General features: G+C 30.5%; 5 protein-coding genes and 2 long non-coding RNA genes across 10 annotated transcripts in view; 3 read left to right on the top strand and 4 right to left on the bottom strand.

Annotated features, from left to right (window-relative positions):
* Nucleotides 1–13,104: 13,104 nt before the first annotated feature.
* On the bottom strand, nt 13,105–84,465 carry LOC122636401 (bestrophin homolog 15-like). Its single transcript, XM_043827582.1, has 10 exons — nt 84,290–84,465; nt 54,472–54,582; nt 50,848–51,019; nt 43,524–43,653; nt 21,668–21,906; nt 18,263–18,394; nt 17,096–17,203; nt 16,763–17,023; nt 16,367–16,625; nt 13,105–15,413 (listed from the first exon to the last, which is right to left on the bottom strand). The coding sequence occupies exons 1-10, from the start codon at nt 84,358–84,360 to the stop codon at nt 14,356–14,358; spliced, it is 2,541 nt and encodes an 846-aa protein (XP_043683517.1). The 5' UTR covers nt 84,361–84,465; the 3' UTR covers nt 13,105–14,355.
* A 3,396-nt stretch (nt 84,466–87,861) lies between these two features.
* Nucleotides 87,862–91,131, bottom strand: LOC122636229 (L-lactate dehydrogenase B chain-like). The gene is made up of 8 exons (XM_043827223.1): nt 90,755–91,131; nt 90,506–90,632; nt 90,166–90,283; nt 88,994–89,167; nt 88,738–88,911; nt 88,443–88,560; nt 88,224–88,347; nt 87,862–88,145 (listed from the first exon to the last, which is right to left on the bottom strand). Exons 1-8 carry the CDS (start codon nt 90,979–90,981, stop codon nt 87,981–87,983), a joined length of 1,227 nt encoding a protein of 408 aa, XP_043683158.1. The 5' UTR covers nt 90,982–91,131; the 3' UTR covers nt 87,862–87,980.
* Nucleotides 88,696–110,018, top strand: LOC122636232. Its single transcript, XR_006328886.1, has 3 exons — nt 88,696–88,707; nt 94,996–95,002; nt 109,732–110,018. It is a non-coding gene; the product is annotated as an uncharacterized LOC122636232 (long non-coding RNA).
* Nucleotides 91,233–95,818, bottom strand: LOC122636230 (L-lactate dehydrogenase-like). Its single transcript, XM_043827226.1, has 5 exons — nt 95,684–95,818; nt 93,338–93,467; nt 92,649–93,114; nt 92,323–92,564; nt 91,233–92,139 (listed from the first exon to the last, which is right to left on the bottom strand). The coding sequence occupies exons 2-5, from the start codon at nt 93,461–93,463 to the stop codon at nt 91,975–91,977; spliced, it is 999 nt and encodes a 332-aa protein (XP_043683161.1). The 5' UTR covers nt 93,464–93,467; nt 95,684–95,818; the 3' UTR covers nt 91,233–91,974.
* LOC122636231 lies at nt 103,504–106,183 on the top strand. The gene is made up of 2 exons (XM_043827227.1): nt 103,504–104,166; nt 105,193–106,183. Exons 1-2 carry the CDS (start codon nt 103,804–103,806, stop codon nt 105,718–105,720), a joined length of 891 nt encoding a protein of 296 aa, XP_043683162.1. The 5' UTR covers nt 103,504–103,803; the 3' UTR covers nt 105,721–106,183.
* Nucleotides 110,019–112,217: 2,199 nt separating the features above from the next.
* On the bottom strand, nt 112,218–114,972 carry LOC122636257 (pyridoxine/pyridoxamine 5'-phosphate oxidase-like). Of its 2 annotated transcripts, XR_006328894.1 has the most exons (7): nt 114,482–114,972; nt 114,173–114,329; nt 114,004–114,103; nt 113,876–113,929; nt 113,600–113,799; nt 112,594–113,504; nt 112,218–112,504 (listed from the first exon to the last, which is right to left on the bottom strand). XR_006328894.1 is itself a non-coding variant. In XM_043827281.1 (6 exons), the coding sequence occupies exons 1-6, from the start codon at nt 114,522–114,524 to the stop codon at nt 113,339–113,341; spliced, it is 720 nt and encodes a 239-aa protein (XP_043683216.1). In that variant the 5' UTR covers nt 114,525–114,972; the 3' UTR covers nt 112,513–113,338. The 2 variants fall into 2 exon arrangements, 1 of the variants encoding a protein (XP_043683216.1); XM_043827281.1 differs by lacking the exon at nt 112,218–112,504 and having other exon boundaries at nt 112,513–113,504.
* Nucleotides 114,973–140,646: 25,674 nt separating this feature from the next.
* The window catches only part of LOC122636364, a 117,287-nt gene continuing 113,754 nt past the window's right edge, over nt 140,647–144,179 (top strand). For all 3 annotated transcript variants that reach the window (XR_006328926.1, XR_006328925.1, XR_006328924.1), the window contains exons 1-5: nt 140,647–140,741; nt 141,591–141,719; nt 141,781–141,920; nt 142,261–142,648; nt 142,740–142,921. This is a non-coding gene — a long non-coding RNA (uncharacterized LOC122636364). The remainder of the gene's footprint in view (nt 140,742–141,590; nt 141,720–141,780; nt 141,921–142,260; nt 142,649–142,739; nt 142,922–144,179) is intronic.

The raw sequence follows: 144,179 nt of genomic DNA on the forward strand, positions 1-144,179 counted from the left end.
ATATGCGAAACATTTCAGTGATTTTTATGTATTTTTATAGTTGTACGGGAAATACTTTGTATCGAAGTCAACTGTTGTTTTTGTTACAATTTGACATTGTAAGAATTGTTACAATATGACTGTGCTAATGCATGAAATTACTTCAATATCGCAAGAAAAACTTTGTTTTATATTTTGTTATTGTAATCAGATTATCGTAACTAATTTGAATGCTTCTGATACTTTATGTGTATACTTGAAATATAAAAAGAAAGAAATTTCTGAAATTGATCAAACATCTAACTATATGATGTTAATTAGTTATAACAATTATTAAGAACACCAAGAAATTGTTTTTTTTTTTTTTATTATATCTAAGTACTTAAAGTATAAATTTGTAGATAATAAAAGAAAAGGAGATAACAATGTAATTTCTAACTCTTACTTTAACTTGACTTGAATATTCTTCCAAGAACGTCACTACATCTCAAATACAAATAATAATTTTGAAATTATTTTGGCCTTCTGTTTATTACCGTGCTTTAGCAGTTCTTTTTTTCATCTCACTTATAACCAGTATTTTGCCCACAATGAACAAAAATAAAAAATTTCAAGTGTAAAATCTAAAAAGTTTTAAATTATGAAATATTAATAACTGATAGATCATCAATAATAATAATGCATTACGTGCATTATGTGATTGATTGATCGATTCGATCGATGATTAGACTGCATTAGTCGATGATCAGACTAACATGATATATCTCACATTCTTTCGATTATTCTTTTTTTTTTCTTTTTTCGAATTGGTCTTAGTGTTAATTTCTATTGTTCCTTTATCGCGTGAGTATCGAAGAGCTAATAAAATTCCGCCTATAAACGGAATATATAAACCATAGTTAACCTTCTTTATCATTATGTTTGTGTTGTAATAAATAAATAATTATTAAACCACTCTCTATTATCTAAATAGTAGATTATCTAAATAGAAAACCTAACAGTAACGAAATGTAATTTGTAATATTATTTATAATTTCTATTGAATATATCAATTTATGGATAAATTTAAGCGTGAGATTTAATGCAAAAATCAATGCATTTTTTCAAACATAGGCGAAAATATTTATTTCTGTAACTTGAAAATATAGTTGAATTTAATACTGAGGTACCTTTAAAATTGTTAAGTAATTTTAATAGAATAATAACAAATTTTTGTAATTGTTTATATAGAATTTGAAAATCTTCAAAGTGATTTTCAAGAACAAAGAAATATATAAAGACATAAAAACTTATTTAATACTAGACCAATCAGATTATACTTCTGTAATAGTCATGAATACAAACACATATTTTGTATTTGATTCAAATTTAATATAACAATTACATAATATGTAATTAATTATATACAAAGAAATAAACAAAAAAGTTTCTATTAATTCTAAAATATATAATAAGTTATGATTTTTGTCACGTATCAATGTCACATTTTAATCGGTATAAATAATTAGAGTTGCGTCTAAGTTACGACAGATTATTATATTAACAAACATTTAAATTAAAATATTGGACAATTTTTGTAATATTCTAATAACTCAAAATTACTTTTATTATTTTTAATAACTTTTAAAAATATTTTTTTATAAATTTATTCAAAATATTTATTAAAAATGTTTAAAATCCAAAGAATAACAAATAAAAAAGCAATTCCTTTCGCAATGAAATAGAAACAATTTACAGAACCGCAAAAGGGTTTCTGAAAAAATCGTTCGATTTTAAACCGTAATATAATGTGGTTACATTACATATTTTGTTAACTTCTATCTTCTTTATTACCACTCATTTGACTCAGTTCATTAAAAACTTTTTTTATAATAGAAGGTTTATTACAACGAAATTATGATATTTTTCATACAGCAAATGCATGTGCATCGTATTTCTTTCTTTCTAGTTTTTATAACCTACGTTGGCTCTCAAGAAATGAGTCATCGCGTATGAATATGCGATAAAGTAATATTTGAGATACTTTATATTTACAAAATAAAAACTACCGTTTATTTATTTTACTGATAGTTTCAGTATTCTCTGTACACGTTTATATTATTGTTTTATAAAACAGATTTTTGTTAAAATATAAAAAATTATTATTGCAAATAAGCTCCAACATATTTAAAACAATCGTTCTAGTGTATCTGTATGTATTACTATTATTGAAAATACAGGATGTTCCAAAAGTTTCTAGATTTTGTAGCATTATAATTTGAAAAAAATTCGTCTAAGAAGTCTCGAGAAAGAATTGGTTTTTAAAATCATCTAAGAACTTTTATCGCTAGGTGATCCCTATTTTATATTTTATCCTATATTACATTGTAAAATGGCACTTTAATTCACCCGATATATATTTTATTAATACTTGATTAATACATTTGATTTATATAACAATTGTAGAATTTCTATTAATTAAATTAATTAAATTATTTTACGTTATTTAGCTTTCAAATATGTATAGATATATTTCAACAATCGAAAAATTTCATGTAATAGTTTTCAGACGTAGTGTTTCTTTGAAACATATCAATCTTCATTATAGAAACAAAAATATTAAATAACAATTTTTGATTTATAATCTATTATCATCATCAAGATTTGTGAATATGTTTCAGTATGTGTTTTATAAAAATAATTATATTAAAGAAAGATCAGATCATGGTTTGATATTCTAGTAAGATCTATATGGTTTCATAAGACTAAACTTTAAACATTTTTATATCAAATCTCAGTTATATAAATTTTTAGAAATAATAATAACAACGTTCGTTACAACTGTAAGTGTAGTCGGAATTTTCGTAATAATTAATACTATATTTTAAAAATCATAAAAAAATAAATACTATATATGTATATTTGCATTATTAACAATATTATAATTTCGTTGTAGTGAAAATGTAATGAATCTGCATTAAAAAAAAAAATTTTTTTTATTTAAATACTTAATTTTAAAAAATTAAATCTAAAAATAAAATTAAAAAAAATTTAATTTGAATACTTTAATTTAAAAAAATTAAAATTAACATTAAAATTAAGATTTAAATTTAAACAAAACATTAAAATTAGGAATACCTAAAAAATGTTAATGCAGTTGTATTATTCTATTAATTCTATTTCCTCTTAAAATTAAACACAGTTTCGTCTAAATATTTTCTTAATAGATCGAATTGTTTGTATTTCACTGAGAAAAGAGAAATTGAATTTATGAAGTTTAACCATTTATTAATAAAAACAAAGAAACGCATATTTCATAATTTTTAACGCTTCACAAATTTATACCGGTTTAAAAGGAAAGAAAAAAACTTTTGCTCTGTGGATATACCCTTGTTAGTAATAACTACCTAGAATGATGAGCAAGGAAGGAGAAGAAGTCGAGCGAAAAGATCGAGGAAACGTTTTGCGCGAAACGAGCCGTGATCAAGCTTCGTGGGCGTCGATCACGAATAGAGGAAGAGAGAGAGAGAGAGAGAGAGAGAGAGAGAGAGAGAGAGAGAGAGAGAGAGAGAGAGAGAAAGAGAGAGATAAAGATAGAAAGAGAAAGAGGAAGAAAGAGAAAGAAGGATCGTCGATCTTATGGATCATGGTTTAAACGGGATCGGCTCGATCTATGACGGATACTTTTAGAGGGTGGGGAAGGTGGAAGAGTGTACCGACAGTTTCTATCATTCCCACGCCCACCATCTTGTCTCGGTAGTCACGAGACCACTCGAAAAGATCCCTCGGAAGAGGCTGCTCGTAGTCTCTAACCACCTTACATTACGATGGAAACGTTCCGATCATACATCGATCCTCCCGTTCTCTTCGATCCTCGGTTCTCCGTCCTCGAGAAATCTCGACAAAGGCAGATAAGCAAGCTGACTTGCTGGCAGGCAAGCAGGCAAACAAGCGAACGAACGAGCGAGCGAACGAGCGTTCGACAAACCTCTGACCTTTCGTTAAACAAATTTGAAAAACGACGTCTCCGTACGATAATTCCTTACCATACCTCGACGACGTATAAAGATAGAGCTCTTAAATGCTCTACGAGTAGGAAATATCGCGGAATTACTTGCGTTATGTAAACGTAATATACGAATCAGAGAAATATATCGCAGACTGTTACAACAAAACAGCAGGACATTGTATCTTGGTTATCTCACGACTTCCATGGTTATAAGAGATCTACTGGAAGGAGGCCGAGCGTAAATGTCCTCCTAATAAAGGTAACGTCTGGATTTTATCTTTCGGTAATCTGCGCAGTAATGCCGAGTGTCCGCTTTGATCTCTTGGCGCTTTGATGAGAGTCCATCGTAGCAGTGAGAAAGAAAGAGAGAGAGGGAGCGTGTGTGTGTGTGTAAAGCTCTTTCTACGTCGCATTTTTGCCTCTAAACATGCCGCAAAAGAACGCTTAAAATCTACCGATATTTCGCTTGCTATATTCTACGCCTACACTCTCCAAGTAGTGACATCCGTAAAGTCGTCAACGACGAGCTGTCTTAAAGAGAAACAAGCCCCGAACGAACAACCAAATGCGATTCTACGAGTTTCGTATTCCGTGCTGGAAATCGTTTAGTTTGCCAGGACGATCGAGTAGGAATCCAACCTACGCGTGGATCACGCTCCTCCTCCTCCTACTCCTCCTCCTACTCCTCCTCTTCCTTTTCCTTTTCCTCCTCCTTCTTATTGGACCACCTCTTCGAGATCGACGAGCTTCCTTCTAAACGATATTCTGGTTATCTCCTTAAAACGAGACTCGATGAAATCCTGATTAGTGATTACCGACGTAGATACCTACGTACATACCGCCCTCGGCACGCCGACGTTCATGTTCTAATATTTCAACATTTTATGAGACTCTCCTATCTTTATGCACCGTCTTGAGAATATGCTTATATTGTATTTGTATTCTTTTTAAAAACTTGTGGATCAACCGCATGCAATTCGAAAAATCGGAATTTTTCAAGAAAATTAACTTATCTAATTCCTTGAACGAAATATCTTATGTTTCTGTTTATTATTACATATTTATATACATTAATATTTACAATTCAATAGTATTTATGTCGCATCAAGCAAATTGTTGTGAATTATGTAGGTAAACAAGCTTGAACAAAATACTTTTATCGTTTTATTGTAAAGTAACAATATATATATATATATAATATATATATATATTATATAAATATTATGTAATATTATGTAATATTATATGAAGTATAATTATTTATTTCGTTAAATTAATATAAAAGATAAGAAGAAAAATTAAATTTAAAGAAATATTAGTTTATCATAAAAAAAATAATCAATAAAGAAAACTTGACATAATTGATATATCAGATCGATATATAATTCGATTTTTTATTCTATAAGAAAATCTAGCTCGAATGACCCTTTTACCCGATATATTGATATTGGATAAATTTTTACACATAATTTTTTCGAAGAGATGATCACGAAAAAACACAAAAATTAATAGATAAAATAAATAAAGTTATACGAATGTTCCTGTATAGTTATTAACTATAAATATTAATTTTATTCGGTCGATTACTCAAAAACATCGTATTATCTTGATATAATAGCATTCTTGCAAATATTTCACATAAAAGCAAAATTAAGACAGTAAAAAAGTTAATCTACAAAATGTATACTATTATTCTTTTTTCTCCCATCGATAAAATGCAATTATATTTATTATTGTATCTGCTATCTATCAATATTATCCTACAAAATATCTTATGTGTAGCATCGTTAAATAATATAATAAAAATAGTGAGATATTTCGTTAATGAATATGAACAAAGAATTAATATTCCATTGTATTTAGAAATATAACGAATACAATGTAAGAAGATTATCGAGATGAAGGAAATATCGAACATTCGCGTTTGATCTCATTGATATTAATATGTATCAATGTATCTTCATTTTTTTTTCTCAACGGTGGACGCTTAATTGCCTACGTGTAATGTGCCGACGAACGGAATATATTGAACTCTTTTTTCTTTCTTTCTTCCTTTCTTTTCTTTTCATTTCTTTTTTTTTTTCATTTGCTTCTTATTATTATACACATTTTCTTGCCTCGAAAAGCTTGTAACGTCTACGAAGCGATCGAATGTCCTCTTATGGGCCTGTCAAAAGTCAATCTTCATTAAAATTCCATACAATGTAAGCCTTCGTATATTAAACGATAAGGTTTCGCGTTTCTGCAGGAGCCCCTTCCTCTTACCCCTTGCATTAAGTTCGTCGACAAACCGGATTTGGAGAAGAGATCGAAAATAGTCGTTCAGAGAGGAGTATTCTCTGCTCGTGCGAGGAGAAACGCGACTTGACGTATATTCGCATGATCGATCGTACAGGCAGCTAGATCGCGGACGGATCGCGAACGAGAGAAGTAAGATAAAGAAAGAAAGAAAGAAAGAGAGAGAGAGGATAAGGAAGAAAATAAAAAGAAAAATAATAAAAAAAGAAAAAGAAAAAAACTCCGTCGTGAAGACGAGGGATAGGAAGAAAGATACGAGTGGAACACGAAGGTGTCAAGGATATTCAACGCGAGAAGGGGGTGGAGAGAGGAGGAGGGGTGGTTGTGGGCTGAGGTTGGTCCATAAAGATGGAGAGACTACTCGATATAGCTGAGTGCAAACGCATACTCACTACGATAAGGAAACGTCCGGCGAGCATCGCGTAAGCGGCCACGCTCTGCCCGATAATCCGCGAGACGCATGATTTATTATTACGCTGCAGCATTCTCAACGCCAAGACTTAGAGATCGTACTGCGATTCCGTTCTCTTTGCAAATACTCAAAAATCCAACGTGACTATTTTACCTCACCTTTCTTCTCTCTCTCTCTCTCTCTCTCTCTCTCTCTCTCTCTCTCTCTCTCTCTCTCATTCTATATTTGATCCTCCCTGTCTTTTTCGCTCTGTCTTTCCTCTCTCTCTCTTTCTCTTATTCTATATTTGATTCTTTTCACTCTTTCGCTCTGTCTCTTTCACTCTCTCTCTCTCTCTCTCTCTCTCTCTCTCTCTCTCTCTCTCTCTCTTATTTCATCTTTTTTTCTAATTCTTTCATTCATCTCTTTCTCTGCCTCTCTTCCATTTTTTCCTCTCTCAAATCCTCTGCCGTTCCTTTTAATTTTCTCTTCTTTTTTCTAAACTATACCATATTCTCGATGAATAATAGCATTCTACATTCAAGCTAAGAAAATCCGAATATATTGCACAGAATTTTTGGTCACCTAAGTAATTGAAACTATTGAAGGAAGTAAGACAATTCTCACATACGTACATTTTCTCCTTTTTCGTTTTCAAAAATATTTTTAAAAATACGCTCATTATTAAAATCTTAAACTGCAATTTATCAAAATTATCCGCACAATAATCAACGATCTAATGAAAATCTACATGAATTCACATTTTGTTCCAATGTCTACATATACATATGCAGGAAATTAATCTTTCTAAATTGTAGAAACTTTAAACAAATTAAATGCCGATATAACTAAGACATATCTATATAGATCTACTCATTGAGTAAAAAAGAAAATTATATCAATTTTGTTTTACTGCAGAAAAGAAAAATGTTATATTGAGTTTATAATCGATTATAATTTATTACTGTAAACTCTGTAACGCATCAAAATCAAATTCTGCAGTTGTTTAACTATGATTTATAAGATATTTCCAAAATCTACTTAAAATACTGTTATTTACATAAATACTGTTAAAATAATGTAAACACTATTATGTATATAAATACTGTTAAAATTTTGAATTATTTAACAATAAATTTACATCCGATTTTAGTTTTATTACAAAAGCATAAGAAAACTATTTTGTAGAAAAAACTTGATTTGCAAACAGATTTGATTTGTGAAAAAGTAAATTTAATTTGAAAATACGAATTCTAAGTGTAAAATCTGTGTTACATATATGCCATACCAGTAGGAACAGAAAATATGGTCATCACGTAATGAAAACAAAACACAAAACAAAAATAAATAAGAATTAAAAAAATCCTGATCAGCGACGTTTGAAAAACTTTCATAAAAACACGAAACGTCGCTAAATTCTCAAGGCAAAAAAACAATCGTTTAACGCAATAATTGGATTAAACTAAAAATAAAGAATTTTCTGACTCGGTATATTTCTGAATAAAAAAGTTAGGAAAACTGGATATGATTTATAGAATCTAGAAACAAAATTAGATGAAATAGGATGCCAATTTTAGGAGAAATGAAACAATAATTAACTATTTAACAAAAAAACTAAATCAATTATGAAGGAAGAAGAGAAACACAAGTATCAGTAATATTAAACAATAAAGTATCCAATTAATAATAATGTTGCATATGTCAGATGTAGCAACTGTATTTTTCTGTCTCTTTCTCTCTCTCTCTTTTTCTTTCACACATTCTCTCTCTCTCCCCCCCCCCTTTGACACATTCTCTCTCTCTCTCTCTCTTTCTCTTCCTCTCTCACATTCTTTCATTCTCTCCCTCTCTCTCCCTCTCTCTCTCTCTCTCTCTCTCTCTCTCTCTCTCTCTTTCACATTCTCTCCTTCTCTTTCTCTTTCTCTCTCACATTCTTTCATTCTCTCTTTCTTCATCTCTCTGTCTCTCTCTCTCTCTCTCTCTTTCTTTCTCCTTCTTTCTCTCTCACATTCTTTCATTCTCTCTTTTTTCCTCTCTCTGTCTCTCTCTCTCTTTCTTTCTCTTTCTTTCTCTTTCTTTCTCTCACACATTCTTTCATTCTCTCTCTCTTCCTCTCTTTCTCTCACAATCTTTCATTCTCTCTCTTCTCTCTCTCTCTCTCTCTCTCTCTCTCTCTCTCTCTCTCTCTCTTTCACACTCTCTCTTTATCTCTCTCTCAGACATTCTTTCACTTTCTCTCTCCCTCTCTTTCTCCCTCTTTCTCTCTGTTTTACATTCTCTATCTCTTTCACTTTCTCTCTCCCTCTCTCTTTCTTTCTCTCTCATTCTCTCACTTTCTCTCTTTCACTCTCTTTCTCACTCTCTAAATTGGAAATAAATTATGTAATCTGGATATTATTTATATCGTTATTATAAAATACGAAACCGTAATAAAATCATTTCATTAAGATACTACGAAAAATAACGGAAAGAAATATCTATGGTTTCTTATTTTAATTTTTTTTTTATTGATATTTTAATTTTTGTTCGGTAATATTACCCTTAATTTTATCGTCACTCTTAATTTTGTAGATTTTACTGAAAACATTTCTATAAATTGTTTTTTGCGATTTTAAAATAAGCTAAAAATATATATTCTAATAAAAGTATATATTCTATAAAGATATAAAAATAAAAAAACGACATAAAAATAAAAGCTCTTTAATATTAAAATGATCATAGTAAGAATCATAGTAAAAATTGTACTTTTCCTTCTATCTAAGAAAATTATGAAAAATGTATTTTAAATAAATGTATAGAGTGTCCCATTTAAAACCCCGCATCAAAATATTTCCTTCGGATTGAGTTGAAAAAATATTCTAATACGCATCATAAAAATTAACATAATTTAATAAAAATACAAATGGTATCAATATTTTTTTCTTACAAGATTATTTTTTTGAAATATCATAGTTGTGGGTGTTTTCTTAAATAAATCATTATATTTTTATTACCATGATATGATAGCTCATTAAAAAGAAATTCGTAGACTATTATTTCTTTGATCTTGAAATTACTTTAATATGATAAAAATCACGTTTAAATAAGAAAAATGTACAAATTTTGAATTTAACCATTTCTATCTAAATGAATAATTTTTTAAATCATGGCTGTCATTAATTGTTCCACAAAATATTTATGATTATTTGAAATATAATATCTTATCTATCAAAGATTTTTGAAAAATGAACAATTACATCGTATATTTTATATTTTAATTACAAGACGCTTTATTTATCAAAATACGAATATAATTGAGGACATTGATGGAAGAAAGAGCATATAGACCAAAACATTATTTCAAGAATATCATCTTCAACATTTTCGTTAGAGTATTATTTAATGAAAAGTAATGCAATTAAAATAAATATTTTTTGAAGATATATTTAATATTTAATATAAGATGACCTTCAAATGTTTCGAATACAGCTTATGATTCGGATATAATATCTATTTTTTTGTAATAAATTTAAAAACTTGATTCATGTTTTACTTTTTCAAAAATCTGATATAATCTTAAGAAAGTAACATTTTTTATTGTTTATTTAATTAAATATAATTACTTATTAAGTTTACAAATTTTTATATATATTGTTCAAATAAAACATATAAAATCAAATAGAAAAATAAACAAATCATTTCATTATTTTTAATAAGTCCTACAAGTTAAAATATATAATTTTATCATTTATAGTTTCTATAAGTTATATTCAATAAAGTATACATAATTTTTTTTACAAAAAGAACACAATATTGTACGAAAGCACAATCAATAAGCGAGTGACTGTCGGGCAAATCACTGCGTACTACCGCGCAAATCTTCAAGACCGCAGGGCAATACAATACCGTCTACGTAATGTAAACATTAAAGAAACAGTATGTCCTTTATATGTTATATATGTATATAACACATGCCTGAATCGATTTAGACGATTTATGGAAAAAGAAAAGACACATAAGCCTATATGTGCCCTTTTTCCATCAATGGTCGTCAATTTTCTAAAAATATGACGGTCCACGTAAATAAACTTTACAACTTGCACAATCTTCAAAGCCAGTTATGACAGTAAAACAGACTCATTGCTCGAATCGATATTACATTACCGTGCAATTTGAGTTGATTGCAACGACGACGAATAGATCGTTAGGGCGACGGGTGCACCTAATAAATATTTATAGTCTGATACATATTAGACAGTTCGGTGTGGATAATGACGATCGTGCGAGCCACTCCTATTTGTTCGAGAGACTTGAGACAACGAAGTCTCGTTGAAGCTGCAGACTTTGCTATCATATGTTCGGTTCTGTTATTTTAAAGTGTCATGTTGTGCCAGTTGAAAATTTCACATCGAGCAATTACCTGCCAGCGATTTGATAAATTGCCCGATCAATAATATCTGTCGCTATGAGGCTTTTCAAGACTTTCAATTAATAAATCCGTCAACTATGATTCTTTCTAATATGTACAAGTGTCCTCATAAAATCCCTAAGTAGGTCAACAATTTTTAGATAATTTTACAAATCAATTACTCGTTTTCGAAACTTTCTCGACTAATTCTTTTTTCAAATTCTAAAACTACAATTTTAACTTGTTAAATTACCATAAAAAACCTAACTAAAAGGCTAAAAAGTCTTCGAAAAGAGCAATCGATTTTTAAAATCACGTAGAAACTTTTTGACCACTCTATAGTTTTTTTTTTATATGAAATGCAATTGTTTCGAAGAAAAGAAACGAAAATCCACTCCAAAATTTTGATAACAGAACGTATGATCTTTTAGTCAATCGCATATCCTATCTATTAGAACTACTATCAAGCTGAACGAGTTGTAAGATGTTATCGATTGTTGGTAAAACAGTTAAAATATCATTATTATTATTATTACTCATTTTTTCTTTACATAATACAGAGAATAGTTTTTATTTAAAACAAAAAAAAACAAAAAATAAAAAACAATAAAAAGAAAACATGCATACTTTAAAAAAATTTATTTTATTCTTGATTACATATAATATAATAAGGAAAATATAATATGAAACATCTCTACTAACTCATTATATCGCACGAACATGATCGCGTACCAGCTGATATTTTCCGAAACAAACAACCGCACTTTCTTTCCTTCCTTGTTCTTTGAGACAATAATTAGGCATGTGCGATAATACAAAAAGGGTTTGTTTATACATATATATATATATATGTGTGTGTGTGTATATATATATATATATAGACACACACACACACACAAATATATATATGTATAAATAAACCCTTTTTATATATACATATATATATATATGTACATATATATGTATATATATGTATATGTAATATATATATGTACATATATATATACCTATATATAAAGAAATACTGCAAGATAAATATTTACAACGCGAAATATTCAATCTCGCCATCAGAATCTTCGTACGTGTAAAACATTCGGCTTCGCGACGAATCGTTCGTGAAACGCAATAAAACATTGTCGCGTCGTTAAAAAAAAAACATTTATTTAATCGTCGATCGCATTGTTCATTCGATATATGTAACGAAAATATCTTTTCTTCCTCTTCTGCTTTCACGGATTATCAAGCCAATCGACGAATTGGACGTAATATTTACAAAATTCTCAACGTTTGATCTTGCATGTATAAAAGCATGATCATGTAATTAATTTACCCCATTCGATTATCTTTAATTATCTAAATGTCTCACAAGTTGTACAGCAACAATAACAGCATCTACCATCGTTACTTGCAACAAATACACACACCCGAACGCGCACGCACACACATACGCATATACAATAAAGTTTCTTACTTCGCTAATATCGAGAACATCGATCGACACGTAAAACGATATTAACTTAATCAGTTACCTATGTACACGTAAGTACGTTCGTCGTAGGACAAATTTATTCTCATTCATCCGATTTCGTTATATTTTATTTTATCAGCGATCGAAGATTTTGTCTGTTTAGATTTTGACTCGCCGCTCTTTTCTAATACATTGTGAAACTAAAAGACAATTTAAGCTGTAAACAAGTGTGTTGTATATATATATATATATATATATATATATATATATATATATATATATATATGTTATGTTGGATCATTTGTCATCTTCTATATCTTATATTTCAGTTTTGGAGTACTCGTAAAGATCTTGTAGATCTCGATCTTTCTATCTATCTATTAGTTGAAAAAACAAATTTGCCATTCAACAAACCAACAGATTTCTAGAATGAATGAAAACATCGACAACTATGTAACAGCTTTATACAATATTTCGATATGGCAAAATCATTCGTGTATAATCATACGCGAAGAAGTGCATAGAAATTCATTGTTCTAGTATCACGTATACGAAACGTTCGAGCCGACCGTCATTGAATAAATATGGCGCCAAATTGTCTTCTTATCGTGAAAAAGACGTTTCTTCGGTTGGAAAAACGCATACCTATTTACAATGGCATACATAAAGTTTTGCATATGTTAATAGCCTGTAAACAGTAGAATATCGTTACATACTCTTAGATACAATCCCATCATAAATCGTATAATATAAATATGTATAAAACTTCATATCACACATGACGAAGTACGAAAATTTTATATATATATATATACATACATACATACATATATATATGTATATATACTTATTTATTTATTTATTTATTTATTTATATACCATAGAAGATGATGACTTCTATACTGCAACGTACTGATATTCACACTTTTACGGTTCATTCCAATCGATGATTTGGCCTATAATTTAACTGATAAAAACTCATTAAAAATTAGAGTAAACACCCTTTCTAATCTATACTTCATTGTCTACATTAATTATTTTAACAAAAAATTAAAATAATCCATTTCCAAACAACTACTGCGCGTTCGTTTTTTCGGTGATTTATACATCAGACGGCAAAGATAAGAATGCGTTCTATATTAACGCTACTACAATATTGCACGTGTGATAAAAAAATATACACTATCGTACGTTCCATCGAGTCCGAAGACGAAATTTATTTCGCTCTATTTTAAACACGATTATATTTATACGAGAGATTGCACTTTAGTAACGATCCAGCGATATACACATACACGCACGCACACACGTAACAACGTGTTTTTTCATTTTTATTTATATTATAAAAGTTCTCGTTCGATTTTAAACTATGCCGTTGAATGTTTCTAGAGTTTATATGCACAAATAGATAGTATTTACAGGATATCGACTTGATCTTCAAAGTCATTTTCAAAATCAACGCGTCATCTGCGAGACCACGTGTGAATGAAAGTGAAATTTCTTAAAAAACCATATTTGATGACTAAGAAAAAAAAAGATCAAAAAGAAAACAAGAAAAAAAAGAGAAAGAAAGTAATGATAATAAAAAAAGAATCCGTAAAAAGCAGTCTCGCGATCGACGCTTTTGTCCATGAAATAGTTTCGATGGTTTGACTCCTGCCACGTCATACTATGTACAAGAAAAAAAGCAAAAAAAAAACATCACAATAGTGGACGAATGGGAAAGAAGATCAAGATATAAAATATCTTGTATCTTCTCGTACGATCTCTAATTCGCGAAAGCGGGGTAGTCACGAAGACCCTAAAGAGGAAAGACGAAAGACCCTGATAAGAAAAAATTTCGGTCAAACATAGACCTCGCCCCTTTTGCTAGGAGAGCCTGTCGTCTGCGTTGGTACAATCGATGCCGTTGAAACCGCAGCATTGTTACAAGAAGCGCTGCTTATCTTCCTCGAAGTCTCCTGATTACGGGGCTGATTGTTCCTCATGAGTTCATGACCAAAACTATTGGTCCTAGGTCGTAAATCATGATTTGGAGAAATTATAGCAAGTCTGTCTAAGTTAGGATTATCGTGTCTACTTGAAACGGAAGCTGCTCGGGTTTCTCTCGGTTGGAGACCGGGAGAATGAGGCAAGGACATGCTTCTATCTTCCTTTAACTGGATAACGGGTGGTCCAGGTAAAGAAGCTGATCTTCTGCCACGTGGTTCTATCGCGGTTTGCAGATGGCTCTCTTGTGTAGTTGGTAAAGCTACGACATATCCTAGTTTCTCTGGATTCATCAGAATCGGAGAACGATCGTTGTAACTATCGAAGGTAGGTGAACTTCCGTTGCTAATTACGGGACTAGTATTATCGCCGATTAATGGAGTACTTCTTTCTTCTTGACCAGTGATACTTTCGCTTCTACTACTGGAACTTCCGCTTCCTGAACCTTCCTCCTCGCTAGTGTTGACCTCTGTCAAGGTAGCCTGAATCGTGTTGTTGCTCTGTATGTTTGTAGGTCTGTACGAAGAAGCCGACGTAGTCGTGACCAGGCCTAACTGCGTCAGCTGGCTCATAGTTACTGGCGTTAGGGTAACAGGTGCTACCAAACCGGCGCTAGTCAATGTCGGTGACAATACCGCTTGTGCCAAAGCAGCTGCTCCCGATTTTGCGTTTGCTGGCGTTCCTTCGGTCTCCTGAATCGGCGAAAGGACCACTTGGACCACCGGTAAGTCAGTAGTATAATGACCGTTCGCCGGTATCACGCCGACAACGCCCGCACCGATGTTCGCCGTGTTGCTCGCCGACAACGCCAATCTCTGCTCACGATCAACCACCTCCTTTGTCACGTCCGGGGTCGGTATACGTGGCCTATTCTTCAAGGATACTGGCACCGAGTTCAACTTCGTCATCGTACCTATGATTAGAAATGAGTTAGCTTTCTTCGTGTTCCGTATAGACCGAGGACACTTCCTCGAACAAAATTTCGATTAAACCGAGAATCTTAGGCATTTTCTAGGAAACGAGCAACATTCTATAAGGAAAGTTAATGACCACGAGTTTTATTTCGATGTTTATTGCTTTCGCGCGATGACCAAAGTAAAGAAACTTATAATCTTTCCGTGTTCCGTCTTGTCACGATTCAAGAGTAGAACGAACGAGGATGATTGTTTGATTATACCGGATCGCGCATTCTTATTTCTTCTTTATTTCTTTCTATTTTTTGCTTTTTTTTTATCAAAGCAAGTGAGTGGAAAGAGAGGAGAAAGAAGCACAAGGCCTCGAGTTTTTTCTTTCGAAGCACGTGGCAAGTAATTGCGGAAATCGATGAGGTTATACAAGGTCGTATGGGTGTACGCATTGCGTAATTCGCGCGTTCACGGAACTAAGGAATCAAACATAAAGAAAATTCGCGAATTTTTGCTTTCCTCGATTATTTTCATGCTGCCTCTGCGATTAAATCGTTCGATATTTCTCTCGACGGTGTTGTTTAAAATGGTCTGGTTACAACAACATAATACTCGTTCCTCGCGTCGGGACAATGCTAAGATATACAAGAGACGAGTCTTAGAGCGATTACGCAAAGACGCGTTATTGTCCTTTGAGTGGTTTGAAAATTAACGCTGCGTTATGGTGAATGATTCGTAAAAACAAGAAGCTGCAATGTCATCAGCTAAGATGCTTCCAACTATGCTCGTTGCTGCGAAGTCAATGATAAAGTTCATCGACGTTATCTTTTTTTCTTTTTTCTTTTGCACGTGTATATCCAATAAAGATTAATTAACGACACATTACATCACTCGACGATAAGATACGTAACAACGAAAATTTTGTCGTTACAGTGCGTCGTCTTTTACGTAAAATACACACCTTGCCTACCCATTCGTTGACTACGGATACTTTTACGACCTACGAGACGGTCGTATAGTGACATTTTCAAATTCGGATTAGCTGTCGTTGGCAAGCCTCCTGTTTCAGGACTACTGTACACGCTGTTATGACGATTTCGTGCAAAGAAACCTCCTCCACTACTATACGTAGTCGATGAACTACGTACAGAACCCATTCGCGTGATTTGTCGTTGAAGCCAATTCTTTCTTCGCTCCACTAATGGTGTGTCTACGCTTTCCTACAAAATATATAATATTTATAATATAATATAAATATAAAATATGTAATCTTTAAGTTTAGTCTATAGGAAATAATGTACAACGTAAAAAAAACATTTGGTTAATGAAAACATTTCGAATATTCAATTACACTCACATAATCTGCATACATGTCATCCTGATGGACCTTGCGATGCTGCACGTGACTATGGATTTGTGTTCCCATCATCACGTTAGCGTAGAGAGCATCGCTGCCCTTTACTTTATAATGTTCCGCTGAACCCTTTGGTTCTTCCCGTCGATATTGCTCGCTCGCTACTGTATATGGAAGATCTCGAGGAACCACTTCGTCCCAATATTGATCTTTTAATAGTTCAGGATGCTCTTCGTGCATCTCGTCGACGATCATGTAACCAGCCTAATCAAAGGATTTCTTTAGCTCGCATCGAATTAAATAAAATAAAATATATTCGAAATATTTTACACTTACTTTAATGTGTCTATCTATTAGCCAATTTAACTCGATGTCATCGTCGTCCTCGCCGAAAGGATTGATAAGAACTTCGGCTACTTTCAACCATCCGACATAAAAGCAGAACTAAAAACAAATCGCAAATTTATTTATTACACAAAGGAACATTCGCATATATTACACTGAGTGTCCCAAGTATTCGTATATTTAATATAATTTTTTTATAAACATAAACATACTGATAACTTCCCGAGCTTATAACTTTATGAATTATCAACGAATTTTAGTTTGTTTTGTTATTAATTAATTTCTTTTTTATTAATTAATAACACAAATAGAAAATTATATTTTATAACACATATTCGAAATGATCACATTTATATCTAATACAAGCAATAAGATAAGTTTGAAAGTTTTTGACGATCTACGCACACTCTTTCACGATTATTTCACGTCAAGTCTTTTCCAAAGTATTTTTACGTTTTTCCCACTGTAATTTATTTTGAATAGATCTTTCGTAGGCGGATATTATGGAAATCGGCATTGGATCCTTCAGCATGATCGAACACCTGCACATGAAGCAAAATTATCGATTACGCTCTCCGAAGAATCGTTTCCAGAGATTTACAGCATAAAGATATTTGGCCTTCAAACTCCTCTGATTCAAATTCTATGGATTGTTCTGTGTGGTGCAAATTCTGGATGAGTAAATTCCCCTATTCGAAATACGTTATAGTGAAACAATTTAAAAAGGCTTTGGAATAATCATACAAGAGCATGCGAGCATCGTCAAAAATTTAAGGAAGTCTCTTAACGCTTATATTAAACGTAAAAACGGCTATTTTTAAAGTAAAATAGTTTTCTATTTGTAACAAATAAAAGAAAAATAATTAAAATTCATTAATAATTCTTAAAGTTACAACTAGTTAATTTTTATTACCCAGTATATGCTCTATTCAAAGTTTTTTGAATGCGTTTGTGATAACGTTTATTTTGTTCACGGACATTAAAATTAAATTGTTCAAATTTGTTCCCATATCGTTAAAATAAACGATAATAGTTGTTAAACACAAATTTATATATTACGTATAGAAAATATATGTTTATAAATAATTATACCAACATTACGGAATACTTTTTACACTCACTGTACACACTCTGATCTAATTATTATGTATTTTATACCTGCAGAGCCGTGAAAAAAGGAAAATACATGTCCGGTTCCTCGTATTTCCCACCACCCCCTTCAGTGCGTTCGATAAACTGTCTACCGAGTAGAGCCGAGAAGAAGTACGCGTAAAGCGACAGCGTAACTACCTGAAAGGCAAACACAGTCACGCATTAATAATCTCGAGACATCGTAAACGCAAACGACTGTACAAAGTTGTATGTTAAGCTACGAATTTTAATAGTCCTTCATTTATTTCTATGCTCGCTTTTGTATACTTATTCGTGGAATCTTTCAACAAGTCACTTGCACCTTATTAACGTAAACAGATATTATCATTTGTGAATTACGAATACTTTGGACTTGCAATCAAACTATCTATCTACATTATGACGATTAAAAAGAAAAAAAAAGGGAAAAAAAAGAAAAGATAAGGACAAGAAAAAAAAGAAAATATATTAATGCAATAATTTTGTTGACAACTGGAATGTATAAAAAAGGAATCGACCCGATATGAATGAATATCAAGGACAACACGCACGCCTTTCGCAACGAAGGCCATCGGGAAACGGTAGTTTATGCAAAAGCAACATATGCTTTCTACGTACATGAGAGACAAAGAGCGAAAAAAAAAGGAAAGAAACGAGCCATTCGTTCGCTACCAATCAAAGTTCTTCGCGGTACACAACAACGGATTCAACCGATTCCTCTCGAATGCGCCGTGAAATGGTCCCCGCAGGCGTGACGTATCGCCGCAAAATTACTGGCCAACTCTCCCGTCGACCTTGACCATGCAACGTGCATCACCTTCATGCACATACTGTGGCAACTGTGCTTACCATCGCTTTTTACACTTTGTCATTTGCACAGCCTCAAAATCGATTTGTAAAATAAATCAACGACATGCAAATTCGTTCGTTTACTTTTATTTTCATCTCTCACACTTTCATTATTTTTCTTGATTATAGATAATGAACCGTACTAAATAATCGGCGCATTTCTTCTTCAATAAATCTATATAAAGTAATTATATATTTATATATTTTCTCGATATTGATATCGGCCTTCGCCTCACAAGAAGACACGTAGAATCGTTGGAAAAACGAAAGAATCAAAGACACTTGTTGTGCAAATAGCGTACGGTGAATGGTGAACATGGAAAACAGGCATTAAACTGTTCTGTAAACGTATCATTAGACGGCACGCTGTTGCGGAGCCAAAGCTGTTACCGCGTAACCTTCTTGCAATTTCACCGGGAACGATGAAAATATACCTATCTCGTCCAAAATGTAACTAAAACGAAACAATCGTAGATAGTGATTCTAAAATTTATTGCATTTTCGGACATCGTCGAAAATATTCGATATAACGACGAAAAATATTAATTTAAATCGCAAACAAAATCAAAGTCCTGTAATAAGAAATAAATAAGTAAGAAAAACACGTAGTAGGAATAAGGAAAAAATATGCATATAAGGATATACAGAAGTAGAAACACCAGTTTAAAAAGTAGATAATTGTAGATGGAATACTCTCAAACGTTGTTTTACAACGAGTTCGAGCTATGCTTGTATAAGTATTAACGACCACCGATGGTCGATTATACAGCGACGTAAATCACGAAATAAATGATTACATCGAAATGCGTCGTCTTGCTTATCTCACGGCAAAGCTTTATCGAGAAGTAAGAACGTTCGTACATCGATACGTAAAACCTTTTCTATCAGCAACAAACAAATGATCGGTTGCTTCGTATCGGCCAAACATTAAACACTTGTTATTATCCTGCCACTATTGTATCGCTACTGTATAGTTAGAATCTTTGATTCAAACATGATCTATGCGGTCGACATTATAAATGACATATATTATCGAGAATTTTGACGAACGAAAAGAAAAAAAAAAAGAAAAAGAAATAGAAAAAAGAAAAAAGGAAAATACTCTGAAGATTCACAGAAATGATTGTTCTCTGATGTAATAAAAAAATTTATCACACACAATTCCACTTGTATACCTCAAAAATTTGATATCCTGACACGACTCACGTAGCGTCGAAATTACGTAGCAACCTGTCTCTTTAATAGTGCGAAAATAATGACACTTGTGCTCGACAATTAGGAACGTTAGGTGATGAGCAATTATGTTTGCACAATTCGCGTACATCATCTAATTGCGAGTACGAAAGCGGTTTGTCTCTCCAGGAAGGGAATTCATCGTTTAAAGGGTCAGAAATACTCGCGGGATGCAAATACGAGTCTTTTAAAAAGGATAACGAACTTGAGTCAAGTTCGTAAAACGTTTCGAGATATGCGAGTTCTGAATAAACAAAACGTGCTCGTTTAATTCTGTATAGAGTTAATGAACGGTGAATGATTACAGAATAATTAGAAAGATGCATTTATTTTATTTACGTTACTCGCCGATCTGTTATGTCCGCGATAAAACGCAAAACACAGGCGATTCGTTCGATGCAACAACGAAGAAGAATTATGTAATATAAATCGTCTGTTGACGACGTTGAAGCTATGGCTGTCGATAATAACGAATGTCAGAACTCGATGAAGATGTTCGCATCGAACATTCGACATCTGTCAATGACGGGAAACAACGACGTAATAAGTACGACAATGCCGCTACTTACACGAATTGTTAATAGTACAGAGAACAAGTACTGTCGCTTTATCTCAGAAAACATACATAAAATAAAAAGATACCAAGATTTTACTATTTTTTATCATTTTAAAGCATCTTAAATAAATCGGATTCATTGATTATATAAGCCGATAAATCGATAATTACATTTTTGTTCAATAGTCAACGATTAACGATTTAAATCCGAGATTTATTCTCGTATAGAGTTTTTAACATATTCGCTTCCGAGAGACAAGATATTTCTTACTTTCATATTTAATTACAGCTATGCGTAACGCGATACGCCGTGTACATTTGTACCTCTAATCGTTCAAGAATATACAATATTTCTGAGTATTTTCAACGTGTTTTTCTATTACAGGAATTAATGCCGTCAAAATTTCATTATCGTCGAAAAGAAAGACGATAATTTTGTTCTTTCGTGTCATTTAGACACTTCGTAATTTGATTTAGAAACTGATTTTGCTTCCTGCGAACTGTATTATACTATATTTCTTAAACTCAAACAAAAATATATATGTGTATAAAGTCTGCAGATCAACTTGTAGATATTTCTACGGCCTACGATCAGCTTTCAAATTCAGACGAAACTGAAATTAATGAGAAAATTGTTAATTGGATTTTTTACATTTACAGTGAAAATTACGGATGTATAAAAAGAAACAAACAACGAAATCTGAAAAAGAAAGAATTTACGGAAGAAATCAATTTCTCGCAACATACGTGCCAGGAAGTTGGATCGTAGCTGGATTCAATTCGAGGCTACTCACCTGAGTGTAAACGAGAGGAACGCAAACAGTGTCGTAACCGATCAGTGCGCCAAGCCTCTTCCGGATGTCGCTGAGTTCGACAAGAAGGGTTTGCACTACTTGGTCACTGGTGATCAAAGCTTCTTTCCTTGCCCTATTGATGATGTTAGTCGCCCAGACGAGCGGCATCCAATACTTCGACATAGCCGCTTTTTTATTCATCATTTCAAAGATTTTTTTCTCCGACTCCATCATTAGACCTGAAAAGAAAAATATTTATTTTTTTAAGCACGTATTTAAAGACGACCCAAAGGAGCGTTTTATTTATTCTTTCATATCGCTTTCGAAGAAGTCACACGCATATATTCACTGAATCAATAATTTTATGTAGTCAAATATATAGCCCTTTGAACCGACTTTCGATCAAAGATGTTTCACTTTCTCAGAATATTTGTTTTTTTAACGCAAACGACGTAATTAAAATAGAGTTAATGACTAACACTATTTTAAGTATTTCTACATCAACTTTATCACTTTAATTGCATATGCTACTTTTTATGAATTTAAAAAATTTTTCATAATATCACCAATTTCAAAACGAATGTTGAATCAAACCGAAATAACTTGTAGATACATGTTATATATAATCACTATTTTATATATTCATTTCAAGAAAATTTATTCAGCCATTTCAAGAGTAGAATGAATACATTCATACATACCAATATATACACACACGAATTCATTTACAATTATTATAGATTTGAATATAAAACGTAAAGATACGAAAAAGTTTCATAATAAATATCTCTTTTAAAGATAATAATCATTTGTTATGCCTTTCTTTGTATCGAGAACACAAGAAACAAGTCCCTGTAACCTTTCGAATACCGACGCAGCGCGATTGCGCTTTTCACATTTCATGTCGAAAAGTGCCAGAGCATCGGTCCGCATTGCGTAATCGACGATATGCTCGTTACTATCGACATATGTTGAAAACACGCGCTATCGCGCCATTTTAACATTTTTCGACATGAAACAAACGTTATCGCGTCGTTTGTCACTTTTCGACAAAATTTTTTCGAAAATGCCTTATACTCAAACACTTAAAAAATTATTATTAAAGTATTACAGATGAAAAATTGACGTTTTTTGAAAATTTTTTTCAGGACGGAAATAAAACAAATCAAAAAACCAATATTTACACATTGTTACTACATGTTTGATTCGTATAACAAATTTTTTTCCACCCAATTTGGTTACATACAGGCTCTGTGATCTGCAGACTATTGTTCCATGAACAGAATCCTAATTTTCTGTAGAAACACAAAATTAGTCAAATTCCAGTATTGCCTTATGAAACGATAGTGTAGTTAAGGGGAATCTGTTGAAATTTTGGAATTTTAAAAAACAAAAGAATTGACCATTTTAAAAAAAAGTGTTAATTTTTCGTCTAAAATGTAGATTTTTAAACTTATTTGAAAAATATTTTAAATTAAAATTAACAAGAATAAAATAAACCGATGGACTTTAAATACAATGCTATTTTAAAAGACGATACTGGAATTTTTATAATTTTGTGTTTCTACAGGAAATTAGGATGCTGCGCATGGAGTTTGGATTATCGTAAAAAAATTGATGCGAGTGCAGATTACAAAGCCTATATATAACTGCATGTAAATGAAAAAAAAATTATATATATATAAAAGTTCAAATAACAACGTATAATTATTAATTTTTCAATTTATCCCACTCCCTTTCCAAAAAAAAATAATTCCGTTAAAAAAATGTTAATCTTTCGGCATTGAAAAATCCCTTAATAAACGCGAAAGGCCGAATGAAATATGTCGAAAATGATTTATCGATTGTTTCGTTAATTAATAAAGAATCCGCGTTGCTCGCAAAATCGAGCACAACGTGGAATGTTATCGATATCTAACAGCGACTTTCGCGCACGGTAATTTTAGCTTATGTTAGTGACTTACAGATACAGAGACACGCACACCACGTTCTTGGACTTCCACACGCGCGATGCATACGATATACGTGAAAGAGTGAAATATATACGTATAGTATATGTGTCGGCCTAGAAACAATCGGAGCTCGAAAGACGTAAGTAAGTACGACTTTTCTGCGTTCGTGAGCAGTCTTAAGAAGCACAAAGACATCCATGACGCAGGAGGATTTTATTATTTCAACACTTGGAGTATCAGCGTCGTAAATTTCGTCATGGTGCTGATTGAACTGGTTCCATTAATATTTCCGTATTATTTTCGTCGTCAACAAATGCAAATTTATTGTAAGATCGTGAGTAATAAATCAAACACGTCCTTCGGGAATACGAGAATGGAGGTTCCACTCCACTTGTCTCATATTGCTACTTTCACCATAATCATAATTATCATTATTTTCTTATTATATATTTTTATTGTTGTTATTATTATAATTATCATTATCAGTGTAACTTCTCACGCATTGCGGTTTTATGACAATGTGACAGATTTCGAGCAAATTACATATCATTTTATAATCGTTGTATTGTTTTCCTGATTATTGCTACTATTCTTAGTATAGAACAATTTTTTGATGTCTGTATCACTTACATTTTTCTATCGTGTTAATCGTAATGTTCTAAGATGATCCATGAAATTTTTCGTTGTTATATCTTTCATTGTATGAGTAATATTACTTGCAGTATTTCTTTTGTCTTGATTATTACTGATTTTTTCCTGTTTTTGTTGTTTTCCTATCTCATTTGTGTCGTTTAATACGACGATATCTGTCAAATAGGATTTTTTTTCTTTTTTATTAATTAATGCGATGTCTGGTATAATATTTACGATCGTTCCGTCGGTGTAAATTGTCCTGTTACTCTATAATTTTTATCTTTTGCTCTCAAGTCGATATATTTTCAGGATTGTATTTGTAATATGGTGTACCATTTTCCCAAGTTAATATTTTATTGCCAATATTTAATATATGATTTTTGCTGCAGTGTTGGGTCTATCAGTATAGTTGTTGTTGTTATTATTATTATTATTATTATTATTATTATTATTATTATTATCGTCATTGCTGTAATTCTAACATACTTATCGAAGATCTACTTTTCAACATTTACGATTTTTCCCTCGCCACATTTCCCTTCCTTCGTACTTTTGCTACACCCCTTTTTCCAGTAATCCTAAACGCATCCCTATCATCGAATTCACAATACAAAAAATACAATAAATCAGCACATACAAAAACACAAGGAGTCACATTAAATTCTATTTTATTAAGAAAATTATGAAATTGATAAATAATTAAATTATTAAGCAATTACTTTTACTATTACTATTTAATTATTTAGTAAATAATTAATCAATAATTAATTATATTATTAAATTGTAAATTTTATTAAGAAAATTATTAAAGAAATTATTAAGAAAATTTAAAGAAAAACTGTTATCTTTAAAGTGTTAAGTTACACATTTGTAAAAAGAAATACTTTATCATCCAATGATAATACATTCAATAATTCATCGTGACTCCGTAAATTTTGTTGTATTTTATAAGGAACGAGATCGACTCACAGTGTTTCACATATTTGGGCATTCGAATGCGTCATACAAAGTGTTTTGTTTAATTATTTTTTATAATTAATTATATAGTACGTAGTATATAAAAGTATAGAAGAAATTACATTTACTTATTATATTAAGTTTGAATCGGATTAAGGACATGTGTCTTATAATTCTACGTAATGCAATTCCTCTAGTATTAAATAAATTTTTGTCTTTATAAATTTCTTTGTTCGTTACAACAACAATTCAAAGATTCATGGATATTTAAGAAACAATAAAAATTTGGTAGATATCGATAGAGAAAATTGATTTTTTGTTAAAATATCAGTAAATTCAGTCCATTGTGCAGCGATTGTAGTTGCATCTAGTAAAGACCTAAGGATTGAACGTATTAATAACAAATAATGATTTCGATTATTTTTCTCATTTTGGTTAAATCTGAACAAATAAATTTGACGTTAATGTAAAGTTCAATGTGTCCAGAATTATTATACGAAAAACAATGAAAAATATTTTTTCATTATTTGGAGATACTTCTTGATACTTTTCTTAAAAGTCCCTTCGAAGTTTATGAAAATTCTATATAAAAAATTAAGAAAATTTATTATTACTCCATTAAAATTATTCTTCAATTTTAAAAAAGTACTACATTACTAAACTAGATTTATAAAAATCAAACTAAAGCAATAGTGAAAAAGCAGTGTTTGAAAAAAATGGACTAATTTCTGCATAAAAAATTGACGCTTCAATTTTAACAATAAATTGAAGTAATATTTAGCAAACTACGTTTCGTTACTAATATTTCACGATTTAAAATTTAATACATCTTACACACGGAGTCTATGATTTCTGTCCATTGAGCGAAACACTGTGAGTCGTGGAGTTTACAAAGCAAGGTAGATTGGATTCTATCGGGAGACACATTAACGACCGTCCTCGGGCCAGCAAAAACGATCTTAAAAGTCATGTCGAGTACGGTAGAGCATCGTAGGTACGGTCGATCGATATCGGATAGGCTAACGGGAACTCGGTAATTTCTCTCGAGGGCATCTTTTTATTGTTAGATCAGAACGGCCGCGTTCTATGTCGGCTTACATAGCCATAACGAAGTCTGGATCGTTCCTCTTTGATACTCTTTCCTCCTGGTATATAAATAAAAAAGTTAGAAGAAACGAGAACTCTTCCTCGGGGCCTGTTATCAAATAACTCGAGGCATAGTTGTGCCATAGACGAGTTCGCTATTCCTTTGAAAAACGATCTGTTATAGGAGAAGAAAAAAAAAGTTGAGACGCGTTGATATCGACGCTGACGCCACAGATCTTACTCCTTTCTCGTCAAAGAGGAGACAAGTAGTAACAGGTACAGGTAATGACCTTAATGTAAAAACTGACTCAACGCCGAAGAAACATCCTTGGAAATTCTATGTTCGTTCGATCAAACGATCTTCCACATAGTTCGAGTCGTTACTTGATACCAATTACGATAGAATTTTCATTATCCGAATTTTATATCATCAAAATGTTCTATTGTCCCAAGATCCAACAGTATTTTCTTACAAAACTATAAGTTCGTAACGCGAGTAACGTAATGTTTTTCTCTATTATAACAGTGTTCATTGTAGAACAGACTCATATATATATATATATATATATATATATATATATATATATATATATATGCGAAGGATTTCTATATTTTATTTGATTAGGATTAATCATTCCGTATCTCTGGATCGACTAAATTATTAATAAAATACTATATATACTCGATAATTTTTGACAAAACACTTTATGACAAGTTTCTCTAATATTATCATTAATATATTACTGTTTATTAATAAAACATTACTTATTCCTACGTCAACGTACGCGTCAGTGATTTAATCGGCAAATAACCATAATTTATTGATTTGACATTTTGTTATTTGGTGATTCCAGCATAGTTTTTTTTTTGATATATTTTTTATACCATAAATAATATACTATAGCCCGTTATGAGTATACATATCTGATAAATTTGCTTAATATACGCTATCAACAAGCTAAAAGAGATTAATTGTATGTGAGAATATTTGTATGCTTAAAACATTAAATAATGACTTCAATTATTTACTATTGATAAGTAGTTTTTTAATCTTTATTTACGTATCACAGAAGAAGTTAATACAAACAGTACGTCTTACGTACTTTTTCATAAAATTTCTTATTCTTATTGTTCTTTTTTCCTTTTCTTTTTTTTTTTAAAGAATTTCTATATTTTATGCAATAATCGATATAACTCCCTTTATTTCTTTTCTACTCCTTATACTACATTTTGTAAGAATCAAAATAAATTACATCGTACATATGTTCAGCAATACTTTAAGAACTATCAATACCAATTTTATTTTCTCCTACATTTTACTCTATCATTATTTTAATTTCAATATCATATATTTGTATATTTCTTTATACTTTTTACTCTATCAGTTTTATTTTCTTCTACTTCTTACGCTATTATTATCTTTGAATGACTATCATCATTCAAGCACACTCTATACATATGCAAATATTTTATATTGTATATATGCGTAATGACTACCGTCGTGAAACAAATAAATGAATATATATGTAAATAGATAAAAATAGTCTATGAAATCGACATTAAAATATTTCAGAAAATATCCAAGAAGCAAATGAATTCAACGGAAACGATTATGAAGACGTTTCCTCCGAGTTTCGAAGTATGCACGGTTCTAGAAAAATGTTGATTCATATTCTTTCAGATTTTGACAAAAGGAAATACAAATTCACAGACATATACATATAATAAATACTTCAAATAATTTAGATGATTATGCGGTCAGAAATAAATATCGTAAAATAACATATAAATTTGAATATAAATTATTCAAGTGTTTCGTTTGGTTCTCTTTAAAATTTATAAAATTCAATAGCAAACAGATAAATTATTATTCTATTATCCGAAAATATATTCGAACACATAAATTTATCTGTTAGATCGTACATTTGACGGTCAAACGTATACCGATTAGATCAAATATTTTAATAATAAGTCGTTCAAATTTTAATAATAAATATTTAATAATAAAATTAAAATTTGTTAGTAGCAAATATTTCAATGTATAAACTTGACAAATATTATCCTTATTGAATTTATGAGTATAATTTTTAACATTACATCCATCCAATCAACGTAGAAAATACGTGCAACTGATAATTTACATTTACATTACACTTTGAAAGAATGACAAAAGTTTGCAATCATTCCGATCGAAGTAAGCTTCGTTCTCCGTTCGAGGCCGGCGACTTTCAAACGAAAAATCTTTTATTCCTGCTACCGCTCGATTCCGATTACTTCTTGTCTCACGGATTTATACTCTTACTTATTTAAACGAAAAGCGAATTTTAATCGGAACAATCGTTTCCATCCGCGTATATTCGATGGAGTTTTTATTCTTTTTTTTCTTTCTTTATTTTTTTGTTATCTTCTTTTTTTTTTTAATGAAGCAAAGAACGTTTAGAGACGTGGTAGTAGTGATTATCGATAAAAGAATGAAAGAGAAGAGCCATCCCAGGAATCGCTCGCGTCCATCGTACGGGCCAATTACGAGGGAACGATCAGCCAGCGACTGGGATCGACGAAGAAATAAAATTGAAAACGGACGCTTGGCGCCAGCCGTGAAGATATCCAAGTCCCGGAAGTCGTCGAGAGATGTGAGACGCCTCGAAAGAAAGTCCAATGTGAAGAAAATTCTCGAAAGAGGCGTTCCTACGAATGAATTAAACAGGAGGAAACGAATAAAATGAACGTCGACAGATCGTAAACATAAATTCGTTTGTATCGATTATAATAATAACGATAATAATATCTCGAATAGGTATAATACCTATTTTAAAGTTTTGAAGAATTTCACGAAAGTAAATTACCATCGGGGACGAATTTATGTTTATTTTCGCGCCATTTTATGAGGCTACTGGTAACTTAACGAGATATTCCTGATAGGGTTGTTAATTTATGAGACGCCGTGAAAATTCATTTGGAGACGGTGCAATGTATAAAACGACGATGTGCTCTGCGACAAGCTGACGATACATTGACACTGGACTCCCAGTCAAGAGAGATATCGGTTACTTAATCCCACTAACACACGCTAAAGCAAGTAAATCGACGCTAATTGAGAAAGCGTCCGAGCACGTGCGCCCGTCTTACTCGACACTGTGCATAGCGATGGGATTGAACGATTCGAGACTCTCGACAAAACTCTACTCGATAGCTTATAATTCTGACCGCGTCCAACGTATCCTTGAAGAATTCGCGGAAACGAGAAATGTAACGTCGTAAAGCGTGGGGAGAGAAAAAAGAAGAAAAAGAAGGATGGACGGTGAAGGGTTCAAAGAATTTTTTAACGAATTGCCGAAGGAGACGAGGCTTTCCGGAATCGATTATCTCGACTGTTACGTTCTATTTCGCGATTCTAATCACTATTTTTAATGTCGTCATATATTAATTCCATATAAAACTATGTTATACTGTAAACGATTTACTATTACCATTTTCACTGTAATTTTCATTATAATTATTATTAATGATGTAATTACTGTTATTATTAGTAATTATGTTGTTATTAATTTATATAATATTAAATATAATATTAATTATTAATAATATTACTATTGTCATTCTTACTATAAATATTAACGTTATCATTACAAATATTACAATTTCTACTATTATTATTATATCAAAATGTTATATCAAAATATCAACATTATCAATACAGATATCGTAACCGCTTCTATTTCTGTAAAGTTATATCAAAATATTATATCGTAAAACGAGTTCCTTGCGGAAACATCGAACAACCCCAACCACCAAAAAGAAATAAATACGTGCTTAAGGTTTTTTCTTAATTCCTTCGAACTCGCCAAGAAAACGAGACACCTCTCTTCTATCCTGTTTTTCTCTCGTAGAAATTTGTCTTTTCCTCTCTCTCTTTCTCTTTCCTTCTTTTTAAGATTAAAATACTAATTCTACTTGTCCATTTAATCATACGAAGACACGTATACTCTTCGAAGACGAACTTAAGTTCGTGTCCTCATAAAACCAAATCCGACACGCAACATGACTTAGCTTAAGAAGAAAAAAGAAAAAAAAACGAAAAAGAAGGAAAGAGAAGAAGACGAAAGAAACAAGAAGAGAAAGCGAGTCGCGTTGAAGCGAGTCGCTCGCAGAAAAAGAAAAAAGAAAAAGAAGAGAAAAAGAAAGGAGACGTTCGTTTGCCGAGGGTGGTTAGCTCTCCACGAGATTGGTTAGCTCTGTCGTCTTGTGTCAGAACGAAAAGTCAAAGGGAGGATAGAAGAGACGAGGGGTTACGATGCTTGTATACTGATGCGACGTCGAGCCGTAGGATGAGCGATGCTCTTTGGGGTCAAGAAACGCGAAGGTCCTTGCACGGCTGGCAAGGTCGGAACGAAAGTAAAAAAAGAGATAAACGGAGCTCTCCTCCTCGTTTCTACGCACTCTACGTCCAACTTGGAAAGCATCCTTCGAAGAAAACCTGTCCTTCCGGATAGTCCATAAGGGTCCTTAAGGGTCCTGCACAACGCAATCTCGCCCACCCCACTGGATATTTCTAACCGGTGATTACGAAAATGATTTCCGTAAATCATTTGAAATATTAAAAGAACAACAAATTTTCAAATTACGTGAAAGAATTATTTTTCAAAAACTTTTGCTACTTTTGTCATTACAGAAAAATAGTTTTTATACAATTCTAATAACAAATTTCAAAATATTTCAAAAAGAGAAATATACGACTTGGAACGCTTAAATCATTTCATTTAAATAACTATGACCTTAATCATTTAAATAACCTATGATCTTTCAATAGAATACTTTCAGGACCGGATATATGAATTTGTGTCTTCTTACAACTAATTTCCGTTCTTCCAGGAAAAGTACAGGAAATCGTATAACAGGAAGTATACATTCTACTTTACATGAATTACAGATTATACATATATGAAGTATATATGCATTTGGAAATTCATGTTTATAAAAGAAGTAAAGATTCGCCATAAAAAGTGTAAATTTTTTATCATTTCAACATTTTTCTTTATTACAGAAGCCATAAACGAACAAATGAATTTCTAAAGATCATTAAAATAATAAACAACTAAATTATCCGTATATTTTGTTAATTCCTTCAAAGCACACTTAACTTTAATCTACACGATACAAGCGTTAACTTTGGTCGACGGCTACCGAATACATAACGTACGACTGGTATCACAAACAACATGGAGAGAGTGGTCAAGTTATAATAGATGGGACACTAGTATACCGTGTTATACAAGCCATTTTTGTTACCCTACTGTACGAACACAAATTACAATCTTTCGACCGTGTTATACGAACCTACGTTACAATGGAACGTGCTATATTTCTAAATATTCTTTTTTTACAGAACACTATGGTATATCTTATAGAATACTATTACAGTTACAGTTTTACAAAATACTAGGAACATTTTGTACAGTCCAGAAAAAATTAGTCTAAAAAATTCCCAAAAAAGAATAACCAAAGTCATTGGTTATTGGATTCAAAATCATTGAGGAACTTTTTACCGAATTTGTACTTAACGAATATTAATCTTCGAATATGAACTAATTAAATAATTAATTATACTGTGAGTAAAAACGTGAAAATAAAACTTAAAAAATACAAATATATGAGTGTATAAATTCAAATTTAACTAAATATTGTTAGAAAGAATTAACGATTCGGTTCAACCATTCCGATCTATTCTAATATCGATCGTATCGATTTAGTTAATGAACAAAAGAGATTCGATCGAACGATCATTTCCAGAATGTTCGAATGGTTCTAACAATACGCTCTTACTATCGAGAAAAGTTCTTTCGAAGTGGATTCCTCGCACGCTGGAAAATCGGTAAAGCGAATATCGACTGTAGAACGAGGCGTGGTGTGTACGTGTAGTGTACGTGGTTGGCGTGGCCAAAACGATGTCGACCGTGGCGGCCTGGCGCCGGTGAAACTGCACTGATTAGGAAATATTCCCGCGTAATTAGAAGCGAGGAACTTTAAATCGCTCCGCACGGTCTTTGCGTTCGTTCGTTGATGCGCGCACTGGATGTCAATAGACTCGACTATTGCCAAGGTGAAAATCAAAGTGATTATATTTTTACGAACGATCGTTGAATGACCTTCGAAAGGCCTTATATTAGCACGACTACCGAACGAATATTGTACGAATCAATTTCATTGATTAATAATCTTTTTGTAAATAAAAAAATATAAAAGACCAATTGTATTATCATAATATTCATAATTTTCAATAGACAGTTAACTCTTACCGTTACGAGAAATATACTTTTAATATTTTAAATGTGACAACAAAGAAATCTTGTAAAAACATTTTAACTGATAAGACTGTAAAATGGAAGGCCGATCATCGATAATTTCTATGGTATGCATCCGATATATTAAACAACTATGACGATGCTAATGAAATGAAAATCTGAATATCTATTTATCTCTATCTGTCGGCAGTCCTTTGTAGTTTCAATCGCGTAATCATCGGTGTCTTTGAACTATTACGAAGTTCGAAAGGGGAGGAATGAAAAATTTCAATCCAAACACGTACGCTTCCGAAACTCCGCCATTAAATGTGTCATTAAGGCGATTTCGCTATCGTTCGGGAAGACGAGAAAAGTATATGTCGAAGTATAAGTATAGTTATTTTTAAGCTCCACGAGAGACCTTCCAGGCTAACGCGCGCGCGCGCGCTCCGTAGAGAAACTTACGGGAATTTCCATGAGAACAGATCGGGAATCCAACCACGTGCTCCTGCTTGTGTTCGAAGCACGGAATCGATGTAGCGTTGACATACATATGCACGGGACACGCACACGCATACACACACGCGCACACACATACACGTCCATGGAGACAGCCATACTTGCGGGGAGAACAAATTTTTCGGAGAGCGCGCGAGAGCCACGTGCTCAGCGAGAAATGAGTTTCGAGGTCTACGATTACTGACAAGAAAAAAAAAAAGAGAAAGGAAGACCCTCTCATGTGCATAAATTAACCATCTCGTGTACATAATTTTTACAAATTTTATTTTTCTCTAAAAAAAATATATATTATCGTTAATAATATCTGCAAAATTAACATTAAGAAATTAAAATTAACATAATAGAAATATTGATTTTAATTTTATTAAAAATATTGACATTTTGTCGAAACGAAAATGTCTACAAATTAGCGTCTGGATTTTCGTTCATATATACGCATGTGTGTGATTTGCGTGCATCATGCGTGCAGCGTGCATATGTGTGTGTGTGCGCGCGTGCGTGTGTATGTGAACATGAAAGGATTAATTCATTTTTAACAAAATGATTCTTCCTTTCTAATACCTATATCAAATTACAAAGCGAAAGCGAAAATCATTGGACAAACAGGCCGAAACGATAGATCGATTACCTCGGAACTATATTTGAATATCTTTTCGCCGCGCATTTCGCCGAGCGCTTCGATGCGTTCACATTCTGTAAGCTAATCGATGCTATCGTGTCCGTTTCGCATTCGTAATCGTTCGGGTAAATTTCGAGCTGGCAGGCACGGCCTCTCCCGAACGAAATCGCGAACAAAGATCGACAGAATGTTTTGCGCAACGTTCAACATCACCCTGTGAAAATTGGGCAACTATCATTGATACATTCGAAATTAAAAAACAAAAAAAGAAAAGAAAAGAAAAGAAAAAAAGAAAATAATACACGTCTACGCTAGGTCTTGTAAATACCTTTTTATCACGTGATCTGCCATTAAATGTTAATGGACATTTCTTTAAAGAGCCCAGAGCTATTGAAGATAATTAACTATGAATCTATCGCAATCCTACGAGACGATAGTTATTTTTACCCACGACCTTAGATAGTTAGATAGTTTCTTATATTGTCGACATATCAAAAGGTGAAACAAACGATTATCTTCGAAACTGTTTGCAATATTAAAGAAACCTTTTGGATCTTTACATTCAATATTAAAATCTATTTATGTATAACCGTTCTACTGTCAAAACGACAAAACATATAGATCTGTGAAATTAATATAAAGAAATAAAGTTACTTTCAGTAAATAGGCTTCACAAGTAATCTCGATTCGATTTGACTTATGATTTTAAAATAAAGTAACTAACGAAAATTAAGAACATCATGAAAGATGTCATGCTCGAAATGATCAAAACATGTCTACAAATATTTACAGTAGCATTAGCCGTTAATATAAATTACATATGATACGTGTAAAAACATAGACTGCGGTGGTCCCTGACCACACAGAATGTTAGTTTCTATAATACATCGAGAAATCAAGACTGTCACGATGAGAAAGCGCGCGTTTTTCGAGAGGAACTCTCGTCTCCTCTCGTTTACCTTATTTAGGCGAGCGCGGTCAAGGTCCGACCTTCCCCAAGGCCGATCCTCATCGAACGGTAGTACAAGCCAAAGACCACGAATTCTTCGGTCTTTTCGAGAGACAGAAAGAGAGAGAGAGAGAGAGAGAGAGAGAGAGAACAGCACTAGCTCGAAGGCGCGATACCCGAGAACGGAAAAGCATTTCCGTGAGATCCAATTTCCAAGATCGATCGTACGGAATGTATTTCCGTAGATAAGAAAAACGGTTTGTTCTCTCGTAGAAAGGTATAACGGAATGCTTCAGAAGCATAAGACTCGGATTAAACCGAGCGTGTCTGTGAGGAGCGTGTTCGGTTAGGTCGATTTCCTTTAGGATCGATCTTCTTGATCGCTCGTTACGCATAATCACGGAGAAACTTTCCTCGGAACAATAATTTGAGCTAAATATAGACGAACGCATGCGTTCTCGTCTATATTACGCTTGAGATGGAGCTGTACGGAAAATAAAAGAAAACAAAAGAAAACAAAAGAAAAAGAAAGAAAAATAAAAAGTATATTCGAGTTTCTTGCTCTGCTCTCGTCTACGTGCTCGGTGAGGACGCGAACCATAATGATGATGACGAGATCTTGACGATAATGATGATGATCCTGACGGTGGTCGGTTGGCACGGTTCCCGAAGCCTTCGTTCGAGTTCGCTCGAGAAGAAGAGGAATCAAAGACGCGTTTTACGGGAGACGCGTAAGAGCCTGTCGTTGGCCGTGATAGCCAAGAATCTAGCCAATTACCACCTATTGCCAGAGATAGATTATGGTTCTCATTACAGTAGCTATATTTAGAACATAGATTCTTCTTATGGATTCTTTGGTAGATACAAACAGGTTAAATCCCGTGTATCCTTTTCCAGGATTATTCTTTTAAATACTTTGCTTTCAGCAATAGAGAAATAGTCAATGAAAACCACTTGTTTGCACGGTTCGTCGCCTAAGTTACACCACCTAGCCTCGAATTATATTGATTCGGTCGTGAACAGAGATGTTTTATATATATATATATATATATATATATATATATATATATATATAAAGAAAAAAAAAACAAGAAAAAGAAAAGAAAACATCAAACAATGAATTTATCTAGAAACTTAACATTAAACGTACGATCCATCGAAAAAGATTACACGCCTAGGTAGATAGGTTTATACGTATATTGAAGATGTACGAATGAAGGAAAAGAAATTGTTTTCAATAAAGACATTCAAATTTCCTTAATAAATTTTGGTGATGGTATATAATAAAAAGGAAAAAAATTTTTCAATAAAAACATTCAAATTTCCTTAATAAATTTTGGTGATGGTATATAATAAAAAGGAAAAAAATTTTTCAATAAAAACATTCAAATTTCCTTAATCAATTTTGGTGATGGCATATAATAATACATGCTTCTATCATTTCTTTACATACGAAAAGAGAATAAAAGAGATGAAAAAGATGTTACCGTTGGTACAGACGAGATCGACTTGCGAAGAAGAAGAAGAAGAGAAAAAAAAAGAAGAGGAAGAAGAAGAAGAAAAAGAAGAAGAAGGAGAAGAAGAAGAAGAAGAAACGAGTAGAAGAAGCCCGTTGTAAACGTCTACACGGCTGTTGGCTCCGGTAATAGAAGGCAGGTTGCATGCCGTGGCTCTGGTACACGCGGTTATCGAGTCGAGCCATTGCAAAAGGAGGATCGTGCCAAGAAGGAAAAGGAAAACGAAAATGAAGAAGACGAGCGAAGAATTGGCGCCGGCGCTCCGCGTTTCTAAGCGTTCTTGACGCGGCTCGCTTCGTTGAAAATTACCCGGACGCACGTGAAAATTGCTTCTTACCGTGGCATGTCGACACCACTCGTTCCTTTTCTTTCCTTATCGTAGAGATCCTCACCCCTCATCCCTCACCCTCCATCCAACCATACCATACCACACCACACCCCATCCTTTCAACCATCTTGCCGTACTTTCCTTTTTTTTTCTTTTCACGACTTTTATCATTAATACTTTCCACGAACCACATTGGTTAATCCAAGCAGGTATTTTTCCTGTTTTTCTTTTTTTTTTTCTTTCGTCGATTGAAATTTCCTTCGAATTTCTTCTATTTCCTTACTCTCTATGCACATCGACCTGTTTATCTCAACAATATCTTTCTCTTAAGAGTTATATGAATGAATCGTTTTAAGAGAAAAGAAACGACGGGCAGTAAGAGAAATCGTGGCGCATAATTTTCCCTTAACGGTGAATCTCGATGATTGCGTTATTACGGAGCCATCGGTCCGTGAACTTTTGTAACAGCCTCTAACTCAACGGAAACTCGATGAAACTTTATTCAGAAGGCAACGCACGATATACCGTTCCAAATGGTTCTTCTAGAATCCTTCGTTTCCGTACTTTTCGCAATATACATATGTATCTCTTGTTGAGAGCGATGATTATCCACTAAAAAAGAAAAGAAAAGAAAAGAGAAAAAAGAAAACAAAAAGGAAAGGATTACAAGAGTAAATTTTCGAAATCGTTCGTTAACCATCGTACAAGTTATTATTAGAGATTGAGTTTCTCTATCGTTCTATCTTTATTCGTTCGTAATATTTTATATTATGCGGGTCGCGCATTAAAACCGAAAACAATCTGCAATTCAGCGTAACGATAAACCTTTTCGCATAAGGTCGACACGAAATAGTTCCAAAAACATGTTGTTTCCCACTTTATACCGCGTTGTTTGTTGGAAAACTATGCGAATGGTCTCTTACGTCAAAGAGTTCTTGCGTCAAAGATGAATAATAAATTTAACGAAAGCTAAAACGTTGCTCCTTTATTCTATCCTTTTTCGACGATAAACTTACTAAATAAACTACGTAGTATTCCATCCTTCTTACTTCGTTCATAGAAACTACTCGAGAAGTCATTTCGAGTAAGCCAAGATAGCCAAGAGATGGGATTGCAAAGAAAGGAAGGATTAGTTGCGTCGATGCAGGAGTACCTGTGGAGGGAGGAAAGATGCACGTGCTCAGAATATTACGATAGGATTCTCTTCCTGATTTCTCAAGAACCGACGGCGATGATTATGTTTTATGTATAAAACACTCAAACGGAAAGTTTAATTGTCCAACGAGCACCCGATAACCGGCTCGATCGACATAAGACTCGAATCTTTGGTGACGATTCTAAGAAGAGCTTCGCGTAGGTACTTGCATTTCTCTCTCTCTCTCTCTCTCTCTCTCTCTCTCTCTCTCTCTCTCTCTCTCTCTCCCTCTCTCATCGTCATCATTACCGTCGTTGGTGTTGTTGTTGTTGCCTCAGTGAAGAGGATGAAAAATGACGTAGAAAAAAAGCACCATGTCTTTTTTACACGGAAGAATGCGCCGCATTTTCTCCACGTTGCATTGCATTATTGATGGACGGACGCGCATCACGAGGCTCGGTACAATTTTATTCTCGTTTCTCGTTTCTACGAGAGTTACGAAGCCGATTTGGCTCGTCCTCCTTCTCGTTCCTCTCTCTCTCTCTCTCTCTCTCTCTCTCTCTCTCTCTCTCTCTCTCTCTCTCTCTCTCTCTCTCTCTCTCTCTCTCATCCTCAACGTGAATCACGCATGTTTCTTTCGCATTTATTGTGCGTGACGCGTTCACGTGCACGTCAAGGGTGGAACGGAAGAGTGGTATCGTACTGACTGAAGGGAGGATGGCTGGTTCTCTGCCACCAAAGAAATATCGTTTTTCTTCTATCGACTCGCTTACGCTTATTTCCCGATCGAGAGATCGCGATCGCGACGGCTCATGTTTCATGGAAGATTCTTAGAATCGAGCAGCGAAAAACACATGCTATTTCTAGTCTACGTGAGTCTTTCGCCATTGCATCCGTCGATCTCGATTATCTCCTTTCTAATAAATAGACGAAAAGAAAATATGTCATTGAACAAACTTATCCTCTCGCAAATTTTTATTTAGCAGAAATGCTACCGTTAAGACGCGTCAAATAAATAACAACGTGACACTTGGATAAACCAAACTACAGTGCATCACGAGCTTGTATTTTCAAGATAATGAAGACAAAGCTAATCTCGATATTGATCTTCCTCAATATACTTCACAAAGTTCATTTTATGACGTATTTATCGTATTATTATATATCCTATAAATTATTAAATTCACTCAACAAATTATACTAGAAAATATACTCTTCTATTATTTTAACGTAATTAACGTTAAAAATATATTTATCTATTAAATTTTCTTTATATAAACGTTATGATATATTTTATAAAATAATATATACCTAGTGTTCTCATTTGTACATTCCTAAAAATCAACAATGTAAACAATTCGTAAAGTGAAATATGAGAAAGCTTCGTATTTTGTATTTCAAATTTCTCCCGATAAAAATAGACACTGGTTTAACGGTTCGTTTTAAAACGCGGAATTAAATAGATTAATGCGAAACAAAGATAGCCAATGCACCGTAAGGAGTCGGCACGGTTTCTTCTTTCACGTCGCTTACAAGAAAATCTTGTTTACGATGACCTACGGGGTTCTATTTTGATCGCGGAAACGTTTCTCTTGTGAAATAGAAGCGTGTTCGCGGCCATTGACGCGAAACGATAGGAAAACATCGGATCGCACGTCGATCGCTCTCGCGGTGTCCAGTGCCAAGGCCTACTTTACTATCTTTTTTCGCTCGTCGAGTTCTAATTCATCGTTGTTGTCGACGTCAAGTGAAATCCGTGATATCTCGAAAATTCGAAAATAAATGCTGCTGAAATAAATTTTGTGGTTTAGAAATAAATTTTCCAAAAATCTCCCTTGTTTTCGAATTTTCATCCTTTTACGGATACTACGAATGTATCTATTACACAACACGTATGTACCTATAATACATACATACGGTGAATTCTCATACAATACAATAATAATATTCTTGTAGTATTCGTATACCACGGTAAGAAGAATTCGTATAAAATTTTATACATCAAAATTCACATTTTCATAATGAATTTTTACAAAGTTTTCGTAATTAATATTTAATAATTTCTTTGTCGTGTTTATACTCAATTATATTATGTTTTAAATAAATTTAAAAGTATTTTAAATTATTTTTGAAACTGAAAGTACTTTTTAATCAAATTTGAAAAAGTAAATAAATTTAAAAGTCAGATATTTTAGATAAATTTGAAAACATTTGTTTTTCAAGCCTAGATTGGAGAAAAACTTTAAGAAAAAAACATTATTATTCACATAACACGTATTCATATAACACGCATGTGCTGTCATTACAGATTTATGCGCAATTAGAAAGAAAATTCTAAACAGTAACGTGAATATTTCTCAAATAATCATCGTAAAACGGTGTTCTACATACATTGTAAGTACGTTGAAAGTTAATTGGATTGAAGTTGCGATAATAATTAATTTGTGAGAAAAATGTCAGTAAAAGAGAGAATGCGAGGTGAGCGAGATAAAAGTAGATACATATATATAGGATAAAATATATAATACTACGGGAATATTTTGATGCTAACGAGTTTTCCACGACCGTGAGCATTTTATAATAATATAAACCTTCTTTTATACGATCTAAAATTCCGGATAATCTTACGCTTAATTTGATCATAATGAAAAATTTTGCGATATTTAAAGTATTCTCTAAGAAATTCTCAATAATTCGCCATACGTATAAACACTTATAATAGCATCCGCTATATTTCTTAATTATTTATTTATCGATAAGACACTCCTGATGATCGTGCCTAAAAATGATTAGTATCGGCGAGAGAACGAGAGAGAGAGAGAGAGAGAGAGAGAGAGAGAGAGAGAGAGAGAGAGAAAAGAGAAGGAAAAAAAACGCATACTACGTTTAAATCGCAGAGTGCATCGTTTTCAAGAAATTTGCGGCAAGTGGGAACAAAAGCAATGAAGAAAATGCTCCTCAATTGACCTTGAGGAATATCACTTTCTACCAGAGAATCCGTTTTACGTGTATGTGTGTACTATTCTTGTTTTCGGATGACACGTTGGATATGTGCTTTCCTGAGGACACGACAAGCGGATGCTTTGTTTGGGTCCGCGATTGGCTGCACGACCGCGACGAAGGAACGGAAGACTCATAAAATAAAGAAAGCAAGCAAACAAACAAGCCAGCGACCTGACTAAACCTGAAAACGACGAATACTTGAAGGCCTCTTGAAGAACCTTATATATTATATATACGTATGTCCGTATAAATATTTATTTGCTTTGTCATTTTTTTTCCTTTTATTATCGTTAATATACGAGCCAATTCATTCCCAAGAGTATCTTTTAATTAATTTCGAAAAAATATTCTTTGAAGAACGATTCGTAGGATCATTAATAATATGATCGTGCTAATGAAGATGTTTCAAAGGCTGATTATTGTTAGCAAGATAGAAGAATCCGTCGGGACTAACATATGTAAGAAGAAATGAAAGTATGACGCGAACGCGGACAATGCCATAACGGATTTACGTAATAGCCCATCGCAAACATGTGCGAACGATGTCGAGGCCGTGGATATAACGTGCGAGTTCCTCATTTAATTAATCGCCGAATGAGCTAAATAATGATCGAAAAGATTTGTTAAATGTTTGATACGATAAAATTCCTTGTATGATTCGACATCGATGAGATTTTTCGTTTCGTAGATCTATATTATGATCCACAAAAAAAAGCGTCATTCGTATTTGATATTTGAACTTATCAATTCGGAAGCAGCGCAACAAGTCCATCGTTGTAATGTCCTTGATACCACAAAAGGATGTTAAATTACGTAGGAAATACCAAGGCTATTAATTGCATCTCGGACCTTGAAATCATAATAATTATAGGGGAAGTGAAATTTAGCGATACGTGCTGTTATTTCTCTTTGAAAAAGTTCTCGTAGTTGATATTGTGGTAGCAATTATTGTATACTATTCGTATCTGTAGAAAAATGGAACGGTGAAAGCGATCGTACAAAAATATCACATCGATATATCGCTTCGAAGATAATAAAAAGAAAATATTAATTGGCTTCTGTTTGCAAATCTTCTTACAATAAGTTTCTATTTATTTAAGTTGAAACTACTATACGTTGAAACTATTAATTATCAGTAATTAATATTAAAAAGTCATGATAATGGGTATTCTCTAATGAAAATGTTTGTTACCAAATATCGAATACCGAATTCGTACGTTATATAAAAATTTTTAAATAATTTAATTTTAAGATGAAATGAAACACATTTTGAGTATCATTGGTAAACGAAATATATATGATGAATTTACAATATCTCGGAGAGTCAAATCTGTTCACATATTTTTCAGTATACATAGTTATATTTTAATGGGAATAATTTAATAAAAATATTTTTCAATATGTATAATCGATTGCAAGATGTTATTAAAAAAACGAATAAGCTAGCAAATATTACAAAAATATTTTTATTGTTAATAAATAATAAATGTATATTTATAATATTTTGATAGCATACGAATTCTATATTGATACCACTTATAAATATTATCAAAGATAGTATATATTTTTATTAAAAAGAGAAATTATGGTTTTCTTATCTACACGTAATAAATTATCATAATAAAAAAGTATCTCACAATTTTTGACATTTTCTTTACAATCAGTTAGAATATAAGATAGATACTACTGTGCGGTCCGAATATTAAAGAGTTACTCACCATATATTCAATCACGATCTCAGTGTTTCGCGTCCGAAAGTTTGTTCTTGGGTAGAACGAGGTGCGGAGACGCGGTTGCTTTGACGTGCACTAAAAAAAATCTGTCTCGAATTTTATCTTTATTGATAAATTTTGTTTTTCTTTTTGGTGTGTCGTACTAAAAATGCTATTTATTGAGTTACTCGGTTTTTGCTTGTGATTTATAAACGTTTATAAACGTGCTTGAGAGTAACCAAGAATAACTGACGAATAATCCAGAGTAACTTAAAAGTAACTGAGAATAACTGACGAGTATGTCCTCAGCTGTGCAGTAAGTCATCTGGTCCTTACTTTTCTTAGAGATGCGAAAATGGAACGTAATAAAACAGTGCAATCTAATTGGTTGCTGAATTAAAAAAAAAAAAACTCTGCCTTTACGAGGTGCAGATAACGTCATGACTAAACTGCGAATATTTATGCACTTAAAATATGTTGAAATATACAAATAACATAAGTGAAATATGAAAATATAATATATATGAACGTATGCAGAAATACAGAAACATATGCAAAAATATGTGAGATCTGTAATAAGTTTACTTTTTTAATATTGTCTCAGATATGATGCACTGCTTTGCAAAATACTGCTGCATTCAACACGAAGAAGTGCTTTCACAAATATTATTTTTTTAACCGAAGATATAAAATTATTTACTAACATGAAAAGGAGACGCAAAATCCAAATGCAAATCCATTTAATCCATGTGCTGCACATTCTACATGAATCAGATTTACTTTATCAAATAGAATGTAATTTTTTTATCAATTTGTATCATGAAAGCGATCTGACATTAGCAGTAATGACTCATAACTGCTCGAGTTTAGGACGAATATTTTTCATCCTGTCCTTGTCTGCTGTTCAGATATTTCATGGTGAATATCTCTCATTTCAAAAATTTTCAAAAAAGAAAACAAACTTTACTCGATAGCTCCTTTCCACTGGATGTCTCTTAGATACTTTACGAATTTATATCATTTTATTTCGAAACTACTTTTAGATATACGGTCAGCAGATATATTGTCGTCCTGATAACTCTTATGGCTAAATTATTTGGTCTTAACTCAATGTTATCGTTAATAATTACATAATACGCAATAAGTATAAATTTAACTCACTAACCAACATCGACGATGTGTTGAAGAGTTGGGAAACGTCTCTTAACCCTCAGCGAGATCCTCTGAAGGGTGATAACATAGGCCAAAACGGCATACCTCACGATATTCCGCCTCATCAGTCGTCCTCTCTCGTCCTAAAACACATAAATCGTTGACCTCGATCAAAATGATGATTCATATCTATATGTGCAATCGTTGTTTCGTACGAGCGACCCTCACACACTTATTTACCAGCAATGTATATACCTTGTCCGAAAATTGCACGTTGTTCTCAAGGTATAAATAGTTGATTGAACTATCACGATTCGCAAGAAAATTAATTATTGTGGGATATTGTATAGTAATTACAAGTAAAACAGCTGAGAAGATGTAATACTTGATTTCGAGGGTTTTGATGTTGGGTTGAATGTATCAGATAATTTGATTTCACAAGGTTGTGTTGTAACATGTATTCAAGATTGAGTGAACTACTCACAGTTCCTAAGTTAGAGGGAAAGCTTGTTTTATTATTGAGAAAAATGAATTCTTTCTAATTGATCTCTGCGAGAATTTATGTTTTGTAATAAGGTATGTTTTGACCAATAACGTGAAATCGATTGCTTATCTAGATAATATTCGTAATAAACTATTTTATTACATTTATCAGTTAATATATTTAAAGTTACATCAATTATGAACAATGATCATATTTTTATAAAAATTAATCTCTTATGATTAATTAAATAAGATATTTTAAGCTATTTATTAATTAACTAAATAAGTGTAAAATACAACTGAATATCTTATATACTTGTATTCAATAATTTCTTAAAACAAACGATAATTTAAATTATGTAATTATTTATGAATTTATAATTTATTCACTTTCCAAAGTTTCAAAAAATTCATCTGTTTTTGAATCGATATTGGCTTTAGGATGCAGATTCTTCTAAAAGATACAATATGTTTGATGTGTACAACTCACTATATCTTAGTTACAAGTGACATAAGTGATTAAAGAAAAAAGGTATCAAGTAACGAACGTATCATTCATGCTTTCATGTTCTGTTCTGTAAGAATCAACTAAACGGCGCTCGATACAAATGGAAATATTTTGATTTACGACATCTATCACTAACTACAATATGACACAATTTATAGGAAATGAATCGCTCGATAGAATGCTATAAGAAAAGACACCATTGATCACTAATATCATTTTGTAATTCTACGTAAAAGTGAAATAAATCGGCACAATTCTTAAATTTAATTTAAACTAAATTATAAATTAAAAAACAATTATCTTATAAAATAATGCAATATAATATTACTGCATCTTGAAGTACATATCTTACGAAAAAATATACAGCAGAAGTCAACAAAATATGATACTAATTGAGTGTGGAACACAAAATTATGTTTTCTTTATGATATTAGAATTTTTAAGAAATTAAAATTGTGTTGAACTATAAAACATATCTTACGATAAAACTTTGAATACGTACAAACGATACGTGGAACGATAAACTTTAAATACGTACAACAGTTATTAGACTTTATAAAATTAATCTACAGGTATGTTTTCGTTTTAAATAAATCTTCTACAGTAATTCGCAATAAAAATTAAAAAATTTTATGACGATCATCAAAATGATATTTGCCCAGTTAAATTAGCGATTCGTCAAATTGTCGATTGTGTAATGACAAATTGACATGCACGGATTGGAAATTATTTAGGGACATTATCATAGTTTGCTTTGTAAAGAAAAAAATTGTAACAAATGTTTTAGATTAAGGGTCTTACAACCCGATCGTTTCGATAATTAGTCCAAGTCTCGGTATAAATAATCCATACTAAAAAACATAAGTTATACAATATGTTTCATTTAATTCGAACACTTGAAATATCTCTGCTGCATTCAATGACATAAAATGCTATTTCGGAAAGAAATAAATCAATTCAAAAAGAACGAAATTTTAACAAACATATACTTTTTTCTTTTTAATTAATTTAATATATATTTATTACCACATAGATAATCTTGAAATCTCGACAAAGATAAATTCAAAAGAAATTTTGTGTCTTATCAAAATGTTGATTTATTCTTATTAAGAAATCGTTTTCTGTCGTCGAAAACAAAGGAGATATTTCATATGGCACGATTAACTTATGTGAGTTTTTGAAAATTTCAATGACATCGATGTAAATTTAAGCGCAAATTTGAAAGGAGGGGGAGGAAAAAAATGGTAAGAAAAAGTACCTTCCTTCGGGGCGCATCGAGAAGGCACGGATCTTGTTCGAAAAAAAAAACTCCGCTTCCTCGGTTGAACAAATGCAAGACACGTTTTCAGGACTCTCACGGCACTTTCCCCTCGTTCTCTCGTCGGGAACGACGCCCACGAATCTTCATCGTCGACGACGTACGATTTTCGATCGCGATTTCGATCGATCGAAGAAAAGTGTCCGATAAAACCGATCCGATTTTTCCTTTCATTTTTCAAATAAATAACTTCTCTAACGTCGTTTAGTAATCCTATCTCACGTTTTGTAATCGGTCGATGGCACCGGCACGATGTGGAAGACTCGATCACCCAACGGAATAACAATCCAATCGGAAATCTCGAGGATTCGAGTCTTGAAATTGTTCTTCGTATGTATGAAGGCTCTTCTCGGCGAGTCACGCGCGCGATAGTTCGAATCGATTTCCGTGGAATGTATTGGCTCGATAGATCGCCGATCGATTTATCATCATCGATGAGAAACTTCTTATACGTCGTCTCTTATTTCCTTCCTACCTTCTGTTTGTTGCCTCTCCTTACGATTCAACGTCGCATAGCTATGAGATAAAGCGTTTTATACCTTCGACCACGTATTTTCGGTATAATGTATGTGCTAGACGCAGGAAGAAAGTTGTCGGAAGTCAAATTTTTGAGAGGCTCTCATAACACGTGCGCGGTAAACGTTACGCGAGCCACGTGCTGATCTAGAACGATCTGCTCATACGATGAACGAGGAAGAAAGTTGCTCACTTTCGTACGACGATATCATCGAAAGTTGATACAGTCTTGGAAATACAGACGATCGATAGATCCTTCGTTCGATATTTTCGTTACAATTATCATTATCGAACAGAAAAGAAAAGAAAAATCTCTCTGGTAGAAATATATATAATTTTTTATGATTACATTTATAATTCCTTCTAATTACTATTACGTCTTATTTATCTATCATTATCTGTACACCTGTGAAATCATTATCTATCATTATTCTTAAATTCTATTATGTTTGTTGAAATATATCTTTTGAATATATATAGTACATCAAAACTATTAATAAATTATTCTTATTATTAGAATAAAAGAGAACTACTCTTAGAAGATATATTATGTATTTCTTGAATTATCATAGTAGCCTTTTGATATTATATATACATATATATATATATATATATACAAAAGTAATCGATAGTATTTGTAAGGAAAAAAAAAGATTGAAAAATATTGTCACGTGGTCGATAAGAGAAATTGATTCACACATCGTCGCGCGTCGTCCTACTTTCATATTTAATTTCACTGCACTTATGTCTCCTCTTTTTCACGCATCCTTGAGGTCAATCCTTATATCCTCCTCTTTTTATCTTTCTCTTTCTTTTTGGTTATTCTTGATCTATAAAGAAGTACGTTGCGGTACGACATATGCCTCCTTATCCTCGGAATTCTGCGACTTATCGTCGTGCGTGTAAAAATGCCCGGCTTGGCAGCTTGGAAACGATCCTCCGACTATGTAAAGGTGGGAGTCGTACCATCCTCCTGGCCTCGGGTCTTGCATTCCAATTAGATTTCAATGAAAGGAACGTTCTAAGCTATGCTCGACCGCTGCTACCCACGAGACGTGGCTCATTCACAAATCGAGTACTTTGTATTACGCGATTACTCGCGAGCGCGCGTTCGTAATCGTGTCGCTAAATCCTCTTTCTTTAGACCAATTGGTAGGACCCACTCTCCTTTCTCTCGGAATTAATAATGAAATTATTTTATTTTTTATCAGCCTGTATTATATACCTCATATATTTTCCTTTTCTGTATGAATAATGTAAAGAAGTATTATCGAGTTATCAAGATTGTATTACCTTTAAAATAGTTCCTATTATAATTTCTAATTTTTTTATAAATTATTAAGCAAACTGATATTACCTTTATCTTATATTACTAATATAATGACTTTTTTTTTTAATCTGTATGTATACTCCATTTTCTTTTCCTTTTCTTTATGAATAATATAAAGAATTAAGTTATCAAGATCGTTTCACTTTTAAAATAGTTTCTATTATAATTTCTTATTTTTTTATCAATTTTTAAACGAACCAATATCGTATACTATAACTTAATGTTTGAAACATTTGCTATTATTTCTTCAATTAATTTGTCATTAACCTTTTTATAACATCGTATAAAAGATTAAAGAAAGTATTTATGTATTACTACATTTTTTGTTAATAAAAAAAAACTAAATTATTCAATTTAATTAAATAATGATTTCTGGTAAACTTATTATATATTTCATAAACCTTAAAAATATACAAATATTCAACATACATTAATTAATAAATTAATATGAAACAATTTACGGTAAATCTACTTGTATAAATATGAAAATATAAAATAAAACGCTGTATATTTGAATTATCATCAAGTAGGATAAATTTATCAATAAATAACATCAATCGTATAGAATTCTTTCAAATGCTCACAGCACGCACAAAGATGTAATCTTACACGTCTACACACACACATATATATATATGTATGTATGTATGTACGCATGTAAATAATTTTCCTTGTTTATTTAATACATTTATTATTAGACATCATTTACACAAAGTAATTAAAAAGAAAAGAACTTGTAATGCGACATAGAATTGAAGCAACACAGTACATATTTGGCAATGCTCATCTATTCATCAATATTTATTACTCTACCTATTATAGATGTCAGGATCAATCTTAGAAGCAGAATATTTTGTAATTATAATAATTAGAAAATTTATCGTCAACGAAGAAAAATCATCAGACACATCTAGGATAGTCGAATAAAGTGTTTTATTAAATTCCACGGTAATTAACTTCTTCATAACGATCATAAATCACATTTTCTACATCCTCGGCTGGCAAAATACGCTATCGTCGTGGTACGATCGCGAGCAGACGGCGCGGGCTGGTTTCACCGGTGGCGTTCCGCTTGGAAATCGTAGCATTCCAACGTTTTGCGGCAACGAAACGAAAGTAACGCGGCCGAAAGTGGAGAAGCGAAGGTAAGGAAAGAAGAGGAATGAAGAGAGAGAGAGAGAGAGAGAGAGAGAGAGAGAGAGAGAGAGTGAGTTAAGAGGGGTAGACGGAGGGGGGTGTTGCATAAGAAAACGTTTAAAAAGTTTAGAGGCGACCGGTCTGCTGTTCTTGCTCCGTTAACACAACATCCGCACTAGCGATGGGATCGAGCACATCGCGACCAGTAGATATCATGTCTTGCCTGTTCAACTTCGATACTTGATAAATATTTACTAAGCGGAATGACTCTTGCTTTTTTTGCATACAAATAGTAATTTAATCATGTAAAATTGCCTATGGCTATATTCACACCATATCGCAATTCGAAGAAAAAAAAATCTTTCTTATCTCAACTACACGAAGTTATTCAAATCTCTAATATAAATATATATACATTCATGGTTCCTCGTATGATAATTTGATACCCGAACGTCACTTTAGTTTTTTACTCTTTTTTTCTTTTATCCTAAACGTTTATCTCTTTAGTCGGAAACGATCTACAATTCTAATAGAAAATATAGGGTACACATATATATATTTTTCTCTTTTATTTTATAATTCGAACCCCTTAAGTTTTTTAGATAACTGGGACTAGAGAAACTACACGAAATGTGAAAGTTAATGGTCTCATAGAAACACTGAATAAAGTCGATGAGATGAGTATATAAAAACGTTGAAGATATTTCGAATAATCAAGAATTTCTTTGTCGCAAATTTATCTAAGGAGAAATGATCGAAACTGAACGTAGATAAAATTTCAAATGCATTTCCGTCCCATCGCTGGATCCATTGTAAGGCAGCACTCAGCGTGCGTTTACCAGACGTTAGATAGATTATACGCGGAGGTGGTAGCGTCGGTGGTGCAACGGAGACCCGGTTTGGTCCGAAGGTTTGAGGAAGAAAGATGTACATACCTATATCGCAGAGTTGGCGGTTCTCGAACGACGCGTAGGTTCGTCCTTCTTCTTTGATCACGATACATTGCACTTTCTCTCGGCCATTGTGTCATTGACCAGAGCTGAAAGCTCGCTCTCGATCAAGCATAAAGTTCAAAGTAGCGTGCTTCCCCGTTCATCCGATCAGCTGATAAACCCGATAGACTTCCAACTTGTCTATATTTTCTTTTTCTTATTTATATCGTCTGTTAAACTCGTTAACCATGGCAAAGGTTACGTATCAAACGTAGTAGTTTCGTTTCCTATTTTATATCTGATGGAATTCGTTCGATCGCAGTACTCGTTACTGTTGATTATTAGGATTTTCAGTAACTTATAAAGAACATGGATTGTTTTATGTGTGCCAAGGTTCATTCGAGATACGGGTGAATGGAATTCGTCTATTGACTGTTATAAAGAGTTGAACGATAGAAACGATACAAAAGTTACGGAGGAAGACAAACTCTTCTGCCGTTTCGTAGGATGCGTGTTAGTTCGGCGTAACCTTTTTTTTCACTTCTGGGCGTGGCCTGGCACGGCTGTTACCTACTTAGGTTAACGACACCGAAACGTGTCACGGCAATTCATTAGCGTAATGAGACACAAGCGCAACATAGGCTCCCGACAGCTTGACTGCAAGGCTGCATCGATTATCGCGCGAACGACTTTACTCATGGAAAAGGATGCGTTTCTATTTTCAAAGTGTTTTTCATTTTACTTTTTCTTCTTCTTTTTTTTTTCCTTTTCTCAAGCGTACCAGCATCGACTTCTTAGTTGCTCGAGAGTAACAATCCATTGGATTTAGACGATACGTCCAGCTCGGAGTGGCACTCCGAATACGGTTGGATGGACGTTTCTATTCATCGATTCGATTTATGTCGAAAGAGAAAGAGAAAGAGAGAGAGAGAGAGAGAGAGAGAGGGAGAGAGAGAGAGAGAGAGAGAAGGGCGGAGTTGTACATCCTTCGGTCCTTCTGAGAATTTAACCTTAACTCTTTGAAAGACCTTTAGATCTTTCTTTTTCGATTCGATTCCTACGAGAGTGAGAACGAAAGATCGAGATATACAATAGCTGGTAGTTTCTACTTACGTTTCCAGGAATGGCGGCGCTGATGAAGAGGGCCAGATTGTCCGGCCACGGTAAAAGCTTGTACTGCTCCCACCATCTCTTCACTACGAGACTCACGTAGAATCCCAGGACGAACGACATCGGAATCGACTCGCTCGAGTTCCCGAAATAATAGCGTATCTTTTCGAAGATTCTGTAAAATTATGAATAAATAATCGTATGTGTTGTTAAAATGTTTCTTCTTTAAATTTACATAATTAAAATTATCTTCGTTTTTTTATATGCGAGAATTATTATTATTAACTAAATGCATTAACTAAACTACAGGCAAGGGTGAGATCATATAACTTAACGAATAGAGAGGAATATTATAATTTAACGAATTCGAACTACTTAACGATATGGAACTATTATAAATTATAGAAGATCGATAAGGATAAAAATATTTACTTTTTTTCGTTCGACTTGACAAAAGGCAATAAAGGAAATTCATCAAAATCATACCTTCTCGATTTTATCATTTCTTTTATTATAATTACACGAATAGTTATGAATCATCGTTGATAGTTATGATCAATGTGAGGTCACAATTGACGCTTCGTATTAAAGAAAATTCTCACGTTATCACTAAACGATTCTTACTCGATTCTTCAATATATTTTAACGAACGTAACCAGTTCTTGATGGAATTCCCGACGATAATGAAGTTCAATTCGCGCAGCTGAAGTATTATTGACATAACGCTACCCATATCTCATTAGTCACCGAAAAAACATACGATGCTTCATGGTAGCTTAAAAATGACGAACGTCCAGAAAGTCATTATTCATCGATTATCATTCGAGACATGCATTGAGAAGAAAGAAAAAAAAAGGAAAAAAGAAATGACAAAAAAAGGAAAGAAAAAGAAAAAGAAAAAGAAAAAGGGAGTGAACTCGACGTTCCGTGGATGCAACAATACGCGATCTTTTCGATGCATCACACCACGAGTAACCTGTCTTGCTCGTTTCGCTCCTTTTGTGCGCGTCCTTTATCGTTTCTTTTACCTTCTTTTAGTGAGGCCCTAAAAACCAGAACTTAAACCAGCCCTACGCTTTCTAAATTTAGAAGCGACGAATCGAAGCGATTTTAACCGGCCGATCTTTTTGCATCCTCCTCTCCTTCTTCTCTCCTCTCCTCTCCTCGCCACTTTTAGCCCGGCATAAATAACAGGTTACGTTTTATGCGTTTTTTAATGCCAAGCACGTTTAACTCCTCGGCACGTATGAAATATCATACGTTAAGCCTTTCGCGCTCGCGCAAGCGCGCGCGCGCACGGCTTACGTCTTATATAGGGCGTGCGTGAAGTAAATTGGATTTTTCTCTTTTAAGTAAATAACTTTCTTTCTTTATATTTAAATCCATTCGGTTTGAATTATTTTGAAACTATTTCAAAGATGATTTACGAGTTCACGTCACCACGAAAGCTGTCATTTTACCTATGTTTTCTACATGCACAGATCCGATTTGTAAGGATTATAAGAGATTATTTTCCAATTTGCACGATAATCAAATGACGAGTCGTTTGATATTCGATCAAATAAAAGCAGCTAATTATTTTTGTCACGATATAAGAAGAAAGATATATTCGATCGTCAACAATATTATAGGCAATCTTACGACATAATTCCACGAATTGGAAACCAAGTGAACCGTTAGGAAACAGTTTCCTATGTATCAGATTTGCGAGAGGCTGCAGAAGCATATACGTAAGCACTTGTTCGTGTCCGTAAAAGCGTGTCACGTTCATAACTACCGTTTAATGTACTTGTATTTGCATAAACTTCGCCCACGAAGGGTAAGTGATCCTAAGTTTGATTATCTATGAGCTATCATCTTCCGATGGTAATGAACGTGCGTCTGGCCGTCCGTATGTGTATATGTGTGTGTAGATATGTATAAAAATAAGAAATAATAAGTTTCCAAAGAGCTTCCGTTTATCTAATACCCACTTTCGTGAAGTTCGTTCTATGAAAAATCGTGAGTGTTAAAACTACGGAATCGAAAAAAGTGATGGTACCAGTAGAAATATGCTAAATCGTCTAGATAGAAAAGATACTGGAATTCGAAGATAAATGAAACGCTTGCACTTCTCCACGCGCGCACGTACTCGATCTAAAGCGTGTCTAACGTGCTTGCAAGGCTACGCTTTCGAACTACGCCGTTCATTTTTATTCGACGCCTCTCGCAAAGAGAGAAATATCTACCTAAGTCTTCTTCCTTTCGCTCTTTGAAAGTTTTATTTGTTTTTTCACTTCATCCTCTTCTTGGCAGACATAACGCGATACTGCGAAATTCTTAGTGAAATTTACTCGCCCGTGTAATTGGCTAGAACTCACGCAAAAGCCACGCTTCACGCCAAAGAGAAGCGGAAACGTGAAGTCAAATAAAACTAAAAGAGAGAAAAGAAAAAAAAGGAAAAGAAACAAGAAAAAAAAGAGAATCGATGAAAGAACGAGCTCGAGCTCGGTGAAATTGGGAGTTGGAGTGTTGTAACAAAAAAAAAAGAAGGAAAAAAGAAAAGAAGAGAAAAGAAGAAAGAAAAAAAAAGATCGGCTCGTAAATATCAAAACGAGAACCCTGCCGAGAATCAAGCGTGATCCAGGTGCTCGTACAGCCTTCGGATTTTGTTGCCGATACAAGGCTGATCGAGAGTCGCTTTATTTGCGCCCATAAAAAGTACGTTTATGGCGGACACACGTAAAGAAATGCGCACGCGCACGAATCATTGCCGATCCTCGTCGAATCATTCCTTTTCCTTCGTAACGAGCGCCAAAATGATTAACGATTACACTCATGCGTAATGTTTAATCGAACGTTTATGGAAAAATGCCACTACGACGGTTTCAAACGATCCAAACTTTTTTTTGCCTTTTCTTAATACTCAAAATCTCAAAAATAAATAAATAAAATAAATTTATATTATTATATCTAGTTGGGTGGGGTCGTTTACAAGTTTGAAGCATTAAACACTTGCAAACATTTTTTTAATCGCACACACATATATCGCAACAAATTCTTATCCCATTAAATTAAAATTTTCTTTTTGAGATTGTAAAGATGTTTAAAAGATTTTATATGGAGTTTCTTCAATTAAAATATTAGTTTTTTTCAAAAGGTTGAACAAATTAATCATTTTTTCAATAATTTTCATCGATCTATCTTCAAAACTTTGCCACTTTGTGAACAAAACAAAACTTCTTAACAATTTCTACCTGCAACTAAAATTACATTTACTTATATAATTTAAGATGATATAAAAATTTTTGCTTTAAAAGATTACATTCTATTAGAAATTAGCAGTAATGTTATCCAAGCGAAAGTTAATGACAAAGCTCCCTGTAGCTGATAAAATTAATACTTTATCATATGTTTTGAAGTGTTTGAGAAGACATATTGTATATTGATTTGTCACAAAAATATAGATAAAATTATGACTTTTTGACATCATTAATATTTTTCCTGTTAAATAATAACAGACAGAAATAGCGGCTCGTTCTTTCTTTTATATCAAAATTTCGAGCACGGCAATTTCGAAAAAAATCATGTGTATTTATATATACATATATATGTATGTTCAATTCGATAAATAACTTGTATACTCACGCACGTTGCTGCTCGTTGAGCGCATATCGATATGTAAAATTGATGAGGTAGTAAACGAAGAGGTAGGCCAGTAATTCCCGCCAGATTAGTTTGTAAACCGAACCCCGCCATCTAGAAACAAAGAAAAAGAAATAAATTTTATCGTTAAAGGAGATTACGTCTAAGAAGAAAATTGTATTTGTACGAGTCGTTTTTTATTTCCGACGATATGAAGTTATGTGAGGTAATGTGATAGAATAATAGAAACACGACGAGCAAACTCGTCGTCGCTCTTTTCGTCGAAACTTCCTGATTTCGTGTGAACGAACTTCACGGCTGCGACTACGAATGTCCATAGTCATCATCTATCTTTTTTTATCTTGTACGAAAAGATTCGCACTTTTACTAGGTCTCTTTTGAAGTGTCATCGTCACTTTTCTATATATGTAAACGCATACACAAAGAGACAGAAATTATATGTATATAACAAACTTCCGCGACTCTCTACTCAACGCAATTATTCTTTCTCCGCCATCTCGAATCTATGTTGTAGTTTGTCTCGACTGTGCGAAACGTCCGTCCGGCTGTTCCGTTATTTCTGAGGTTTGCTTCGTGTCGACTCACGTATCTTTGCTCCGAACTACGCTGAAACTTCGATTATCCGTTACATTTACCGAATTACACCATTTTCTGTGTCACCGAGACGCAGTTTAATCCACTTCGGCGAATATTTCTTGCTAAGCAACAAGATCGGTATCTCTCTCGTTCCACGTTACTAAGTCTTTTAAAAAAAAAACGAAATGGTATTTTTTTTCTTTTGTTTCAAAGAATTACACAACTGTACAATATATTTGTTTATATCAAAAGACGTATCGCAAATTTACCTTTATTTAAATTTCAACGTTGGCCCTGGACTAATTCCAATTTTAAACGTATTCATATATAAATATTCACAGACGAAGAGTGAAGTAAATACGTCGCGAATCAAATGTGTGTCAGGGATGGTTAGTTCTCCCGAAAGAAGGAGAATAGATGTCAACGGTATTTTACGACATTCAAACGCGATTCTTTATTATGAATATTTCAAATGGTTGAATACTCAACTTCGTATGCAGCATAGTGGTCAGAATAGAAATGCGAATAAAATTGACATCTTTGTGGTATTTCAGAAAGAGTCATGGTTCAATACCATTATATTACGCTATTTGATTTTCCAACATTTAAGACATTCGCTTCGAGTGATTTTTACTTAAAAAATACTAAAATTTTCTCATATTTCTTTTTTCAAGACTCGTATAATATATCAAAGAATAATTAAAATTAATAGAAAATCTAAAACTCATAATGTTATTGATTTGAATTTGTTTCCATGTGCATAATTGTATAATTCAAACAATGATATCCGTTTTGAACGTGGAAATTGGTACTTTTATATAATCATTACAAATATTAGAAATCATTCTCAGTTAAGATAACTATTCTTCATTTTTCACTTTTAGTTTAAGAAAATATAACACGTTTAATCTCGCAAAGAAATAAAATCAATGTTACATAAAAATAAAATTGTAAATTTTTATTTTTACGTACTATTACCGCAAGAAGACTGTTATACGAGAAGAAGGCAATACGGCAATCGAGAGATACGTTAAAAATATTTCGAAATATTTAATATTTTCGTATGATCTGTGATACAAGTACAGATGATATATTTCGTTATCCAAAGCGAACGTTGAATGTAAAAAAAAGAAAAGAAAGATATGTCTCATCTTCTAAAAGGAATGTTTTCAACTGATATTACAAATGTAATAACTTAACCCCTTATCACTCTAAGTGTACCTGTCAAGCACCGTTGATATCAAGCGTTCTACTTTAAGTGCACCTGTCAGCCACTAGGCTGACTAGCTTATTCCTTATTATTTTTCAGTCATTGGATGCCATTTTCGAATTTCCAATGCTTATTACTCGCATTTTAAATAACTTTCTACATCATTTTGTTTCACACCTATCCATTTCATAATAATGACGAAAAGGAACAAAAATGTAGCAATACGACGTTCTAATTATTTACTATTAATTTGGAAAAATAAAGGTATTATCACGGTACTTAGCACATATATTTTAGAAACAAAATATGAATAAATTTTCACGAAATGGTATCATGAAAGAAATTTCAATAGAAAATAAATAAATGATATCATCGATTATTATTGAAATAAATAAAGATTGCTTCTGAAACGAATAAAGATTATTTTTAAACGATTTGAAGATTATTATTTGTATGTTATTGTTGTTTTTAAACTATAACATTTCGAATCTCGTGAGCAAGCAGATCAGGATAAATTGAAGTTGTAGATCGACAATCGCGCTAAACAATTGAAGTGGTAAAGTTAATTAAGTATATTTTGATAATTTAACCAACGAGTTAATATAATTTGGTTCGATATTTCAACGTAACAAAAATATTATCGACCGATGTAGGGATACATTAAAAGGAAAGAAAGGATAGGATGTCTGGTACAATGAGAACATTCCAAACGATGAGTCCAACTACCGTGACGATATCGCGTGGTGTTTTGTTCTCCATATAAGTATTATAGTAAGCTGTGAATGAACAGAATCACAAATGATCGATAGAGAAAATTTATATTATAAAATGTATGTACATAAAATTACATTTTTTAAATAAATTTTTTAGATACATTAAATCAATCAAAAATCATACGTACGTACGTATTATATAATTTAGATTTTTTTAATAATTCATATGATTCACGAGTAATATCTGTCGTATCGTTGACGTTAACTTTTCTATCACATTTCAGCAATTTCTAGCTATCATCATCAAGTATACGCCTGAAGCGCAATTTTATAGAAGTAATTATAAAATGACATAGGTAATGCTAATTTCTATTAAAGATCAATTACATTGTTATTTCTTTGGGCTTGATAATCTCCAATGAATTGACTAATTAGTCGAACCATTAGCGCCAACGAGAATTTGTACATTTGTAGAAATTTGTTGTTCGCTTTATCGATTCTAATTCAAATATTATCCTTTCGATTCATTAACGTTCCGTTAAATACTTGGTAATTTAATTCTAAAGTACATTAATCGATCGATAATTCGCATTATTTTCTTTTGTAATTACGTAGAAACGCTCCGCTTCTGTCGCTTGGTAGCAATGCGATTAGAACTATACGATGACTGGAAGCTTAATTAAAATCGGCTCATATGCATTCCTTTCACTTTTACAGAATTCTTGTGAGAATACCAACAACGTTAGAAATCAAGAACCATTAGAAAGCGACATTGAACGAAACAAAGATAATTTTCCTCGTAAAAGTTCTTCTTATCTGAGACGAGTCATCTGAAAATGGATAGCGGCGAAGTCGTCGAGACATGTGGTGTCGATGGCGCCGTTCATTATTGTTGCTGGTGAATAAAATCACCAATGGCGAAATCGAGAGACGAAATAAAGAAGGTATAAAAACGAGTATCGCGCGAATAAAACGAAATGAGAGTAAAAATAAAGAGGAATATCTTCAACAAGATTCTACGTATATAAATCATCATAATTTATATCCTTACGTGAACAAACAACGACTTCTTCGAAGAAACTTTATTTAACGATGAAATCCTCTCGTGGAAATGATTGTAAATACTTATCTTTATCGAACGAAAAGCTTCTCGAAATCAGTGAAAGTATAGAACGATCCTTCCTCGAACGATGAAGTCGTTGAATTTCGATACTCGTGAAGTACCTTACGAAATAACATCGTTAACAAAACTTGGACATCGATATCCTCGTTTCTTCTCGTTTCTTTTCTCAAAGATATCTCTTTTCTCATTGATATATTTACGATCAATTCGGATCTATCTCATCGTTTAAATGTTTAACATACTTTACGATCATTCTTCCTCTTCTCCTTTTTTTTTTCACATTTCCTCTGAAAGATATTCTCTCGGAAACGCATTTAATTTTGGTGAAATCGTACGGATTGAAAGTATAATGATTATTTTTCGCTTTTAATGGCACGAACATGTCGATTACGACGATTCAAAGTATTGCTCTTACAAGTTACGAGTTATTTTCATTGTTTTTGTGTCAGTGGGTCATGGTAGGAGGCATTGCCCCATTGCTTTCGTGCAGTGACATTCGATGACACGACGCCACCGTGAATTCATCCATGTTACACACAGCCGCAACACCTACCGTACCGCGCACAATCGACGTTTATTCTATCCTGCCTCGGCCTTCGTCGACTTTACGATTCTCCGCCGAAATGGCGTGGGAATATTAAAAAAGAACGTAGCTAAACGTTATACAAAATGCGTGTTATAACAACAACTGAGATCGATTAGAATTAAATCATATATATTCTTGGCTGTTATTTATTAGATTACCATTTTCAAACGTTTTTATTCACTATTTCAAACAACCGATCAATATTTATGATAAGATGTCAGATGACGTAATATAAGTGCTCAGTATTACATCGATTAATGCAAAAACTATCAGTATTTTAATCAAAATATTTATAGATATAATAATTTGTCAATGTTTTGAATAAATGTTCAATATTTATAATAAAACCGGACGTAAATAAAATCTGACACTTATTAATTATACTAATAATTATTTATATTGTTAATATTTTTTTACTGATGATTTTCTTATTTATACTCATCAAAATTTTCATTATTTTACAAAATACTTATCTATTAATGGATGAAAATACTAACGAAATAAATAAAAGTAATATTTAATTCTCACAGATTATTTCGATTAATGATGATTAATAATAATAAATTATTACGGCTTCGTAATAAATCCACTAACGAGCAAGATTATTATTACTATCTATTGCTCTTAGAAGGAAAAACCTCATGTAAAAAAACGTTGATATCAACGGTGTACCAGCGAGAAACAGAAAACTCGTTTTCTGTTTCGAGATCATTTGCATTCGATTGACCCATCGGTCATCTCCGCCCCAACAACGAATGAATATCTATCTCTTCTCGCTTTGATCTAACAATAAGCTTCCGACGATATCTTGATCGACCAATTGATTTATCGATCGTCGGACGATGACGTATGCACAAAGATGATCGCATCCAAGTGCACGACCCGTTGTCGTATCTTTAAACGCGTTATGTAGAAAATTGTACTGCAAAAGAGAATGTCTTTAGAATTACCTCATTGCTTTATCAGCTTCTTACATATCGTAAGAAATTCGAAAAACTGTAACTATCTGTGTATCGATTATCGCATATCTCTTTCTCATAAGACTAACCTTAGTTCTTGCAAAAAATGCATCGAGATCTTTTATCGAGTAAAATGAGAAAAACGATATAAACTCGACATTTAACTCGATAGATCGGTATCTTTTGTGTTTTCTTAAGTCTTCTTTAAATCTTATGTGTAATTAAAAATAATCTTGCTTTAATCGTCCTGTAATAATTTCAAATTAATATATCACTATAGAGAATATATGCCTTTGAAAATTCGTTTGACATCCTCTAAGAAAATGTGTAGATAAAAAAATACATAACCATCGTTGTCCATGTCATAAGCATTTTTTAGTCAAACACGTACTCTTCTAAAATATGCTGAGCCAGACAATAAATAAGCATAAAAAGTAGACTCCTAGACAAAACGAACTATGGATTTATCGTTAAGATATCAATTTGTCACTCATGAGTCAATAGAATCAATAGATAAAAAAATGCACATGAGATTGTTTAAACATTCCAAACGAATTATCCTGACACACTCACCACCAGTAAACTTCATTATTTTTTTTATCATGCACTTTTTTATTTTAACTTCTCCTTTTCCTATTCCTTTTCTTAATTTTCTAATTTGATTGTTGCTAATACTTCAAAAAAAATTATTGAATACTCGAACGATACATTTTTAAACTCGAACAGTATGACGGTCAAGATTTATTAACAACACTGATCATCTTAATTGGAGGCAGTCAACACAATTAATAATACATAATTTACAAAACACACTATCACGAATATCGCTCAACAATTGCATCTCGATACGTCAAATATATCGTTATAAGTTTCAAATTCACAAAGTATCTTTTATCGCGTGATTGTCTCACAATACTCTAGGATTCATAACAAAGAAATTGCGTTCTCCCAATAACTCGCGGGAACTTGGCTAACGATATTTTACGAAGAACAAATTACATATTCGAGTTTGTTTTACAGCCTTTTTTCATTACGATCATTAAGTCTAAACTGCAGTCTATCCTTGACAAGAGGGAAGTATCCTTCATGAAAATCAACTAGTTACGGTACGACAAGCGCCATGTAACATGTCCCATAATTTGCAATTTTTTTTAAATTTTTGCAAAATATATACAAAACTACGAAATTCAAGGATGACGTTTATGTCTTTAGCTTCGTTTTTTAATTTACGTATATGTTATAGCATGGATTTATAAACGAAGCAAAAAAGTGTATATATACAGTTAAGAGCAAAATTGAACACACAATCTTTATCACGAATTAGTACGAATATATTTAGTACAAATAAATTTTTTAAAATCCGACCACATGACTTAATTTTTATTTTTCTTTTTTGGAAAAGTCAGAAAAATTAAAAAGAAGTTTATTGAATGATGAGTAAAAAAAAATTTTTTTAGAAAATTGCTATTGTTCGGAATCACAAAGAAAAAAGCAGAAGTTGCTTTTTACAATCTTTTTATCTCAACCTATTGTGAAAATTTAAATAACATATTTGAATGCTATTTGTATGCGTATGTTGAAAATTTTATCGAAATCAATTGTGGAAACGAGCGATATGCGTCGAAAGAAATAAAAATTTGCATATTTTAGATTAAACACCGCGATTTTCATCGTTTTAAATCGTTTATAGCTCGTTAGCAACGTTAATCGATTTGAATGAAATTTTTAACATGTACATAATAGAAATAAATCTTTAAAATGTATTGTTTAAAGTTTCATAAATAGATAAAAAAAATTGTAAAAGGCGATCTTTACTTTTTTCTTCGTAATTCCAACCCATTAGAATTTTTTAAATAAAAACTTTTTTTACGCACCATCTAATCAACTAATCCTTCTAACTTTTAAAAGAAAACATCAATTCGTTTAATCAAATCGTAAAATAGTTACTGTTGTAAGAATCGTGTATTTAGTTTTTCTGTTTACTGTAAATCATAGTTGTTGTTTCCGTTAAAAAACTGGATAGAATAAACTGGTATCTATATATAATTCTAGCAAAACATGTATTGAAGACGTCTTCTGACAATACATGATTTATTGAACTAAAAAGGAGACCAATAAATGTCGTTTGGCTCGTAGATCAATATGATTGACCCTTTCGTTCAGACGAGTTCGTAAAATAACATATTTTCCGTGAACGAAACGCATCCCTGACAACTTGACGCTGACGTACGGAATGTTTACGATATTCGATACGTTATTCATATCTGAGCGTCAATTTTTTGATAGAATATGTGTGTGTACATGTGTATGTGTGTGCTCTATCGAAATGTATATATATAATATGTATAAATGTATATTTATGTATAGATATGTTTATGTATATATATGTGTGTGTATTATATGTATATGTACATACTCTTCGTATCAAGATTAATTTTTTAATAACATATATGCAGGGTGTAATTGAATGATCTGTACAAATTTGGAGAATAAGTTTCAAGATCCTAAGCAAGCATAAATATCCTATGTTCCATGAATATTTAATCGCTTAGTTATGCTTTCTTTGAATCTCTCGTGATTTCCTTAATCTTCTTTCAACCTACATTCCTTAAGCAAAAAGAACATACAATTTATTAATCTTATATGATTTGATGTAATAATTTCTCCAGATATGGCAGAAAAACTTCGAATCATCGTAAATCCAAAAGCAAACATTTTAATGTTGATAGGACATGTTCTGCTTGTTTAAATCTCCGGAACTTATTCTCAAAGTTTGTATATACCATTCAGTCACACCTTGTATACATTCTTTGTAGATGAGAATTCATTATTCGAGAACATATATGTAGAATGTCCCTCTATGAAACTTCACCAATATGTTCATCGAAGAGGAAAAATGTTATATAAACATAGGTTTGCCGCATACTTTATAAAAAAAGTTAAAACAAAAATATAAAATACAAAGGCCAATAAGTTCATTGTTAATACATCGCAATGTAATAATAAACCGACGGTGTTAAAGATTAATTGAAAGGTTTAAAGATTGTATATTCACCGAGCTGAAGCTAAAATTCGAAAAGTAATAAACTCAATCTTCGTACGATGTCAAGTTTTCATTCGAAACAGGGGAGGACATTTTGAAATAAGAACATAAATCAAATCTGTTTTTTCAAGATAACACAACATGATAATAAAATTTTTACGATTTTATGTTTATATAACATTTTTTCTAATTTCTACTCAAAGAACATATTGGTAAAGAGTTTAATCATTTAAGCCTGGGACACCTTATATACGTCGTTCGAAGCAAAAAAGCTAATTACATAATCGATGTCTTTGCTAAATTCGTTATGACGTTAATGTTTGAAACTTCATTTTCCTATCGATAAGGCGAGTTTAAAGAAGAAATGAAAGAAATATATGTGCGTATAAATTATCCTTTCATTGTTACTTTAATGAACCAGTATTCAATAAACCAGTCCAAGTTTTGCGAGAGATGCATTCTCTTTTCTTATTCACACGATTGTTATCGATAATATCATTTGACTGCTTATCGATAATCAATTAATCGTTTGCAATATCACAAAATTCCATGACCATGAAAAATAACGAGTATTATAAATCGATTTCAATAAATCGATTCGAACGATGTCCTGTACAAGATCGCGGTATTGAACTGACCACTGAACCACAAGAGCGTTGAAAAAAATAAAAGAATAAAAAAAGAAACAAAAACAATTTCGTGACTCATATAGATTGTATAATAAACTGCAAATAAATTGTGCACTAGTGATAATTAAAATTCACATTGGCTTCCAAGAAAAATCCTGCATTTATAGCGGGACTCCGAAGCTCTTGTGATTCATGGCTCACGGCGAATAAGTTCGCCGAATGAATCATAACGCGCAAGATTGGTTTCCGTTGCATACGGAGGAGGAGATCCGTGATTATCCTTTGATTTTCATAAACGGAAAACAGGATATCCGTGAAAGCAAACGTCGATCGATCTTTCGAAGGTACTGATAAAAAAAAAAAGAAAAAAAATAATTTTCTATCTTGCGAATAAATGTAAATAGGAACAGGAAGAACGAGAATGAAAGAGAATAAAAGGAGAAAGATAAGATAGAAGAAAGAGTGTTAAATTGGTTAGTGTTTAGTATGTTTAAGATTATCTGCTTTATCTGCGTGACGTGTTTAGAAGACGAAATGTGAATTCACGTATAACGATACCTCGTTGTTTGTCACTCTGTCACTAGTTGAATTATAGCATCCAACGTGTATGTATCGTTCTCTTTGTGTTTTTTGTTTTCGTTGTCTATGCTTATGGTATATGCAAATATATTCTTTAACTAATACGAGTCACTATTAATAAAGATAATACTTTGATAATAATTTCGTGTTCTGTCATCAAAGAAAAAACAAAAAATAGAAAACATAAAAACGTAAGCCATTGTGTTAACGACGAAAAAGGATATATTTTTTGATAGATCTAATTTTTTTGAAAATCTGTACAGAATGTTACAATTTATATAACATACTCGAATAATATCTCCGATCCTATTGGTTTTATAAACAATGTTTCAAATAAAAGTTGCTACGTTTTAAAAGGTAAATGTAATATATATATATATATATATATATATATATATATATATATATTAAAACTTTATAGAGGCCGCTGATTGCCAAGATACAGAAATAATAAAAATCTTCTTTATTAGAGATATATGATCTCTTGAATAATTAATTCCTATGCAATTTTAAACTATTATAAAACTATATTAAAGCATAATTTTAGTTGCACGTAGGAATCCTTTCTTTAATGGCATAGTTTTGATAAAAAAATTACAAAAATTAGTTTATTAAAATTTGATAAAAAGATGATCAGTTTTTTAGTAAAAAGAATTTTTTTCATGGAAAAAATCTGATGTGCAAGTAAAAATCATCTTGCTTTAACCATCCTGTAAATATTTCAAATTCATGAGACAAAAGTTCATTGATATATAATTGATAATTCATTGATATTCATTCTAGTGGACGATTAAAAGTGTATAAGTCTAATTTTTATAAAAACAGGATAAATATATACCGTTAATATATCCAACATTAAGATCTTTTGCTTATAGTTCTAATAAAACAAATCAATTTCATTTTTTTCCCGCTCCTTTACCTAACATTTTAATAGCATATATATATATACATGTGTGCGTGCGTGCGTGCGTGCGTGCGTGCGTGCGTGCGTGTGTGTGTGTGTGTGTGTGTGTACACTCATCAAAAATACAATATAATAGTGGGAAGAACAATATAAATTGAATTAACTAATAATTCTGACTTATACTTCTTTGCCCGTCTACCAGAGATTTATATGTGTGCTCAGTTAAAAATAAAAAATGTAGTTTCAAGAAAAACATTTAAAATTTAACAGAAATTTAGGTACACAAACGATCGTACTACAATTTCATCAATAATTCGAATTTGAATGTAATAATTTGAGAATCTAAGATATTAAGAAAATGCAAAAAAAAAAGTTTAAATTTTAAAAACCATCACAATAGCTTTCTATCATAAGACAGAGCCGAAATTGATCGAAAATATTTAATAAAAAAATCTAACGAATCTGTCTGTTTAAATATTACATAACATGAACACGACTTAATATTAATAAAAACAGAATAATGGTTGAAAATTTTTGACAAACATAATAAAAAAGATTAACTAAATAAATAACGAAACAGATTTTAGTAGAACAAAAATTTGAACACAAAACGAAACGTCAAAAAGTTTAGAATCCGATTTACGCGTCTACGTTACGAAACATCGCGTGTTATCTCAAAAAAAAAAAAAAAAAAAAAGAAACTTTTTTTTAAGAATTAATATAATTATGAATTTTATGCGATAGACGATACTCGACTATCTTTCGTCATGTTCGAGCATTAGCTTAGATATCACATTACAAATGTACTTCGATAATAAGAGTAAAGTAATATCTGTAAACCCCAAGAACGAGTAGATTTCGATCATAGTATCTCGCAGACACAATCGCAGATAAACTTACCATCTTCGTTACGTTCTATATAAGAGGATCCTTGCGTCATTGATTACATCGAGTTTTACATGTACATACGTATGTACATATGTATGTATATTCATCTTCTCGCTCAAATTGTTATGAGAGTTAAGATAAGATCCTAAATTATACTAACAATGGAATAGAGGTAACGTTAAAAACGACAACATAACGATAACACTACCCGATCTTAAATTTGATCTTGAAATTAAGATTTGTAAAACAATTTTTTTTTCTTCTTTTTTTCTTTTTCTTTTTTCTTTCCTTTTTGGCATCGAAAGATGAGTTCGAGTACTTCAGCGAGGCGACAGAGACTTGTGTAACTAAGGAAGAAATGTTGACGCAGGTCGTAAAGGTTGACGTACACATAAGTGAACGTCGATGACGCGTTGAAAGAGAGAAAAGGAAAGATGGAGAGCTTGCACACGCATTCTACGCATTCTCTCTCTCTCTCTCTCTCTCTCTCTCTCTCTCCTCTCTCTTCCTCTCTCATATTCGTTCGCTCACTCGGTCCTCCCAAGTGAATGGACCAAGTGAGGGCCTACGTACATACGCACATATAACATATACGCGTACATACATACATTCAACATATACATACATTTATACATACATACATTCATCATACATACATACAACATACATATAAGCAATCAGATATCAGCCGACGTTTATGCAAGATCGTTATAACATAATACTATAGCGGCAATTTAGCTCGCCTGGAAACGCGTTTCCTTTTTAGTCCTTTCTCTCCTTGCTTCGTGGTTTCAATGCGAACAGTTGCGCACCGGCTGCAAACTTATACGGGACGAATTCTCTTCTTCTGTACAGACCGGTTTTATCCATCGATCGGAATCCAAACTGAATCGCTTTGTAATTTACTAATTTTTCGAGAGCATTCGAATTTATTTAACCGATAAATTCCACCGACGTTTTTATCATTTTATGACTTTTTTCTTTTTCTATGAGCGATTTCACGTCGGTCAACATCTAATAACTATGGGACAATGATTAAAGGAAAATTTACGAGATTCGATAAAAGTTCGTCATTATTTTATTACGTAAACGTTCGGTTGCGAACATGTTAAGAAAATGCAAAGATAGATTCGTCAATATTTATATATACATATATATATATATATATATATATATATATTCATGTCAATATTATATTAATAACCCATGACATAATCTCACTTTTAAAGCGTGACACGAGAGCGTAAAGATTTATTCTCAGAGTGGCTTTCTTTCTATTCTCCTCCTCGAAAGAATGATTATATTAGTCGACGACAAACCATTAAGAGAACTATAAACGCGAAGCGTGAGCGTTTATGGACAATGAAAAATTATATAATCCTTTCTTAGGTAGGACACTCTAGTTCAAAGGTTTGATCGTTATCTTCCAACGCCTTTCTTCCTCATTCTTTCATGTATTTCTTATTAACGTCTTCAAAGACCGTACGCGCGTACCTGAAAAACGAGGATCCATGTAAATTATCGAATTTATTCAATAGGAAATCACGAGTTCGATTCGATATGCCGCAAAAAATTACATAGGAAGTGACTAGTACGCCATCGGTACGTTCGTATCAGTACGCGGAATGCTAAATATTACTTAAATATGACTCATCGTCGCAGTGCTTTGCAAACTAGCTACATGTAACAATAACGTATAGTCATATACATTGCTCAAACTTCATTCGCTTTTATCGTCTTACTTTTAAAGCTTAGCTCGTATCGTTCCCAACATTCGCTGCAATTTATGTAAAATATTTGTTATATAAATATTTTATATAAATATTTATATAAAATATAAAGTGAAATTTTTTAAAACAAATTTTCCATCAAATATCGTTGAATCCATTCGAAATTGTAATTGCAGTCGATCAGCGTTGATCGTGAATTCATCAAGGACATACCGTGACATTGTACGATCTATCAAGCAAATGATAAAAAAGGGACGAACGAAATGACGTTCGGCTCTTAAATCGATACGATTAATTACGTAATCGATTTTTCTGCAAAATTCGAAAATCGATACGAAGGTTTGATCGCCGATCAACCGTAAAGATTAGAATTTTTAAGAATCGAGGCGATCGAAAGAGAAAAAAACGCCACAAAGAAAAGAAGGAGCAAGAAAAGAGATTCGACTGTTTTCTATCAAAGCTGAATAAGCACCTATAGAGACAAGAGTTGGCTCGTCTCGCGTCTAGTAAGAGGAAAATAGGGAGTCTGGCTCCGTGTTAGATGGCGTAAAGTAACGGTCCACCGGTCAAGGCTCGCCAAGGCCTTTTATCGCTCTTGTCGACCAGACGGATGCCGTTCTGCCTGAGCCACGTTGCACAATTTCGTTTCTTCTCCTCTTTTACCCTAGCTGCAGTACCAATCGTGGCATCTCGTCCTTTTTCTTCTTCTTTTTTTCCTTCCTTCCTTTCTTTGTAAAGTACCAATGCCTATATGCCGAGTATATCTTCTTATATTTGCGCATACACATAGAACGTATCCCAACACGATTCATTCATAATGTTTGCGCATTATACGATCCACGCAAAATGCAAACGGAAATGCGATTGCGATCGCTTACGTAGGATAAATGGAAAATTTTGTTCCTAATCTGTAATTTGCCGAGATAAAAGGAAAAAAGAAAGAGAGAAAAAAGAAAAATACCGTCGGTGAATAATGTATGAAGCGATAGAGCAGTACCAATCGAATATATCAGTCTCGTCCTAGTATCTCGAAAGTTTGGAAGCAAAGTCTTCGGAACACCCAACGGTGAACTGACATTTGAGAACAATAAGATGACCCGAGTGAAAGGCGACCGCAAAAAATACTTTCGAAAATCTCACGATATAAAATACGCTAGTTGGTAAGAGAGAGAGAGAGAGAGAGAGAGACGAACCAAGGATGTAAGGATGCACGGTGATCGAAAAATGAAACCATATATCGATCAAAATGCTCTAAATTTGTATATCTAAATAAAAAAAAAAGTCGTTCCTGCAGCAAAATTTATATTGTTAAATACATATATGTATACGTTAATACTTTGAAATTCTCGAATACTTTGAAATGCTCGCTGTTTCTCTCCTTCGAGTTTCCATCACTCATCGAATCCAATCGGTATTTGTCAGAGATCTTAAGTACTTCGTAATTGATAGAATCATTGCCAAGATATTAAATCGCGTATCACGGTCACGGCCACAGAATCCAAACGCATCCGATGCAGCTTCAATGGCCCAGATTAGAATGTTTATCGGTGATTATTCAAAATCGAATCGGTATGATATATAAGCGACTCTCGTCACGATATTACAAATCGCATTATACTTCGTTGAAATTCAATGGGAACGTTACTAGCACTTGTTACTTCGTACAGAAGAAAAATCGGATATAAGTAAGACTTTAATACGAATAATGTTTTTATATTAGTATCACGAATCAATTATGTTAATAGCGTAAGATAAAGAATAGAAGTTGTGTAAGACAGTGGAAACAATGTAGTTTAAGTAACTAACAATGCTTGGGTGTTGCTTCTAAAGATATCGAATAGAATGAGTGATAGAATACGTTGTGCGTGAATAAGTTAGGGAGTGTGTATATTTTAAGTACGTTTTTAGGTCATTCAGAGTATTAGTATGTGTGTAAACACGTGTAGGGGTACGCCTATGTGAGTGACTGATCGTTAAAAAGCGTCGGAGTATCAGAACGGTTTACCTATGTCATAGAATTATATGAACTAACACACTGTTATAGAATTGCATAATGTTAAATAATATTCTGTTGTACAATTTCAATATAGTATTATATAGCAGTATAGCGTTGTACCGAATCGTATATAAAATTGTAGATTGTGTTCTAACGAATACCTATATATACATATTTTTCAATATTACTTGACAATATCGCGCAGCGATCTCTCATCTTTTGTAATTAAGAAAAAAATATTATTATATTGTTGATAAAATGTCTACTCATAATCGAAAATGACAATGTTTTCTTAACTCCATGCCGACACGAAGACATGTATGTCAGGTGCAAATTTGAATAAAAAAGGAAATTTAATTAACATTTCGAATTTCGTTTGAAATATACATTTTCTATTCCAGAGTCGTATCGCTAATGATGAATGTGGATAACATGTGTTTGTAGCAACATGCAAGTAAAGACGTAGAATGCGAAAACATTTTCAAAGGAAGTTTCATAAGGAAGGTCCAACAGACAAGGTTATTCGTGAATTATTAACAAAATTTCATAGAACCGGATCTGTGCACGATGACAGCAGAAATGATTAATGTGGGTACGTGATTATCTAGATAGACGGTTTCCAGGTCGCTAGATTGGTAGTCGTGAAACACAGTCATGGGCAACACGTTCAACCGATTTAACACCATTAGATATATTTTTGCCTGGAATTTCATTAATTCGAAGGTGTATACTGGTAGAAGAATTATTTATATGACCGAACTTCGAAATCGTATTATCCATGCTACTCAGAAAATAACACTTCGAATGTTAGAAAGTTTGTTCCGGGAAACAATTTATAGCTTTGATTTTTGAAAAGATACTGATCGTCACTATGTGAAAACAGATACATAAATGGCATTAATTCTTCGTGGAATTTGGTTTGAAATAAATATATTTTTTATCTCTCAAATCTATTTTTCTTAATTTTTATTATTTTATAAAATAGACAGTAACTTTCGAGACAAAAAAAATTGTTTTTATCTGAAAATAAAATTAATCTAGAAAAAACCATATTTTATAAACCTTATTTCATATAACCATACCTATGTCTTGAAAATAAATCATTTTTTATCGTATCAAGTCGCACATAAACTTGTAAACAAGATCTATTTCATTAAATGAATAAATATATATATATATATATTTATTTATAATATTAAAATAAATATTATAAATAATATGTATATATGTGTGTTAAATAGATATATAGATATATTATTTTTGCATATTATGTAATTATACCATTTATCGATCTTCCATCTTCGATAATTTAACGTAAAATCGTCTTAAAAAATAGAACAAAAAAATGTCTAAAAAAAGAATCTTATGCCAGTTATTATTCTAATTTCAGATCGTCAATACTTTTTCGAACACCTGTTTCAAATCGATTCTTTTGTAACAATGTTTATCGAGATTCGTGGGCTCTCTTTGCATGACCCTATACCTACGTGTCGCGCTCTTCGTGGGCGGACAATGAGAAATGTTCTCTTCCTGGATCGAGATCGCTATGTGAAAAGGAGAGATTCGAAATGTCGGTGATAGGGAAATAATGTAAATCTTTCACGCATATTTCACATCCTCTTCGTATATTAATCATCATTCTGATACATCTCATTTATTTTAGTATCAGATCGAAAAATAAGCGACGTTTGGATGAATAATAAACTAAATTAGAAACTAAAACTGTTATCTCTCGAATGACACTTCTGACGTCACTAGAATGAACGCTACAGAAAAAGAATGAAAAAAGAAAAAAAGAAAGGTATGGAGACAAAGCGTATAAAGCGAAACGCGTAGTAAGATCATGGACCGTAAAATCCTCAATCTGTTTTTGGGCGATCACATTACACGAACGCTTATAGGAATAACTTGACTTAGAATCGACGTATCGTGTCGTTAATTAGCATACGTATTGATCGAGGTCTTTGATAATCTCGAGATACATATACATATACATACATCCGTACTACGTAAGTGGACGATTATTCGATTACGCAATCCCGATTGTGGATTCGTATTACGAATTTTTTTGCAAAGGTGACCGTCATCCGGTTGATATGAGACACGGTCATAGGTGAGAACGCTTATTCGTGCTCGTTAAAATATATTTTACAATATAATGTCTCAATATTACTCCTTACGTCACGATGGATCATTATTTTTATTCTAAAAAAAAAAGTGTCGCAAGGTATCGGACTCGTTCGCATCGAAGAAGATATAAAGTAACACTCTTGTCAGTGTTCTTGTCGGATTAGATAAAGAAATAAACGTTTGAAATCTGTGATCTAAATTATAATTGTTATTTAGGATATTATTCAAAGTTAATATTGGATCTGCATCATTATTTTGTTTATACCATCTGTATTATTCCTTAAGTTTCACGAACTGCGACAAAGATTAGTGCTATTTGCTAAAAATATTTTTTCTATAGACCAAAAAACGAAAATGCTAATCGATTTACCAAAAATTTCTGATACGCAATACGATTACGGAAGCGACCGAACGTACAAACGATGTATAAACACACGTGCCGCGTTGGGCTTCCTTTATATACGACTGTTTACATAATTCTCGTACATAAGATTAACCTCGGTAAAGAATTAATAATGGTAAAGTGTTAATAATGGCGTTCGATCGGAGGTAGTAAACTTAAAGGTTGATTCACACTATTTAAGTTCAATTATTTCAAAGGACTTGGGAAATTTGAAATTTACAAAATTTATTCTACTGGTTTAATTGTTCGTAACAAAGTCCTCGAATGAATATAAAACTTTTTACATTTTAAGGATATTAATTGTAAAATAAGAAAATCCAACGAGAATCATTTCCAAATTAATAATATCGACGTTACAACGTAATCAGGCAATAATATATAAAATCTTGTTTTATCACGATTCCAAACGAAGCTTTTGGGAAATCCCAAGGAAATCTCTTTTTCTCAGCTTTTCCTCTATTAATTATATCTGAGAAAATTGAAAATAGAAATAAAATTATGGAAACGACGTCCCGATAAAGAAAAAGTTTGAAAAATTCGAATTATTTATTATTATAAAATTGAAACGATATATTTTTTAATCTTATATCAAATATAATTAACGCACTATAGTGTTCTACAACTTCTGTATAAATTTTAGGTTAATATTTTCAGAATGTAATAAAATCAAGAAATGTAGTTTCGAGAAAAATTGCATTCAAAGCTTCAGTATAATATTCATTGTAGAATATTTATTTATATGATTCAAAAATTTATTGTTGATTATTACTATTATTATTATTTACGAAGTTCTTTGCTAAATGTATTTCGTTATTCTCTCGTATGACTTACGAGTAAGAAAACATGGCAGATTCATTAAACCGCAATACCTTACAAAACCGATACAAACAAGACCTTATTTATGCCCGTTTGGTTGGCCGTACGCCACACTAAGTTTTACAGTATTCTAACCGCAATTTTGCCAATTTTTCAAAAAGTTAAACAGAAAAATATTTCTAAAAGATCACTCTATCGGAAAAAAGCAAACATCGTTATTTTCGAAATTTCAAATCTTAATCCCTTCAGTCGCAGTTCAGTTTCAATTATTTATATTCGCACGTATCATTTCAGTGTATTATCAGATATATGCAAGTCTGATTGTATCGTGTATATTTCTAATCATTAGTCGTTTTTATATAAAAAATAACTTCAAATTATCACAATTTTGTCAGTCGTTTCAAAAAAAAAAAATATCGTTTATGTGGACTAATAATCAAACCGAAGACTAGAACTTAGATTGAACTGAAATGTGTGAATCGACCTTAAGTCGGGTAAAAATTGATAATATACTCGTAAGTAGTCATCGTAAAAAAAAAAATCGGTCAACTGTTTGAACTGCTAATGAGTCAATATGAGACAATAATTGTCTGCCAATTTGTCAAAGGGAAATGAATCGACCATGTTATAGAGAAAAAATAGAACAAAGAAGTGGATTTGAAGTTATCTTTTCTGAAGAAAAATGAATAAACGTACGAAAAAAAAAATAAATTAAAGAAGAAGAAAAAAACAAAAACGATATCTACATAATAAAATTTATGAAAAATTATGTATCCCTTTAACCTTTAATCTTCGTCAAAAGAATTTTACGTAATCGTGATATATTCATAGAAAAAAAAAAAAAAGAAAAAAAATCTACGTCATTTCTTCGTAAATATTCTTTTTTAATCCGATGATAATCCGACTGGTTATTGATTTTTCTCGGGAGCTATTCCAAGTATTAAGATCCAATAGCCTTCTACGATTCTCTTTCCTTCATTATGTCAAGAGCATAGAAAAACTCCTTTATAGCTCTCTCCTCACCTACCTCACGAACCATGGAAATAATTAAAGTGTCCTGGCATTACGATCGGTGTTTAGGCAAGCATTATACATACCGATGAGCCTGATTGACAGTGACACATTTACAGGCAGCCTTGTATATCTCGAATCGAGATGCGAAGAGTACGTCGATTAAGCGTCGAAGGTATGTATTCACGCGTTTATTGCGTATCACATATGTACATATATCCCACGTTTAATTCGAGACGAAGAGCAATTATTTCCGTGCCAAAACTTATTGTTACTCGAATCGTAAGAATGATGATTAATTTATTTTTCATGTTACGAGAGCGATACGAATTAACCGAGCGATTCGTCGATCGAGCGTATCAGACGAACCAAGGAATAATTTAACGAGTGGTAAATTTCATATGACCTTGGGGGATAACGAGCAATGGCCTCTTGGAGAATTGTCGCTTCGCTTCCTGTTTATATTCGTCACTAAAACTCACGATAAACGTCGCAGACGCAAGGACGAACATATAGAAGGGGCCTATGTCTCGCGAATTTGAATCGAATTCGTTCGTTCGTCCTTCGTCTGATCTTACGATCGATCTTGATCGAATTAAATCGTAAACTTTTTATTTTGATTTTTTGTCATACTCGTATATTTGTTTCGATAACGTTCTTCGTAATCCCATTACGTAATTATGGGTCCATTAGAACGATCAATGTATTAGAATTCGCGGTAATCGCTTTTAACCGAATATCGCGTTTATTCGAGCGATGCTATGTCTAATCTATGTATTTCTTCGTGCGAAATAAAACATAAAGATTTCGATAAGAGCAAAAAAGAGAAAAAGGAAAAAAGAAATTATAATAGCCGCTATTATATATCTTTATCTTTATCTCAATTAAGACAAAAGTTTGCTGAAATAATTACTCGTTAATTGAACGTGACTATTTCGCAAGGATGAAGATAATTCTTCGAAAGAAAATACTCGAGAGTTATCCGACGATTTCTTCTCTCCTTTAAAAATTTTCCAAACGATCTCTCTCGTCCTCCGTTTGTCAATCAAATCGAAAACTAATACCCGTCGTTACGAAAAGCATCGATGGCATATTGATATGGGCGTGTGCGCAAAGAGACGCAAAGAGGTCTCCTTCACCTTTCATCGAAGATACGATCATCAAGGCAACAAATTGTAATTGATTCCTCGCTCTAAGCAAGATAATACCAATGCGGGCAACAAGGCCACGAAGCAACAAAACGTTGCATAACTAACGCCGGTCACGCTTCGCGGAGTGATGCTCAGCGTTTGCCCTTACCAATTCTCTCGGATGTTTCTGCACTTCCGTGGATCTTCGATCGATCTTCTAAGATATTCAAAGATATTTACATTTTTTTCCCGCCCAAAACGATTACGTAATTATTCAAACTGAAGCTAAAATCCGGAAGTGATTCAAGTATTCGACATTTTATGATACTCGACCAACGTTTACTCGTCATAGACGAGTTCTTTCGAAATTTTATTCTTTGAAATGAGTTGAAGAAAAAACAAAAAAAGAAAAAAGAAAAAGAAAAATCCACCGAACAAGTATTTGCCTTTGCGATCCGTCGAAATACTACGGTTAATGCTCGACCATAAAATAGTGTGTATGTATGCGGGTCAACGTGCCGCACACATCGATACGAATGACCGAGAAACGGGTGAATATTTCACAAAGCACGATACAAGATTTCTTACGTGCATTAGGTACCTGTAATCTCCAATGGAATACTAACCAACGCAATTTATCTTGAAATTTATTAGATCTCATTGGAGAAGATTTTTCTTAAGAGTCGAAAAGATTGAAACAGTTGTAAGCAAGCAACATTTAATATTCTCGTCATCAGTTTTTTTTATTCTTTTTTTAGAAAAAAAAAAAAAACAACTATCATAGCTCTTCATTTCGGAAATATCATTTGTTCTCACAGAGAAACGAAGTAAACGATGCATAACTTTTATTCGTCTTCTCGTTCGATTTTTTTATAATAGTAACGAGTTTCCCATGAATTATCAAATATTTGAAACAAAAAATATGACTTTTTATCCTCTTTTTTATATTCTTTTAACGTTTTGAACTCGATAATTGCGATGCATCTGTCAAAAGTTTTTTGTAATAAGGTGACAAAAAAGTTTAAAAGAAGGAAATAGACATAACTCTTGAAGAGCGAGATTGAGTTCTTGGGCAAATAATAATGATGATGATGATGATGATGATGATGATGATGATGATGATAATGATAATAATAATAATATAGTAATGATGATTATGATAATGATAGTGACGGTAATAGTAGTAGTCTATATACAGGGAGAGATGGAGTGAAACGCTAAATTCATTCACGCGTTTGCTCCATTTACTATACAGCGTGAATTACAGCAAAACATAACTGTGCGATCATTTAAAATATACATATATCTGTCAATACAATAAATTAGAATATCAAAAATGTAGGCTTCTTGGTTTAAAACATTTATTTTAGTTCGAAAGAATTCGAAACGTTTAAATCTTAGATTCTTTTATTTCTTTTTAATCGCACTCTTGTTTCTTATTCAAGATTATGCAAAAGCCAACAAAGTCGCCTAATTAAAAAACATTGAATTTAATTTATTCTAAATTTAATGGTTATTCACGTGTCGTAATGAAAAAATGCCGATCCATTTAAAAATAAATCGATAACTTCGAAAAAGATGATTTAAAAAAAAATATCGTCGATCATCAATCTGAAAAAAACGATAAAAAAAAAAAATGTTATTGATAAAAATATTGCCTACTTTGGATCAAAGAATTTCTTTCTTGAAGATTTTTTCCTATCATCAGAAACAACGAAGATAGTTCAAGTGTTCGAGTTAAGTGAAACATCCTGTATATCGGAACAAAAAATAATCTTATGGAAACGCACATAGAGTATCCAATGATACTGACGATCTCTTTAAACAAGTTTTACTTGGAATTAAGATCGCTCGAAAAACTAGATCGTTTTTCGTCTCGGATTAAGAACGAAGAGGAAACGTAGATCGGTACAGGAGGCGAGGAAAAAAAAGCGTTCTCGGCTTCGCGGATTACGAAGACGGATGCTGAGATTTTCTCAATGTCGAAAGGCAAAAAGGCGTGCACGATCGATTTCACATTTTACTCGGCGAATTATCGGAACTCGAATGTCCGTCACACATCACGCGATCATTTAATAAAACTTTGCCGTCTTTCGCGAATATATAGTACTTCCATGAGAATTCACGACCCTGTGATTGTGTCCTTTAATCCGACTACGTGATATTTTTTCAATTTCGATCAAGGATCAAAGGAAAGTTCCGAATCCATATCACGAAGGTAAGACGATCACGCACTTTTTCTTCGTCTCGATCGTTTCGATATTTGTGAAATTTTTGAACGAAGGACGAATTATAAGAACGTATTCATATTATTAACGTTTTTAGAAAGCGAACTCATTTTCAGCCTAATAAATTTCTAGGACTTTATATATTCACCAGATTTCTATTTAATATAAAAATGATATCTATTATACCACATATATGTACAAGGCAAAACATATAAAAAAGAGCTCCAGTTATTTCAGCATTGTACAAATTCATAATTACATTAAATATGTGTTCGGAAAAAGAAAAAGAAAAAAAATATATCTACAATCCATCAGCAGAGAAAATTTCGGAGCAACGTATTTTCATTTGGCAATGTTACACGGTTAACTCTGTTATACTCGTACTTAAACTTAACTATTTATAATAATACGTAGAAAAAGATCGTCGTATCTTGGAAACTTCCGATCTAAAGTCTATTTAGCAGCGTCTGATATCTAAGAGCCTGTTTTTAAGCTGGAACTCGATCCTAAGCTCAATGTCTGAACTATGATCAATATGGACTGTGACTCAATATGAAATAAAAAGTAAATATATGAAAAGAAGGAAAGAGAGATAACTGAGATCGCACAGAGACACTGGCCGGGTCAGTTGAGAGTTTCTAGGCGATTCGATAGGAACGTAGCGGCACTTGTTAAAAAAATGCATTCGCACGCACGCACATGCGCTCGGAAGACGAGCGCGAGCTAAACGACGAAATGTATGCCACGCTATCGAAGCGCATCGCGGTGCAACCAGTATCCATTGAGTCTCATTGTAATTCGTTGTGCCGCGAAAACGACACTGGCCGGCTACGTTTCGTGGACACGAGTGGAGCTCATAAAAGAGGCGAGGCTACTGGCAAACTAAATTCGCTATACTGATCGTTCCTTCGTTTTTTCGTGGTGAAAAAGGTAATGGGATCGAATTCTTCGTGATCGATCGATACCATGTGACCCTCTTCGAATAATTTAAATAACGATAAGATATCATGTGTGCATGCACTTTAAATAAACTTCGCGATAATGCTACGTACTATTCAACCTCCCCACCCGCACATGCACACGCGCACACCCACACTACTATCGCTAAAATAATAATTATTATTTTTATCGCTATGTTGGTACTATTATTAGCGTTTTTATTATTGTTGTTATTATTTGTATTTCTTTTTTTTATATTTACTAAGTTTTTCCACGTGTCTACCGGTTATACAATCCGGGACAAAAAGGTAGGTCATCCATCATTTCTATTCAATTCTGCATATACAAAGAAAATAATTTATGTTTTGTACACTAATTATATATTACACATTTCATTATACGTAAACGCACGAAAAATCAGTTTGATGAAATTTACTATACCATACACCTAAGTTAAATATCATGTTATATAACTATTTTCGCCACATATACTATTTTCTATAATACAATTTTTCGCATCGATCACTATATTATTTTCTTCGGGGATTTATTGAATATTATATGTTGTACCCTTAAATATTAAATCAATTGCCACAATTATCTTATTATTATCATTATTACTATTATTTTATTATTATTATTGTTATTAACGCGTACCAATTTAACATAAATTGTCTTTAACGATGATACCGGAATGAATTATTTCGTTACGGAATGTATATTATGATAAAATATTATATAAAACGTTTAAGTTAAACTGTATCATAAACTATATCATTATGCATTTATCCTAATGGCAATCACTGGTAACCCCGACGGCATTCATTCAACATACTCGTACTTTGACTCAATGACCACGCCCTTTTTCTCTCCAAAACTCCCCTTGTTCAAACTTTTCCTATATCCCTTTTTCTTTAAAATCTTGGCAGACGCATATCAATCACTGGAGCTTACAACATCAAAAATATAAAATAAATCATATGCAGCAAGTATAGAAAATCCAACTAATCACATTTATTTCTTCGGCAGTATTAAAAAAAAGTTTTTGTTTTCTAAAATTAATCTGCCCGTTTATAATAATAGTTTGTACATTAAATAAAAGCATCAGGATTAAAATGAAAATTAATAATACATTATACATACATACATTAATATAATATAATATATATATATATATAAAATAAATTATATATTATTATCAAATTAATAGGGTTAAAATAAATAAATTAAAAGTAACTAAAATAAAAAGTAAAAAGAAAAAAGAAATTCGTCCAAAAGAAAAATAAATGTACATGAAACGAAGACAACATTCCAGACGTTTGATCAACTACAAATTTTTAACTAGATGGTATAAATTTCCTCAAAGGATTTTCCGTTGGTACAACTTGAAATCATATTAGCTTTCACGCGTGCTTCTCCGCCTATATCTACTCCGGTTCTTCCGTACACGTGCCAAGAGTACTTTGCGCACGTGATCGCGCCAACTTTTACACAACTATGCTTCGTATTGTTATAATGATCACTCTAAAGTATTGGAAGCAATAAACGCAAATACGACGCTCTTACTTATAGATCATGCGAAAGTAACGTCGGATTGAAAGTAAAAAATAATAATTCCATCGACGATGGAAAAATATATTCTAAAGATCGACAGACATAAGTAACAGCAATATTATAAAGCGCAAAGGTAACTGGACGACTTCTAGTTCTTACGTAAAATCATCCACGTTAAAGTTGCTTCCTTTCCAAGAAAATTACGAATCGTTTTCTCTCATTAAATCATAACAGTGCGTTATATAGATTGGTTAATCCCTATTTCTCACGCATTATTAAAAATAGTATGAGATATCCGGTTTAAATATCGAGTGGATAGAAAGAAATGAAAAAAGTAATTGATTGAAATCCTTTGATCTCTTATCGTAAATATTTCCCGAGTCTAATTTTTCGCGACTTATTTCCGATAAATAAATAAGTAAATTATTTATCCGTAAATCGTATCGGCGAATCTGAAAATTATCTCGATCGTTAGCAGTATTAGAACCATAATGAATCTAACAGCGATGTGCCGCCAGAGAATCTGCTTTCCTCCATTACCATGGCACAACGTGAAACTTTAAGCAAGATTATTTTCTATTTCTGGATGGACGTATCGTATTTATAGATCGTTCTGGATTCTCTCTATGTATTTATAGAAGCGTTTATCGTAATCCTTCCTTTTTTCAAGCAGTCTCTCCCGACTAGAAGCGGATAGGAAAGCTGTTCGTTCCAGCTGGTATGCTTCGATATTACTGAAGAACTACAAAAGAAGAAAATGGATAAGCTTGCGTGCCGGCTTCATCTTCTGTGTCGTTAGAAAAGAGCAAAAAGATTTTCCTCTGGCATTAATGAGAACTATCGGAGGCAAACACGTACATTCTACACTTTTTGATATTACCGATAACGTTTACGTATTATCTTCGATTTCTTTCCTTCGATCTCAAGATGTGACGAACGAGCACGAACATACGTACAGTATAAATAATCGCTAATAGGAGGCAAGATACGATAAGAGAACACGTCAAAGTTTCTTTTCGATAATACTTGGATATTTCATCGGCGCTCCCGGCTAAATGGGCAAATAAACAAGGATCGTGGAACGCATATTTCCAACGTTTCCGTATTCGAACAACCGTATAGATTTCGTATCTCGTATCGTGCGTAGGTCGAAACACACCGTGAAGCAATTGAGGAAAATCGAGCCACGGAAAAACCTAGATATGTCACCGTGTTAAAAAAAAAAGGAAGAAAAAAATCGTCTTTAAAATCCTTAATAGAGTATTCGATAGCGGTACCGATCTTTAGAACTATGATCGTTCGTTAAATTATACTGTGACTTAGATTTTAACAAATATTTATTGCAACTTAAAACAATTTTTTATTTGTTTCTTTTTTTTCGTAAATCGATGTGAACAGATAAAAAAAAATTGAGAACTACCTACTTCGATTTCGAGTAGATGTTGCAAGCCATCAAGATCTTCATCTCGTAGGAATTTGTGATTCGATACAAGAGATATTTTCTATTTCTGGACATTCTGTGGTATATTTATAGAGCAAGTCGATAGTGGTCACAGGCTCTCGTTTTGCCAGAGTACATTGGCTGTGGTATAACGCACATAGGAAAGCGAGATCTTACGTGAAAGCAGTTAAGGCCGTTTCGAAGGAGCAGTTTCTAGACTCGCCAGAGAGAAACCGAGAATCGGAGAGGATCTCGGCGCTGCCACTACCGCGACAACCGTCGACGCCGTTTAAAGGTCGTGGAAATGTCAACAAACGAGCTCCGACAAGGACGTTTGAATCGGTTGCAATCGGTCATGCAAGAGCAAGATGCGTTTTTCACGCTTTTCTCGACATCTTAATAAAGAAAAAAATATTAAATGCTGATTTTAATAAGCTCTCCTCTCTCAGATATCTTTATGGATTCCCTTTACATTACGTTTATTGATCATATTAACAAGGTTATCATATATGTCCAATATTAACTACTATTGACAGATATTGGAAAACGTCTTTGAAGTAACTTAACACTTAAGGAAAATGCTTTTTAAATGATGTCATAAATATTACAAAATACGTCTTTTTCTTAACATCCAATGTCAACGAGTGTTATATATAAATGTCATATTTATTTTAATTTTATGTTTATATTTCATGTAGAAATTTGTTCGACGTTTTCTAATAGGAACACGGAATAAGATTCGACGGACTAATTCGAAATTGTCTATCTATGCTAACGAATAGCATTTTAACGAGCGATAAAAGTACGTTTTTCGAAAGGAAGGAGGAAATATCGTGGCGTGATTTGACTTTTTTTCGAATAATATTATGCTATAATCCTTTTTTTTCTCTATACAAAGATCTTATTCAGACATCATCACCGTTGTCCGATGACGTTCGACGATGATGTCAACTGAAATCGATAATGTTAAAGAAGAGTTACCATCGTTCTTCTCTCTTTGTCTTTCTCTTTCTCTCCTCTCCCTCTCTCTCTTTTTCTCTCTGCCTTTCCCTCTCTTTATTTCCTCATAATTCGCGCGATATTTTTCAAAGAAATGAGTGTACCATAATCATCGTGAAATCATTTATCTATATTTGAATTTTGTTTAATCAAATACTTTCGAATAAAAGATCGTTGTCGTTTCTTAGAATACCTGAATACGGAACAAATCGATCTTTACGTATGTGTTTATAGTATGTGTTTCTTTCGACGTTACAAGCTTAATCTCGACGTCATTATACCGATGCGAAACGTCTTCCCAGAAACTATTGTATAATATTTTATTTTTCACGTAATTTCAAAAGTCGTGTTCGGTGGATGTTCTCGAGACGAGCATCGATGTCTCCGATTCTTGAAAACGATTATGTAATAAGAGGACAGTACCTTTTTGCAATAGTAGAACGATATTGTACGAGCAATTGATATATATATATATATATATATTCGACTCGCGAATGTATACTTTGAGTTTTTTTTTAATTTCTCATCATTAACAAAATCTTGTAAGATATAAATCTTGGAAATTTGCATACGTATTCTATATCGTAATGTCATCGTTTAAATAACGCTAATGTTATTGTCGAAACATTTTCGGTAAAGGCTAGACGCTTAAATTACGGTTGGGAAATACTCGAGACGTAATTTTGCGGAACGGCAATACGACGAACGAAGCGTGTGTGCTCGGTTACAGTTAAAATCGATTTATCCACGACCTTATTTCCTCAAAAACGTTCCTCTGTACGACGAACATGCGTTGGCCAAGCACCATTTTTGTGCTGACGGATTTTACATGTCCCTCATTTGCCGTAGCTTGCGTACAACTTTACATTCGAATAGGTAGACGAAATTGAAATTCGTAAAAGTCTTCAATTTTTCATGAAATCGAATGATTCGAATAATCTATTCGCTTTAACGCAATTCCTCTCCAGCATTCTTTATTATTTTTATTATTTTTTTTTTTTCCATAAGAGCAAACTCTTGAACGATTCTACAAAGTCGTAGATCGAGTCGAAAGTCAAACGTTGCACAATGATCCGCAGCTCGGAATATCGCAATGTCTTCGTCTTATATAGCACGTCGACTATGCGTACCGTCTGTTGGGAGTTGGTGCTCCAATTTCCTGGACCAGCTCCGTACCAAACTTCTCAATAATCCGGTTACGAAGCACCCTTTTCTAGTATCGCATAGATACAGAGAAAAAAAGAGCATGTGGTAACGACTCGAAGCGTATTCCATTGAAATACACGTATCGTTCGATTTTTATCATCACAATTTTAATCTTTAGAGCGGATTAGAAAATAATTTAATAGAATCGTCCGAACTTACGTATGACCTGGTTCGATCTGATTTCTATTAATTTTAACAAGAAATAATGTGAATCGCGCGAACGAAAGATCCTCACGCGTTATCGAAGCTTTCTTTCTGTCACATATTCGTGTTTTATCTCTTTTTTTTTCCAACTCGTAACAGACTGATGTAAACTCGATTAAACATATACCACGAAAGGAAGTTCGTCATTCGTAATTTTTTTCATTCTAATGATTTACATACAATATTACGCGAATAAAATTTTCGACTTTGATCTGATTATAAGAATAACTCCGAACATTAACAAAGGGAATTCGACGAACGACGATCTCGTCGGATATATAAGCAATCCCAACGTTTTCTAAACAGGCGGTGTCGACGTTCGTCGGAAACTAACATTACATTTCTAGATCAAGGACTACGATTGCTGCGCCTCGCCGATATGGAAGAATCGCGAAACTCGCTAACAAAAAAAAAATAACTTGGAAGGTGACTTAGGCTTATCACATTATCATGTTGTTTTTTCTTCTTTTCTTTCTTCTTTTTTCTTGTTCTCTTCTTTTATATATATATATATATATATATATATATAAACGAAATGAAAATAGAATTGACGAAGGCAGGAAAGAAGGAATGAAAAAAATAAAAAAAAGAAGAAGCAAGGAAGAAAGGCAGGAAGAAAGGAAGGAAGGAAAAATCAAAGATGCGCTCAGCTCGTCCAACTGTTGCTAAGGCGCCGAACTTAAGTTATTTCTTCTGCATATAACAGAAATCGACGAGGGAATATAGCGAGACGAAGGAATATTGTAGAAAGCTTAAGGGGAGCAAAAAAAAATCGTCGAAGAAAATAAATGAAAGTGACTCACTTGACCAGGATCCTCCAGAAACAGCCAAAGCTGGAGCCGTTTGGCACTTCGCTCGCGTACGATATAGTCATTTCCTGCCTGACCGGTCGAACTCTTCTCTTCCTTCCTTCCTTCCTTCCTTCTTTCTTTCTTTCCTTTCTTTCTTCCTTCCTTCCTTCCTTCCTTCCTTCTTTCTTTTCTTCCTTCCTTCCTTCCTTCCTTCCTTCCGTCCTTCCGTCCTTCCTTCCGTCCTTTCTTTCGCTTCTCTTATTTTTTTCTCTCTTTTATTTCTTATTTCTATTTACGAAAGCGAGACTCTTTTTCTTTTTCGTTCACTTCCTTCTCCTTCTCCTCCTCCTCCTTCGTTTTCGTTTTCCTCGCGTACACCGATCCCTCGCACCGTGTCGTTGGTGTTTCCGGTGGAGAAGCTGCACACTCGCGCACATGCGGCGCGCGGGCCGCCTTACTAACTTTGCCCTTTCTCTTTTTTTATACCTACTCGATCCCTTATAAACTACGATCGAGGGCTCTCCGATTGACCGACTGTTTATGGTGTCTGCCGCGCTCGGTTTACCATCCGGCAGCTACGTTAACGCGCGATTGGACGAGACCAGCTGACAGGGCGGACCGACTGTCTACTGACTGAGCTCCACTGACGGACGACAGGAGTCATCGGGAGAACGGGGCCCGATTCTGCCACCTCTACCTGGCCCGAACAGTAACGGCTCTTTTTAACCGCGGGACCCCTACCTTTTATTCCTTTTTATAGGCATATATATATCTATTTTTTTTTTCTTTATATAATCAAATTCATCTCTTTATTTTCTAATCTTTTATCATTTTCTTTATTCTCTTTTCTTTTCTTTTTTCTTTTTTTTTTCTTTTCTTTCTTTTTAACGAAAGCTCCAACTTCTCTTCGAAGAAATTTCTATTTCGATTAATCGAAATCGAGTGAAAATCGTTAACGGGCTGGTTTTTAAAAATCGAACGATAGAGAAACCAAGATATTTTATTAAAAATCTACGATAATTGTTTATTCGAAACGATGACCATGCATTTTCCATCGTCGAGAGAGAAAGCCAGAGTCGTTGTCCGCCGAGAGAGATTCCTCCGATTGAAGAAAGATATGATGGAAAAATATCTCGTAGACACGCTTGTCCTTTCGCATAGTCTCGCAGCAAAAAAGTGTTTTGCGTTACGTCATGCTTACCGTGCGTAAATACATACATACAAACATGCTCGTTTGCAAAAACGTATAAGTTTTAAGTGTAACACTTTAATCAGTACAAATTTAATGAACGATCGAAAATTCTTTTTCGTATCGTTTCTTTATATTATCATTACGGATTAAACAAAGATTTTCGATGATTTCGCTTGCACGTCGCGACGGTTACTTGAATTATTATTCATGAGAAAATAAAAAGAATTTGAAAAACAATCGAAACCGATCGAATCGCATGAATTATTTGTCGCGATCGAACGGGCTTATCTTTCGGTAAAAAGAAATATTATCGAGGAGAATCTTAGTTTGCGAAAGTATTAACCGCGGAACATGAGGACGTGTGTCATGTAATATATATAAACACACACACATACGATACACTTATTTAAATACATATATATATATCTACACACACACACACAATACAATACATACAATATAAGCATAAGCGCCATTCAGGCAGATGCGAATTGATGTGCTCTGACGCGAAAGTGCTTTTGACGTATGATTTACGAGCTAAATACTTTTCGGATCGCTAACGCACGTCTGGCGTTCCAAGTGGACCTTCTTTAGGTAAAAGTAGAACACTCGACACTCGCATCATACCCAAGGAAAATACATCGCACGTCTATCTAAAGTATTATTATTGTTTATAAGCACGTTCGTCATCGTCCATATGATGATAAAAGGATAAGATTTATAAAATGGATGTATTTGAGGGAAAAAAAAAAAAGGAGACATTTGAAATTCTTATCGATTCCGTAGTTTTAATTTTCTGTCACATACATATTGACCGACTGTCGACTACGGCCCTGTTTTTCGCCTTCGAGCAACTTATGTACGCATATACGCGACGTTGCTTGCTACGGCGGTGGTAAAATTTTCGAAGCGACATCTGACGAACAGTCTCCGTAGCTTCCTCTCACCTTGCAGTGGCCTAGCCTGCGGCACACGGTCCTTAGTGTCGCGGTACGACCTTCCAATACCATCCAACGGTCACCTTTCACCTTCTTCTATGTATTCTCTTCTTTACTTTATAGAATTTAAGGGAGAAGAAGCTTATACGCGATTGTTGCTTAAGGTTGACGTAATTTCCTTTCGATGAAAAAGGATTACTATCATCGATCTTTTACTTAACACTCTCATAATACTTCGAATATAATAATATAATAATGCCTTCAGAACATATTGCTTAGAAATATATAAATTGAAATTTTGAAAAGACATACCGATGATGACGTCAGCTAATTCATTAATAATTAAGATAAGTTTCCGATAACGCGAGAACGTCTATCATGTTTTTTAGGTACGATCCTATAGAACCGTTAACAAAAATTAAGATGTAATTTCAAAAATAATTTTTTATTTAAATTAGTTTCGTGGAAGAATACTTCTTTATAAATCTTGCTTTATACGTAAGTACGTATTCAGAAATAAGAAAGTATCATGCTTTGAGTTCTACGAATTACGAGAAATGAATAAATAATTTAAATATCTTTATTAAATACATAATTAATAATACTGTATAAAGTATGCGGTAATTGTATAAAAATATATACGTACACCTCATCGATTTTAATGATTTCTGAATATGTTATCGGAACCATGATTCTGAACAACTTTTTTTCTATAAATATAACCATTGCTCAGTCCTAGTTTTCGAGATATTCGTGATAATAATTTAAACACTTTTACTTTGATGTACGTTCGATGTACAATCAGATGCAATTCCAAATCTAAAGAAAACCTAACTCAAACCTAATATCACAATTGGATAAGTTCTGATTTCAATATCAATTTGTTTATATTAATTTTGAGATTGATTTCAATTAATTTGAATTACGTCAGAATTGCGTCAGAGTTGCGTCAGACTAGTAATTGACCGCAGTAATAAATATTAATTATAATCAAAAGCAATATTTTAATAACGATATGTGTATTTGTTACATTTTTAACCAGTCGGAGATAATTAAGTTGCTCTCCTTTCTCATCTCTTTGTGTTTACTAATTGAAACGTGAGACAAACACATCGCAGCACGAGCATATAATATAATCATCCCCGTAGATAAACCTAATCCGAATTTAAGCAATATCCAATACATCATATCAAATTAAAAATGTCAAATACATTTTCATCTCAGAATTAAGGGCCAACTGCGGTTTTATCTATAGGAATAAATTGTTTAAAATGTTAATTTCTACAACGTATTTAAAAAATCATCGAAATCGGTAAGATGGACGGAATTCTATAATAATTACGGAGAATGTTAAAAGTGGATATTATATGGGATGAAAACCGAACGTTTCTCAGATATATCTGAAAGAATAAAATGTTTTGAATTTCATTTTATCATGGAGATAAGTCACGCGCTAAAAGGATCAAAAGACGACACATGATTTATTGAAAGCGACAGTAATACTTTTTACACGTTAAGTTAAACGTGGCACAAAATATGAAATGTAGTTCTTATACGATCAATATGGAGTCAACTAAATCTTCATATCCTTTTGAACATTGTACACAATACTCGCAGATGTTTGAAATGACTTCTTCTCGAATTCAGTCATACGTAGTCTCACTATCTTTGTGATGCCGTTTTCACCAATCGCGCAAGGTAATGATAGAAATAATTCGTTACATACATCGAAATGTCCCTAGGATATAAAACAAAAGTCACAAAATATATAAAATTCATTTAAATTATAATACTAGGGTTTGATATATGTATCTACTTGTATCATAGTCGATACGTTCAATATGCGTTGTGTATTCCCCAATATTGCATTTACGATGTCAGCCACGCAAAGTCCTATCGCGGCATTCGTATATCCTTTTAAACATCTGACCACGGAACCTCTAAAATAAGAAAAAAAATCGTTGCAATTAATTAACTTTTCTCTTTTTTTCTTTTTTTACAAAAAAATTTTTTCATAAAATAAGATGTAACTTACAATCTAACTACCTCCTTGGAAATTTCGTACCATTTTTCTTCGTCAGTTTCCAAACCAATATTCGGTATGATATCGCGAAATTGCACTCCTGCGACGTTCACTCCAGACCAAAGTGGAACTACAGTATAAAATAATCCATAGAATATATAATAAAAATCGTTGGAAAATGTAAAGGAAATTAGATAATATAAAGTTAATAAATAAAAATTTTAATTAACTATTACATAAAAATAAAAATACAAAAGTATATATTAGTGATATATATGTATATATATGTAATATTATATATATTTACCTTGAGAATCTCCGTGCTCGCCTATTATTATACCATTAACAGAACTTGGAGCGATACCTAAACGATCTGAGATTAAGTATCGAAATCTGCAGGTATCTATATAAGTTCCACTACCGATAATACGATAGTAGGGCAAACCGCTTACTTTCCATGTTACATATGAAAGAATATCAACTGTAACGCAAGAAAGAAAATTTTGTCTTTTCCTTTTCTTTTGCTTACATTTGAATTCACGATCAATCAAATTCGTAATAACCTGGATTACTAGCGATAACGAAAACCGCATTAGGGCTAAAACTTAATAAAGGAGGTATTATAGTTTTGAAGATGTCAGCATTGCGTTTTGTTAAATCCAAACGGGATTCGTGTTCTTGCTGTCTTACTCCTGCACAAAGGACCACCACTCTGGAATTGCTCGTGATGCAAAAATCTACAAAGAAGTATTCACAAATTAGTATAGATGTAATATCTACTTCAATATATGTGTGTGTATGCACATACTTTTATATATATATATATATATATATATATATATATACATATACAGGTGAATTATAAATTTAAAACGCAATTGATTTCATGTATTAAATATTTTAAGAATACGAAATAAAATACCCAACTTTCGATTAAATTGGAAATATAATGATGTTTAGTTTTTCTTGTGAAACACATAGTATTTTTTAATTAAGTAGATATTCTAATCAATTATCTTTAAACAATTATTAAGTGTATAGTTATATAACCAAGAATAAATACTTTCAAAAATGAACAATCTTAAGATGTAATGAAAAAATGAAATCATACAAAACAATTTAAAATTAAGTTTATTTATTACCATGTTAAGGCTGTTAATTAAGCATAAAAATTATATAATTAATTTATAATAATAAAAAAATAATAGTTTACTTAACTCAATAAATATTCAATATCCATTACTTTCTTATACACACAATCGATATCTTGTAATTATTTTCCAGATGTTATTCGATTAATTATGTTTATAATTTTCACGGCGTTTATATTTTTGTTGATCTTCTAAACTTCAGTTTCACTAAAATTTATTTCTATCTAGATAGCATAGTTCACGCGTTAAAATCTCGTTAATCATTAACTCTGTCTGTACTTGTTTAATAATTTTTTAACGATAATACATTAAAATATGCAATTAGTTGATAAAATACAAAAAACACTAGAAATCATCAAATTTTCGATCCAACCAAAAGTTGAATGTTATCTTAAAGTATTTCATACATGAAATCATGAAATTTTTCTTAATATATTTCTTATCTATTACTTGTAACAAAGAAAGTATTCAACTCACCCTTAATTTATAATCAAACTGTATATTCATGTTTTTAATCTAGTAAAATTAATAAATAAATCAAACGATATTATTTATTAAAAATTCATAAAAAAAAATCGTACTACCTGTATCATACTCGATATGTGGATCTCCTATAAGAAGTGAAGCATGAGAAAAGTCCATCCCCTCTCCTTCCAACTTTTTCGGAAATGCATCAACGATGGCAACATGCGAGGCGATTTTCTAATATTGAAATAATTAATAAATAAGTTTCTGTGGTACGATGAATTTCTAGCACATTCCAAGATTATTGATTATAAGATGTCATATATATAACCATACGATTTCCTCGTACGGCATACAAACTTTCACTTTGCTTCAAAGTAGATTGTGAATGGAGAAGAAAGGAGGAAAAGAGAGAGAGGAAGAAAGAGAGAGAGAGAGAGAAACAGTTCCACTATATACCTGATATAGAAGCGCGCTAGCAACGCCAATACCGACCATGCCAGCACCGATGACGGATACTTTATGACAACAATCTCTTACGGGATCAGACACCTTGCACAAGAGTTCTTCACGTAGACATACCGGTCTGAACAGTGAGAACAAAGAACGTCAAACGAAAATTTTCGATATATTAGATAACGGAGAATCACATTGAAACATTTGATTTTGAAAAATATATTTTAACGCGAAATGTATAACGATGCTTACTGTAAATCTGTTCGTTGCTTCTCAGATCCACAAGAAGCATCTCCCGTAAATGATGCCGATTCGATTATCTTTCCGTCATTTTTACCGTTTAGGATGTCCTTCAATATAGTCGGTGGTAAATCTCGAATACGTCGATTCATACCAATACTCCTTCTCGATGTGACATATTCCCAGTTTTTTAAACAGATACGTAAAAAGGGAGACGACAAATGGAGGGTTAGTACCATTGTTTTAATCACACGGTTCCCGTCGATTTTTCATGTGTTTCGCGACAGTCCTTTCCCCTCGCTCGATTCATTTAGGATCAGACATTTTCGAGCGACATTCGCGGAAACTTCGATATACTGTCACTGCCGCAGTTTGTCAATTATTATACGAATCCATGGTTACATCGCGCTTGTAACTAATTTAATACTAATTTAACAGTGACGGACAAATGGAAAAGATTGATAGGTTATCATTGATTGTCATATAGATATTTGAAATAAAATATTTGTTTAATTCTTATATATTAAATAATTAGGAAACATTTATTACAATTATGTTATATTAGATTTATAAAAAAAAGATCCATGAAAGCGCAAGGAGCGGAAGTATCATGATAATTCATAGTTTAGTTGTAAAATATGTGATACGTTTACGTTCCCAGGTCAATATACTTCGCATCATTTCATGTGCGCAATTATCTTTATGTCATGATTTATGTCATAATAATAAATTTAGGTTTAGCTATATTTCACTGAGAAAAGTAGTATGATAATACTCATATCACGACATCAATGCTAATTAAACTACATTATTAATACTGAAACTCGTATTCGAATTTTCTAACATCTTCAAAAAAATAAATAAATTGCCACATCTGTATATGCTTGTCATGAAATTAAAAAAATTTTCTTGAACACAACTTTAAGTAGATATAAAATAAATAATACAATTAGTATCTTTAGCATTCATCGAAAATAAAATCCACTAAGTAATTAATTATTGTAAAATAACTATAATTTCCGTCCGAATTAAGTTAATAATAATAATAATAATAATAATAATTTCGTCGAAATAAATGCAACTATATGATATAAGTAAAAAACTGGAAGCAATCACCGATATCACTGTTGCTTAAGAATAATGAAAGTTTAAACAAAATAAATATACATTGAACACACACACGACATATAAGAGGCAAACAAAAATGCAAAGTAGAACGCATTACTTTCATTTTAAAGCTTCAGATTTTTCTGGATGTCATGTATTGTATTGGCTGATTTTTGAAGTAGCTCCCGTTCTTCATTCGTCAATATTTGATTAACGATTGACGTGACACCGTTTTCACCCAATATAGATGGTAGAGATAAGAAAACGTCCTCGGTAATACCATGATGACCCTGGAATATTATAAATTTAATATTAATTGTTAATAATAATTATTAATAAGTAATAATCGTAAATATTCGATACCAACGTGGATGCTCGAAAATATATTTAAATATATAAATAATGAATTTCATTGACTCGATATCAACGAAATCACCTTATGTGATACAAATTTTTCTACTTTATCGACTTACGGTAAGTTTGACGGTAACGGCATGAACTTGATAAGTGTTTCGCAGTATCGTTGCTGCGAGACTCGATACGTTAAGTCCAATTGCCCAGGAAGTATAACCTTTGAGCTTGATAACCTCGTATGCACTTTCGACGACTTGTTTATGCAATTCACCCCAATGTTCTTCGTCTTTGCTTGTACCGATGTTAGGTTTAAGATCGCGAAAACGTACACCCGCGACGTTCACGCTAGACCAAAGCGGTACTAAAAAAAAAATCGGAATTATAACAATTGCTTGGAATAAAATAAAGTTTTCAAAACTATTAAAGTTCCAACCATTCGACTTACCGCTACTGTCGCCATGTTCTCCTATTACCCAAGCATGACAAGAGGTCGGCGCTACGTTGAGTTTTTGAGAAAGTAGGAAGCGAAAACGCGTGGAATCCAAATTGGTGCCGCTACCAATAACGCGATTCTGCGGCAAACCGGATAGTTTCCATGCAACGTAAGTCAATATGTCAACGGGATTAGATACAATCAATAAGATCGTATTTGGACTATATTTGACCAGCTGAGGAATGATCCCTTTAAAGATATCGGTATTCCTTTGAACCAGATCGAGCCTGCTCTCGCCTTCGCGTTGACGAGCACCTGCAGTCACGATACATAGAGTTGAATTCGCTGTAGCCGCGTAATCCGTACTGGCGTTGATCCTTGCGTTCTTCAAAAACGCACTACCATGTTGCAGATCCATCATTTCTCCTTTTAGCTTGTCCGCCATCACATCGACGAGCACAAGATCGTTCGACACGTTCTATAAACGAAAAAACAGTAGTATCGTGCTTTCATTCTCAACGAATATTTTTATAAAGCATAAACCGACTTCTCATGCAAAACGTTAAATATTTATTTATCCAACACATAAAGTACAAATTCATACATTCATACTCTTTCTCCGTCTCTCTTTGTGATTTCATGTCCAATTCGCAAGTAATTTTATCAGATATTAAAAAGAAAACAATAAATAATTCACTTACATTTGTCAAAATACTGAAGGCACATGCCATTCCGACCTGGCCGACACCCACAACAGTAACTTTGTTTTTTCCATTCGAAGTGGGCTCCACGACAGTGCTTAATAATTTTTCATTTAACGAAGTCATTTTTCTGAAAAAAGTTCAATGCTGCATCAGAGTAAGATTTCGCTTTGGAATATTTCCTGCTATCTAACGGTCATTATTTCGGTACGTCATTTTTTTATTGAATTTCCAGTATTCTTTATTAAAAATTATTTATACATAAATATATACTAAATATAGAAATATTTTAATTATGCACATGTATAATATATATTTAATATATATACAAAAATGTTCTACTGTAAATTAACATTTATCAAAAAGTCGAATATCACGCAAAGCCAAATATTAGAAGGGGAAGACAACTAACAGGAAAGATCCATGTTTCCAACCCACACAGATTGTACCTTCATATTCTTCTCTTCCGAAAATAACTTTCCTCGCGAAGGGGAAGCAATTTTTAAACGAGAAAGAATAAAGATTTCAGATGGTTGTCAAGCCTGCTACGGTAGCCGGGAGCGGTTTCCCCTTCCATTATTCCGAAAAGGACCGCATTTGGTTCGTTCATTGTCAAACGGAATAAATAAATTGAAACTTTAACGTATTATACATACGAGGTTCTTTCAGATATATGAATAAAAATATTAATTAATAAACTAATTAAAAAATTAAAGAAAAATATAATTTTGAAAGGCTACAAATTGTTTTATATTTACGTAATTATTAATATCACGAACGTTAATATATTATCTAGTTGTAAATAGATTCTGCCAATAAAAATAAGTAGGAAAAATAAATTTCAATAAAGACCTATAAACGTCTCGCAATCAATATTTCAAGTTTAAATACAATTTACGAAGTTTATTTTGGCGCCCTCCCATTAACAATAAATTATTAATAATCCCATTGATAATCGTTGAACGTCTAATGAATGTCGTCTTCGAATCAGTCGATTAATATTTTTGATTATTACCATACGCGTTATTATTAATTATAATTCTATTTGGAAATATAACAAAGATCTTCTTAAATCAAAATATGATTTACGATGCATAAAAAGTACGAGAAAATATTTCGGGATAATACCCTTCACGCATAAATTTTTGCTGAAGGTCATCGTACCCGGAAGGTCAAAGAGGTCAGATAACATCACGTCTACACGTTTATATTTCCTGCGTTCAAAATGACTGGCTATTTTTATCAAATTTTTTGATGCTTCCATATTTCAGAAGCGAACGAGACAAAAATAGCGATTGTTCGATGAGTAGCGAATATTTGAGTAGAAATATTCAGAAAAGCAATAAGACGAGAACTTATTTGTTGAAACGAGAAATAATATTCTAAAAAAGCATCGATCAACAATGTGAAGTAAAAGACGATTAATTAAAGCGAACCATGCAATATGTGAAACATAAATACATTCACATACATAAAGAGATATATACCCAACTCGTAAACAGTATTTTACTTTATTTTATTAGAAAAATAATCGTTCGTCTCGAAATCTATATGAAGGAATTTTCTTTACAAGATAAATGCATACATAAAATTTTTACGATATACACGTAATTACATGTATCAGTACTAATTCTCAGTAGTTGATATCAAAACCACAGTTGGAGAGTTATCACTATTTCTTTTTTTAATCGAATCGTACACAGTTAAATTTAAAATTCCAAATGGGGAAAGAATTCCTGTTAACAGAATTCATTTTATCCACTATAGATATTTCGTAACAGAGCAAATGATATTGTTAAGGAACGTAGCCGTAAGATGGCACCACGACAGTTATTAAAGTTTCTAAAAGAAGAACAAGCTTGACCGGCGTTTTTGCCGGTATTCTATATCGTAATGTATAAAACCGACATGTGCATGATGCATCTCTGGAATTTAATTGCAAATTCAATATGTTCTATTAGAATCGATTTATAAATTTAATCGAACGAATGTCGCGATAAAAAAACGATTACTAAAGTATCCATCCGTCGATAATCATGGCATTCCATTGTATTATATTTCTTAGAAAAGAAACGGAGATCCATAGCGATAAATAAATTCCGCACGTGCGCCTCTCGAGAAATTTCTTTTTCTTTCCTTTTTATTTTTTTTCTTTGCGAAGAAATATCAGTGATATCGTATAAGCGGTAAAAAAAGAAAAAAAAAACGAAAATTACACGTTTATATTACGTACAATCGTCTCTCTTATTACTATTTCCCATCGTTCATATTAAATAAATCGATAAAAAATAATAATCTACAATTTTTCTACGTTAATTCGTTAAGAGAAAAACATGTTTCACCAACCTTCTAAATATATATTTCTCGTGATCTCAACGAAGATAGACCCTCAAAGCTGTTGCAGTTCGATAACAAACGTTCGAATAAACTTGCAGCCGGCACGTCGGTTTACTACTGACTGAACTGACAGAACTCAGTCGCGTTTCTTAAGGTGACCTTCATTCCCCCACTTTTTATACTTACACACCGACTCGTACAGATGGGTGCGTGCGATTAACGAAAAAAACCATGGTAATATTGATCGCTTCGAAAAATCGTACCAAAATCGTATTATTGATTTTTTTAAATGAATTCCAATTTTTTACGATTATCTCATTTCAATCATTAACATATTTTTTCGTTTTGTTATCTCATAAGAGACACTTCGACTCCCGTAGTAATCCGGCGCGTATGCTTGAAAGCACGTAACACCCAAAGAAATTTCTTGGAAGTATGCGCCGTCGATGATAGGCGCCGCCGTTTCTGCCTGATGCAACTTTCTTTTTCTTTAGAAACACGAGCACGCATTCGTTAATAATTTATTAATGAATTCATCCGTTATTTTCAATTCTACCGTAGAACGTTCCTTCAAAATCATATTTCATAAGATATCATGATTATTATAAATACGCTATTTATTCGTTTTTAATTAATTCTCACATTCAAACTCTAAAATAATTATTTCAATTACATGGATTTATTAATGATGAAAACAATTTAAATAACGTGGATAATGTGTATGTAGGAGTGTATTATTGAACATAAAAATCGCATATACTTTTCAGAAATTAATATTCATTAAAAAAAAAAACGTTAGAAAAACGAAAAAAAGAAACAATATTACAACATTAATTCAATGACGCTTTAGAAAATGACACAAAGTCTATATATTGGAAAAGAACTGTAAATGAAAAATATGATAACGAGAGAAATCATCGAGTGTGTGATTTAATTTTATCTGATATAATCCATGTAATATTCGAGATATCCCAGATTGCCATATATATACATGGATGTTTCGAACACGTTTCCCATATCAATAGAATTATGTACGTGGACAATGTCTAACGCATGCTCGAATGAAAAGGATGAATCATATTAGGCAACCGTCTGTTCCTCAAACTGAAATGATGCAACAACCGCGTGTGAACGGTGAAACTCCAATAATCGCAATAAAACGCAACAGATTATGTTATACGTGAAAGCACACGGAGCAGTGTTTCCTTAAACATAATCTTTATAAATTTTTACGATATTAAGAATCAGATTATATATCGATTTATAGATTGAAGAATCGAAAAAAGTTACACGCAAATCAGTCATGAAGTATATCAATTTGAAAATAGATCTACGAATTTATGTAAATGTAGTAAAACATTTTATGATTCGCTCGACGCGCCAATACTATTAAAATTTATATGTATTAGTCAACATTACCAAATAATAATGTACAGAGGATAAATATATATTAATGTTACTTAAACATTTTACATATATTTTTTTTTCATTGTCGTGGATTATTTCCAAAATTAATAAAAGTTAGATATAAATAATATATCATTTATTTATAACTATATACACATTTTTATTTCATGTGTGTGTGTGTGTGTGTGTGTGTTTCAGATTCCCAAATTATACATACATACGATAAATACAAGTAAGCATAATGTTTATAATTCTATTACATATACTTCGACGTCGTTAAACTTTCTTTTAACTAACATATTATTTTACTTATATAAATAAATGAAATTTGTACTTAGCTATTTTATATACTATATTTATGACGTACCTGCATATAGCGTGATTACGTAAAACTTAAATTCTCCGAAGCGAAGATTAGATATATATATACACGAGAATGGTCATTGATCGATTTTCTTAAGATGAGACGGTCCGGTCCAATATTTACTTTCCTCAGCAAATAACTCTCCACTTCTCCTAACCTTTCGTACGTCATTTCGTCCATCAAGCGAAGTGATACGTGAGCATGAGCACGTGTATATCGTTTCAGAAGGAAAGGAGTAATGTCGATTACATGAATCATATTTTAAACATTTTCTGCGAGTAGACACATTCTTGAGAGATTAAGTATTATTATTCACCATATTTTTTCTCTCCAAAAATACAATATTATTTTTTTCATATAAACATATAATTTTTATATTATTTTTTACACCTTTCAATGTAATTCTTATGTGAAAAATATCGTAATAAATTATCGAATTATACTATATAATGTTCACATAGGAATTTGAGAGTCCAATTGTTCTGTCCAATGTTTTTAAACTCGCATTTATTCAATTAACTATTTAAAGATCAGACGCAATTCAGAACAAAGCATCATGATATTATAAATAGTAGCAATAGGTCAAACGTTTTATTACCGTTGTTTTCGACGTCCATTAAAATAATAAAACAATCAAAAAACGTGATATTTTATTATGCGGAATGGGTCTTTTTACGTTCGTACATTATCGTTATGATGACATTACAATTGTAATAATTCACAGGATCCTCTACTGTGAAATTTATTACGTTTTCGAAACAATCAAATAGTTAGAAGAAACAAATTAGAAAAGGCAAGAATATAGTGTCATATATCTAAATTAGCTAAAATAGAACTTAACAAATACTTATCGAATTATAAATGTTGATCACCACGATAGTTAGCTATGGATCACAACTACAAAATTTACTTCGAAATATGAAAATTTTGAAATCACACGCTTATATACCTCATCTCATTTTACATATATTATCTATTACATATTGTACATATTATGTATTTTATGCATATAAGTATAAAATGTATGTACATATGTATATATACATATTTGTATTCTTTAAATTTTATTTTATTTTAACGCTATAAAATTATTTCTTATTTCATATAGAAAGTTTGTAATAATTTTTATAAATTGTATAAATATAAATTATATTTACTATTAGTATAGTACATCTATACTAGTAAAAATAATACTATAACTTTCACATTATATATCTATATATAATTATTTACCTAGAAATTTATAGAAGTTTAAAGTTACTGTTAACCATTGAAATGCTAAGAATTATGATCGCATTTTTCTTCTTTAATACATGAAAAATGCCAAAGAGCGTCATTTTATTTTAGTCTTATATGATTTTACGTAATTTTTTATCATTAGTTTATCTTATAGTATAGTTTACTGTTAGGTTTCATTCCATCTACTTAACATATTATCACCATAATAACACGTATCATTATCATTAGATCAATACGATTTAATGTTATTATTGTTATATTATGAAGTATCATTTTTTGACGCTTAAACAGATCTACGGGTCTATTTTTATTTTTCAACTGCCACGTTCTTTCAAATTTCCATTCCATAAACGTTTCTAATTCACTTTTTCGTAAAACTCTTCGTAGATATAAACTATCCAATCTCTTAATTATTCAATCACTCAAAAAATACAATAAATTGAGACGTACAAGAAACATCGTGAGTTATAGTTAATTATTTAAGGGGTTACATATACGTAGACGGTGAAAGAAAAAGATAATTTTTATGATTCTTTTTCTGCATAAAATGTATTTTATATAATAAAAAATTATTCAATGTATCCGGTAGCATCTACTTCAGGAAATATTTTCCAACGAAAAAATTAAAACAATCCGTTATCTTTTTGAAGTTATCTCACTTGGAAGTATATCAAACCAAGCAGAGTCGTTTTATACGCCGATATTGCGGTGCTAATAACATTTTCTCAGGATATTATATAGAATGAAAAAAAGAAACAAGAAGTTAAGGTACATTAACAAATTTGATTTTAAATAATTTCATTTAATAAAAACTTAACAACTTAACAACACGTTATTTTCGATAAAAATTTTAATAATTTTTCAAGGATTAAAAAAAATATCGCTCTTAAAAATATTTCCGTATGATAAAAACTAAATAAAGATATGAGAAATAATCTTGTCAAATTTCATTCAAATTGGCTCAATTGTTTTCAAAATGTCATTGGCACTGATTTGAAAAATATAATTTTGGGGAAACAGTTTAAAATTCAAAATATATATAACGTCAAATGTGGCAAATAATATTATAAATTTTTGGAAAATATTTTTAAAGAATAATATTATAATAGAGAATAAATATTCTTAAAAGATCGATTCTTCTTAACTTTTCAGATTTATGTAATTTTTAAATCTAAGAAATTTGTTACTTTCAGAAATGAACTTGTTCGTTCGTAACATAAATTGTTGGCAACAATATTACAAACTCTTATGAAGAAAAAAATATATATAGGTAATATCGAGTATCACTTGAACATTGAACTGAAGGATCCAGATATTTTATAGCCAAGTGAATCAACGAGTATGATTGTTATCCAAGCACGTAATGCATATCATCATTACATATATTCTACAAGTGAAAACATTCACTATAACAATATATCCGAAAATGTACTTTGTATTAACGTAAAAAGAAAAAAGAACAGAAAAATAAATTCGAATGATGCATCGTGTCATAATCAGACCTAATTAACCAGAAAAACTCATAACTTAATTTTTTAAATAAATGAATAAGATAATGTTCCGACGAACATTCCCCAAATTTTTTTTAAAAAATGTGTTAGTTATGCTGTGAAGCAATAAAATGTGTTCCAATTAAAACAATGTATTATATTTATATCTGTGCATGTGAATTAGTCGTGCGGTGATTAGTCATTCCAAATAACATAATTTTCTTAAGTCACGTTATATAATAAAAAAATCTAAGCACTATACTATGTAGACACCATCAACTTGAATAAAAGTATTAAAGAAATTAAGCATATTTACGTATCAAAAACAAAACTTGTATAGGCTAATTCGAGGAACAATGATCCATTTTTTTTAAAAACTTCAGTACATTGTAAATCTAATACATATCTAAAAAAAAAGTATTTGTAAATGTAGATATATGTAAATATATAAATGTAGATAAATGGAGATATATGAGATATTATAATATCAAAATAAAACTAAAGAATAATCCTAGATTCTTATAAAAAAAAAAAAAGAAGAAACTATTTCCTATAAAAAAGGCTATTTCACTAGAATTGACTGATTAAGACGACTCATGATTTCAAGTCATGTTCCAAATAAAAATAAAAAGTTTTTAACATGACAGGAAGAAAAATTTATTCTTTTTGCTCGAATAAAACATCTCTAAAAAGATCACGTAAATCCAAATATGTTGAACATCCTTCGTGAAATCACTTATCACATCTCTTACATCGAATCTAGTCGTCTTATTTCGAAATACAGCTACTACGTCATTTCTGCGCAACTACGGAGCGTTTCGTTAGGTTACGTTATGCTTTTCGCACCGGACCAGAGATGATAGTTAGTTTTCACGAAGGATCTACCTACCTAAGGATCACCGCTACCTAACTGTCAGAGTTACATACCATTGTCGCGATGAAAAAGTATTGCCACACAATACTCGGAATATGTCGATTATGTTCTGCAAAATATTTCAGATACAAAAAAATGTGATTTTAGCTTGTAACAATATATTTGACGATATATAACGATATATTTAGATACAAATTGTGATGTTTGTGTTTAGTTATTATGTGTCTTAATGCTGGCTACTTCCGATTTAAAAATAACCAGTAATGCTAATAAGACTCGGTTGTCTTACTGTTTTTAGCTAGAAATGTATCGGTCAAATGTATAATGGTTTTTCTTGAACTATCTGCGAAGATGTTATTGAAATCAGGCAAGGGAAAGGGAAAAAAAAGTTTAAATAAAAACGTGTATGAAAAGGGAAGTAATAATGCCTTTTGATTGAGAGCATATCAGAATAATTCATTTGAAATTTATACATATACGTTATTTTTTTCCGATCATTATCAATTACCTGTAATGTCTTAGATTCTCTTGTTAATCAATTTCTCACCTTTGATTTCTTTTTCTTTTGTTATTTCTAAGAAAAATTTGTTACCCCCATTTCTTACCAAAACCGATCATTTGACCGGTGTAAAAATTTTTTATCATTTTCTAAATTTTTCTAATTGGGATCTTATCTTTGAACTTAAGTACCACAATTATAGATAGTTGCATACATCTTAACATGATTTTGCTCTAATTTTACATGTAATGAACAGATTTATTGAGAATAATCAAAATAGTTACAAGCCCGATATGAATCTGACTGTTGATGATCTATTATTTCTTACAAAAGTAAAATGTAAATTTACACACTACATAGTATATTTAAGCCTGATAAATTTGGCAACAAGTTTTAATTAGTATCGGATGCCAATAGTAAATACATTATAAAGAATTTTCCATATTTGAGAAAAGAAAAATCCCGATCGTCGTCAATGCCACTCGGTAAATTTGTTGTCCTCAAAGTAGTTGAATTATTTACTGGATGTTGGAGAAATATTACGACGGTCAATTTTTTCACGAGCGCATCACTGGCGACAAAATTATTGGCAAAACGAACAATATTATTTGGGACTATTCGGAATAATAAAAGAGAATTGTTTCAGCTAGCAAAATCAGCAAAAGACGAACGTTTCTCAACAGTACTTTATAAAACAAATAATTGTATTCTAACAATTTATAAATCTAAACTAGTAAAAAAACCTGTTGGTCAAAAATATTGAGAAATGTAATGTTAGTAATTACCTATTCAAAAAACTATCATATTTTTAGCAAGAATTTACATCATAATCAACACAGACATAAAGATCCCAACAATTTCGTTATAATCACAAAAATGAAAAAAAAACAAATTCGAATTTTTAATTGACTCTCAGCAGATATTAACACTAAACCTATCGACAATTTATATAAGTAAGTATATTTATTTATTTATATCGTAACCGATCAAATGACCGATCTTAAACAAAAGTAATATTTGTTTACGATTGAATGCAGATAATAGTCAATTTGATACTAGCTCAAATATAAACAATTTTTAGATATTAATAAAACAAATTTATTTTGTTCGTTTTATTTATAAACATCATCAAAAAATGAAAAATGAAAAGTGTTATACAACTTCTTACAATTAAAAATAAAGATGGATATTGCATTGTAGTCTACTGCATTTTTTATAAATTATAGATTTCTCGAACATATATTTTCCAAATTTCCCGTACTTATAAGAGTGTACTTATATTTGTTAACGTTTCCTATATATTTTATTTTTATAGCTTCTGCAATTCTTGATATTTAGCGGCAAGTTCTTCTTTGACTAAAATAATGTTTCCTACTTTAATATTTTCTCTTTATTCTATTTTTTTTTTTTTTTAAACTCATGCATTTATTCTTGCTAAATAAAGAATGTTGAAGTGAAGATATTTTACTTTATATTTTCTTCTGATTTAATCAGTCATTAATGCTATTATAAAATCTAATTGTGTCATATGTACGCTTATTGCTTTGTTTAAATTTTTATAAATGTATGTATTAAACTTAGCACAACTTTTCATTGAATTTACTTTTTGTTAAAATTGTTAAAGTACGATTATCCGATTTATAGAATTTCGTTGAAGAACATATCACATTACCTTTCGTTTTACAATTTTTGATAATTTCTGTGAAATCGCATAAGTTTCATATTCATAAATGAAACAATATCATAAACTGATCTAAAAAATCTTCAAAACGATCCGATCCGTCCGACGGAACATATATTTTGTCCCCACCGTGCCGACAAACAATGACAGACAGTCAGCAGAGGGAACCCGCGTGCATAAATTCACTTGCTCCATTTACAGAGAGTAGATAGTGCGCGGGGATCCAAGAGTAGTCAATGACATATACGGTACTGAGTAGCGTGTTCGACTCCACCCATTTAATCCCCACTCTATCAAAAATCTTGACGAGAGCGCAATCATTTTCTCTATGGATGTAACATAGGTTAGAATGTTTAAAACGTTAAATGCCGTGTGGGCTATCAGTGATCCATGACTATACTTTATGCCGCGTTCCCACGAGACGTGAACCACGAACGTGAATTACGCTTTCGTGAACTACGATTCGTGTAAACATGCTATTGTGAAGATCGTCTGTGACGTAAAGACTTCCACGACTCAGTCGTGACGGGAACCGGTTTGATTTTCAGTCGTGGCAGTAGCACGCGTGAAACAAGATGTCCACGCAGCGTGTATTAAAATTAAACGATAATGATACTCTTCAGTTTTTAGATTTATATCAAACGGAACCTATACTTTATAATCCGACGTTGGATGAGTATAGGGATCGTGATATGCGGGCAGCAGCGGCCCAACGAATTTCGGAAGCTTTAAATATAGATGGTTTTGGACCAAAAGAAGTAATCTTAAAATTTAAAAACTTGAGAAGTTCGTATTGTCAAGAATTAAAAAAGATCGCGGATAGTCAAAGATCGGGAAGATCTACAGATGAGATCTATAAACCAAAAGTAGTGTGGTTTACAAAGATGAACTCCTTTATTCGTCCTTTTGTACAACAAAGAGAAACTCAATCAAATGTCGTAAGTAAATTGAAATAATTATTATTAGAACGCAACATTTAATCATAGCGAGTGCTTTTTTTTAAGAAAAAGTAAGTACGCATATATTAATATAAATAATGTTATATATCATTCTTTAGTAAAATAAGTAATCTTTAATATTGGATTAATATTTGATATTTGCGTGGTGTACTTCGCTATTGAAATTTTGCTTATCATTATTTCTAAATTGACGACATAAATCACAATAGTTTTTGTAATCGAGATTATTAATTTTTCAGCTAAGAACATAACAAGCACAAACCATTTTGTCTATTGTCTCTAGTTTTAAGAAAATGAAAAATCTTTACATTTACTACCAAGGATTCCAAAAATGTTCTCCATAACTCTGTGTTCTGAATTGTAAATCCTCTCTTTTTCTAATAAATTACTCCAGCTAAAAGCTTTCATAAAATATTTCTTTATGGAGAAATGTGTCCTCTTCAACAATGGTAACATTAGAAAGTATAGTAAGAGCATCGATTTTTAAAACAATATATAAACCGTTCACAAGCAAAAGCGATTAACTCCATTTTTAGAATTTAAAAAAATGTTAATAACGGCACTTGATTAGTGTTTAATTTTCTTAATAATCAAGCTTAATATCACTAAATGACAAAAATTTTATGACCGTTGAATAATAAATAATATATACACTGTACATAACTTTATTAATTTTCTCTATTTCTCGTTTTATGGAGTTAATCGATTTGGCAAATGAGCGGCTCGTTTTTTTAATAAAATAATGAACTATTTTGAAATGTCTCCATTTGATCCCCTTTCATTAACTCCAAAATCAATAGAATGAAAACAATAATTACTATCAATTAAAGTGAATTAGAACTGTTCTTAAAATTATAATAACTTGTATCATTTCTTGGAGGAAATTTTTATCGAAAGTATCCTATCCATTTTGGAAAATTGCAGAAAATGCTTTCTGTATATATATTCAATATTTTTTCAATTTTCTTGTATCATTGATACTTAAAAAAAATCATTTGTTTTCAGATGCTCCAAAGAAATAATATTGAAACTGAAATTAATCAAGAAATAAATGCGGAACAAGTAATAACGGAGGATATTGCTAACGATAAGATTTTTTTTCACACATCCCAACTTTCGAAAACATTACCTGTATGCAACAAACCTGTAGAAAAAAGAAAAGTGTTTTTCAACAAAACAGAATCAGAAAATAAACTTCCGAAAAAGAAAAAAAATATGAATGTGTGCGAAGATTCAGCCTTTATATCTCATGTTTTAAATAAACTCCAAGATATATCAACCCGAGCGGAACAAATTGCAGAGAAAAAAGATAGCTACGATCATTTCGGGAAATATATAGGGTCGTTATTGCGAACTATTGGATTTCCAGATGCTATGAAATTGCAACAACAGATTATAACTCTGATTATGAATAGAATGTGTGCACCAACTATTCAAAATCAATATAGTAACACAGTACCAAGTACATCTTGCAGTGAGGAAGGAGCTTCCGAACATATATATTCACCTTCTAATGAAGATATTCCTGGTTAACTAATCTATAAATTCTAAAGAAAATAAATTTATTTCTTTATTCGTAATTTTAATATTATTTATACATATATAATATTATTTAATATATAACACATAATATAATTTTCTTAATTACATAATTTATAAGTTAAATAATAATAAAAATAATAACAATAATAATAATAATTACTAATAGAAGAATATACAGATATACATGACATAACTCCACAAATTATCAATGCGATTATCAATGAATACAACATGGGGCCAAAAAATACTACGAATACATGTCAACAAATATCTTTGAAAATGAAAAATTCCAACTTTATTGGGATATATCAAGACATATACAAAAACACAGTAAATTTAATACACCAGACATCATAAATAAAAAAAATAAAACTATATACCTAATCGATATCGCGATAAATACAACGATGCAAATGTACAATAAAAATATAATGATAAACTTAAAAAATTACACAAAAAATCATTATAATAATTATTATTAATTTAATCATTATGATAATGAAAATCATTTACTTCGATAAACTTTTTTAAATATAAACGATATCCTAAGTATATGAGATAAATTTACTTAATTATTGTTTTTTGAAACACGAAAAAAATTCTAAACTTCTAAAAGAATCTGCCATTATAATGAATCTAATATTAGTTAAAGAACGCAAGATTATAATTAATTTTGCCACTAACACATTTTGTTTTGACATATCTGATGTTAGTATCACATTTTCTTATAAGAAGTTCAATACGTTTTAACAAATATGCAAATTGTATTTCTATCGTTCGTAATAAATTTTGAAAATCATGGAAATAATGATTTTTAAGTTCTTTTTATATAAATGTAAAATATCCAAAAATTGGACGTTATAATATCCATTTCGTACCCCATTGTCGCTTTTTCCTACTTGTCTTCTATTCAATTCCAAATAAGCGAATAATTTGATGAGCTAAAATGGAACACATAACGTAACAACACACAATAACTATTCTGTTCATCGCTGCAATTAGATTTAAACATTCCATGTCAACAGTTCATGCTTTCTACTCAGAGTGAAAAAGTATTAAATTAATATTAGTAAGCACGACAGCGTGATTCACGTTCGTGGTTCACGCCTGGTTGTGAGAACATGGCATAACACTCGGGTGTTGGTTATTTCGTGGAAAAAAAAAAAAAAAAAAAAAAAAAACCATTATGAAATATTTCATAATCAGCTGAGATACCTAATAATCATCTATAATGCAATTATCATACCGTAGTCCATCAATGATCCATGCGACGTACCGATATGTTTCCAATTCAAAAAATAATTTGAATATATGAAATATTCAAATTGTGTTCTGCACCAAGATATAATATTTTTTGAATATATTGTGGCAAAAAATCAGATGCATAAAAGAGAAATCCTACGAATATTGCCATTTCATTTTATAAAAATATATGCGTACCATGCAGAAAAAATTTGAGCACACTATTAGAATAAAATAGGATAACTTGTATATCATACAAATGCAAGAAGGAAAAGGAAAGTAGGCAAAGCATTATCTGTAACGCAACGTTGTTGTTTATGTTACATAAAAAATGTTCTAAAATTGGATAGCCAACAAGCACGAAGTCGTACTCTAAAAGTCCAAGGTGGCCTAGAAATTCCTAAATGATTTTCAAAATCAATTGCTCTTTTCGAAACTTTTTAGACTAACTTGTCTTTTTCGGATGTTAAAACTACAAATCTAAAAAGATTTTTATAATCGGACAAAAATTAATCTAAAAATCTCGAAGAAGAGTAATTGATTTTTATAATCACTTTGTAGTAACGTTTTTTGTGATAATTGTATAGATATAAACCACATTTTTGTTTAAATTTTTTTATTATTAAATATCGTTTAATGCTTCTTTAATAATTACTCCAAGAAATCATTATTCCCATATAACACGAAATTCCTATGATAAAATTTCGCTCTAACGTGGTTCGAGAATTGGAAAATCTTTGGACAACACGGTTTCGCTCTATCACAGTTCGAAAATTAGGGGAAATATTTTCTAAATGCATATCCTTCCATTAAAAGAAAATTTACAAGAGAAATACAAAAATTTAAGAGAACTTCTTCGCAAATGCAACAAAATTTATAAAGATCTCTCAAGTAAAAATAAACAACTGTGAATAATAGATTTTTTTACTGAAAGTTGAACACAGAAATCAAGATGCTGCCTCAGAAAATAAGGATATTTTGCCGGTAAAAAAAATGCCCTAATTTAATGATATTTAACAATAACGAAAAAGAAAACATTATATAATATTAATATGTTGATCAAGTATTGATTGTTTTAATAAACATTTTTTTAATTATAAATGATATTAATAAAAATTTTGTTGATTATAAAAAGAAAATAATACATGTAGTCTTGTTAATTTTTGGAATCAAACTCTATTTTTTGTACTAGTTTTTTTTCGTGTAACATGAATTCGAATAACACGGCATTTTTTAGATTTGTAACAACCATGTTACAAGGGAGTTATCTATATATATTTCGTCTTTATAGCAAATACACATATTAAGTTTGTGTATTTAAATATTCCTTTCTCTCTCTACTAATTATTTTTGTAATCTTATAAATACCATAACTATAAATCTTATAAACCTTTACAACAAATACAATAACGTGAGCCAACCATGATCCACGCGGTAAAAAGTCGTATGAAAATGTCGTAATATTCAACGTGTTAGATAAAAAATAACATCACGTCTTTGAAACAACTATCTTTTCTATTTATCGAAAAACAAACTTCGAGTGCTTCAGTTATTATTAGGTCCAATGTACAACATCAGGTAACATAAGATCTAATGTACACTCATGAACGCACAAAAACAAGCATGTTACGCACGCAATCGCACAATTCCGGCGTATACATAAGATATTTTTACAAAATTTTAATGACACAAGAAATTAAATTTAACTAAATTTAAATTTAGCTAAATTTAGATATTAAACCTAACATAAACACTGGAGAACGATTTTATGACAAGCAACTCCAAAAACGCAATACATTAAAACATATTGTTATCACTGATGTTTATAGAATAGATGCGTTATAGAACCAGCTCTCTTGCACTCAAAGAGTTAAATCTTATACAAAGTATTAATATAAATGACAAGGAATCAAAGCATAATCTGACAAAGAAAATAATAATATGGATTAATAAAACCTGACATAATCCTGATGTAACACATTAAAATATTATCGTTAGTCTGGTTGTACAAACATTATACAATTTAATTCAGTCCTCTCAGTGTATCTTATGCAAGCATACACTTTTAAATAACTACTTGTATTATATTATTTAATTATTATTTATTCATTTTTTGTACATGCGACTATCTTCTTTAATAAAATACCAGGTAATGTAAACAAATAATAATAACTATTTTATGTTGTATCATTTAATTCTATTATATATATAATATAAATTAATTATTTGTTCATTTTCAAAATATAGAGTATATATAAAGTCTAGTAACACTTTAAATACCATTTAAATTCTTTAGGTCCATTGCACAAAGATTGCATACTATTTCACTCTCACATGCATATCCTTTTGAAGAGAAACTTTCAAAATTTATTGCATATCACATTACAGAGATTTGATGTAAGAACCATATATGACTCAGTAATGTACACACCATAATCCAACTCTTGCTATGTTCTTCCCAATATATCTTCTGTGATCATAGCAATTGCTTTAATTCTGTACCTAAATTCTTTTACAACACTTGACAAAAACAATAAATACACACGATCTTTTATATATGCTCATAGGAAGAAGTCATACAGTCAAATTGGATAACTATAGTGATCATATCGAAAAACAATTTTAATCGGAAAATCTGTCCCTTCTCCAGTGCATCAGATTCAGTACTTAATTATCTCTGTCTTCAAAATTGCATAAACTATGGAAATAAAATGGTAAATATGGCAAAAACTTTCAATTTCCCTTTAAAGTGAATTAAAGTAATGTTATGTCCAGTTTTGATGCAACGGGCCATTTGGAGTGTTACTAGATTTTGTATAAATCCTGTATTTAAAAAAATTTCAAGTCAATAACAATCATACTTTATTATTAATTATTGGAAAATAATATGACATTCTCTACAGCAATGAATATAAAGAAAATAGCAAAGAGATTTCTTAATAATAAAAACCAACAATATGCTGCTAATTATCCATATACTGTGAATAATTATTATTGTTACATTATATATACAATTTCCAAATAGAGAATTATTATAATTATTTCAAAGATTTATTTTAAATTTAATAATAAATATTTTGTAAAAATGAATATATAAAACAATATCATTCGATTATTAGTTTCCAAATATAATATTTTTAACAATAAGAGAGTATCAAAATAAACAAGGAAATTTGTGAATAATTTTATTTAGAAATACTTTCAATATTCTTTTTCCATATTTTTTTCTTTATAAAGATATTGCATTTGAATATATAACATTCAGAATTGTTCAAATATATATAAGAATATGTTTTTATCAAGATTTATGAATAAATCATAATAATAAAAATAAGGTGTAGAAATTTGTTTTTGTTTGATGTTATACTATCATAAATGTCATGATGAATAATGTTTTAATTATCATTGCCATTTTTATTGGTACTATAATTAAAATTTGTAAGACATATTACATTTTATAAAAAACAAAATGTAAATGCTAATCAAGAAAAATCTGTTTTTCATTAGATGAATAGAAGTAAAATAAAAATAGCATTTATTATAGAATTTAATCAGAATTATAAATCTAAAGAACATTTAGTCTTCGATGAAATTAAATTCAAATTAACCTGTTCTGATAAAGTACTATGCAACTTAATAGGAAATAATTCTTTAAATACAATTGAAACAAAATCACAATATTCTGATTTTATACATGCAAAAATGTATATAATAAAAGCATATAATATAATCATGATTTTAAAAAATTATATAATTCTTATAACAAATAATTATTGCAAATTATCATTTAAAGATATAGGAACGTACTTACGATTTGGCTGAATATATAATCCAAAAGAATTTAGAATTTGAAACTAATCTGGTACTTGATTTAAACTACTTGATTTAGCAGCACAGAAATTACTGAATTAATAGCACTCTTAAAAGATTTCACTACACTTCTTCTTTTATTATGATACGAGATATTTAAAATGATGTATGTAATATAAAAAGATTTTTATAGAACGTAGAAATAATTACACTGTTTTTTTAAATTTCAAAAACAAGTAAAAGATGTTGTCAAAGTTTGAATTTTATTGTGGAAATTGAGCATCATTTATGATGTTTTTTGAAAAAAATATAAAAGAGGGATCAATTTCATTTTTACTAGTGAAATCATACAAAACTATAAAAATCATAGAAAATTATACAAAGTATTTAAGAAAAAATTGAAACTAAATAACATTATGTAAAAATATCTCATAATTTTCATAAATTTTGGATAATCAATTTCAATGAAATGATTCTTTTAAACTCACAATTAAAAGACATTACTTTGTCAATTTGTGATAATTGAAAAAACATATTACTTATGATAAGATATTTCACATTGAACTAGTCTGGAAAAATTCAAAAGGTTTATGATAATCACTAAAAATCTATTTTCTACTAATGGTTATAAATACTCTTTCTTCTTTTATAAATAATATAATTGTTTTAGGTCTACAAAAAGAAATATTGAAGTAATCTTACCAATAAAAAAAAGGTTAACACAAGCTAATTAGAATACAAAGCATTGAAAGAAAATTTAAGAACAAATTACATATATGTTCTAATTATTAAAACTATTCATTGCCTTTCTATTGAAGAGTGTGCGACTTCAGCGACAAATATGGACAAAATATGAATTACAAGCGCAAATGGGAACAATCCTTACCATACCTCCATCGTATTGTTGTATAAGCTTGATAGGTTATATTCTTCCACGCAACATAATAATAAGATTCGTACGCATTACAGCGGGAAATTAGTAAGCTGTTAATTCTGATTTTTTATTCTTTCATATTTATATCTTTTTTTTAATGAGGACGTATATTTAGTAGTAATTCATACTAGATACGACATCGATACTCAATTTATGATAAATACATAAAAAATAATAATTATAATTTGCATATATAATAATTAGTATATAAATTTGTAACAAAAAACAAGATTTCATTGAATGTTTCGTCGAAAATGATTAGTGAAGACATATATTATATTATTTTAATATAAATTAAAACAAGACGTATCAAACAATGAGTGGTATGTATCGAAATTATTAAGAAGACAATTTGTTGAGAGTCGCGAAAAAAACAATCACATGAGATAATACATTCTTTCTTCTTTTGTTATAATATGTTGTTAAATATATATATAAGTATATTCTTATCATTATTATATTATTATTATTATAGTAATAGTAGCAGTATAATATAATAGTAATTATGTAGAGTGAACTACTGAGAGAATTATAAAAAAAATAGCGTTAGAAGAAAAACCTCATAGACAATATGGAAACGAATTCATAATTTGATTTTTATAAAAATAATATATAATATATAATTCATTATTTTTGATAAAATAATCAATAAATGTATTTATATCCATTTGTCAAAATTGTGCTGCTGCTGTATCTTATCTGGCACAGATCATTGCGAAAAGAATGTCAATTGTTCGTAGAAATAAATATAAGAGACTGGATAGTAGGATGAGTGGATAGCTTACTAAACTATCAAATAAGGAAAAAAGAATAAATTATTGAATGTACTTACATCTATATAATAAAGAACTGACATTATCATTCAGTCTCGAACTTACAATTCCTGAATTACAAATCCAATTCTGCTACATTTTCCTTTTAAAATTTCTGTATCTCTAGAATATAAAATATAAAATATAAAATATAAAATATAAAAAATAAAATATACATTTTTTTAAAACTTAATATTCTATAAACTTATACCCACTAACATAAATGACTAAATATACACTTCCTTAGTTTTATCACAAAATTATCTATCTAAAACTCATTGAAATATCTGAATGAGTTAACATAGTTTCTCCTTGTAAGCATCGTGAAACTCATTTCTTTGTATTTGAAATGGATAAAAATCTCAGTTTACGCACATAATAAGTAGACAATCATCTACTTCATGAAAACAAACTATACATATTCAAATGTGATTTGAAAATCAGTACTATGGATATGAGTTTCTTCTCTTTTAATAAAGATTTTGAAGGTCGCAACTGTACGAAATATGTCGAAAACACCACTCAGACCAACAATGAGACAATCCTTGACTAATTTTGATGAACAAGGTCTTATCTTGAAGATAAAGGTTTATGTTAGGACTTCGCTTTTTCGAATTTTTAAAAGTTTTTTTTATGTATAAATTATTCTTGAAAAAAGATTAGTTTTTGATAAAATTTTTTTCAAAGAAAATAAAGCTTTTTCAAAAATTCAAGAAAACGAGTTTTTAACTTAAACCTTCATTTTTAAAATGAGACCCTGGAAATAATACCAAGATTAGAAATACATAAAATGTTCTTCCAGCGCAAGTGCTTAAGGTGATAATCTTTCATATACCCATCCATTTTCTCCTGTATGGACAAAAATATTATCAATGCTTTCACCAGGCATTGGTCGCCTGAAAAGAATTCTATCGTGCAAACGATTGCTTTGTCCTTGCCAAAATTCAACTGATTTTGGTTTAATTATATAACCACCCCTACAAAAAATTGATCAATTAATTGTATACGATATACAATTAATATATTCGATATATACAAGAGAATTAATTGAGGAAATTTGTTAATACATTACCACCAATCTGGTCTTTTAATGTTTTCTTCTGTATATTGATCAAGTAACTCCTTTTCTTTTGCTAGAAGAATTTCCCTATTAGCAATAGTAGTACTTTGGTTACTGATCATAGATCCTATTTGATTTTTGAATGGTCGACTATTAAAATATTCATCAGAATCTTCAGCTGAAGTTTTCTCAACGGTTCCCTCTATTCGTATCTGTAATATTCAACATATAGATTAATAATGTTAAATTAAAATTTTTGCTGAAAAATGAATAGGCTATATATCATACAACTCGGTGTAATGGTCCCCAGTAGAACGTCATTCCAGCATTTGGATTTTCTTCCTAAAAATCAATCCAACAACATTTTTATTTTCTATTTTCTAATAATAAAAATTGATTGTAGCATTTAAACTCACTAATTCTTTACTCTTCCTACTGCCATAATTTGTATAAAATTTGAAACCTTCCACGCTATAGCCTCTTAACAATACTGGTCTTACAGATGGAAGACCATCTCTGAAATAATGATTAGTTTATTATATGCTATCTATTATTACAGTTTTATATATCTAAGAGTTAAGTTACTTCGTTGCAGTTCCAAGAAGTACCGCATTTGGTTCAAATATTTCTGGTGTTTTACAAGCTTCCTCAAACCATGCTTTAAATTGTCCTATTGGTTCTTTGCTTACCAAATCTTCTTCTGTAAAGGTTTCATTTCTATTTTTGTATTTTACTCGCATATCTAAAACACATTTATTACAAGAATGAATAATCTTTATCACATTATAAGATTAACTAAAAAAATGTGATAAAATTATTGTATGATTTAATAGGAAATGTCTTGATTAGAGATTATAGCGCTTTTAAATAATTAATATATATTAATAAATATACCTCTTATATCAACATCATATGAATTCGTAGATTCTTTTGACATCGTTGTACTGTTGTATCTATTAACATTTCAACAATAATATACAATAATACATAAATGCATATATGCATTCTCTTAGCTTATTTTAATTAATATTCCGTCCATATTACATATATCATTTTTAATAATATCACGAAAATATAGATTAAAAGGTCTATACTGCTGATCGAATTGTTGATCAAAACGAGACGAAATTGGCTGACGTGGCATTTAGAGTCATATGTATGAAATTCCATAACGACGTAAGACGTAAGAACTTAGGAAATCAACCAGTTGAGCTTTCCGTAACACCACTTTTGTTTGTAAAACACTCGAAAATAAGAGCGAAATTTTGACGCTATACGATTTCTAAACAACCAATCACAAGTCACACGTAGTACGCGCTTTAGCTTGAAATTTAAAATCACTAATTAGTGAGATTTATGTATGTTTTCACGGTATTTGTTTTAATAAAAAAAAAAGAATTATAAAAACAACACTTTAGTTAAACGTGATAATAATATTATAGCAAGGGATACTTCATTTTGTTAAATATAAATAATTATAATATTCATATATCCAAATAGATTTCATATTTGTATAAAATCCATAATTCAATGCCAGATTGTTATTAAATTATAAAAGAGAAATTTTTGTGTGCTTGCTATTGGTTGAACTTTATGTTTTAGATCAATTGTGTATCATGGATTATACGTTTTAAATTTATAGTTTATGTTCTTAGAGAATTTTGTATGCGATAGTATTAGATATGTAATAGATGCGAGAGACTGTTACCCGCTATTAGCTGGTAAATGATAATCAATTATTGAATTATTAATTTTTGAATTTAATAGAGACGAATTTATATGCGGCAATTGAAAAATCTCTTCCGAAAAGCGTTACAATATTTGAAGGTTATAAATATGCTCTTGTTCCAATCACGTGTTTTATTTACTTCTAGTGATTCGATTCGTTGAACGAGGTATAATTTATCGTTTTGGCGCTGATAGTAATATTTAAGGCCTTCAAGTATGCCTTAATGTAAAATCTAAAACAGAAATCCTAAATTAGTAATATGTAGGTGTTATCATATTAAACCATAAGATTAGAGTAATCACAGTCATTATCGAAAAAAATTACGTGAAAATATAATTCTTCAATTAGTTTGTTTTTTTATCATTTCAATTATATTGATTTATTAAAAAATATGAAATGCATAAATTTGTACTTATCAAAAAATAATATAATAAAAAATTTATTCCACTACAGTTGATAAATTTACTCATAAAATTTACAAAATATTTCTCAAATATTTCGAATAATTCATTGTATAACTTATATTGCAACAAATAAAATTAAACCTGCCGTGTAGTAACATGGTAACGCTATGTTACGGATTCTTAAAAAGGATATAACTGCTGCATGTACATTCTCCATTAAATATCGTTCACTAATCAATAGCTGGAGTGCTTATCAAATATTTAAACCCATCGCACACAAAATTCTATAAGGACGTAACTTATAAATTAGAAATGTAAAACCTATAGTTCATGACACATAGTTAACTTAAAATATAAATAATAATTAATAGCAAATAAAATAATAAAAAAGTTTCCTTTTATTTATAAAGACTTAAAACATTAACGCAGTTTGCTATTTCACCAAACAATAAATAAGCTTCTTTTTTATAATTTACTAATAATTTGATATTACATTATGAATTTTACACTAATATGAAATTTATTTGGATATATATTGTAATTATTTACATTTAACAAAAAGAAGTATCTCATGCTGTAAAACTTATCATGTTTAACTAAGACATTATATTTATATATATATATATTTTTTTGATTAAACTTCATTTCCAAAATTATAAAACATTATAGTATTGACTATGACCATACATTTCTTGAAGACAAATATCATGAACGCATAATCTTACTAGCTTTTAGTGTCAAATTTCAAACTAAAGCGCATACTATATGATGATTTGTGAACGGTTGTTTAGACATTGTTTTGTAAAAATTTACGGAGTTTTTCAACGTTACGTTTTAAGTTTTATAGATAAAAATGATGATATTATCGAGAGCTCGATATTTGACTGAAATTAATCGATTTCTTTACTCTTACGGATATGATTTTAACCTTTTTACTTCAAACGAGTATATATCATATATGTATATATGTAATATATACAACTTTGAAGAATGAACTCTCAAATTCGTTATTATTAGATAAAAAAAAAGCATATTCAGCATCGTCGAGTTGTTAGCAATTCGTTCTGTTCAAGAAAAACACATTCTTTATAAGCGCGTTGAAGCAAAATGGATAAACATCATCTTGAAATGGAATGAATCTAACGAAAGAAAAAATCGAAACTCTTAATGACATTGAAATTAAATATTTTTAAAAAATGCAATTGAGAATTTAAAAATTAAATATTTTTAAAAATATTTTATGGATCATTTTAAAATTCCATTCCGCATCTTCTTCTAAAAAAATAAAATTTTATTCGTTCATAGTTTCGATCTAAATAGATTCGGATAGGGACTATTATATTGCTTTCGTTTTTGTTTCGCTCTAATTTTCCTCCAAAATGTCATATTCCGCACCAAATGACATTACCGCATACACTGTATCACACTAAGGACTGGAAGGCGTTATATACAATATACTGATACAATAACAAAGTAAATAATAGCTTCAGCTTAATTTACAATTTTTTGTAGAAAAAAAAAATACAGATATTCTAATAAATCGATTCTAGTAAATCGACAAATATTAACCAATTATTATAGGAATGTTCTTACTATGTACTATATTAATTCTTTCATAAAAATTTAAATCGATCTAAACTGCTATACCGATTGTACCGCGTATGATCAAATTGAATAAAGATAACAAATATTAAGATATCGCGTATATTCTCATGCGAAGCATTTTTAACGAAGAACAATTTTAGAGGCGATTTTGATTTAAAATTATACCAAGAGACTACACTTTTCGCCGAGTAAACATTGTACGATTATAATAATTTGAAACATCTTGCAAAGAATTTCCGAACGGACGATGGATGAGTCTTACCAGAAAAGACTAGAGTAAAGAGAGTAAAATTAGAAACAAAGCAATTTGATCTATATAAAGACCACAAATATAAATTAACTTTTGTTCTTATCTTAAATATTATAAAGCTAAATATTATTCATTTTATATTTATCTTAAATATTAATAAATGTACTTATACAACTTCTACTTTCATAAATTTTTTTATCTTTCGAGATATCAGGGTTAAAATACTTACACCCTGTTTTTAAAATGAAAACTATTTTCATGTATCACACGTATTTTCATTCACACGTATTTATTATACACACACATACAATATTTTTATAATTAAAAAAAAAATTGATTATTATAGACAGAATACAATGTTATTTGTTTTTAAAATAGAATTGTGTAATATATCATCCAAAAATACATTTCTTGTATTGAATCTAGTCATTTCAACATATATCAATTTGTACATTAAAAATTTTTATAGTCATACAAGTGACCTGAAAAGTGAGCTTCCCAAATTAAAAGAATCATTCAATTATATAATAGTCGAATGAAAAAATATCAACAAAACTTACATATTATAATAAAGAAACAATTAGATTTCCACTTGTAATTACGGGTATTATACTGAGCTTAATAAATTTATAAAATCTTATAACAGCTTAACATCAAAATTTAGTAGTAGAACATATATGACTTTATTTTTTACATGTTTCTTAATTAAAACAAATGTTTTAATTTATTCATTTCGTAATATTTTTATAAGTTGTATTTATTCTATAGGAAAAATAATTATATGAAAGAAATACAGAAAATACACCAAGAAATAGATAGTTTAATACATAGATAATAAAATCAGAAATAAATTAGAGAGTTACATATGATATCAACAAAATATAAATACATCAAATAATTCATATACAATTTTTCAATTAAGAATATATATTCTTAGGCTCTTATTCTACATTGTATTTCTACCAAAAATTGTTCAGTTAACTTTTATTTCACTTATTCTGGGAACATAATGTCGGACACCCCATTTAATATTCGCTTCTTTATCAGTTTTAACAAATGTATACACAGGTCTTTTTAATTTATTCATGTGTTCTAACCTTGATTGAAGATTAGTTGATATTGCTAAAATGGAAAAGATATATGTATATAATATATATATGTATATATGTGTATATATATATATATTTTATGATATTGTATGTTACACATATGTTCATGATATAATATTTACACACACACATGCACACGCACACCTGATTATTATAAATTATGTATATTTTCACATATATTTATAATTATATAATTTTAATAATAAAATTATTGTTGATTGATAAACACAATAAATTATGTTTTATGCAATTGTCTCAATTACTAAAAGCAAACATTTTGTAACAAAATATAAATATATTGAACTTACATTTGTTACAAGTAATAATACATATTATATGTAAAAGTAAGTATACAAGGATGTATTTCTTGTAACTCTGAAAAAAACAAAAGTATAAATTAAATATTACATATGTATACATAACACAAAATTGACTTTTGTACAGATTTATATTCACAAATAAATTTTATGCATTTAATATAAACTTACTACACAAAATATTTGCATTGTAAAGTTCTTTTAATGTAGATTAAGATAAAATAATGTTATAAAGTCTAAGCTATAACTTTCACAAAGCGATTGGTATTTATAAGTGATTGGTATTTATATACTTTTCTGACTATACATACACAAGTTTTTTTATTAAACTTTCTCTTGGTCCAGATTTGACCATCTATTACTTTCAATAATGTTATAGTAATTGTAAATATGATTTCTCTTTTACCATATACAATATATAAATACACAATACATTGAACTTAAATATATTCTTGTACTTTATATGTTATTGTTATTATTAATATATTAGTTTTTTGAAATATAATTACCAAATCATGAAAATTTGAATGATATAAACACATCAAAATGAGAAATTATTGACATACTATAAAATAAAAAGTATTATTCTATGCTCTGTATGCTCAGTTGTGAGTTTAAAGATTATAGAAACATTTTTAAAATTAATATCATATAGTACTTTATACACCATTATTTTCTTATTATATTGAGAAAATATCATATTATTTTCTATATTCCATATTATTGCCTACTTATATAAAAAATTATGTAATTTCATAGGAAAAGAAAATACGTATTTACCTAATCGAAAATTTTTAGAATATCTACTGATATACCAATCACGTAAGATAAACCAATATTAGTCATTACCATTGTTGAAGATATCAATATCATCAGTATTAAATTTAGAATGTTCAGTAATTGTATCTATATGCGTAATATATCATTGAGAATATCTTGTTGTTATCTTGAAAACTTTTACATCCAACAATCTATTATATCAGTTTTAATATAATTTGGAATTTATTAGTAATAAAAATCAATTCTTCCAATAAAGTATTATCTTAACTACTTGTGTTTGATCGAAAGCAAGATATGAATTTATGCATATTGTAAATATGTATAGTTCTGGTTAATGTAATACTATAAGATATAATTGTACCTTTTCCAATTGCATTAAAAATGTAATATATTTTAGAATTATACTGAATTTTGCATACCAATATGCCACCAAAAATAGCAGATTAGTGACTTGATTCTACACAGCTAATATGGTAAGTTACATATTCCTAAAACTTAAGACTGTTTTAATTATTTTAATTAAAAATTTTAAAAGGTTTTAAAATTATAGACAAGTTAGAACAACAAAATAATAAATTAACTAATAATCAATTTTCTGATGATGCTTATTTAATAGTAATATGTAAAATTGCTAAACATACACATGACAAATTTATTCTATCTTTCAAAACTCTTACTTTTTGAAATAAAGCTTATAAATAAATAAAAATATGAGAAACATTTCTTCCTCTTTTTCATTCGCATATGCAAGCAAAATAATTATAAAAAAGGATTAGAATATTTTGAATGTAAATTTATTTACTATAAATTATTACCTTTCCAATTATATCATTGTCATTAATACTACTCAGTTTCATTTTAACCAATATCAGATTTTACTTTAGAAGACTTCTATTTTATATTTAGTATTTTGTTTTGTTTTTTATTATTGTTTTACTAAATATTATTATTTTGTTACATTGTTTGTCCTTGCGTCTATATATTTTTTATAAGAACTATTATTTTATTGGAACTTTTTTCATAAACTTTCTTTAACATTTCTTTTATAAGCACTTAACAAACTTGTTAATTTATAAATTGATTTTATTCCTTTGAATCTTAGTTATTAACATCTTACTTTGATAAAATCTATTATAATTCGTTCTTCAACAATATCATAAATTAATAGAATATTAATTAATTGAATCGAACAATATTATTGTGCGATACACAAGAATATTCTTATCATCAGATCTTAGTTTAAATTTTACATATGGCATATTTCAAAGAACTTTATAACATTTTTATGTTAACTGTCAGTAAAATTTCTAAGAATTAATCTTCTTTAAACTTCTTTCGATTATACAAATTATTAAGACTATAATCAGGTACTAGACAAAATTTATTATCTTTTATCATATGTTAACAAAATTAACATTAAAATAATATCAGTAATTACCTTTTAAACTAGAAAGTATATTTTAAATTATTTTCAAAAATATGTGGAATTTAGAGATTTTTTAAATTCTCAAAATGCTTTTTCTCTGAATAATTACTGAATATAGTTTCATACAATTTTCGATAGTTTTTACACTGGATACACACCAAATTGAAGAAAAATTTATTCATGTTAATAAAAGTAACATCAAAATGTATGATTTAAACATATGAATATATCTAGTTTTATATGCATTAATAAAAAAATTAAAGTCAGTTCTCTTATAATATAAATATTACAATAAGATATAGTTGAGTTAGTTATAAAAACCTAAAGCTAGATATCGCAACATACAACATCAAGAAAATGTTACGTCCTACATCAACTGAAATTATAAATAATCTGAACTCATAATTATTTGCTCAGACATCTTTATTCACTAATCACACTTTAATATACGTATATACATATATATTACTGATCATTTCGGTAATACGAACATTATAATATCTTATAGAAGTTTAAATGCTTACATTATAAAACACATATACGCTAAATTAACCTATATACTAAAAAGCTACACAACTTTTCCTAAGCTAGATATACGAGGAATGGAGAAACGGTAGAAATCAACATGCGCGTAATGAACATGACGAATCTACGGAATTTCATCCCTACTACCAACAAGCAACGCTTGACGTATTTACCTCAGCCGGTAACACAATTCCACATCGAACAAGATCCTATTCGCCTCTGCTGTAAGCAGGGATAGAATCACGATGGACCAATGACAATTTAGCCGCAAGCCACCTTTCGCTGATTGGTTACACGCTCTCTATATATATGACTACACAGGCCGTCGCTTTAATTATTATTTTCTTAAATTATTTTTTTAGATTATTTCTTAGATTATTATTCGATTATTCTTATCAGTCCACTATTCAATTATTATTTGCCGGATCATTGCTTATTGTTGTCTTCGATTATTACTAGTTTATTATCAGAGTACTATTCTCGATTATCGGACCATTTTTCTAAACCTTTTGTACTAAAATTGCTATTTAAAAATAAATTAAGTGTTGTTAAATCAGCTTAAGTTAATAATCTCTGCTGTGTAACGAAAACGATTGAATTCCTCCAGTTTATTCCAAAACGAATCCTAAATCACGATTTAATTCGTTTGCTTATTTGCTATTTATACGATCAAGAATATCGTTCTCTGCAGCCTAATCAATGAACTGCTACGTATAATTTCACTTTCTAATTACCGCGACGCTTTGGAAATTGATACAACAGAAGCTAAAAATTAAGAAACACTATCGTAACAAAAATAATAAAACAAAACCATTACTATCAATATCTGATATATCTTGTATAGATGTCTTACGTCTCACAAAGCACGGGCCACGGAGAAATAAATTCCCCTAAAAATTACTAAAAAGGTACATGAGATTACGTGCCTTTTTGACTCTCATTTGTTGTGTGCAGTTCTATGGCACAGAACTCGCACCTAACGGTATTCCAGATGACGTACGCAAGCCAATCAAACGACATCTACCTTTACTTTCGACAAATGGGAACGCTGCGGTTTACCTCTGTTTCGGTGATGAGGATTGGTTGACGGGGACTCGACGTTGGAATCCACTTCTTTTATTGGTGGATTGAATATATTTACTGCCAGATAGGCCGATTCACTTGTCCTGGACTTGATTGGCCGGTTCCATAGAGAGTAAAATTGATTGGCGGGGAAATTGCACAAAATAACTTGTCGACTGTGCCGCGAAGAACGAATTCCTCGATCGCGTTTAAGCGATTTGTAAATAAAAGTGAAATTGAGATTTATCTCGATAAGAGTTGGACGAATGAGTCGCTTCCGTAGATTCCCGAAACCGGGATTATTGACTTAGACTGTTTAATAATGTTCAATTTATTTAAAACGATAATAATAGATATAAGTGAACAAGAATAATGATCGGTTCAAGACAATAGTAATAACTGAAAATCGAATAATAATCGTAACAAAGATCGAGTCGAATAAATCGTATATCGGAATAATAATTAAGCAATAACCTGAGCCATAATCGTAATAATTAGTACAACGAAATGATCTAAGCAATAACAACCGTCGAGATGACATGTGCGGTCGGTTAAATAAGGAGCGTTGACCAATCAGCGAGGCGTAATTTACCGCGGTGTCGTCATTGGCTCGTCGTAATTCTACCCTTGCTGCCGGCGGAGATGTCCAATGGCGGCTGCGTTGGAATACTGTATGCTGATGGAGATGAAGCTTTGTGAACTCACGCACGTGTCTCACATCTGTGTAGCGTTCGCGTTCCCCCGCTTTCCATTGTTAGGCACGTCTTTCTTTGTACAATGATAGGAAACTATGTACGTAACTATGTTAACATATGTCTAATCCTTATGTCGGTAAGGTAGATTTCCATATCGCTTATTCATAGTTACATAGTTTCTTTTATTTTAAGTCTTGGGTCAGCATAGAACGTAACGATATAGTAGTAAGGAAAAAAGCAAAATGCATAATATAAATCACTAAAGATTTTTTTTATTATAATTGTCGTTTTTATTATCATATTTTACAGTTATAATAAAGTTTATGTAAAAGTAAAAAGCAAATAATCTTGAATCAGCAAACATTCAAAATTATTAATCAAGAAGCAAGAACAAGTGACATTTCCATATTGTGACTTGTAATTAGATTGTTAGTTTCTTTTTAAAATAAATGTAGAAGAAAATAAAGGAGAAAACGAGAATATGGAGCAAACAAAAGAAGAAAAAGTGCGAAAGAAAAAAAGATTTAAAAAAAAGAGAAAAGGAACTAATTTTATAGCAATATGCAGCGAAGATTATTTAGTTACATAAATAGTGTTTCGAAGCAGTTTTCCGGAATTTATTTGAAATTAAATACTGTGGAGAATTTAAAAAGAATTGAAATTCAGTCAAAAAAAAAAAATCAACTAATGAATTAAAGTAAAATTGGAAACGTTGCATCGTAAATATATATCGATAATATCGTGAGAGTATAATAAAATTATTGATAGAATGAAAAGGTAAATTAAAATTATTTATATTAGATAACTTTTTGCGAATATAATTTGTTAAAATTTGAGAAAAATCCATAAATTTTTAATATCCACTGATAGTAAAATATAATATATTAAATTGACGAAAAAATGATCGTGGTTTTCATTATTTTACTCGCTACATAAAAATTATAATTATTTTTACATGAATCAAATAAATATATGCTAAGTCTACAAGTATATATAACTTATTATATCATAAGCTTTAATTCTTAAAAATTTCAATACTATAATCATGTATATAAGGTTTTTCTCTTAAGGTTATTTCGACTAAATATATAATTGATAATGTAGACTATTAATCAAAGAATACAGTGATTGATGCAATAAGAAGACACTTATATTAGATAGATTATTTTGATATCTTTTACTAATTTTCTAATATACAGAAATAATATTACCGATTTCTTTGATTTTTATTGAAATACATTTTATGATTTATCAATGTTTGTATATATCTATCATGGAAATAGAAAATTATTTTAGTTTTAGAATTGATTAATGTTTTCTGTACAAATAATGATGACGACAATTTTAAAGATGAAAATAAGATAATTAGAAGAATTAGAATGATGCATGTGAGGATATTTTAAAATATTTTTGTAAAATAATTTTTTGATATACTTTCATTTTATTTCCAGGACAATATAATAAATATTATTATTGAAACTTATTTATTTGTTGAATATATTAATGCCATAAGTGAGTATAATCTTTATAATTATGGGATTGAAACATATAATAAATATGTTATAATAGAATTGTAATTGATAATATTTTTTTTTTATTATGATAGTTTGGCAACGTATCAAAGCAAATAATTTAAATGTACTGAAGAGCACATAAGGACTAAAAATGTAATTAAATGAAATTTCGAATAAATAAGGACTAAAACAGTTTTTAATAAGACAAGATGGGAAGTTCTGTTAGATCACTCACATAGCTCTCAAAGTTCTTAGAATATAATATTTGGCATTTCTTGGTGATAAAAAACAATAAAAAAGAAGTAGACAATAAATAAACACTTATAGTTGTAATAAATACTATTGAAGAAAAAACTATTTTATGTGTTATTATAATATATTTTTAACAATAAGGTAATGTAGTAGTAATGCATATAAAATTAAATAATATATTTTATAGAAACAGACAAAAATTTTTAAATAAATTTTGAATTAACTATTAAAAGAATTGTCTACTTTGATACTAAAGACTCTTTATTTAAAGATTTTACACTTTATGTTCATAACAAAACAATTTTGATCATAATATTTTAAAAATTTATGTAATAATTTTATTTTTGTTTTATTAGATCCCAAATAAATACTCTTGATTTTATTTTTCTGTGTCTACAAAATATACATTGAATAAAACAGCCAAAATATCTAAATAAACATTACTAGTGGATTACATTATGTAAAATTACTTGCATGTTGTTATGGAAACTGTTTCTCATACATTGAGTTAAAAATATGGTAATTGGCTTTTGTTAAAAAAGAGATTTAAGTTTTTTAAACTAAAAAAATATTTTTGTGTTAAAAATGCTTCTTTTATAAAAAAAGAAATGTCTCTATAAAAAGTATTTGTTAATGATCATAGATTGTAAAAATTTGTAGGTCAAATTCAGGCAAGTAACAATAGATACAGATCACTTTGATGAATTTGGTAAATGAAAATAGGCATTGTTACTTATAGCATATGTAAAATTATACTAGAGAAGATGATGAACAATTTTTTTCATTTTCTCATTTATGAAAACAGGAGACTTTATTATATGTAAAGATATTATTTAAAAGACCAACATTTAAATGATACAAAATTTTGAAATATCCAAAGCAATACGCAATACTTTTATCTATTGATTTACATTTCTTTACTTTGAAAATTTTTTTGTAGATGTTTTGATAATCATAGGATAACTCTAACGATTTGTCGCATCAAATAAATCGTGTTTTTTAATAGGAAAACAATATATAAGAAAATAATCTTATAAAAATACAATATTTGCTTTAACAATATCTATATGTGCAAATTGCAGAATTTCTGAAGATATGTATATATTAAGTGCTTAATGGTTAAAAACTTCACAAATAGACAATAAAAATGTCTCATTTATGAAATCATAAGCAAACATTAAATAATAAGAGTACTTTAAATAACATGAAAAATAATTAATATAATAAATATAATAATATATAAATATAATAAAGAATAATAAATATAAAATATTTAAAGAATTTTGATATGTTAATTATTAACATATTATGGATAGATGAGAATATATCTTGTATTTTCTAAATATAAATTGAGAATAGTACTATTCAATAACAAGTGTTAATAGTTACAGATTTTATCTGATTAACACTCATGTTTTTAATATATATAGAATATATCAAATACTCGATCTTCTAAAAAATAAACAAATCAATAGATTTAGGAAAAATTGCATCAGATCATTAAAATATTGTTAATTACTCCATGTACAGATCATAGATTAATAATATCGTTAATCATTTTACAACAGATTCACAGGAAAATAAATGAAACGCTCTATTTGCAAGCATTGAGGTGTTTTGCTTGACTCACTTGAATAATAGTTTACTAAATATCATATTTTTAAAAAAATTTTGGTATGTAAAATTTATATTGAAAACACATAATTCTAAAACATTTGCCGAAAACAAATATTTAACATGATGATGATTTTTAACTACTAACAAATCATAAGAATTTTTTAAATATTTGATGCAAAAAAAAAGAAAACATGGATGTTTTCAATTTTTGATAATTTCTGATAATCAAATTATGATGGAAAGTATAATTGGAATTATTTTAAATATTTTGCTGTTAAAAATCACTCTATAGTATTATTTAGAATAAAATAAAATAATTAGAAAGAGTATAATTAAATAATAATATTAACTCTTTATTTATTTATATAGTAATGTCTTTGTATGATAGACTTTTGTATATTTGTATTAGTAGATATAATAACACTGTGTAACTTATATAGGACTAATATGTAACATTCTCCTTCGGTTGCCAATAAGTCATCCTTTAGCACTTCCAATAAGAAGAGTCACTTTCTACATTACTAAGGATTGTAATTAAACACCATGTTCATATTAATGTTCCTATACGATTTTTAATTGTCATTGAATCATTTCTCGCTAACAAGATGAGATTCTTTTTTTCTTCCTCATAAATATCAGCCTACGTATCATGTATACCGCACGCATTATTATGTATATGTATAGATGCTAGTTTGATCGATCGAGTCAGATTTTTTTCAAAATTTTGCCTTAAATTTTGCATTAAAAAGCTTATCTTAAATATCACGCAAATAATCATAAAATATTTGTTAACTTATTTTAAAAAAGAAAAATTTTGTTGAGATATTTCTTTAGGAATATAAAAAAGATAACTACAAGATTTTGTTCTTCTTAAAACGATTCTCATTTATTCTATATTATCATCTTAATCGATCTCAAACTGCTATCCAGACGTTTTTTGATGATAAGACAAGATATTCTTTCTCTTGGTCTTATACACATATATACATAACGTGCGTACGCAGCACACATTATTGAATATATACAGTGGCTAGCATATAAATAAGAAAAATGTTTCTTCAAACTTAAAGTTATTTTGTTTTTGTATAGAAAATGATAATACATTGAAGTAAATATTTTCGAAAAGTATATAGTTTAAGTTACAATTTGATATAGAATATACTTTTGTTAAGGTTGTTCATCATCTCTAGCTTTATAAGCTGTTCAGCGGTTTACATCACAATGAGAACAGGTGTGATTCTTGATCGATTTTGATGAAGATCTCATTTTAAAGACAAAGGTTAAATTTAGGAATCTACTTCTTGAATTTTTGAAAAAGCTTTATTTTTTTGAAAAAAATCGTGTTGAAAAATGGTATTTTTTCGAGAATAGTTTATTCACAAATATAAAGCATCTTCAAAAATTCAAAAAGTAGGATTGATAGATTAAATTTTCATCTTTAAAATGAGATCTTGTTTATCAAAATCGATCAAGAATTATGCCTATTCTCATCGCTAGCGTAAATGCTATTTTCGACATTTTTCGCGAAAAAAAAGGTATAGTACTGTGGTATCCCTCGAAATTTGCGGCAAAAAAGCAGCTTATATCCTAACTACTGATTTTCATATCGCGCTTGAATGGTGTATTTTGTTCTGTGAAGTAGCGATTTTCTGAACATTTTTAAACGCAAAGAAATTTCGTAAAGAGTTTTCGCAAAGAATTTTATAATGCTCGAATGGAAACTATGTTAACTTATTTGATCATTTTAATGACCTTTGGGCAGAAATACGTGTATGTATATATTTCAGTAATTTTTAGAATTTTTCAGTATGCTCGTTTTTTTTCATATTTTGCTAATATTTAATATTGAACAGTTTAAAAGCTTTTGAATTTGTTAACAAATTTATTTCTATAAATCTGGAAAAATTTGTAAATGTATCCGATCCTTATTATTAAATATATTAACATTTCGCACTATTGTCTTGTTTAGAATATTTGACTATTTATATATGTATAATAATGTAAAAATAATAGAAGTATTAAAGTAAAATAGTATAGTCATGAGATGCGAAGAGTTAATAATAAATTTTTCGATTGGATTGAATATCATCTGGGGAATTCGAGTAAATCTGTATATATAAATGGGTATAATTAGTAGATGGATTTTTTCGATTTATTTATCGTTGAGAAACTGGGATAGTTTACTGAATATATAATAGCTTTTATTTTTATACATGTTATGCATGATATGCACAATTTTATATACTAACAAAAATAGCACAATTTATATTATTTTTTTATATACTATTTTATATATTAATAAGTGCACAATTTTATATACTAATAAAATAGGCGTATAGTGGGCAATATTCCCTGTTTGTGCTTCTAATTCATATTTTGTCCATACCTATCATCGAAGCGACATACCTATTTCAAATACCTATTTCAAACGGAAGATGATAAATAGCTTTAAGAAAGTTCTCTTCCTATGCGTTTGCAAGAATTTGCGCTATGAATTGTCAAGGTGACAATTGTTGTTCAATTTTTTGTGAACAAGGGCTCATTCAAAAGATAAAGTTTTTTTATATGAGACTCGAAAAATTTCATTTTTTTGCAAAAATAATCGAAAAAAAAAATAACAAGAATAATTTTCACGCAAATAAAAGTGTTTTGAAAATGGGAAACGATAATCTCGTGTAGAAGATCTTTATCTTTCGAATGAGTCATTATCCTCAAAATTTGACCTAAATTACTATCAGGAGAACTTATGGTGTAAAATTTTGCAACAAGATACACGGATTGCATGCGAATACGATTGTTTCAGCACCCTATATCCAGAAAATGACGCATATGAGTCGTATTTAATTTTAACTCATGTTATTTTAAAAAAACAAGCAATAGATTTTTGAACAATTATTCTTTTAAACAAATATATGATATATTATTGATTATAATTAATCAGTGAATTAATCAGTTATTATTCTGTATAATGAAATGTTTATCTACCTGCTTAGTGATTTGTTTTCTTCTTCCATTAAAGTTAATGAATTTCTGCAATCCTTTAAAAAAAGCATGTTGCATTTTTTAGGCCATTTTGGGTACAGTTGTCTTTCTGTTATTTTTGACTTGATGTTTATACGTATTCCGCTGTTCATTATTATTCCGCAGTTATTTCCAAATAACTTATTATAAAATATGTTATTTGATCACACACACACACACACACACACACACACACACACACACACACACACACACACACACACACACACACACACACACACACACACACACACACACACACACACAGAAATTCATTATTATTTCGATCGAACTCTATAATAATGTTAGCCATAGAAGCTATGGCCTGATATATGACGAAGACATGATCCTAAACAAGTATCAATTATGACCTTGGAACATAAGAACAATATGGCAAAATAAATGAAGGACAAAGAACTACAATACTTGTTGTGATGAGATATATCTTAGTTTCTTCTAAATATTATTATCAGTTTATTGTTATAACGCATTGTTTTAGATAGCAAGAGCAACATGATCAGATAAACGAAGGACAGTGATTTACAATATTTTTGAGTGGTGTAAATATATCTATTGTTTTCTTCTAAATAATATTATCACTGGTTTATTATTATAATTAATTGTTTTAGGCAGATGCAAAAGAATGATGCGTGTAACGTTAATCGAGAATGAAAAAAGGGCCAATGTCTATCTATAAATCGTATGTTTCGTTTCTTTTACGTAATACTGATTTCGTAATCCTTTGTACTAACTGTAAAATCCAAGAACATATATTGTTTGATGTCTTATTGTTAGTTCATCGCGTTGCACTTGTCAAGCATACATATCAATTCGATGATTCGAGAAAAAGGACAGTTTTCTTAATGAGCATTTAGTTCTTTTTTTGCATTTATTGCTGAAGTCATGATCTCGAGCGATATTGAACGAGCGACTTTGTGTTCGATCGTTTCTTCTTCTTGTTTGATAATTTTCAAGGATAATTTTTACACTAGTACATAAAAAATGTTTTGAAAATCGGAAGTAATTTGTATGTATCTAGTTTCAAAATTTTCCAAAGCTTTTATTAATATAATAGAATTAAAATGTCGTATATGCAGTCTGATAAAAAAAAATTGAAATTGTTGATATATCTATTAACACGTTGACCGTCACGCCGAAATCACTTGTTCTACTCAGAACACCATGAAAGTATTTTTATTATCCTAAGCATATTTACGGGTGACTCCCATGACGCTATAGGAGAAACAGTCTCACTCATATGACCACCGTGACGGTCGATGAGTTAATAAAACAGACATCACATGTTCGCTATAAGCATCACATACATATGATGCATCAATTTCATTGTAAAAATTAAAAATTAAATGTTTTTCTTCATGGCATGTTAGCGAACAAGTATTAACACTTTGTACTATTTAATATAATGCCAACTAGTAGGAGGCATTCACGATTAAACGATATGCCGATTATGCCACAATAGACTTGCTCTTTTTATCAAATCGGTGAAATATCATAATAACATCTCACAGATATTTCGCAATTAAACAAACGTTGTGTCGCGATAGACATGCTTTGATATAATATTCTATCTTTGATAATAATGTACTATAATCGTTCTATCAAAGAATTCATCGATGAAATATCACGAATAATCGTTTCTTACATATTTCGCGATACGGCATATAAATTGTTTGTAAAAGCTGCTAAGGAGAAAGAAGAATTGCTTGCTGCATATAGATCACGATGATATAGGTATAAAAAATTGTGGTTCTATATCATCGTGTGGAAAAATTGTGAAAAAAAATTGTCAACGGACCGTATCATATTTTTAGCCATCACGATACTTGCGTTATTAGAGAATATTTTTGCAACGGAAATTAATTTACGCTACATGACTCATATCACATTAGTGGTATAAATTTGGATGGAGCATAGAAATGATCAAATAAAGATCTGGACGAATGTTAGCGCATGTTAGAGACTTATCTATTCTTATTATGTATATTGAACATCTTCATAGATTTGATTGTATAGTCTTCAAATTAATGGAAAAATTATCACTTTGGCACGAAAATTTATATTTTATAATATAACATAAATATATTTATTAATTTCTTCTGAATAAAGTATTGCAATAACTTATTTATTATTATAACGTATTGTTTTAAATATGTAACGTACTGTATTAAATGGCAGAAGCAATATGACGAAGAACAAAGAATTGCAACACTTTTTGCAAGTATATATAAATATATTTATTAACTCCTTCTAAATAATGTTATTTAATTTATTATTATAACGCATTGATTTTGACAGGAAGAACAATATGATAAGATTAACGATAGATGAATCATTTATTATCATTCGAATTAATATTGACTAGATTTAAATCTGTCTCTTTTTCAATAAAACAAATAATTTTGAGTATATTTGCACTGCTATCTATTTGTATTACTTATTGTATATATATTATGTAAATTACGTTCATATTATCAATGTATTATAATAAGATTATTTTAAATTGATCCTGTACTTTGATCCTGTATGTCTTTTTTTTTTAAGTAATATTAATAAACTCTTAACTTGTCGATCGTTCGCAATTTGTTGGCATAGGCCAGAGATATTAACATAGCTCCATAAAAAATAGTCTAAAAACGTCAGATCAGATCTTACTTACCAAATAATGTGACAACTTTGCGAAATAACTAATCGTTAAAATTTTGTTGCCAATAAATTCACTTGACGATTGATGAAAGGCCAACATCGCTCGTGTTATTGATGAAATTAAGTTCCTTTTTTGTGGGAATGTAATCGAAAATTGGACCGAGAGGATGCACACGACTTGACCGATATTATTTTTCCTACGTAATGGTATTTACTATATTTATTATTGTAAAATAAAATGAAAAATATTACAATATCACCAATATAACTTGTTTTATTCCAATTCAACCCTTATCATTCCAAGTGTGTCTGTTAGGCACTACATTAATTAGCTTATTCCCTATTATTCCTTATTATTTTTCTTATCTTTATTAGTATTTTTCGATCACCTCACTGTAGAGATACAGTTTTTATGCTTTTTATTCGCATCTTATTCGCATCTTAGTTAATATTTTTTGTTTTATTTTGTTCTAAACGCATTCATTTCACAATTATGGCGAGAAGGAAAAGAAATGTTGCGATGCGATATTCTAATTATTTTCTGCTAATTTGGAAAGATAAGCGAATTATAATCATAGAAAAAGCTTCGAAACCAAATATGATTGCTGATTATTATCGAAATTATATTTCTTTGGAAGTGATTGATGAAATGATGAATTATATTTGTTTTGAAATGATTTGAAGATTATTACCTACATGTTATTGTCACATTTAAAGTATGATTAATATATAATTTAAAGTATGATTTTACATTTCGTGAACAAGCATATACCAAGGATAAGTTGGAGTTGCCGATCGACAATCGCATTAAATAATTGGAGTGATAAGAATTAAAGTTTGCGCGTTCTTAGTGAAAAATCCTATATAAATTATTACCTCTCTAATAGTCTTTAAATACTCAGCATAGAATAATGCTACTTCTAATTAAATTTCCTATTTTATAATAACTGACTGTGATGAAAATCAAACATTTGGAACTTTTCACTTATGAATTCTTATGTGATTGTGAACTTTTAGAAACACTTGCTTTACTGTAGTTATTAATGTATTAACTATAGAAAAATGGAGTCGTACTTCCTCTATTCTATTTATTTCACATAACAAACCTATTATACGTAGCATTTTCGAATAGGATATTTTTAAATATCTACCAGTTTTTAATATAGCTTTTAATATATGAGGTGTTGAAAAGAAATCCATATCTCCATCAGAAATATGGCGAGAAATAGCAGAAAAAAGAAAATTTCTCTTCGCTATCAGAATAGAGGAATCTACAGAGTTCATTAAACGACGCATAGAAGCGGTCACACACGTGGATGGATTATGTAAGTGTCTTCACACTCTTAGCTACAAATTCGCATTTTATATATATGTACTTTCTCTTTCTTTTCTTTTCTATTTTCCTTTTCTTTCTCTCCTGAGTTATTAGTACCATTAGATTCTGATTGCATTTATATTATTACTATATGACCAGTTTATTTCTTCCAAATGGATAACATGTTAATCACGATATTCGTAAGAAAGAACAACTACGATAGTAATTTTTTTTCTTGAGGAAGATGTGAGGTACCAATAAAAATCTTAGGTCTAAAGACTTTAGAATTGCAGATTTACTATTCAAATAATTATAATATATACGTGACAAAAATTATTTGTATATATGTGTGTCATGACATTGTATTAATGAAGTTGGACAAGAATATATACATATGTATATATATTTATATTATATTATATATTATAAATTACATATATTTTACATAAATTTATAAGTTTTATATTATTTTTTTATTTTGTCTCCTTTTTGTTACTGGAAAATATGTAATTTTAATATGAAAAAATTTGTGAATAAAATTACTAGTGCATAAAATGATCACGAATCAAATTATTTTTTATAAATAAACACAAAAATAAATTATGTTTTATGCAATTGTGTTAGTTGCTTAAATTAAATACATTGTAACAAAATATAAATATATTGAATTTAGATTTATTACAAGTAATAATATATATTGTAAGTAATAGTAAATATATAAGGATGTATATAATTCTCTTTTTTAGATACTGTATTTACTTTTATTTTTACATTTATTGTATTACCTTTTTACATACTGTATGTTGTGAGATTAAGAATTGTACAAACAACATTCTTAAAATTAATATCTTAATAGTTAGTATTTTATTGTTATTACTTTCTCATTATGTTGAGAAATGTTATGCACTGTATTATTTTCTAAATTGTCTATATGTATTAAAAATTGTGATCCCACATAAAAAGAAAAATATATGATAATCTAATAAACAAGAAAAGAATAGATGAGGATTTTAAAAATATCTATTTATCTGATCGCATAAGATAAACGAATATTAATCATTATCACTGATATCTTCATCAATAGTAAATTTGGCATATTCATTAGTTGCACCGAAATATAATATTGGGAGTATCTTGTTGATATCTTAGGTGTGACTATAACATCCAATGAATACGGTACATTTTCAGACATAGATTTTTATTCAAAACTAAAAAATTCATAATAGGAATTTCAGAATACTCTGTAAATACTAATAATTTGTTGATCGAATGTACTCATGTTTCTATGTCCGACGTTACTGATCAGTCACGAATTAACTCATGTTCGCACTAATAGTTTATGTAATTGTTAATCCTGAAAGCAATATAGGTCTTTTTAAAAACGATTTAGATATTTTTAGTTATCTTAGTTTAAATTGTGTTATTCAAATATAAAATTCTAACATAAGTGCATTTTTACTTTTTCTCTTTAGTATGGATTTTTTTTTAGTGACCTTTTCAATTAGTATTCTTAGAGATGTGATGTGTAATACTTCTTATTTCTTCTATTTATATTTTACTATGAAGAAAATTTCAGAAACGACACATTACGACAATAAAAAACTTTTAAACAAATTATGTACAGACACTTTGTTCGAGTGACTTTGTATTGACATACATAGTAATCACTTTAAGTGATCAAAAGATAGTAACAAGTTTGACATTGGACTACTATGGAAGCGAAAATGGTGATGGTGTCCGACAATGAAAATGATTTTAAAGAAGAATGGATGAAAAATAATATTTTACCAACACTGCTGGTATTACATTTCCGAAATAACTGTTCAACTTGGAAATCAACAAAGTATAAGTAAAGTAATACATTTACTCTTTAATAATGATTTCTTTGATCTAATTACTTTTCAAAAAATCAACTTATACCAATACTAAATATATATAATAAAAATTATACCAAATATAAATAAAAAAAATTGTATAAAATCTCTTATTGGAACTTTACCATGGATGGAAACTATTAATAGAAATATAAAGAATTTTCTCGGTTTATTAATATTGATGAGGCAAATAAAAAAGATTGAATGAAAAGATTATTAGTCACCTGATCCTTTGCTTGAAACATCCATGTTTTCAGAAACTATAAAGAATGAGGTTCAAATAAATCCTTATATTCTTTCATCTTAGTAATAAATCACAATCTGAATTTAACAAAGAGAGATTTTATAAAATCAGACCTATTTTGGGTCATTCAATTACAAAATTTCAGTTACATAAATCAAATCAGCAGTTATCACTTGATGAGTCAAAGATATCACAGAGAGAATATATAAACTTCAGAATGTATAATTGCAAAAATAATAAAATATGACATTTTAATAAGTCTGAGTAGACTTATTAAAGAAGTAAAGTGAGACTGATCATATTTGCAACTTCGAGATTTATTGAGTGAAAGCAAATAGTTACAAGACAATATATTACCTGTTTTGTGAATTTTTTTAGTTGGCATCATGTTTACTGAGATAATTATTACAAAAGCATGTCTGTTGTTATGACATTATTGAAGAACAAAATACACAATTATGGCACTATAATGGAGAACCGTGATTTGCCTAAATTATTACAAAAAAAATTAAATAAACCTTTAAAGAGGAGAAATGACATTTTTATATTTGTTCTTGTCATATAGAAAAATAAAAAGTTAGTGCTTATGATCTCTATTATTCATGATGCTTTTATGAAGTTTATACGTAATATAATAAAATCTATGTGCATAGTGGATCATGATAGAAATGTGAAAGGAATTGATTGAATTTTTGGTGAACAGCAATATCTTGCACAAAAGTATAAAATGGTATAAAAAAGTAATCTTCCTTTTGATAAATTGTGTCTTATTTAATGCATTCAAAATTTACTGCAATTATAATTTATAACAAAATATTTCCTATTAGAAGTAGTTAGAGGAACTAATTAAAGATAATTGACAAAATCTGGCAATACTTCCAGTATTTCTAGAGAAACTGCAAATAAAGATTTATTTTTCAAACTGTCCGTGAAATTATAAAATCATATTTAAAAAAAAAAAAACAGTTACTAATAAAAAAAGAATCCCACTGAGATATGGTCTGTTAAAGAGAAATGCAACGTAATTTGATATATTTGTAAAACTTGTTGTGTATCGTTGCATGTAGATCAATCTTATATGGTATACAACAAAAACATTATTAAATACATGTAATAATTTTACTTTTTTTTTGCATGATATGTAAATAAAGTATATTTAAGTTTATTTAGATATTTTAATTTTATATTCAATTGCAGGAAAATAATTGGATACATGGAATGATTTCAGCTTGAAATAATTGGTTAATTAAGTGCTAAGTAGTCTACTAGCATGTACAACATATCATATAACAAGGTTTAATTCTTGGAAATTTTAATGTTGTGGTCATATACAAGATTATTCTGTAAGTATTAATTCAACTAAGAAAGTAATGGATCTGAAAACTATTGCTCAAAAATTATAATGATCCTATATAATAGGAGTAAAGGCAGTAGTGTTAGTGCTTTTATATTTTCTGAATTTTTTAAAATGCAATAATTTTATTGTAAATTACTTTGATTTTGATTGAAATGCATCTTATAATATTATTCTACATTTATCAATCTATTTATATATCTGCATAAATTTATCATCAAAATAGAAAACGATAGTTTTGGAATTAATTAGTGTTTCTGTATAAATAATAATAACAGCAATTTTAAAGATGAATATTTTCTTAACCCATATTTTTCCTTTTCTAAAAATATTTTCTAAAATCATATATCAGATTCATACATTAGTGAACAACAAATTCTTATTTGGTTATATTCTTATCTTTAAAGACTTAATTAATATCTTTGCAGATGTTTTAGTATAATATATAATTATAGGATAAGTCTTTAACAATTTGTTACATAAAATAAGAAATTAACCATGTTCTTTAATGAATATATATATATAAATAAATAATCTTATGAAAACACAGTATCTGCTTTAATAATATCTGTATGTATTTATTTTGTGCAAATTGCAGAATTTCTGAAGATGTATATATATCCAATGCTTGATAAATAAAAACTCCATAATTCGACAATAAAAGTATTTTATCTATGAAACATAGAAAAAGTATAAAATAATAAGAATACTTGAAATAATACGAAAAATAAGTATAAAATATTGAAATGTTTTCAATATGGATGACGAGATATCTCGCATTCTTTATGTATTAACCAAGAGTCATATGATGCATTAATAAGAGTTAACAGTTATAAGTTAAAAGTTCTATCTGATTAAATATGACTTCTTTAATTTATATAAAATATATCAAATGTACAATCCTCAAAGTAAAATAAGATATAATCGAAACAGAAAAAATTTGCTTACTCCTGAAGAAATAGATGAGCCATTAGATTTCGAAGTACACTAGGCTTTTCAAATTTGCTAACATAACTTTATATATAGATCATATACATTACAAGTAGGAGAAGTGAAATTTCCATGCTATGTTAGCAAGCTATGCGGCTATTTACTAAATATCATACTTTAAGAAAATTGTAGTAGATAGTAAAATTTATATTGAAAGCACATATAATTTTAAAATATTTATTAAGAATAAATATTTAATATGATGATGTTTTTAATTACTAACAAACCATAAGAGATTTAAAAATATTTGATGCAAAAAATGGCTGGCTAAATATATGGTTAGCAATAAATTAAATATATGATCTGCAATGTGTTAAAATAATTTAATATTATGATATGGATTTTTTGAATTTCTGATAAACAGATTATGGTCGAAAGTGTAATTGAAAATATTTTAAACATTTTATCGTTAAAAATAATTTTATAGCACTATTTAGAATGAAATAAAATAATTAGAAAGAGTATAATTAAATGATAATATTAATTTTTTATTCATTAATATAGTTAATGTTTCTCTGTATGTAAACTTCTATACCCTTATATTATTAGATAGCATCACGTAATGCTTATATGGGATTATATATCTAATATTCTTCTTCGATTGCTGATGAATGATGCTTTATTGTTTCCACATAGAAAGACTTATCTTTCTCCTTCGCCGAAGATGGTAAATACAATCTCAATTCACACGTCAAACCAATTATCCTATTTGTTCTTGAGTTGCCTATTGTTTCTTGTTGCCAAGCGAGATTTTTCTCAACTACGGCGCACTCATGTGTGTGTGTATATGTATGCATGATATGTGTCGCATGTATTATTGAGTGTATATGTCGCATGCATTATAATGTAAATACGATAGTCCGAGTTTAATTCTTTTCAACTAAATTTTACATTCTTTTCAAAATTTTTTATTATAACAATCACTTTATTTTTCAATTTCTTATATTTTCTTTTTTTTAGGCATTTTTTTACGAGTGTCTTATATGATCAATACTGTAAGGTTATTTTTTGTATTGTAAACACAAATTTGTATATTTTGTTTGTAAGATTTTTTTTTATGTATCCAATGTATTGTATATATTTAGTAGATGACGAAGGATGGATTCTTCAAATTAGAGACTAATAGCATGACAATACGAATGTTTTTTGTAATACATTATAGATTAATGTAAAAGTATTCAGAAATTAATCATATATATATATATATAAACATATATATATACATATATATATATATATATACATATAATAAATTCAATCGAATACACCAGTCCGCGCATTGCGTGTGTGCGCGTATACGTGTGTCCTATGTCAGCCGTCAATTATATTCTTTGTTTCTTTTCATGCTCTGTTCGTATTATTTCAATTCCGAATGTTTACGTCGGCAGTGTGACAGTCAGTTGCTATCAGTTGAAAGGACAAAGAAGATAGACAGTAGAAGAAAGAAAAACTAATTTGTTGATTTAACCTTAAATAAAGGATAGTAAAAAATATGTCTTATTTTTTCGCTTTTCTTCAAACATAGCAAAAACAAGTAAGTATATATGTATAAAAATTCTGATGTAAGAATATAGATTTAGTTATTTTTTTTGGTAGAAAGTATTAATTCGTTAAAACTTTTTTTTTCTATGTTTATTATCATTAATTCTCTGTAACGTTATATAACTTTAAAATTATATTTAACGCTAATTTGTATTTTGAAAATTTCATTTTATTTTATTAGCAAAAAAGTCATTTTTACTTTATATGTAAAGCTTTGTATGTTTTTATAAGATACCTAATATATATACATAGAATAGTAATTGTTTATATATGATAGTATAATTACAAAAGTAATATTATAACTTTCACATTATATAATTTTGTTTGTAGACACAAAAAATTGATTTGTAGAAGGTTAAAGTAAAAGCTTTACACTAAAAGAATTAAATGTTGAACTGTACATTATATATAATGAAAGTGTGTAAAAGTTTTTATTCTTTTGGATTATTCTTTCAGACATCATTATTTGTTCAAAATTATTAATTCGTCACGAAATTGTCATATAATTTTTTTTTTAGAAATCGATGAAACATTTCTGATGATACTCGACTTTTACCGAATTCTAATATTTTATTTCAATTATAAGTTTTATATTATTAAACCCTTATAGATAAAAATAAATAAATAGAAATAGAGATAAATATTGTTTCTTCGAAATATTTACAAAAGAGATACAAATTTATTACACGGATAATTTGATACATTATTCAATGTATTGTTCGTTCGTATTTATATATCTATTGGTACGAAATGTCCACAAGATGGCGCTATATAGGTGGGTAATCTTTGTCGTCTTGTGCCGGTATTCCCGAGGCCAGTCGCAATCCACATGTGGTGACGGAGTTTTGTCTTCTCCTAATTGCAGGTAATTAACAATCTCGTTTCTACGTTACATATTCGTTCAAAATATATTAATTGATAACCAAATATGAGATTTCTAAGATGTAGTGTTCGTAAGAAAATGTTGCGTTTTAGAGATATTCGTGAAAATAAGATCATCATCTACATATTGCATCATATTTTTTCTCGAATTTTCGGTTCTTATTTTCGCGATATGCTTCTTGTGTTTTAATACAGCATAGTCTAACAATTTATCGTTTATTAATCGTGGCTGATCGTATTATATATTATATTCGATTTTTATTTAAATCGTATGTTTCGGATCATATATTTATGCTCTTAATAATCGTACACACACACACACACACACAAAAGAATATACAAACGTATATATCCCTGATGGATATTAATATTATTGGTACTAACACTATATATATAATACTATATACTACATATAGTATTTTATATATATCTCACATACACGTTGTACATATGAACTCGCGAATAAACATGTATATGTACATACATTTGTCGCACATATCATATTCTCAAAATTAAGGCATTTTTGTCACATTGGCGAACAGTATCCTGTTTTAATCCAGGATTGTTTTTGTCAATAGTATATAATATGTATATATTATCATCAATTGGTATATAATACGTAAATAAGGCAGCGAATGCATAAGATGAGTGTGTAAGTGGGTAGGAAAAAAATAGTAAGATTTGAAAACAAGAAAGGGCATTTTGTAGAGCTTGTGTTATCGTTGAAAAAGTATTGTATTACCGTTTATAAGTTATAACACATCACATTTACTTAGCATATATTATATTTAATATGTATATACATTTTACAGTTATTTTTATTATATTACAGAATTTTATAATATACAAAATGTCATGAGTCAACGAAGATGGAACACGTAGTACAGTGAAATCGTATTATATTTTGCTGTTTTTCATATGTAGCCGAGGGAAGTTGTATATCTAGTAAAAAAAAAATCAAGTAAGTTCTGGTTTATGAGGGTACGTTAAATATGGATAAACATCCTATTATTATATTCTAGGAAATGGTATGTTCTTGAAAATTTTTTTGTGTGTATACGAACTCACGAAATTAAAGCGAAGATGGATATATAGGTGACCTCTCCTTTTCAGAATAATATGATACCTACAAGTGATAACACACTCGGCAGTTCTCCTGTGTGTAAGTAATATTATTTTCGTATTAATTATTCCAGTGAAAATTTAACTATATTTTATTTTAGAATTATTAATAATTACCATAATTATTAATAATTGTGCTATGAATTTTTATTATAAAATTAGCGTCGTGAATATTATTAATATTTTATAGATAATACTGTTATTCGTTGTATATTGTTTATTAATTTTTTTTATTACAGTTATGTTTTTGTATATTTCATTGTTACTTTTTATTAGTAAGAACCAGAGTAACCTTTTTTTATTTTTTTAGTTATATACTTTTTAACGATTTTTTTATACTGTGCAATCATACTGATAGTGTGTTTTTGTTCTTTTTACAGATTATGATTGCAGTTGTTTTTACAACCATAAATATATCGATCTTTATTTCGATAAAATAAAAGAAAATTTGTAAAGTAGATTTGTTGTTAATATTTTTCCGATTAATTTAAATTTGTTTGTGTTTTATGGTTTTAAATATCTTTTAGGAGTATGTGCATATGAATAATCTGCGTGCAAAGCAATCATAGAATCAATGTTTATTCGTATAAAATTTTATTTATTCTTTTTTTCTTATAGTTAGACTGTAGATACTTATATATAGAACAAACAATAAATACTCGCGAATTAATTGCATTGTCTGCTTCTTAATTATTAAATAATTATCGTATTACTGCATCATGGAAGATAATAAAAAATGTAGTACACTTCTTCTATAAAATAATAGTGGTAAGTAAATCTTTAAATTTGATAACTAATATAATTTTACAATTTTTTTTATTACGATGAATTTAATAAAAATATTTTCCAACTCTTTCAGATCATCATTGCATTGTCGTTAAGTCAATATCATTATTACAAATTCAATCTAATGAATTTTCAACCTACGTTGTAAAATGAAATAAATTTTGGACCTATTACGGATCAGTTTATTATCGATCCTGTTACCGATCGATTTACAACGTGGGCGGGTTTTGGAGCCTTTGGAGATCTTCTTAAGTAGTGAGTGAACACATTTAAGTCCCTCCAGTACTTATCATGTCGAGGATGAAAGATTCTACTTGACACGAGTTACTGGTTGTAATTTTTTCAGTAAATTATTGATGAACATGATCATTAATCATTCTTCTTTTAGATTTACTCATGAATAATACACTTTTTATTGTTTTTTTATTGTGCATGTTTAGTTTCATTAGTTTGGGATAGTATCTTCTTGTATTAGAGTTATTTAATTAGTCATGCAATTAATTAACTCCTTGCAGTGTAATTTAAGTCCGATTGGTTCTGTCACAATTGGTGACGAAATCGCTCATACATAGTATTGCGACTATGCGCACTAGAACGTGTGTCGATTATATGGATATAGTCTGACATTCATTATTATAAAAACCATAAAATCTAATTAATTTTAATAAACATTTTTGTATGCATTTAAATGTTATAATCAGTTATAACAAATCAGATAATTTCAAGATCTTTAGATGTAACAATCAACAACAATTGTTATAGTGAAATGAAATAATTTTTAGCCTAGAAATAAGAAACATGCATATTAATAACATTTTATTTCAATTTGTGAAGAGATGTTTATTTTACATTACTAACGTTTAGAAAAAAACGTAGAGAATTAATCTTTACATCGTGTGATATCTTTCGATGCAGTATAGTGGATCTAATGCATCTTTTATATTCCCATGTTGTTTCATTGCATTTCTTATGTTTTTTTACAAACTATAAGTTCTTCATGGTTTTTTGTTATTGTCGAGTTTATATGCTTTGAAAAGTGAGCCTAACATTGCATCTAATTTTTTTATTTCAAAGCTATATTCTCCCCTTTTTAACTTTGTTTCAATAAAATCTTTCGGTATATTGATTTTATTAAAACGCATAGTCCCAATGATATGTGTCTTATTTTTAATTAATGTTAGAAACAGTTCAGGCGACACATATCAATTTTCAATATATAAAATAATTTATTCAAAATTGACTTTTGATAATTCCATATTTTCAGGAATACTACTATTAGAATTTAATTTGTCATTGCCTGTATATATCTTAAAATAATAACAATAATCTGACGCTGATTCTCATCATTTATAAATTATTATGCCAAATCTCTTCAGGTTGGATTAAATTGTTTATATGGAATGTCTCTTAAATTGCATTAATTGGTGATTTTGTAATGTTTTGTTTTTTTTTCCGAGTTATTATTATACATAATATAATTTTTTTCATCACAATTTACAGGAATTTAAATCGC

The sequence above is a fragment of the Vespula pensylvanica genome, chromosome 21, assembly GCF_014466175.1.
Source record: "Vespula pensylvanica isolate Volc-1 chromosome 21, ASM1446617v1, whole genome shotgun sequence".
Taxonomy (NCBI): domain Eukaryota; kingdom Metazoa; phylum Arthropoda; class Insecta; order Hymenoptera; family Vespidae; genus Vespula; species Vespula pensylvanica.

Coding starts and splice junctions, on each gene's coding strand:
- LOC122636231 (XM_043827227.1), top strand. CDS start 103,804: ATGTCCACGCAGCGTGTATTAAAATTAAACGATAATGATACTCTTCAG. Junction 104,167..105,192: donor GAGAAACTCAATCAAATGTC/GTAAGTAAATTG, acceptor ATTTGTTTTCAG/ATGCTCCAAAGAAATAATAT.
- LOC122636229 (XM_043827223.1), bottom strand. CDS start 90,981: ATGGTACTAACCCTCCATTTGTCGTCTCCCTTTTTACGTATCTGTTTA. Junction 89,168..90,165: donor ACATATCGAGTATGATACAG/GTAGTACGATTT, acceptor ACTTCTTTGTAG/ATTTTTGCATCACGAGCAAT. Junction 88,561..88,737: donor CGAGCACGGAGATTCTCAAG/GTAAATATATAT, acceptor TTTATACTGTAG/TTCCACTTTGGTCTGGAGTG.
- LOC122636257 (XM_043827281.1), bottom strand. CDS start 114,524: ATGTCAAAAGAATCTACGAATTCATATGATGTTGATATAAGAG. Junction 114,330..114,481: donor ATATGATGTTGATATAAGAG/GTATATTTATTA, acceptor AATGTGTTTTAG/ATATGCGAGTAAAATACAAA. Junction 113,800..113,875: donor GGGGACCATTACACCGAGTT/GTATGATATATA, acceptor TGAATATTACAG/ATACGAATAGAGGGAACCGT.
- LOC122636401 (XM_043827582.1), bottom strand. CDS start 84,360: ATGACTATATCGTACGCGAGCGAAGTGCCAAACGGCTCCAGCTTTGGC. Junction 54,583..84,289: donor TTCTGGAGGATCCTGGTCAA/GTGAGTCACTTT, acceptor CTTTGTTTCTAG/ATGGCGGGGTTCGGTTTACA. Junction 51,020..54,471: donor CTCAACGAGCAGCAACGTGC/GTGAGTATACAA, acceptor ATAATTTTACAG/AATCTTCGAAAAGATACGCT.
- LOC122636230 (XM_043827226.1), bottom strand. CDS start 93,463: ATGACTTCGTTAAATGAAAAATTATTAAGCACTGTCGTGGAGCCCACT. Junction 93,115..93,337: donor CCTTCAGTATTTTGACAAAT/GTAAGTGAATTA, acceptor TTTCGTTTATAG/AACGTGTCGAACGATCTTGT. Junction 92,565..92,648: donor AGAACATGGCGACAGTAGCG/GTAAGTCGAATG, acceptor TTTTTTTTTTAG/TACCGCTTTGGTCTAGCGTG.